Below are 106,781 nucleotides of genomic sequence, written 5' to 3' on the forward strand. Positions count from 1 at the left end.
ACTCAGGTTTGAAAAGCTGAGTACTAGAAGAAGTCAAAAAGTCATTAATCATTATAGTATCAGTCTTTGAGACAGACACACACACACACACAGAAAGATAGAGAAAGACAGAGATTGGAGAGAGAGAGAGAGAGAGAGAGAGAGAGAGAGAGATGTCTGGTTCCTGATGAATAATCTAATAAAGAATGCATAGCTGAATGGTGAGCACTGATGATGGCATTAACTGTAGCTCTGGCACGGCAGAATTGGTTTTGATCTCCTTTGATTCCTAAAGCCAAAAGAGAACAGAGAGCATGAAGAGTCGCTATAGACTGAGTATAAAAGGAACTGATTAGATTAAACTTGATTTAGCTATAAGAATATATCACTTGATTTAACAAAGAAAAGTTCTATCTGAAAGTCCCAGCTGAACGTGATGCAACTTTTAATAGATGTTTCAGCAAAAAACTGATACTCCAAAATACTCGTCCACCCCCAAAGAAGGGTTGTGATACAAACACTTATAACAATACAGCACTGAATATTATTTTACTCTTCAGATGGACAAAAATAGTTACTGTTTTTTTGGAAACGCTTAATCTGTTTTGCTTTGTGTGGAAAAACAGAAGGAAGGTGTTGTTATAGTAGTAATGCATGGTAATTCTACCAGTATATCATAACAAATTCTCCAGCTCTGTTCTAAATAGGTTTGGAGGTTTCGTTCTTACTCTTGCTAGCAGCTGCTGTCCTGAGCAATGGTGCTTCTCCTTAGAAGAGCACAAGCTTCAGCTTTATTCTTTCCTTTTTACCTTGACAGTATTTCTAGTCCAGCTCAGACAGCACCTCCCAGACTCAGCTGAAGACTTTACCTGCCTCTGTCGGAGACACACACACACACACACACACACACACACTCACGCGCACGCACGCACGCACACACGCACACACACAAGCACAAATGGATTTGATCCCTCCCGCTCCTCCTTCCCTTCTCCCCCATGACATGTTTTGCGTTTTCCAGATGCTGTTGCCCCTGATTGGATGTCATAAGACTCTGATTAGGATAGGAAAGAGAACTCCCATCTGACTGTCTCGCTGCACGAAGATGAGGGCAAAGGGAGCCCACGCATGACGTCTTTCTTCAGAAACACGGTGCGGACTGCAGTGAGAGTCATGTTGGGATTTGCCAACAAATGGAAGCTGCTGTACAAATGAAATTGAACATTTTATTATTAACGTAGCCCGTTCTGACCCATAAAGGTACGTTATGTAGGCAAACTCCATGTCAGGCAAAATTACAAGGACATATGGGGTAGCAAATGAGTCTTTAAATCCCGGTGCTCTGCCTAAAGCAGTTCAGAAGCCTTTATTTTAAGGGCATATCTAGAGAAGCCTGTCAAAACTAGCTGAATTCTTTATGAAGGCAATTTGAGCTGAAAACTGTAAGTCAATTTATCCTCAAACCCATAATGCACCTTGCAGATGTCATTTTGGATTCCACTTGAGCACACCAAATTTTTTATTTATTTTTTTGTTAAACTCAATTTGAAATACTCTGTGATCTGGAAATAATCCTTAAGACTTCGAAGACATGCTCAGTATTAGATATATTTGAAAGCTTTGTAGTTTATGAAAGTGAAAGTCTGTCAGTGTTGATTCAGCAGTGAAATAACACAGTAGTGGAGCCTTTGAACAGTATTATCAAAGCCCTGAATATGAACATTTTTATACAGACATCTGGGAGATACAATAATATTTAAAAGCACATGGATATCATGATATTTGCTCTTTCAGTTCTGTATATTTTCAGCAACATCTCTTTCCTCCCAACTTATCACACACAAATTTTCGCCTAAATAACCCATGACTTCTATATAAAGTTACAAAATGGCATGGTATGTTGAACCAATCCTTATTCAAAGATTTATTGTATGTTAGAAGAAAGTTATAGAAAGTTCAAATTGATTTTGTCATTGGTATGATCTCAAAGGGCCTGTCGTTTGAACTTGGTCAGGCAGCACTACAAAATTCCATACAGTGTGGTGTTTCTTTCTGTGTGTATGAAAGCTTTGGGCCAAGCGGCGTAGATAAGTGGACACTGGGTCGACAGGATTCCACTTATTCTTCGCAAAAAAGAAACAGGCCAAGGTGGCAGTGGTGAGGACTGCTTTTCATTTGAGCTCCACTTTGAAGTGCTATACGAGGGGGGGATCAAAGACCAGACCAGCGTGGATGTCCTGAGGCACAGATGCTGGGAGGAGTTCCAGAGACACATGCCTATCTAGGTCAATATCACAAAAAAAAAAAGACGAAATAAACTAATTATGAGTCCCACAAATGCAGTTATGATTGTCCTGTCCTCCAAGTCTAAGGTTCTTTCTATCTGCACAGCCTAATAGGGATATGTACGGGGGTGAAAGGATAGCCTTCACCACCAGAAATTTGAAATTTGCCATGGTAGATAAATTGTAGAGACATTACCTGAAAACATATATTTTGTTACATTACAAAAAGGCAAGCTAAAGTCTTTCTGTGCAGCCTAATGCCTGCACATTCTGTCCTTCGTTTATTTCTGAGAAAAAACAATTAGCTCCCAATTAATCTCAGACATTCTGGGAGGGGGGTTAGCATTATTTACAAGCCGCCTTCTTGAGTCAATGTAAATTTCAGCTCCTCGAATGTGAAAAACTCCTCTACAAAAGAACTGCACAAAACACCACGCTTTTGCATTGCCTGGAACTGTAATTGTCTGTTTGCAGAAGAAGCCCAGGTGCAGTGACATCCTGCTGCTTCCCTGCGAGATTCAGAATCGCCCAATCAAGCCAGGGCTCCAGCTGACGAGCCTGCTGAGGAAATTACTGACACTTGAGCAACAGATGGCTTTGGCCCCCACACAGGCCGGTGTGGCCGATCCATTTGGAGGGAGCTTGGAGGAGTCCCAGCGGTAGTTATGGTGCCTTCAGACTGCTCTCTTATGGAGATTTTACGCTACAGACTGTCACTCTGATACTCCGCCCATGGTTTAAGAACCAGCTCTGCAGTTCTTCTCATTATGTGGCAGGAAGTCGAGGAGGGCCGTCTGACCCTTCAAGGTAATTTCAGTTTCAAGGTAAAATTAACTGATTTTCAGACTTCCAGTCTTTTTCTAGGCAAATGTTGCTTTTTTCCCCTGTTTTTCAGGCAAAAGAAATTTCCATGAATTTGCTGAACGGAGGCCATAAATCACCCGCATGTGTTCTGGTGCAAGGAAGTCGTGTGACTTGCATATATGTGAGTGAAACAGCCTCTTTGGTTAGTCTGGCTGAAGTGGAGAATTGTCGTCACTGTCCCTGAGAGAGAGGCAGAGCGAGAGCAGGAAAAAAAGAGCTCGGAGGAGAGAGGCGCTGCGAGAAAATGCATCCCGTTATGGCCCTTCATGTCTTCATACCAGGATCAAAATTACATGCTCACTCTTTTATGGCAGTTTCACCAGAAGTAAGAACAGTGGCATTAGCTAATATTTTAGGACGCGGTCCCCAACATTGGCAAACCAAGTCCAATCTAAGCCCCCAAACACAAGAGCTTTGTTTTGGCTGTTATGAGTGTACGCAACACCATTTCAGTCCTCTAATGATGACTAACAGAGTTCAATAGTCAGTAAAAACTCCTGCGGTGTTGGAATTAAAGTCAACAGTAATAGGTTGTGAGGACCTTTGGGGAAGAACACTGTACATAAGGGACTATGGGAGCAGATAGATGCCTTTAAACTAAAAGATTAAATTATGTTACTGATTGCCAATAGGGAATCCATTATTAAAGAACATCAATATAAAATGAGAACCTTTGGGCTAACTGTTATGTTGCGAGAGCACATGAAAATGTAATGTAAAAAAGCCTGACAGATGGGGAAACGTGTGTTGTGGGATGGTCTGTGTGCTTTCTGTGGTAAATAAGTGCAGCTTTGTGATCATCAAGCAAACACTTCCACCCACTGAGAAAAGAGACGCAGCAGCAAAAGGCACATTTTCCTCCACACCAGTGTAATGAATCTCTCTCATTTCACCACAGTAAGCACTGCACACCATTATGGAAGCATCCCATGGAAGCACATAGCTTTGAGACCGAAGGCTTTGATATCACAGCCTCAGATCTTTATTTACCGTGTGGCATTGGAGGGGAGGGTGGAAGGTTGCAACCAACTGATGGATCTTGTGCGTTACGTTTTCTAGTAAAAGCGTGATACAATATGAAAAATTATACAAACAAATAATGCCATTTATTGTAAATATACTGATCAATAAATACATTTTAAAAATTTGTTTCATTTTGGAGTTTGAAATGCATAATAATTCTGCATTCCAGGTGACCAACAGTCCTTTGGCCAAATTCCAGCAGTTGTAAAAGACCCTTTGTGCAAATGTGGCTGGGTACCAGGGGACTCTCAGCAGTCCAGGAACTAGGGCATTGTTGCGCATGTAAATGCACTCATTGACGGAAAATCAAGCAAAGCTCTGATGACATCTTCATATGAGGGTAATTGGAATTGGGTTTTCCAATGCAAATTTCCAAGGACCTCAGACAAAAAGTTGTCTAATTTTTAAAGATTTGTCCTTCCATCAGTTCAGAGAGGATGACATGGCATTCACTGCTGCCTGACCAACAGACATCCTCCACAGATCAGTGCAAGGGCATGGCACAGAATTGTCAAACAAGCCGGCAAGAGCCCTCGTGTGACAGCTATGGATCTGCAGACAACCCTTGCACTTGATGCATTTGTGCTCATGAAGCTAGGGTAAGAAAAACCAGAGCGGTGGTCAAGGGAGGTTCTAGCGGAATGTCAAGGCATTTGTCTGTGACCTAAAACAGATGTTGGGTCATGAGATCAGCTCACATTTTACGAGCCACTCATGCAGAAATGCACATAATTCCAAAGGTGACCAAGGGTCTGTGCACAGCTATGTGAAGTGCACAAAACTCAGAAGCACACCCTCGAAGCAGGTGAAGTACTAGCTATAGAGGTTTAAGAGGTTGTGGCCACAAATTCTGCTGGAACATAACTGCAGAATCAGATCTGCAGACAATAGAAATAGAATGTTTTTGTTACAACTAGGGTCAATATGTGTCAAAACTTTGAGCTTTTTTAATGAAAACATACCCCCCCCCCCCCCCCAAAAAAAAAAAAAAAAAGTTTATAGTCTTTTAAATGTATAACAAGGGCATTTGACATTTAAAATATAGCTTCCATTGAATGTTTCATATCCTGAATTGCTATGTTAAACATAGTAAAGATGTGTTCCAAATAATTGTCAAAGAACTGACTGTCATGCACATTCTGTATGCACCGTGCACCTTCTGCTAACTGAACTGAATGTAAACAGCTCAGTGCTTTTGCTTAGAAAAAGTGTCAGTTTTGTCATTGTATGAAAAAAAAGAGAACTGTCCAGCTGGCAATGTGTTGTTCACTCTGCTGAGAAGGTCATTGGCTGCCAGCTCTCCTCTATCAGGGCCTTGTCCGCAACAAGGCAGCGATCTGGGAGACCGCAACAATCCACCCATCAAATCAAAGAGATGTTTCAAGGTCATCGCATCCACATTGCAATATATCTGTCCACAGTACATCCCCCTGAAGAACTGATGTACATTTCTGAGCTCATGCCCCAAATTCCCCATTTTCTGATTTTGCATCCCCCTATAGGGGTGCTTCCTAAGTTATAATGCACTTTGTTTTTTTCTCAACTGTTTGCCTTCCAACATTACATTATATTCCACCATTAAATCACAGGATTTATTGTAGGCTAAATTCTTGTGCCCAATTTTGTCAGTGTCACGTCAGTGATCCTGCTCCTGGGCACTGCATAGCATGGTCGCACCTGGACGCAAGTTATAGCTCAGCACAAATGACCAAGACAGGCCTTTCTGACAGAAGAAGAAGCGTTTCTGAGCTCTGGATGTCCGTGGCTACATTATTTTATCTGTCAACAGAAGAACATAGGTACAACAGAAAGGCTAAAATTACTGCTTACTGGTACGTAAGTAAATTTGCATAATGTTTTTGTCAAGGCCAAAGAATGTGCAGACAAAAAGAATAAAGCAGAATAAAGAATAAAGCAAGCGCATGTGTAACGGAAGTAACGAAAGCGAAACTGAACATAAAAGTGCATTAACTATAACAAAAGAAGCCAAAGTAACATTAATGACCGAAAACAACCATAGAAGCTGAACAGCCTTAAATAAGGCAAACATAATGACATAATAACCCCCTTGCTGGTGTAGCTACTGCTATACAATACACACCACCTGAAGGAGGCATGGAAAACCAGAATATTAACAAGTGACAATTAACATAAGATGGTAATAATGCTGGTAGCTGTCAGCAGGGGGATAGCGTGACAATTTTAGCCGTACACTTAAGCATTTTATGCAAATTCATTCTAAAATATATACACTGTACATTGTATATCTACTAAATATAACACACTATAGTCATATTATGCTAAATAAACTCAATATAATTTCATAGAAAAAAAGAAGTATACTTAATTGCCTGTGATTGTGCCTGCTGTATCTGCTGTGTCAGCCTGCCAGAGTGAGATTTCACCTGTTTCATTACTGTGTTCCTGCTTTGTGATGCCCTGATTCTCCCTCACTGACATTCTATAGATCCAAAGGATGTCAGAGCAACGTTATGGCCCATATGATGTTCCTTTCACTCCAATGTAATAGCCAATACTATGGTCCTTAAACTCAAAACTTGACCTTCACTAGATTGGTATTACTGGTGATTCTTTAGGTGCGGTGCACATACAAATGGTAATTAATGTGCACCACAATGTCCCATAGAATAGCTGACCTTCTCTTTTAACCTTTGGGCAGTCATTCTGAGTTTTAAACAGAACTTAGGGATAGAGAATTCCATTCAGCTTCCAGGCTTTGCAAAAGTTTGCCCTGTCTCATGGACAGGCATTGAACCCTGAAAGCTATTTGCTGGGAAGCACAGCCTTTGAAAGAAATTGACCATGACCATAACATTGCTCCTATTGAAGCTACGCCATTCATTGAGTTGATTCCTTTGATTCAAATATAATGACACTACCAAGGATGTTGTGGAATATAGGAAGATGGTCCATGTATTTGCTAATAGCCCTTCTCCAGCCCTTCTCTGCACAGAGGCGGAGCATTTCATGCAGGGAGATTTCTGCGCTGATGCCAGAGTCATGTCTTTGCTTTCTACCTAAAGGGAGTTTAAAAGAGGCTACATAGGCTTGGGACCTTAACATGTCAGAGTCACCAGCCCTTACACCAGCCCTTTCATGGTCCCTTGGAACTGTAGGGAGAACCATACTCTTACAGATGCCTCTGAAAAGCCACAATGAAGCCATCTTGGGTGAACCTGACATCAGATCAAGATGTAAAGGGTTATGGTGTGAAGAGACATTGGGTTGTAGTTACATCAGAAGCAGCAGGTTATGTGTGTATTAGCAACAGGGTTTAAAATGCCAGAAAGTTCTCTCACCCTAAATAGTGTTGTCCCCAGTCAGTCTAGCAGGTGTTGGTACCAGGCCACATGTCAGCTGATTTCATTGGAGCCACTCAGCTGACAGACCCCACCTTCTTGCCATTTCAAGAAAGAAAAAAAAACAAAAAAACACACATTTTCCTGATGAGATGGCTTGATATCATCAATGCGGATTCTGATACAGGGATGCAATCTAATGTCACTCATCTCACCCACCTTTCAAATGACCATCATGCTGGAATTAAGAGCCATGGCCAGGTCTTCATCAAGGGTGCTGTCAGCTGAGACATCATCTGAATAGCTGAAACAAGTGTGTTATATGCACCAAACTCCAAGCTGGTCGTCCCCCTGACTACCTGAGTACCCGCCCACTCATCAGAAACATTGGCTAACATATTTGGTCTATTGGTATGTTTATAATTGATTTATTGCACTTTTAGGGGAGTAAAATGTACTCTTTTACTGATCAGCTATCAGGAAAAGAATGCATTAAAGGAGGGGGGTGGGAAAACTTTTCACATGGCTAAGTGAGTCACCAGACACTTCCAGCCCTTTCGGTGCTCTGGGATTCGTTATTGCCCTCAATATACCTGAGAATCAGAACTATTCAGACTGCTGCACTAAAAATAGGGTCCACAGTGACCAGAGAAACTTGAATCAAAGGCACAAATAGGCCTAGTGGGTCAAGATATGTCAGCAAAGACTGATGGATTTTTTTTTTAAGTCACCTTTGTTCTAAGATGAGTGGAGTCTTGTAAAGTATTGGGGTCTCAGGGTGGGTCTCCGATCCCTTGCCACCACTAAGCTACCTCTCATTCTCACTCCTGAGATGGCGGAGTGTTACCACATCAGAGAAGTAACTGTGTTTATTAACTCTAAAAGGCTCTCATACCCATTTCTATTGATCTCGACTTCCCTCTTGACACCTGCAGTGATCGAGATGGAAAAATGTCAGTATGACAATACAGATTTTGTCAGCTGTGGAAGGGAGCTTTTGCCTGTACCTTCTGAGTATCTCCCGGCTCTCAGAGTTGCGGTAAATGGCAGAACAGTGAACCGACGTAAACCCAGCCTACGTGGAGCCGCTTAGGCACAGCCGAGTGAAAAGTCTTGTCACACAACATTTTTTTTTTTCGTTCGTTTGGGGGTTTTTGCGTAGTGATGGAAAGGACAGGAAGACTGAGTTGAAGGCTTCCAAATGTGTGTTTGTGCAAGCTTTCCTGAGACCAACTGGAAGAAGCAGTGCTGTCTAACTACCTTTAAAATGTCAGGAATAATCCAAATGACCCTTCAGGGATTCTGTAGAAATAAATTTTGACTTTATGATATGTTGTAATTGTGTATGCTTGTGTTGTAATTTGCACCTATATTATAATAACCTGCTTGTTGTCTAGCTGCATTATGCTACATGTACTATTCATTTTTTGTTTGATTTTATGTATACAGAGAAACAGCACTTTTTGGTTTACTTTAATTATACAAATGTGTTTTATTTGAACATGTTTATCTGATGACAATAGGAAGGAAACAGAAACAGTGGAAGAACATGTTCAAGATGTCCAAGTCAAGAGCCTTAAAGGTTCCTTCAGCATTGCTACCTTCATTCAAGCCTCATGAATTGCAGTGCTTGGCTATCTGTTGATTCATGCAGAGCCATACATTCAGGGGACAGAATAATGACAGTTGTATGAGCAAGGAATGAGATTCCATTGCAAATACAAGCAAGAAGTATGTATGTGTGTGTGTGTGTGTGTGTGTGTGTGTGTGTGTGTGTGTGTGTGTGTGTGTAAGTGTGTGTGGAAATGCTTATGCTAATCCCCAGCACTAGCTGTTTTGTGGCAAATTGCAGTGAAAATACCTGTAACTATAGCTGTAGAACTGCATCTGAGCTACACTCATCTACATGCAAATGAGTACGAGTGTGAGCTGTAATATCTGAGAAATCCTGTAGCTGATGTGTGTGTTTTAACATCTACCCTTCTTCGCTTTGAGCTTTCCAAAACAGGCATACAAATTGTTTTTCTTCCTTGCTCACCCCGATCAATTTCTTTTACGCTTGGACATTTCCAACATTTCAGCCAGCTAAACCACACACTGTCTTACCCCCTTTAAATGCCAGGACACTAAATAATTAAACAGTATGCCTTGGGCAGCATGGTCAGGATCATGCAGCCAGACCTGACTACAACTGATTATGTGTAATACTCACTCTTTTATGGTTTTCCCTTCGTGAGAGCGTCACTTAATACTAAGCAGTACTTTAGAAGCAGAACCTTTGTGAAATAAAAATGAATGTTTTTCAAAGGCCCTCTTGCAGTATGTGACATTTAATATGTTTCTAAATGATGGGTGCAGATTCAACTGAGTGGTACTAATGCACTTGTAGATCCAATGTAGCTGTGGTGACCATGATAACATAAAGCAACAGCTAGGATCAGACTGCTTGCAGCCTACCTGAAACCCTTTCACAGTACCTCTGTGTGACCCTTACATGTCCACCTCTAAACTCACTGCATATGTCATGAGAAAGAACCCCTCTTTTTGAAATGAGCTACCTGGAAAGATAATTAATTTTACTAATTGATGATTCATTTAGCATTTTCTTAAATTATTGAGTACTGCCCTCAGGTGGAAGAATCAATTATTACAAATGTAGTTTGGATTCCGTTACCACGAGGAGAAGTCCAAGGAGTGGGTGTTTGAGTCCTGTCCAGAGACAGGATTGTATGCCACATGTACTGTATGTGCTAATGGTTGAGACACAATCTTAGAAGTGCAGTTTAGTGTAGCTTTCGCTGCTTTCCACTGCTTGCTAAAAAGTCATTTGGGATGCATTTTCTTCCCATCATAGTTTCCTTGTTGCTGCATTTCCCCTCTGAGCGTGGACATAAGTGCGGACAATTTTTCTTCGTTGTTGTTTGTTTCAATCTAGCTGTGTTTTGGGAGCCAACTGAAGAGTGTAGCTTTATTTAGACTGATTGCACAGGCCAGTCTGCCCTTCATGCAACACACCACCACCAGCTGCTATTTCGAAGAGCTCCGCGGTGATTTTGTTTAAAAACAATGACCTGTTCAATCTGACTCTCAGACATTATCAGTCTGCAGATGTCACCAATCAGGCATCACAGAACACCCTGCATGTGCACTCATCCTCTCTCTCTCTATCTCTCTCTCACGTTCTCTCTGTCTGTCTCTCTCTCTCTTTCTCTGTTTCTCATACACACACACACACACAAGCTTCAGGCAATTTTCAGAAACCTCACTGGTGATGACGTCTGCTTTAAAGGTGTCATCCTGAGTGAGAATATTTCTGACAGGCATCGTCAGTGTAACACACTTAGTGCCACAGATGACATATGCTTCTCTTGATGTTTGTTTTGGTCTCCTGCAAAGTGTGTCAGACCCCAGTGAACAAGCAGTATATTTTCACTGCGGGTGTCTGACAATTCTGCAAGTATGTCGGTGTAATCTGTAATTTAATCATTAGTATTGAAAACTGAGATGTTCCAGGTGTGTGATGTATTTTTGTGCTGGAGCAATATGGCATGGTAATCTAAGGCAAGCTTTGAAGCCCAGTATGACAGCACACACCAATCTGTCAGGTGGAGGTATTTGACATATTTTGCGGGTTTTCCAATCAATGTTTCTTTGATAATTTTTCTGGTCTTTGAATTTTTGGCAAGCATGGTCAGTATGGTTTCATAGAAGTTTTCCTCTATAGTGATAAAGTTCTGTGGGATTACTTTTAGATAAGGCATAAAAGACCTATCTCCATACACTAATTGGATAAATGTAGCATTTAATAGTTATTGTATATACAGTTTTATGTACACCAATAAGTTGAGAGGATCTTGTACAATTATACAGACTAAACATAATACAATAATGTAGCAGTTCATATACCACATGAAGTAACACAGGAGCATCCTAATGTGACATCTACATCCTAGTGTGACATTTCTCTCTATACAGGACAATGCTTTGGCAAACAAAGAAGGGCACCTTCCAAATAAGAATTAGCACTGGTGTGAATCAGTACCATGGACAGCAGCCTGAACACAGTAGTCACAGTACTGGGTTTTAATATTTTGGGGCTTGATGTGGGAAGTCAGTGAGAACTTAGCACTGAACTACAACATATTAAAGCCCAATGTGTTATACTAATTGCGACTTCAAGAGATATAAGAAATGATAAACATGGTCATGAACAAATATTGCCTCGGTTTTATTTAAGACAGGATATACCATCCCACTCCTTCCGAATGTCTCTACTCAGAGTGACAACACTGTTCATGATAAGCAAGAAAAGTTCAAAAGTTCCCATAAGCACATAATACTGCCCCCCTGCGTTTTATTCACTGCTACTTTTCCAGAACATACTATAACTCACCTCACTGCAGCTGCTCAGAAGTGCTAATTGCCAGAAGAAGACCCCTTTAGAGGAGCATGAGTGATGGAAGCAGCATGCATAATTCAGATGGAGATGGAGACTGGGAAAAGAAAAGATATGAAGAACAACCGTGGTTAACCGAGGTGTGGTTGGTGTGTGTGTCTGTGTGTGTGTGTGTGTGTGTGTGTGTGTGTGTGTGTGTGTGTACACTGAAAGAAAGGCAGGAGCAGGGAGAAATGGCATAATGAGTTTGGTGAGAGTAGCACCTCTGGGGCAGGATTACTAGTGCAGCAGAGTGAACTGGCGGTGCTCTGTCAGATGAGGACAGCAGAAAGACACACGTGTGTCTCCTTTCACCACCGACGTTTGATTACCCATCTAAGACCTCGGGGGCTGTAAAATAAAACTCCTCAACAGGGAGGGGGGGCGGTCAGAGCAGACTCCTTGTTTTCAAACCTCACGTAGCTTACAGCAGCTATACAGGAACCGGCTGTGCACTGCAGAACTCCTTCTAATTGGGTCTGCAGTCACTTGTGCGAAGGATTCAGTAAAGGCTATGCTAAAACTTGCCCGCTGACACTGCTGTATTTATGAGATACATTTACTGATTTGACTAAGGATGATTTAAAAGCTGATATATTTGTAAGACTGCAAGGCATATAAAGGTATAGGCTGGAATGTTGCAGTCATTCCCAACTGGGTCCATACAGATTACAAAGTCACTTTGACAAATGACCTCTTTATAAATAACATGTGAGCTTAATATGTGTTAATATGTGTTTTATAGAAATAAAAAAATAAAATAAAAAACAATCAGCAAAGCGCCTGCTCCTTGCATTACGGATCCATTGAAAAAAAGCAATTAAGTCCAACATGTGGGTGAAAGGTGGTAAAGAGGACATTAATGCATGAAAGCTATTCAAAGCAGATTGCCCTCTTTACAGTCATTAAGTCGTTCTAGTACGATGTCTTCCAACGCCAACGAGCGTCATGTGACGGATTTGTGTGCTTGTGCAGTCCTCCAAATGTCTACTGGTATTTTATTCCTAGAGGTGGATGTCAGGGGGTTACTGTGGAGCAGAGCACCTGCATGAAACCCTACAGGCAGGCAGAAGATGTCTCATTACATGTGATATGTCCTCGGCTTGGTGTCCGGGCACTCCGAGGGTGCACATGTGGATGTGTGATGCAGGTAATTGACTAGGCTTGCATCTCCTGAGTTATTTGAGACACCAAAAAAGAAGGGAAAAGGTGCAATTGGGTGTAAACAAGTCAATGAGCTGTCAAAGGAGCTATGCTCGAGTAGTTAACGCGCGAGGTATAATTGGCTGTAGGTCCCAGAATGTTCGCTAATATTCAGACCAAGACTAGCCGCTAGCAGCACTCTTGACAACTTGTATCTTTCACCTGGAATCTAATCAATAGAAGAGGAATGATAGTGGGTGGGTTACAAGATCCAGTACATTTGATAGGGAAGTGTACATTCTTTATTGCTACATGTGCAGGTTAACTTTCGATGACTCAATCAGGTCAAAGAAGCTGTGTGGCATCTTCACTGTAGCCTTTATATGGAACAGTTGTGTCCTTTACCATCAACAATTCATAGTGAAACACAACTTGCTGGCAGTTACTAGTCTACCTGTGTAGTCTGTTTGGGACACTTGACTTCAGAATTATAAAGACATTTTGATCTAAAGGCTAAATTTGTCTCTGAGACAATGCAAACGTTGCTGCCTATGCATGTGCGTATTTCCAAACAACAACAATATTTTAAAATGTGTATGTTTCTTATTATGTCACTTCAACAGATGTTTAGTTCCTCAGCCAGCAAGGGTCAAGAACATGTGAGAACTTTAAGAGTGAGGTGTTGGAAACATCCAAAGAGGCATGAAACTTGTTGGGAGTGTGCAAAGTTGTTATCAAGGCAAAATGTGGCTACTTTTAATCTACAGTGCAAAATATCTTGAGTTATCCTACAATGTGGAAAATCATGACACCTGTAGGTGTGTCCAAACTCCTTTATTTTACAGTATCTGAATATAAACGAAGTTTATGCACCTATTCTCTTAAAATTCGCATGATTCGAGTTCCATCTTGTCCAATTTCATACCTGGGCTCTGTTGCTATGCTCTGTTTAGGTTTCCAAAATTGATCTGAAGGAAGCATGTTTTTCTTATAGCATACCAAGTCAGTCCATGAGGGAGAGCTGTCAATGCAACCAATGGCTCCTGTAACCTATCACTGCCCCTTTCTCTGGGTCTCTACTGCGGAATTAGGCCTGCTCTGCCATGCTTTGGGAAAGGTCTCTGTCAGGGCAGGCAGAACAAAGGGTCATGGTCATGGGTTTGATTTACAAGCACTCTGTATAACAGTACCTGCTGCATGAGGTAAATGGGAAATTCCTTTAATTTGCCTGTGCTATAATGACCATCACCTTCTGTGTGTTATTGTGTTATTGCCTATACAACTTGCTCTTATAGAATGCCTGTTAATCCCCATCTAATTAATGAATACTTTATTTATGACTGCACATTAACTCCTATTGAAACTCACAAATCTCACTGTACCATGTGGGTCTGAGCAGGAGTGCAAAGTCTACCTTATTATTTTTATCTGATAATTCTGGATTAAGAGAATGTAGCAGTGGCTGTGTGATTAGTTTCTAGGTTAAGGATGACTCTTTTATTTTAGTAGCTCCAATTTATATCTGTTTATACTGACATTAATACAAGGTGACTCCAAACACCATGTCGGATTATTTGTGTAATAGAAACTGTGAAATTGCATAGTGGAAACACACCATGTTCTCAATTATTGATTCCAGGTACTCTGGAAATAACTAGTAAGGTGCTTTTATTATTAGGAGCAAAGGTAACATACACACAACCTGCGTAAACACGATATTGAATGTCAGCCACAGGTGAACATGGGTTTAAAAGCTTTGATTAGTTATTAAAGGATTAAAAAGGGGTCATTAAAGCTTTAAACTGTTTGTTTCTTTCTATTAATGAAATGTGATTAGAAGGGGATCACTTTCTTTTTGCCACCTGTAGCTAAAACACTTTTTCCTTCAATTATCCTTCATAGGTTTGATCAAGACATCTCCCTGCCTTGAACTACAAACAATGCATGCTGTGCAAATCCCAATGACTGATTGAGCTCCAAATGTGTGTGTGTGTGTGTGTGTGTGTGTGTGTATATATATATATATATATATATATATATATATATATATATATATATATATAATATTAATATAAAAGACGTTAGATAGAGAGGCAGTAAAAATGTCAGTGTAGTACCCAAGAACAAACAAAGAGGACATTTTTGTCAGAGGTCTTTTATCAACTGTGCAAGAATTTTGTGTGTGTGTGTGTGTGTGTGTGTGTGTGTGTGTGTGTGTGTGTGTGTGTGTGTGTGCCTGTAAATATTACTTTAAAAGTCTGTCAAGGAGCATAGTCTTTCTCTAAAAACCAAATCCCACAATTAAATATATCCCGAAAGTAAATGGAGGGCCCTGTATATGAATATGAATGCACTAAGTATCCAGAAAGCTTTTGCTTGCTGCTCAGGAGAACCTAATCACACACTTACAGCACCAAGGTTACTAAGCAACCAATGTAAGAAAACAATTCACTGCCCATGGCATTTATACATGGCATTAATGCTGTCTTGGACATATACGTGTCTTGAATTTGAAGTTGGTTGAGCAGTTTTACAGAGGTTGTCTTTCCACATACTTAGAGTGACAGAAATACAATGTAAATAAGACCTTAGAGCTTTTAAGTCATTTTCAGTTACGAAAGTGTTTGAATTGATGAAATCGCTTCCTTAACACTCAATATTGCTTATTTTTTGCTGTCAGATAACTGCTATGCTTCTTACAAGCAGACTGATAGACACTGCTCAGAACCCAGACTCTATAAAGCATAATAGCCTATATGCATGCATTTTAAAAATAAAATCTTAATTTGGAGGAGGTCACAGCCTTTGACTCATTTACTTTTAATCCTGGCTGGCAAATTGTTCCTTCAGCATGATAGGAGACATGCAACTGAAATAAAACGATTCTCTTTAAATGACATGAAATCTTTGAAACTAGATCTACAAAAATAAAAGGTAGCCTCAGTTGTTATGTCACACATTTTTATGAAAAGTGTTTCTGTGAATGGTAACCTACAATTCAGCTACAGTGCAGGGTGGTTTTTTTTTTTTGACACTTTATTTTCACATTTTTTTAAAACCTTTTTTTCACTGCTCATTTTTCATAAATTCCTAAAAATGTTCAGGAGTCTCTTCAGAGCATATCCATATACTTATCATTTCAGACATGTGATTAGTATGTACATGTTGACCGATGGATAGACTTTTTAGCGGAGTTTGTCTTCAGCACATTAATGATGTGACTGCTAACACCGGACTCTGATTGGTGGATCTGGGTCTTGCTCCGGAAGACTGAGAACAGATGGGTCACCTTTGGCTCCACTGGCCTGAAAACAATGTAAGCGCTGTCAATCTCAATGAACATGGAACCAGTGGCCACAGCTGGTGGACAGGTTCTCATCTCCTTGTAGCAACTGAGCTTCGCAATTTTCACCTGACACACTCTGCCGACCATGATCGAATGATTGGAGTTATGGCTAGCTCCCTTTGACAAGCCTGTCAGATGCCAGTCCGGTGGGCGTCTCAAAAAACATGCCTTGTCAGGAGCAGATCAACTTTTACTGGGTTGATCCAAGACTGAAATACAGAGACCTTGGAACCGAAATGAGAACTTCTAATTTTTAATTGCTGTGCATTCTTTATTTATCTCCTGCCTACCGCTGGAAAAATCTCCATGGAAAATAATGTGTTTACTTGGCAGTCAGACGTTTCGGGGCGATATTACTAAACACCGGGTTTTATGGTAGGTGCTGCATACTCACTGCCACCGCATATGTAGAGGTGCAATTAAATTCAGGAGTTCACCTCAAGCTGGGCTCAACCTAGCCTTGGCATTGTAAAAAAATACTCTCGAAAGAGACCTAAAGGTGGTACTGGCCTTAGGCTAAAGCACTATTCTCATCACTGGGACTTAAACCACTCCTCCACCCTACAGAACCGTGCATGTCAGCTCTGCTCTGTTACACAATATTATCTATTCATGCATTAGAAGCTCCTTAATAGATCTTCTTTGAAGAAATGAAAAACCAAAAAAACAAGGGATTAGGGAATTTTAAAAAAAGACGTCATATTTGCGAGAGATGGCTGCAGGCGTGAGATGCTGCTGGCGAGGCACTTGTGCAGATCTTATTTTCCTGGAAGGCCTTCCTGCAGACAGCCCAGGAGTCGCGCGTCTTTGCACGCTGGAGCTGTCTGCTTCTGTTACCACCCCACCAACCATCATCAGAGTGCTACAGTGCAGCGGTCAGTGCTTACACCGACCAGCGCTCCAGCCCACCGGTGCTCGTTTAGAAGCATTCATCGGGCACTTCCACGACTATATCTTCCATCGATGCCTCGGCTGCTAGCTTAGCAAATGTATTCTCGTCATGCGGCGGCACCTCCAGCGACAAAAGTGACAGAATGCCTGCACGTTAGCTTGCATAAACAGCCAATGATCTGAGCGAAGGTCATCCTCCCAGGACATTTGTGATCAATAATGCAGCAGCCATAAGTCATAAACATCTGGCATCTGGCGTTGCAGAAATCCATCAAGGAAAGCAGTCCGAGACAGAGTTTATCAGACTAATAAAAATGGTCAGACTGTTTTAAAGTGATTTATTTGAGAATCCTGGGCCAGTCTAGAACCGATCAGTCATAAAACCTCAATAAAGTCTTCTTACAAAATGGTAGAAAATCTATTTTCTATCTTCTGCAATAACATTACAGACAGAGTGCTCGGAAGCCTGAACTCAACATCACCGCTTATTAACATATCGCATCTCCATGTCTAGCCTTCACCATCTTTCATAACGTCCTGCTGCACAGTCTCTGCAAATGGCCACTCGTATCCACAGGAATGAGCTTGACACAAATCCTCATGCTGGAGATCTTGGGATCCCTCCCAGCACCTCCCAGAATGGAGCTACCATGCCGCCCACCCGGACTGTGTGGGGGCCAGAGCCATCTGTTGCTAAAGTGTCTGTAATTTCCTCCGCAGGCTCGTCAGCTGGAGCCCTGGCTTGATTGGGCGATTCTGAATCTTGCAGGGAAGCAGCAGGATGTCACTGCACCTGGGCTCCTTCTGCAAACAGACAATTACAGTTCCAATCAATGAGGAGATGGGAGCCGGTTGGGCTCCTTTGTGGTGAGAGGTTTTGTCTCATGTTCTTGCACGTTTTACGATCGAGACATTTATGATGTTTTTGAGATGCCGTGCTTAAGCGTTGAACATCACGTAACCCCCTTCCCTTCAGGAGTAACTTCATGAATATCAAATGCATCACGTGCAACTCGTTTACGGAAAATTTGAATCCATCCATTTACATGAACTAGCAAACGTTTGGTGCAGATGAGGAACGCGCGAGCAAAGCGAAGCGAAGAATGCGGGTGAAATTTAAAATGCAAAAAAAAAGTCTGAGTTCTTGTTGGTTAAAATTATATCTGAATGTAACATGAAGCTTGCAGGATGCATTTCCATGGGGTGATAGCTGTCATGATTTCAATGCCTCCATCAACTCCCATGCAAACATGCAGCCTTGTAAATGACAGAGAAAAACAGTCAGTTAGGATCAGTACCGCTGAAAGATTGCTGATTCAGGGAAAGTACTTCTGTAGCTTGTGCACGTTCAAAAAGGGTATTGGTGTAAAATGACCCAATTTAGGAAACACTGCAAACTGCCATCTTCCACAGACCAAGTGCATGCCAGCTTTACGTGTGCCATCCAAGTGGTTTTCAGATCTCAAACTTACACTTGAAGAACTTGAATCCCTGAAGATTGCACTTCGGAAAATGCTGACAATGTCCCTGTTGTATCGCCGGCCACGCTGTGTCTCCATGTACAAAGCAGGCAATGGAGTGGCATCGCTGCCCAACCTGTCTCTGTTCGGATTCACATGGGGCTTTGCATGCCAAAGAGACATAGATCCCCCTCTAGCGCTGTGCTCAGCAAAGAAAGTAGCGCTCGCAGCAGGACTTGGGCTACATCAGCATGGCTAAAGGATCAAACCAACGTGCCCAGTCTCAAATGGCTCTGCTTACAGTAGTTGTGCAGAGGTGTGCCCTACAGCTCCCACTGGCGTTCGTGCCAGCTGTACCATTTGGCGGGACATCCCCTAGGACACGCCTGGCTGTGTTCCCATTGGCAATGTCCCCCCAGCATTGGCAGCGCCCTCGCCCCCGTCGATACGTGATATCCCGGCAAATCGGGAGTGTCCACCAAGACACGTGATGGGAATGATGACAGTGGAATGATGCGCTCTCCCCTGGATGGTTTTCGAGATGCACAGCGCGGCCGACTGGAAGTCCGGAGCGGTGCAACGGCAGACCTGGGCTTTCCACGGAGGAGACGCGTGTGTGCTGATGATTGTCTGCTCGGTGTTGGCGTAGGGTTGCACGACATAGATGAGACCTGCTGGGGAGGCCGGCTCGCCTAAACACGAAGTACAAGGAGAATAAATAAAAACATTGAGAAAATAGCTTTTAACTGCACATGGGAACTGTAGGAGGATCCATTCCGGGCCACACACCTTTCAGTTTGGTTTCACTGTATTTTCTCAACAGTTCATAACAGTTATTTAACAATAAGCATTAAGGACTAATGCCTGATTAAAAAACCTGCAGTTCAACAGGTTATGGTGGAAAGCGCTGCTAGATTGTTGGATCTTTGCACACAGTAACACAAAGTAATAGCTACTAGAACAATGGGGCATTGTTCTGAAATTATCATGTAATTTTTTTCCCCACATAACTGTGGCACGACTCTCCATAATGCCCCACACGCCTTTGGCTACCTAACCTCTGTCGACTGTCGCGTTCTGTCATTATTACGCCTGACGATGCCACTTTGATAAGTCTCAAGTGGCGGCCAGCCACGGCATTGGGAATTTGAATCCATTAACATTTCATTCAGCCTTCACCTGCTGCCGCAGCGTGGTGCCGCTTCCAGAACCCGACACTCCCATCAGTGGTGGAGCACGTTAAAGGACCCTTGGCGACAAACAGCACTGACACATCAGAGCGCCCTTGTTCAAACGTAGCACTGCAGGAGCAGGGTGTTGATTGTAACTTATAGGAGGTGAATACTAAATGGCCTGCAATTAGTGCACCGTACTTGTACTCGGTCTGTCTCTTCGAGACCGATTTTTGACAGGAAAAGGGAGAACGATCGTGAAATGTATTTATCCATTGCCATAGGATTCAAAGACAGTTTAGAACCTCTGACATGGAACCATAAACTGAACTTCATGCCAGACTCGATTAGCCTCAAGTGAGAAACTCGCCCAGCCATCGTTTGGCTCATTATTTATTTACTTGTTTATTCTTTGCATAATAGATTTGACTTATGTATGCAGGTCTCTGGAACTCCTCCCAGCATCTGTGCCTCAGGACATCCACGCTGGTCTGGTCTTTGATCCCCCCCTCGTATAGCACTTCAAAGTGGAGCTCAAATGAAAAGCAGTCCTCACCACTGCCACCTTGGCTCTTCCCAAAAAGGCGGCCTGAATCCTATTAGTCTCACTCCACTATGTTCTGCTCTGGCTTCCCCTCTTGGAAGCTTTGTACATTCTTTATGTAGCTTTACATACAGAAGGAGGTTTTTCCTGCGCGGGAAGCCGACTGCAGCTCGGTGAGAGGCAGAGCAAACATAAACCTCGCAGTGATTAATAAAGTTGACACAACAAATACTTAGACCGAAAGCTGGCTCCTAATCGAGAGTCAAGAGATGTTGCATCCAGTTACCATACAGCGCTGATCTCTCTGCTGTCCTGAGAAAGCTCAGCAGACACAGTGGAAAGTACCTCTCTGCGCACTTTACTGTCAAGGTCTTCATGGCGGGCCAGAGTTTGAGTGGTAGGTTGGAGCATGAACAGTCCTTGCTCAGAGTGACAGCCTTCACTCCCAGCACTCCCAGCAACGGGTACATTGACAGAGTTTTCCACAGCCAACGCAAGGAAAGTCAAATTAGGTATACATTTCTGTGGCACACTTCATCCCAAAGCTTGCAGCCGGACTAGACTTTCGATCCTTTGACCCTGCTGAGGTTTCAAGTCATTCCTGCGGATGAGAGAAGAATACCCACGGAACTGGGTTTAACTGGGATCTGGGCAGGAACAGCAAGCTCCTACATACATTTAAGCCTTCGCAGGGGTCTAATGCAACATGGCAGAAGTTGTATCAGGATTTTAGACTCTTTCTCTGACCGTGGTCCTTCAAATACATTCTTTCTTTCTTTCTTTCTTTCTTTCTTTCTTTCTTTCTTTCTTTCTTTCTTTCAAAACACAGCAAACGCCATGTTACCATAGATAGTAACACATATCTATTATATATTTTGATAAGGAAGAGAGATGACATCCTCCACTTCTCTGTCTTCAGAATTCCATCCATTTTGGCCATCTATTATTTACTGGTCCTTTATTCCAGGGCTTATATATACATACAAATCATTATTCCTGCTGCCTAAACCCACTGTCCTGGTTTCAATGCCTCAGTCGGCTGCCAACACTGGTCTCTTTTCCACATTCCTCCTCCCCGCCCTATCATAGCCTTATGAATGGCAACCAATCAGAAGCTGCCCCCCTCTGCAAACTGCATCCTTGTCTAGGCAAGAGCAAGAGAAAGGGGATCGAGTGAGGGAGTGTGAGAGAGAGAGAGATAGAGAGAGAGAGAGAGAGAGAGAGAGAGAGAGAGAGAGAGAGAGAGGGAGAGATAGAGAGAGAGAGAGAGAGAGAGAGAGAGAGAGGGAGAGGGAGAGATAGAGAGAAAGAGAGGGAGAGAAAGAGAGAGGCAGGCAGCTGGAGTCTCACACACAACTGTAGCTAGTCTTGGAATCTGAGCACTGCCAAGAGGCAAAGACAGGAGCCAGTGTCGCACTTCAATGAGAATGACATACACTCAAAAGAGCAAGGAAATCTTTTTCTAAGGTAAGAACCTTTCACTATGCACTACACTTCAGCTAAAAGCTCCACATTTTGAGCTGATAAAGCCAAACCTTTTCTCCTATTGTGATATTTCATATTGCATTGATTGCAAGTAATTCATTCTGGCAACTGGGTTCGAATAGACCCAACAACAGTCCAAGCCCTCCAACTGTGAATATATAACCTGTTTGAAACATGACTGATTAAGTATGTATTTTAATATGCAAATACCTGCAAATTTATTCATTTTCATACTAATGATGTCTGTTTCTGGAGGTTCGTATTCAGTGTCAATGTTGTTATGGTGATAGGACCCATAGAGCTAATCCTCTGCTACTACTTTTTTGTGCTCTGTATTTAATCATGAATGCAAAAAAAAGGAAACTTTCATGAACAGTTAATAGAAGTTAGGATTAATAAGATACATTATGAAACTGCTTAGAACACTCTGGCATGCATTTCACAGCTCACTTGTGAATACTGGTATCCTTAAACTACAGCAAAGAAATTGGTGAATCAAATGCACGCATTCTGCTAGACCCGTTTCATCTGAGCTTTACTCGTGAATTCAGTAGGAAGTGATGTTCCCTCAGAACCTCCTTATTCAACAGTCCAAAGAAGCTTCCTTCCTTCCATGTGTTGATTGTAAAAAAAAAAAAAGTGCGCGCAGTGGTCCAGGCAGACCTGCTCAGTGGTTTCCGTTGGGGATATTAGGCTCGGGGGGTGGGGGGGGGGGATTTGGGGGGAACAGCGAACTGCTTTGACGAGTCAGTCGCTGCTTCACGCTCCCTCCGTGAGCTGGAACCTGCCGTTTAATCTCACGGCACATGAATACCGAGATAAACTCTCAAAACCGTTAACGCAGAACGTGCGGTTGCCGGCCGCCTCTCTTCAAACGTTCTCCGGGAGGTCCTGGGCATTTTTCTCCACCAGGTTGAGCTTCTCGGGCTCTATACGGCCACATTCGAATGTGGAACTCAAAGGCTGCCAATAAATAAATGGCTGCTGTGTGCAATGCTGCCCAAAAAGGCTCCTTAGCGACTGGCGCGTATTCAGCCTGCTCCCCTTTGAAATCTACATTCTGTTAAAGTGGCCGCTCTCTGACACCCCATACGTAAATCCCCCCGGTTAGTTTGGGTGCTGTTTACTCTGATCTGATGTTTTATTCTGCTGTTAGACGTTCTGGCTGCACCTGAGCTGCCAAGCCTTGGAGCCTGCCTCCTGCCGCCGTGTGCTGACTGTGATTTATACATCTGAGCCGAACGCATAATGGCATGACTGTTCCGCACAAATTAAAGTGCACATTTCCTCCTAGCCGATGTCACATGTATAATTGCCTTTCAACGTGGAGATGAATCATGAGACAAAGTCACTTGCACTTTGATTCTGGATAGAACTCTCTCTCTCTCTCTCTCTCTCTCTCTCTCTCTCTCTCTCTCTCTCTCTCTCTCTCTCGCTTGCTTTCTTATGAAGAGAAGGATAGCAGTGAATGCAATTTGTCTCATAATGAGATAAAAGTCAGAGACAATCAATTTATTTCTTTGGAGATGATGTAATGATATTAATGTTCTCATTCCGAGCTACACTGCTGGGATACATTTCAGATGTTTTCCTGCCCACTAAGCTGGTAATTGAGAAAAGAAGACCGCATGTAGAAAATAACCATCAGCCTTACATAGCAGAAAGATTCATTATGTTCATTGACTCTACCCAATAGAAAAACCTGTTAAGTCCTAAGAGCCCATGAACATAATACAACAGAGTAATCATGGTGCACTTGAGAAAGGTCTTCTGAGTCCACAGTTGAATACTGAGCACCCCAAAAGAGGCTCTAATCCATGTTTGGACAAAACATGTGATTAATTTAATGAGACAAGACCTCCTTGGGGAAAAAAAAACTTCCCAAACTCACTGGTTTCATTAAAAGCCCTCAGCCCAACAAAAATCAGGGAATACGCTGTATCTAATAACCTTGATTATGCGAACCTGGACATATCAAAGCCTAGTCCTGAGGGCAGGCAATCAACATGCAGCAGATTTGATCTATATCAAAGTTTCAAAACAAAGAAGACAGGAGCATTAATATTACAGGGGAGGAAGCAGCTGGGAAAATGTCCGGCTAGAGACACGTGGTTGGGCTGAAGAACCGAGCAGACCGAGCAGAGAACATTGGAGAAGCTCTTGGGCTCCACCAAGTGGCCACTGCAGAATATGACATTTTCACTGCCACACAACCCGAAGACGTGAGTGAGTTTAGCTACGTAAAAGCAGTTAAGTCGCTGAAATACCAGCCAGAACTTTCCATGTGCAATATCGTATTCCCTTTTTGCTTTGTAGGGAAGATTCTGATAGAAATCCTATTATGCTTGCAGTCAGAGTAGCCCAGCAAATCGGCAGCTGATGGGTTAGTGTGGCTTATTCTCCATTACTTTATCACTGCTGAAGGTTTTTCTGAAGCAAATACATAGTCTGCGCTTACTATTCACCATACATTCAGAACTAATATCCACTATGCTAATGACGCTCATGGAAAATGGTTTAAATTATAGTCCTAATTAGAACATTCAATCATAATAATAATCAAAGAGGTTTAATTGTTACAAAAGGGACTTGGTTTCACACAAGCCTGAGGCCAAAAAGAGATTAACAGTGGAGTTAACGGTACTGAGCCGTATTTTGCATTTGAAGAACATTTATACAAGCAGCCGCTTAAAGCACTTTCACTCTGTAGAAAGTCATTAGATGACTGCTAGGCCTTTCAATTACAAAAGCAATTTAATTCTAATTTCTGGACCTTTATTATTTCATCCTTCAGTTTAACCCGAAAGAGTCACATTCTGATCTTCTGATCTTCCTAGTATTGGAAATCTTTGCAAATTGATACATTTGCTTTACAAGCGGCACGGTTTGTGTTCATTGTTGGGAAATGGGCAGCAGGATGCCACAAAGGTAGAGATGTGACAAGTGTTGAGAAATCAAACTGCCTGCATTCTCCACAGAAGGCACATTAGACGCTCCTGGCTTTGGTGGAAACTGACATTTCGTTCTTGACTGGCCGATTGTCTCACGTCTCTAAATATATTACTTTTGAAGTCAAGTCTGGGCAACGACACTTTCTTGCCTTTAAAACCCTTGTGCTGCAGTGCCTAAGGAAATGCAGCAAATAAATAAACAAACAAACAAACAAAAAGACCTGAAGGTAAAAGTGAGGAGAGCTGATCTCCGATAGTGGCAGGAGCAGTACGCAACCAGTCATGCTGAGATATTCCGCCTAAAAGCTGAGAAACAAATGCAGATGCCACGCTGCTCGGCTGAAGGTAATTATCGTATTAGAGAGGACGTCGTGCTGCTGGTCTTCACGGTGAAGGGGGATCTGAATCCCAGACATGTTGCTACACATAATCAAAGTCAACTGTATCGATTCAGTTAGCTATACGAGCGGCTTTGTACACACTCCGTTGCATTTATGCACCTGGGCTTCGCCTACGACAGCTTAATCCGCAGATGAAAAACTGGTGAGCGGAGACAGATCTGACATTGGGGAGGAGGAGGTGGCCTGTTGCTCTGTGAAGAAGATCTGTCTTGAGGCTTTCTGGAGCTGCACCCCTTGTTTTTGTGGATTACTCTTTGGCTCCGTAGAGGGTTTTGCATGAGGGCAACATGTAATCTTGATCAATACCTCTGACAGAGGATGAGGAGCAGCCCAGTAAATAAATAAATAAATAAATAAGTCGCTGTCACCATCTGTGGATGAAACCATAAGACAACTCACTCTTATAATCAGGGATCATTTTATGGATGCAGTCGCATACAAACGTATGCCTGTTGAGTGGGCACAGTAAAGGTATATTAATCCTGAATATAATGGCCATAATGCCACGTTACATTTTTATTTAATATCAAAGGTGTTGGATTGCAGTACATTTCACCATGTGATGGTTGAGTTGTGCAATCCTGTTTCCTGACTTAGGGCAAGCAGGGTTCAGCATGAATGCAGACAGCTGCATCCGAAATATGTCAGTGTGCTATTAAAATTGTATTGTTTACATGCACTTTTTCATGTAATAAAGTTTAGGTTATAATTAGTGACGCTCTGTGAATGAAGACCTCAAAGTTATCATGGCAATTTAGAACGGGTGGCTTGTAAACCTTGCTTTGATTTACTTTGGTATTGGAACAGTGGTTTATGGATGAGGGTTAAATGGTGATGCCATGTGATTTTGAGTTGCGATTAACTGAATGAGAACCTGCCAATAAAGGTGAAGTTTAATTCTTATACTATTGCCACTAAATTCCACAGTGAAGGGTGTACACAGTGGAATGATAAATCTCATAATGCATGCTTGTTATAGGACTATGGGCACATCAGAGACATCATCGTCGATGGAAGGCATAAAGATGAGATATTAATATTTTATTTTGTATCAAAGGGATGGCATCGCTCTAAATTGAATTTTTCTATTTGAGAGGAGTTGCTATGCTGTACCTCCAAAGAACTTTTTTAATTTTGCAGGGAATCAGAGGAAGATCAAAGTCTACGATGGCAGAGTTGCTGATCCAACCGTTTACATCATTTCCCATTCAGCGCCTTCCTTATTAGATTATTTATCCGGAGTTGTGCCTGTCTTGGGGATCAGTCGGAAACAGCCAAGTGATGATTCACTTTGCCTGGCTCTTCCTGCTGTTCTGCCTCCTCCCCCTGAGCTCACCCGTCATGGTGGTTAGGGGCCGGACCGGCCCGCCCCGCCCGTTCGGTCACTCGCTGCAGATGGACGGGAGGGTGCTGCACCGATCCAAACGTGACTGGATGTGGAGGCAGTTCTTTCTGTCGGAGGAGTACACAGGAAGCAGCTATCAGTATGTGGGGAAGGTAAGAGGCCTCGCTGGGCCCGGGAATCAACTCGTCGTGTCTTGCAAACAAGCCCTCCCCTGGCCGAGGGGGTTGGGGGGTCGGGTGGATGTGAAGAAATGAAAAGTTCTCTTTGGTTCTCTTTGAGGTTTATGTGGCATGACATATTATTTGAATATGAATGCATGGCAGGCATTTTGAAAATACCTGATGCCATTATCAAAGGGAAAAAAATATATAAAGCAGACGAAAATGTGAATTACACACTCACTGATGCATGAATATTCAGAAATGAGAGAGAGAGAGAGGAGAGGGGGCAAATAGCAGGGAGCAGAGTGAGGGGGGTAGTGTTTTTTGTACCCAGTTTGTGCCTGGTTTTACTGTTCTCATTTCTAGGACAAAGTGGCTCACTAGGGACATGACAGGAATTGACAATTACAGGCTATTTCATTTTCTCTCTCCCCCTCTTTTTTTTCACCCATTGACTTCCTACCCAACTGCAGCGGCTATGTGAAGGTGGGGGCGGTTGGTGCGATTCATCAAGCTACAATTCAGACACTTGCCAAATTTATGCCACGCTGATCGCGAAAAGAAAAACCCACTCCACTAGGCCCTTCTCTGCTCCTACCGTGCACTGATCAGGAGGTGTAACTCGGTATTCCAATAAAACTGCTGTCTTGCCATTGCAGACAGAAAGGCAACAGTTTGGTTGTTACAGATTGGCTCTGTTTAATGAACACTTAGATGGGTTCTGGCTTCAGATGCAGGTGTTCGATTATCCTGAAGTCCTAATGGAGTGGTTTGAATCCTACCTTAACAGAGTTCAGCTGGAGAGTTCGGTAGGCATTCTAAACACCAATCAAGTCTTGTTTAAACAGTCAGTCTTCCATCTAATAACTCCTTTGAAAGGGTCTTTGAGATTTCTGCACGGCCAATGTCACACTACATATCAAAGGAGTAATTTAGAACCAAAACACTTGTTTGACCTTAGCCTCAGCTATGCCGCTATATAATATGAGACAGGCACTCCATTTTTCTGGGAAGTTGCAAGGCCCAGTTAGTCACCCGCTAATGACTGCTGGTGTAGTTTGGCATGTGATTCATGGTGAGCAAGTCTGATGAGCGAGTAGATGGATCATACTGGATCACACCAGCTGGCTAGTAATTAGGCCAAGCTGGGCTAGCCACTAGCTCTTTCTAAGAATAGCCAGACGAAGCCAACGTCGCCTCAGTCGCTCACTGTGCAACGCAGTAAGCAATCGGTGCAACTATATGATCACATTTGCATCTGCAGTTGCATATAACGCAAGAAGGGGTAAGCAAATAAACCAGTCCAATCCATAAAAAGTATTTTCAGATCTGTATGTGATAGGGTCCATCCCCCATCCCACTCTGCCCAATTCAAATACCATTTCTCACATATCCGGGCGCTGCTTCATTAACGGGCCTGACCCAATTCCTATAGATCTTGTTTAAAACCTAATAGAACATAAAGGTATTTTTGAACTGGGAATGGGAGGTTGTCTCTGGGGGAAAGCCCAGCTCCCTGTACCTCTTCATTATGTGGAACCCGGAAATGTCATTTCCAATGTCCTGCCCATCCGAGTCCAGCTTCGGCTCTCTGGGATTGGCAGGCAGACATTTTGAAGAGAAGTTAATAGCTACCATTTTTCAGAATGGCCATCAGAAGATAAGTACTACCCGCGATAACATCTTCAAATGCTTGGTTGCGTGTACCCTAGCCCTACATGAAAACTGGCATTTCAGACAGATGCTTTGAGCTCCCCTCCTCAGGAACTAGGCCAGGCATCTGTGTCTTCAGGGTGACTTCAGTCCTTCTTAGTTATTCATAGGAAAATGGATCATTTATCAGGAAGGGGGAGACCAATTATTATTTTGAACAGCTAGGAGTAGAGACCTAACTGTTTTTAATTTTGTTTGTTTTATTGCATGCAATAACTTATAAATAAACAGCTGCACTGCCATGTTTTGTTTTTTTTTCCATCTTATTTAACTGGGTCAAGGAGCTGTAAAGTGAGTTCCTTCTTGGGTTAGTCGTCCTATGCCTGGAATTTTCCATCATGATTTTGACCTTGAAACATAATTTTATGCTCTTTGTGCCTGGCACACCTCTAATATAAGTCCCAACTACTCAAGGTCTTTCTCGGTTCGTTAGCTGTATTATGGTGCATATTACATTTTGTCAAAAGCGTATTGGTATTCAGTGGTGAAATGAATGAACTTGAATTTTTTGGTTTTTCATTTAGAAACATAATGCCATCAAATTAAATTTTTTATTTTTTTTTGCCTGTTATAGCTTCCATATTTCATTGCTTTTGCAAGAATCCTTTTCTAGAGGGGAGAAAAAATATCTGCGCTTTCTACTTTTTTGTCTCAATATCACAAAATGTGTAAAAAGATGTATGCTCCTTTAATTAACTCATTCATCTGCTTATTGATTCGTTCATTAGGGCACAGCTCTCTTTATAAATACCCAGAAAACTATCAAAAATAGAGAGGTGGTTTGGGCAACAAGTGCATCCCATGACCTGGCCACAAGTCTTGAACAGCACACATGAATGAAAACTTAACAAGGTATCAGCAGACAGAGCACAGAAGTGTCAGAGCTGGAGGGCAGTCTGTTTCTTCCAGGTGTTGCAAACACACAGTACTCTTGGCAAGCATGCCACAATGTTACATGTACAGTCCCTCCTGGTGCAAGACATTTACTGGTGGTCTTAGCTGATTCTATAAACATGGATTTTAAGGTCTAGATAAAATGTGAGGGTGTAGAATATGTGGATGGATGGTTGGATAGATAAAAATAGCTTTTTAAATGAAAGCAACATGTATAATAGAATACTGAGAAAAATATATGCAGTAGATGAAATTCACATTAAAGTGCAGAAAGCACTTATTCATTTTTTAAAATAAATTTTCAGTAGAATTACCTACATCATTGTAGCTGAAAAACAGAGAGAAAAATCCAAGTGGGCTAAAAGCTTAATTAGTATTTCATTAAATAATTTTTAAAAACATGTCTTCTGAAAACTCAGAGCTGCTTATAATCTGCTATGGAGAGCTTTCTTTCTAAAAGCTTTTTCTCATAAACCATAATCCACCAGCTATGGTTGAGCATCCATCAGACTATAAGAAACAGCAGGACATCGGTTTAGCATTCATTTATCCTTTCTCTCTGTTCAGCTTCGGTCAGATAAGGACCGAGGAGACGGCACCGCGAGGTACGTCCTCTCTGGGGAAGGAGCTGGTACCATCTTCCGCATCGATGAAAAGTCGGGCGACCTCCACGCCACGCAGAGGCTGGACCGTGAGGAAAAGGCGTCCTACACGCTGCAAGCGCAGGCCTTCAACAAGTACACCGGCCTCCCCCTGGAGCCTGCCACGGAGTTCATCGTCAAGATCCATGACATCAACGACAATGAGCCCAAATTTACCAAGGATGTCTACTCGGCTAGCGTGCCCGAAATGTCTGACGTCGGTGAGGGAATTCATGTCGCCGTTCTGCTTGTTTGTCGTTGGGTTGCTTTCTTCCTCTTCTTCCTCTTGTTTTTTTTTCCTTCAATGTCACAATCGATTACTCTTGGGAGCAGTGTCTGCGATTCTGTCATCCCAGCTTTTAAGGTCAAGGATGGCTCAGCGCCTCTGGTTTCCGAGACTTTTATCTTTTTTGACAAGCCTGTGGAGCATGAAGAATGTCAGTGAGTGCAGCTTTGGAACTAAAGTGTAATGCTTGGGTTTCATGACCAATTTTTTCCCCTTTACATTCCAGTCTCCCGTTGTCTATGAGCATGTGGTGCCACTCAGTATACCCGGGTTGGCAATATAGTCGTAATCGGAAGCAAAGGTAGCATTGACCATAGTGTCTGTTATGCAGTCTTTCCAGCCAGTTTCCTAGAAACCTATGCATTAGGTACACCTTTCAGATGTCTAATTAGAGTCTGCAGCCCACAGACTGTGTTAGATGTTCTCTAGCCCTTCTTTAATGATCATCTGCTTATCACGGGATCACCGTTAAATGGATAATTTATCACTCCACACCCAGTTTTAGCAGAAGGGTTGTTCCTGATACACTTGTGCCAGCTCTGCTCCGGAAGTAGCATCCACGTTGTTGAAAACTCAAAACATTGGCATGGCAGTGGAAAGTTTAACTCTTCTTGGATCCAGTCAGTTGGTTAACTAATGTATTTTCTTGGATAGAATTTCATGCTGGTTGTTTTGTGCCTTTAATCTGCTAACAGCACGACAAGGCTCCCCAAGCAACATGGGGCCAAGGAAGTCGAGAACACAGTGGTAGGAGCTGTCAGCTGAGACTGAACCCGTGAACCTTTGAACCGCCACAATACGAAAGTTAAAAGAAAAGAAAGAACAAAGCAAAAGCACATTGCATTGGCGAGCGGATCATGGAGAAGATCAGAATGCATGGGACTTAAAACATATAGTAGTTCACCAACCGGTTGTAGACCCAGATGAATAGCTTTCATGGATTAGGAAATCCAAAGGTGTGGCTATGTTTAAGGCTGTAATACCAAGCTTTACTTGGCCACTGGATTTTTTGGGGGGTTGGATAATTGCTGTCTTTCTGAATCTTAGCAGGTGAAAGCCTTTGTCAGAAACTACAAGAAAGGGATGACCAATTAAAGTCAAAATGCGACAGCAGCAGAGAGATTCAACTTGAATAAAATTCTGAAATATGAGTGAAAAGGTACAGGCAATTTGACTGTTGTGATGCATTTAAAGATGAATAGGAATGGTTGTAGTTTCTTCTTACTTACTGAATGATAAGTAGCATTGGAGGCATGGAGCATAGTGTGCAAAGTCATGAAGACTACATGGTGCCACATGGGTGTCATGATATACGTTATTAGGTTGTCGTGGTTTTGGGATGCATGAATTGCATTCTAGGTGGACTATGACATGTAAGCAGATCCTGGAGACACCAAAAATGTAAATAGCAGTGAAATAAAAATGTTTCTCACAATTAAATTCTATGGTGATGGGCTGTAATGTGAAAGTCCCACCAGTAGGAAATGCAGGAAAGCAGGAAAGATGCACTGTAGAGTATTCTAGTACTTTCTACTAACGGTATATTGAAGTTGCTAAAAAAAAATTGCCCCACATAATTTTATTTATGCATGCAAATTTATGTGTGAATGAAACCCCTTTAAGTGCTTTGGCCTCTTTTGGGCCCTTGTGAACTGTATAAGACTAAGATGATTCCATTTGCATGTCCTATCACATTTTCTACTTTACATCTAATTTTAATTCCTTCTTTATCACCCCAGTGTCACACAATCAGAAGCATGGCTTGGTGGTGACATTCTGACATATGACTCAAGCACTTTCAAATTCCTCCAAGAAATGCAGTAGAGCATGCATATTTAAGCGTTTCGCTGCTGTGTGTAATATGACAGCAACCCCTGGGCATCCTAGTCCACAAACACAGGAGCAGTCTGCTTGGTGTCTTTATCCGTAGATTAATCATCTGACAAGCCTCTCTAACACCAATCTAGCTCTTCATGTTCAAAGGGAGGACCTTTGCCCGAAGAGCACAGCATTACCATAATATGACTTGTCCACGACTGGGCCACAGTCCACTGGTGAATTTCAACGCGTGCATCTGTTATTGACCTAGGGTAGCGGGCATTCAAAGCAGAAAGATTAAATGTGCCAGCAGCCATGTCCTATGATAGATGTTAATGCTTTTGTCTCAACCAACAGCAACCACAGCAATGATAACAGTAACAATACTTTCAATTTTTATTTTGCATTAGTTTTAAATTGCAAGAAATACCTGCAAAATTATTATCATTATTATTATTATTATTATTATTGTTGTTGTTATTGTTGTTGTAGTAGTAGTAGTAGTTGTTGTTGTTGTTGAATTTTTCCCCCAATGTTAATAGAAATTTCCCTTCCTTTGAAGGTTATATACTTTAGAATAAAACCACATTTGTTAACATTTGATCTTTGACCTGGGCATTTTTGCTAATTCATAAGTAAAGGCTTGGCCGAGTGATTGACCCCACTGCTGGTGCAATGTCTCCTCTGCTCCTAGGTACCTTTGTGATAGAAGTCAATGCTACCGATGCAGATGACGCCTCATATGGTAATAGTGCTAAGCTTGTGTACAGCATCCTGCAAGGTCAGCCATACTTCTCAGTGGAGCCTGAGACAGGTGGGTCCTCCAAACATATGGAGAACAGCATATGCTATGGTGCCTTCCCAAGGCTCATTTTTCAAGAAGATCTATGCAGCCCACGCCAAACTGGTGATGGATCGCAGTATGTGATGGATTCATGTGCACATCATATTGCAAGGCATCGAAAACGGAAGCCTCTAAGAGAATAATAATAATAATATTATTATTATTATTATTATTATTATTATTATTAATAATGTTGAAGCATTTACTTATACTACAGTAAAAGCATCAGTTTTTCCTAGACCATTTCCTCCCACAGGGTGTTCCTGTTATGTCACTGTGGGAACGTATGCTGCTGCAGTAACATCACACCAATCCTCCTTGCTCTTCCTCCCCTTTCCTCAATCTGGCCTCAGCTTTGCTAAAAGTATTGCCATGCACCAGTTGTTCTTATACTGCAGCCTATATATTCCAGAGTATACAGTTTGACACCCTTTGAGCTACCAAGGGCTGCAGCAGCAGTTGACTAAGACCTCAAAAACTGTCTATTGCCCTGACTGTTCTTGGGGGAGTCATGTTGGGGAAATGTGAACGTACGGATCTATGATTTTGCGCCATGCTCCTTATACATGCGTTCTTGTGCAGGGATTGTGAGAATAGCCCTTTCCAACATGGACCGGGAGGTCCGCAAAGACTACCAGGTGGTTATCCAGGCCAAGGACATGGCAGGACAGATGGGAGGTCTCTCTGGAACCACCATGGTCAATGTGACCCTTACAGACATTAACGACAGCCCCCCACGCTTTGCCTTCAGTATGTTATGGACACATCATATTTTGTACACCAACATTAATTTAATAGCAGTACACAGACACTTACAAGAAATAAACTGACAATGAAAATATATTTTGAATGATAGGTTGGACTTCAACATGTTGAAGATCCAGGTCTTATAATAATAACGTCCTCTAGCTGTTTGTCCAGTGAAATGAGGTAACACTATTATGCAGTGAACCAATTAAAAACTTACCGTCTTAAAGGTTCGTACCAAATGAGTGCTTCCGAGTCAGCAGAAATTGGCAAACCGGTGGGTGAGCTCAAAGCCAACGATGGAGACGAAGGAAAGAACGCTGAGATGAAGTACAGGATTGTTGACGGGGATGTGAAAGACTCGTTCGACATCATCACAGATGAGCGACAAGCAGGCATCATTCTCATCAGGAAGGTGAAAGTGACAAAACAACTTCTGACAAACATTTCTGTGTGCTTTGACTCCACCGTAGTGTGGGGAGCACGGTGTTGTCCTACAACATCAAGACAGATGTGCTGTAGGGAACAGTCCGTGAACCAACAGAGTGCCTTTAAATGTTGCGATGTCTAAATAGAACAAGGATGTATAGCTATTTACAGCATCCAGTTAATTAAAAGTTATGAGACAAAGTAATACGACTTGCAACATTTCTCCCCTGTGCTCTGAATGGAAGACTTTAGAGCTGTGTTAATTAGTCCAAATGAAATTTGTTTTTGAAGACTTTTGAAGAGTTTTGTTTTTTTTTCTGGAGGGCTTCACCTCACACATCCCTGGTTTAGAGCACCATCTATTACAGCATTTGCTAAATAGCCTTATCTAGGGAGACTTTCATACTGATCTGAAGGAAAATGTGCTGGCCTCCTGGGATTCAAACCCATGACGTTAGTGATGCAAGCAGCTTGCTCTATCTACAGTACTCTATTAGGGGAGCTGCAGGAATGCTGTTTATGATGGTAACTTGTTGACGATGTTCTCTGTCATTTTTAAGAAACTGGATTATGAGAGCCGGCGGGTTTACACCATCAAAGTGGAAGCGACCAACACGCACATGGATGCCGACTTTGCGCACCTGGGCCCGTTCTCAGACACAGCTATCGTGAAGATCACCGTTAAGGATGAGGATGAGCCACCGGTCTTCAGCAGGCCGCTGTTCGTCATCGAGGTGAACGAAGACACGCCAAAGGGAAGCATTATTGGCACAGTTACAGCCTGGGACCCTGATGTAACCGATCACCCCGTGCTGTAAGGAACTTGTTCAATGATATTTTTTGAAAAAAAGTCAGTTGTTCAAAGGTATCTGAGGTTGGATTGTTATGTATAAAATGCATTTATCTGGCATAACCCTCTTAACTAAACTGAAGGACACCGCACTTGCAGGACTAACTATAGAAATCCATAAACTCACTCATAGTGCTGTATGAACTCTAGATATATACGAATATTCTGACAGATATCAAAGTAACTTTAGCCTAACGACCCCTGGTAGGTTCGCAATAGACCAGCACACGGATCCCGACAGACTCTTCCACATCGACCCCAGAAATGGATCCATCACGACCTTGAAACCTCTCGATAGAGAAGTGTCAAACTGGCATAACATCTCTGTGCTCGCCAGCGAAATGAGTGAGTTCCCATTCACAAGCCGAACACATGGTCACGTACAGTAATATACCACGTGGCACGCCCAAACCTTTACCGCTACAGTTTCGATTTCCTATTTTTCATCAGATAACCCTCACCAGCGGAGCCGAGTTCCTGTCTTGATAAAAGTCCTGGACGTGAACGACAACGCACCCGAGTTTGCCATGCTTTACGAGACGTTTGTTTGTGAGAATGTGAAACCTGGACAGGTATTTGCCATCGCGCTTTTTGAAAGTTCATAGCACAGTTCTGATGGGAGGGGTTCTACTATTATAAAGTAACAAAGAGGCACTAATTACAGAACACCTGAATATGGTTGTGCAAATATGTAAAAATACTGGGCGTACCATTTGATGAATTGTGTTAAATTTTGCCCTGTTGATTTCATTATAACAGAAGGTATTAAATAATAGGCTGTTAGATGACAGAATTAGATTGTGAATGCATGTGGAACAAGATTTGTGAGGCAAAGACAGAGCGGACGACAATAAAATAGAGTCTAAGACAGTAGAGGACAACACCTTCCCTATCGTGAAATAAATGATTGAAAATGAAGTTGCTGAAAATACTACAGCTTGTTTCTGGCTTGCATTGGGAGGGCAAGATAACAAGTATCGTGAAGGGTATGGCTAGAAGACCTCAGTGAACAAAAACAGACAGAACCGTGAACTTTGTGTGAGTGTTAGTGTTTGGCCTATACAGTTGTTTGGGTGTATTTGTGCATTCTATTCGAGGTCAAGTCTGAGAAAACAAATTTGTTCGTATTTCCAGTACATGTAATTGACAATTTTTATAAACAAATTTACTTCAGATTCAGTTTTTCAGATTTTAAATGCATTTTAGATCCCATATCTATAAGCAATATTTCTACAAGTGAACAAAATCATATGTTTTGCACTTTTTTGTTTTATATTTAATGTTTTTTCTGTATTACTGCTCTGTTTCCAGCTAATTCAAACAATCAGTGCCATAGACACAGACGAGCCACTCATTGGCCACAAATTTGTATTCAGTCTCAGCAGCAGCAATCCAAACTTCACCATATTTGACAACGAAGGTGAATCACTTTCTTTGGCTCTTTAGAGCGCGGCTCTCTCGAATTTCCCCCGCTCTCTGCTCAGTGCACAGCCACAGGCGAAAACTCAAACGCAACCCATTACACCCCCCCCCCAGATAACACCGCTAGGATTCTCACCCGAAGGGGTGGGTTCAGCAGACAGGAAGTGAGTGTCTACTTCCTGCCCGTGGTCATCTCGGACAATGACTACCCCATCCAGAGCAGCACCAGCACGCTGACCGTCCGCGTGTGCGGCTGCGACGGTACTGGCAACATGCGCTCATGCAGCGTGGACGCCCTCCTGCTGTCAGCGGGGCTGAGCACCGGCGCCCTGGTGGCCATCCTCCTCTGCATCATCATCCTCCTCAGTACGTGGTCATTTACCGCACACATCCACACGATGGATGGGCAATATAATAATATGCTAATGTATACGTTGTAGCCAATGAAAATCTGAGAATGAAAGCCCTTTTAACTAATATCTGTGAATATAATGGTTCTTTTCACATTACATCTGCTTTGGCTGATAGAAGCTTAAAAATCAAGAAATTAGGTTTTTTTTCCCCCCCCATCTCATCATGTTCGTAGCAAGCGGGTGACTAGTTACTGTTGATAATCGATTTTTTGAATTGTCAATAACCAGCAAAGCAATGTGTGTCTTTGTTTATTAGGGCATCTTTATGCCGTGCTTGGATCTATTGCAACAGTCCTTCAACTAAAAAGTGTGTGGTGTGTGTGTGATTACTGCCGCAGTGATCGTGGTGCTGTTCTCGGCCCTGCGACGGCAGCGGCGGAAGGAGACCCTGATCATGTCCAAGGAGGATGTGCGGGACAACGTGGTCAGCTACAACGACGAGGGCGGCGGCGAGGAGGACACGCAGGCCTTCGACATCGGCGCTCTGCGCAACCCGGAGGCGGTCGAGGGCAGCAAGACGCGACGGGACATCATCCCCGAGATGCTGTTCCCATACCGGCGGGCGTCGCCGGCCAGTGAGTGCGCCGACGTGCGGGACTTCATCGGCGGGCGGCTGCGTGACAGCGACGCCGACCCCACCGCTCCACCCTACGACTCGCTTGCCACCTACGCCTACGAGGGCAGCGGCTCCATCGCCGACTCCCTCAGCTCGCTGGAGTCGTCGCTCGCCGAGGGCGACCACGAGTACGATTACCTCAGCACCTGGGGGCCGCAGTTCAAAAAGCTGGCCGACATGTACATTGGCAAGGAGGGCGGCGCGGCCACCTAGCTGCACGGCATGAAGCGAATGCCCCACCCCGGCCGCTAACGCCCGTGAGACGCCCCTGATCCAGAGGGATTAACCCGCCCTACCACTCACCCGCTTGATTGTTTTTCTACTGACTCTCGCTGACTTTCACTTTTGCTATCTGGTGGATTCTTCGTCGACTATGTTGTGGCCATTGTGTGCTGATGAGAGGAGTGTTAGTGATCTTGTTGGTTCCATTTGTTCTCAAACAGAAAAAAAAAACTCTAAACAAAACAAACTCAGCACGTAATGGATGGCTGTTCTGGGCTAAACAGGAAGCACAGAACTACTGCAGCAAGGACAATTTGGCTTCGTTCGCTCGTGTCAAAGGTTTCGTTCACTTCATTTGCCAAGCTGTGGATAACACTGAAATCAAACACAGAAGTGTCAGAAATGCTGCAAAACACTGGCTTGTTTCCGAACGCTGTTGAAGTGTTTTATATCCATATTTTTTATGAATATATTTTAATAAAAAATACAAATGCACTATTGTCTTCAGTGTGTCCTCGCAGCAGTGTGGAATGGAGGCAGTCTAAGCTTAGCTGAAGTCATGTGAAAACGGAACGGAAGGGGAGGTTGTCGAAGCTATCATGGCAGCATCTGTTGACAGAACCCCTGGTCACCTACAAGGCGGCTGTGTAGATCGCCAGGGTCAGCCACAGTGCAGGCCTACAGCAGGATACCTGTTTTAGGGGATGTCATCTGTGTACAGTAGGTCACCTGTTTACGCACAGGGGAAAATGGCACAAAGAACATAGATGTTTTCTAATTGAAACTTAAAAGGTGCAAATTATCGCTAACATGTCTCCAGACTTGCGTCTTCAAGGGTAACGTGACAGTGACGTTAGCCGGGAATGTGAAGATCTCTGCTGAACGCGCATTAGGTGTTTTGGTCCCTTTGCTCATTTCCCTTCTTTTGCTCAGGATGAAGTGGGGTGCCAAACGTAACGAACCTGTAAGGTCTGTTGGGCTTTTGCTCCGTTAGGGGTCACGTGGGTCACACACAGGCCTGAAATCATTATCGTGGATGTGTGGGAGGGATGGAAGTTATTCTCTCCAAATAAAATGCCTTTGTAACATATATATAATATGAATTAGCTGATATAGGCAAGACCCTTTTGAAGGGAGTGTAATCAAAAGAGCTTGTTGTTCTTATGTTTGCTAATGGTTTAAGCTTCTGAAGAGCGCCACTGCGAACGTCAGTGTGAGCGCGAACATTTGCAGTGGTTGTAGAAGGAAGGAATATAACAGGAAGTGCTCTTGACTGGCAAACGACCCCTTGAGTCCATCAAAAGCAGAATGGAAACACTGAAGTAACATTTACTATGCAGCAGTGATAACAGTCAAGAGCGTAGAACCACTGCGACAGCTGAGCAAAACATAAGTCTGTATATTACATGAATCTTTATTTAAACACTCTATAATGTTAAAGGGCACTGCAATTACGCTTTGTAAGATGACTGTTCTCCCAGTTGTTTCAGACATTATTAGACAACAGTGAACTGTCTGCAGGTCCTGCAGGAGCACCAAAAAGAAAGCCCACAGTTCACCTAATAATAAAATAATAATAAAATTGGACCTGCAATTGTTTACACATCCAAAAGTGTTACATGTTCAGGGCCATTAACAAATTGCTGAAGGAACTTATTGCTGAAATTTCATCCCAAAAGATCCACAACATCAGAACACACCAGTTTATTTATTTATTTGTTTGTTTGTTTTTGCCCAGTTAAAGCAGTGTTATTATGTTATAGAAGAGTCTCATACTTTAGATAAGGCATGTAAGCAGTCATCTTATATTGTCACGCACTGCTTAATGTGCATGAATTGGCCACTCACCAGTGTTCTTTGATTACCAGAACAATGGCAAATTTTCATTCTCATTTGCTCTAGTCAGATTACTGTAATTTAGATTACTTAACATTAACTGCAACAGTTAGAAATGCTTTCATGAATGCTTACCTTTTTACCTGAAGGAGCAGTGCTGATTCGGAGCTGATGTTTGACTTTTGGGGTCATTTTCATCTTACCATATTTAAATGACTCCAAACCCAAATCTACAAGTTTTGTAAAATGATTGCCATACATGATATGCAAAACATATCATACATTTTCATACAAGTGTTTTCGGGTTTACGATTTATTTATTTATTTATTTGTGTATTTAAGTATTTATTCATTTTTAGTTATTTCCAGTCCTTACCACAAGGTGGCGGGATTGAGCTGTCACAGCATCTGAGACATTAAGAGGCACTATGACTAACTGTAACAAATAACTGTAGGGAGTAACTGTGATTGCAGCACTTTATAACTCACTGCCTGAAATCATTCTTTGGCTTTATGTTTTACCATTCACTGATGATGTAATCCAAATAGATAACATAATAATCTATCTACTATAAGCATGAATACATACACGTCTTACTATAGTGTACTTGCATATTAGGTAATGTAAATGAGATTCATTGTCACATAGTGGACTATACGTTATCCTAAAAGGGCATATAAAGCAATGTATACATATAAACATAGTTTTGCTTTGTTTTCCCATTTTCAAAGACAGACTCTTGGTGGCAGACTGACTTCAGAAGAATTTGTACATAAACAGTGCTGACATGCAAATACGTCTCAGTAACTCATTATCACTGAGCATAATCTCTCGCATCATGTTATTGTCACCACACAAAATGTTGCCACCGAGGGCAATTAATTCATTTGTTACTTTTGAGCTGAAGTACTTTCTTTAGCTGGCACAGGATCGCCGTGTCCTGATTTCAACTCTGCTGCTAACTAAGAAAAAACAATCAATAATTTGCGAGAATAAAATATGAGGTCAAGCTCTTTTAAGACAGGGAAGCATGCCCACAATCAGAAAAAACCTGGCAACATCCATTCAATATTCCAGCACTAAGTAATTAATTAGTTGTTTCGCCTTTGTTTGCCTCTTGTGTTTGCTTCTGTTTGTTCATTTTAAACAGCCCACTGCACGCACTGAACCCAACAGCCCTGTAAGCAGAAGGCCTGACATATAGACAGAAGAGAGGCTTTTGATATCTCGTTCTCTCCCGAGGAGGTCGGCTCAGTTCAAGCGTTCTTGCTTATACACACGCCCCGGGCTTTGGAGTAAAGATGATCCCGGGGAGGGATGTGGAAATCTCTGCGGCAGAAGTTCTCAGCGAGACGCATGAAGGCAGCCTTGCGCGCTCTTCTAAACTCACCACTCGCCTTGACCGACGCGCGTGCCTCGCACCTGCGTTTACACCTGACTCACACCTGGGTGCATTTTACAGGCACGAGATTATGCACGGTTGCATCTCATACCGCACGGTCTGATCACGTGGAGCGCTGCCGATCGGATCGTTTTTCGCGCTGGAGCGAAACACGAGTCTGTATATTACACAAATCTCAAGGATCGTTTCCATCACAGCAGTGCCATTTCGCAGGGAGGGGTGTAAATACAGACATAGCAGCGTCGTTCAAGATCTTTGAGAGTGGGATCTGCTATCGAAAAAAAAAAAATCCAACAGTCCTACAGCAGGAAGGCAAACACTGAAACTGCATGCAAACAGAATGGCCACAATTTTTGAAAATTATAAATCTATGGTGTTTGCAGTTAATAAACATTTCTATAAAGTCTCAACTAGGTCACCGAATAAGCAACGTGGGCTCAATTCTACCTTAGAGATTCGGAAGCAGGAAACGGAATATTCACCGCACCCCTTCTTTTGTTTCACACTGGGTTTGAAATGAATTACTTAGAAACGAAGGCAGCTGGTAAGACCAGAGTATTCTAATGACCTTCTTTATCAAAACAGTTAGCTTGGGAAGCAACATCTTAGTTTCTGGGATTTGTGCTGAAAAATCAATTTTATGTCTGGATGTGGCTATGCTTCTTCCCCCTTCGTCTGCATATACATTTAAAATGTGCGAGGAACACGTAAAAGCATTTTTTTTATGGAACAGATAGTCCTTTAACCATTCGAAGACGAATCATTTATCAGATATGCACATTTGCCTCATAATTCATATTGATATTTCAAATTCTCATCTGAGTCACCAGATTTCATCCAGTTGGTGTAAATGTCAGCGTCATTTTCCTCCTGCGGAAGGAGCGAACCTCGCAGCGTGGTGTCCTCGGGAATGCAAATCGTCCATGATGGTAAAAGCTAGGACAGGACTTCTCCTCCTAAATGTCTCCCTTGCCAGGAATGACCTAATCTAACTGGGCGGGCCGACGAGACACATGTCATACGCTTGAGCTCTGGCGTTCGCGTCTAGTGGGATCTGTTACTCCACTGCTCCTGACTGGCGATCGGGAGGTTTTCATATTGCACTGCAGGCCCATGTTTTCAACAGGGAATTAACAGTGGAAACATGCCGAACCAATTTGATATAAATTGCTATAGAGGATTATAGTTAGTGTTTTATGGGATTTTCGCAAGGAGTCTGCATGCATGTCAGTGCATTTATTTCAGGATAAGACTTAAAGAGAAGTGCTCTTCAATGTAAGGCTTTCTTGCTAAGCATCATTATTACACAATACACTGCCTGGCCAAAAAATAGGTCAGCACCTGGATTTAACTAAGCAAATAGGTAAGAGCCTCCCATTGCATAAGTACTGCATGAGTGATTATGGTTCAGCTGGCAACAAGTTATTTAAGCCTAACTGATGCAGTGAGTAGCTTCTCATGTTGAAAGACACATCCTATGGTTGTGGAAAAGATGTTAATCTGTTTCAGAAGGGTTCAATTATTGGCATGCATCAAGACGAAAAAACGTCTAAGGAGATTGCTGAAACTACTAAAATCGGGTTAAGAACTGCCCAACGCATTATTAAAAAGTGGAAGGACAGTGGGGAAACATCATCTTAGAGGAAAAACTTGGAAAAACTTTTTTTGAATGATCATGATCGGCGATCACTTAAACGTGTGGTGAAATCAAATCGTAGAAAAACAACAGTAGAACTCAGGGATATGTTTAATAGTGAAAGTAAGAGCATTTCCACACACAATGCGAAGGGAACTCAAGGGATTGGGATTAACAGCTGTTTAGCTTTAAGAAAACCACTTGTCAGTGAAGCTAATCGGGCAAAAACGGATTTACAGCTGTTCCAGAGTGATGGGCGCATCAGGTTAAGAAGAGAGGCGGCTGAAATGATGCACCCATCATGCCTAGTACCTACCATACAAGCCTGTGGGGGCAGTGCTATGATCTGGGGTTGATGCAGTTGGTCAGGTCTAGGTTCAGCAATGTTATGTGCCCAAAGAATGAGGTCAGCTGACTACCTGAATATACCGAATGACCAGTTTATTCCATCAATGGATTTTTTTCTTCCCTGATGGCACGGGCATATTCCAAGATGACAATGCCAGGATTCATCGGGCTCAAATTGTGAAAGAGTGGTTCAGGGAGCATGAGATTTTCACACATGGATTGGCCACCACAGAGTCCAGACCTGAACCCCATTGAGAATCTTTGGGATGTGCTGGAGAATACTTTGTGCAGTGGTCCAAATCTCCCATCATCAATACAAGATTTTGGGGAAAAATGAATGCAACTCTGGACAGAAATAAATGTTGTGACATTGTATAAGCTTGTGGAAACGATGCCACAGCGAATGTATGCCGTAATCAAAGCTAAAGGCGGTCCGACGAAATATTACACGGTGCGACCTTTTTTTTGGGCAGGCAGTGTATTTTTACACTGCGTAATATGTCATTGCAGAACTGCATGGTACTTGGATCTGAATTCAGGTAAATCCCATAATCAAAGCATGCTACTCGAGCAGAGATTTGCAAGGACATCTTTCAATTCATTCATCCAACACAATGACGCAGAATGAAGGTAACTGACCCAAAGCTGCTTGTTTAAGGGAGGATTTAAGTATGCCAATCATATCAAAGAATGCACATCTTAAATCCTTGATCCTTTGGGAATGTTGACTTCTTTTTTTCATGGTAAATACACAAAGAAACGCTTCTGCACTGATTTTGGTGGAATGCTTGTGCTGGTTAGCAATGTGCACCGTATTTGATTGGATTTTGCGTCATGTTCCTCCACTGAAAATTCTCAACGCATCGCTTCCTATTTATTTGCCAGAAGATTTAGCAGGACTATTTATAGGATTACAGTCTTTTTCATATTGTGCATGTTAGTGTGCTTCTTGTAGTCATATCTGTATGATATACATGTATAAATAGTTGCTATGTTGCCCTCTTATAAGGCTTTGGTGAAACTAGCATTAACATTTTCTAATGCAACATGTGTTGCTAAAATCAGTAAAAAGATTACTAATCTGCATCAAAAGGTACTATTTACAATCCAAATCAATGGGCAGATATTAAATTACAAGCACCGTCAGTCGACACGAAGGGAGTGTGACACCTGTTTTCCAGTAGCTTTACTCTAACATCTGCTGGTGACAGAAGGTTCTCACTCAGTTAATACCAGCTGAAGGGGAACTGGAACACCAGGGCCAGATCTTCCAAGCAGCACCCATGTCTTTTGTTTAAAGAACATTTTTTTTTGCCCCCCCCCCCCCCCCACTAAGCCGCTGTCATCAGTGACACAACAGAAGGTACAACAGCCTGTTAGCGCTTTTTTATTACTGAAATAGTCCCTTAATGTTCCCTGCATAACGAAGCTGCGCAAAATGAGAGGGGCGTAAACTTGAGGGTATGCCCGACTCAAAGTTGATTATGCAGTATTAAGGGATTAAGGCAGTGGTATTAGAATGATGACACAAGAAACTGATTGATTTATTTACTGGGACTTACAGTGTATTCAGACAAGGTCTACTGGCACTTCCTACCGCTTAGATAACACTATATACAAATTGCTACGATTTTTAACATGTCAAATCTTAGGAGCGTTTTAGAAGTATAAATGCATGCCACAGCAGACCTGCTCTGGGCCTAGCCCTCGGAATTAACCTGTTAAGTTGCACATTGTCCCTGTGCACACTCTGGGCATAATAGACAGATAGCAGTAGCACGGCAAACTCGAGAACCTATTCACCATCTACTTGAAGTGCAAAGCTTGCCGGCAGGGAAGCTGAAATTACCAACATGAAATATGCATATGAAACCTCAATATTTCCTTGGCTTGTTTTCAAAGATCTGGGAGAAAAAAAATTACTGCTGAAGTCAGGTGGGAGCTTAATGTTTTATGAGAGTAGCCCTGGGACCTGGGATCCCAGTTGTGTACAAGACACCTGGTGGGCTGAATTCAAAAGAATAATGCAAATCTTTGTGCAACACAATATGGTGCCGAGACCAAATTTGCCATAGACTTTTTCTCTTCGACCCCGGGGAAAATGTGTTCACAGGAATTTTTACACCTATCTCTTAATAAAATTCATCTTGACAAGTTAAAAAGTTAGATTCGGTATTTAGTTGCAATGCATGCTCTAAAACGTTCCAGTAATGTTTATCGGAGGGTGGGGGGGCGGGGCTGGGGTATGGGGTGTGGCTGGGCTGGGAGGCGGGGCTGGGGGCAAGGCTGTGGTGGGAGAGGGGGTGTGGAGAGTTGCATTCATAGCTTTTGTTACAACGCAAACCATATGAAAACCAACAAAACTGCTGTTTTTTGCGATTGAAATTATGACCTGCCTACATGGATCTCATGGTTGCCTATGTGAAAGGTTGTAGAGGTCATGTATAAACCCTTACTTTCATGCAAACAATTGAGAATGAACCCTACCATGGCTGATTAGGCATGCTCCATCCTGTGGAAAGTTGCCATGGGAACGCAGAGATTCATCAAAGTGACAACTCTTGTCGGATCTATTTGTCATCATGAAGACGACTAATGGCAAAGAATATTAGTGAAAAATAAGGGTCAAGATAGCAGAGTATTCCTGCTATAGAATAATCAGCAAAATCCGCAGCCTTTCAGCCGGCTCAATCGATTGTGATCGTAGCGGAATTTTGACAGAGGCCTCGCCATGGCCCGTTTCACGTCTGCAGTGTTAATCTGTGCTACCTCATCACATGCCCTACATGTAGCGCATCTTCTTACAGCCATGCTGCTGTCCGCATGGCATGCTTCCACGGGAGTGTGTTTATGGGATTTATGACAAGCATCGCAGAGATACGCTGCAGAGCACGAGGTTCGGGTCTTAGACCAGAGGCTTCAGCCGATGTCAAATTTGACATTCCACGGAGCCTGCTTAAGTATGAAATGGAGAATTAGGAAAACGTTCTGTCAGAGTACACGCAGTTTCTGGAGAAAATGGGTTTCTTGAGAGATGTTTCCGATGAAAGACCTTCACCAACCGTGCAAGTGAATTTACTGATTACAAACGTCTTCTGGGATTGCAGTTAAAATCTAAAGGCTGCGTCCTGTTTGGAGGGGCCCCTTCTCTCAATCGGATCACGGGACTGCTGTTAGCTGGATATCTTTGGGTGGCTCTTAACCCAGCAGTGGCACTGACACATGTAAAAAAAATCCAGCGACACCACTGTGCCTGATACACTCACACTCAGAGCAACACCCACTAGCATGCCACTACCCTGTCAGTGCCAATGCTGTTCTGAGAAAAACCCACTGACCAAATAATATCTGATCAGCAGTGGCCCTGTGGTCAGAAACTGCTCAAGGATCAGCGGTGCGGTGTTTCACGTATTGCATGTGGTAACTAGGGTGTACCTCTCTGGTTTATTACCTTTAATAGTAAAAAAGATTACTCAAGTATTCAAAATATGTATGAGATAAAGAATTGAAGTATTTGCACTAAAATGGACTTCATTTCAGATAATTCCAAAGGATATATATATATATCTTACTGGAGGTCAGAAGAGGGTTCAGATGCCAGCAGAGTCTGGTGAGACAGGGCAGGAGAGGCTGCCGTAATCAAAACATTTTACTCCTAAAATCTGCTTTTGGCCTGACACTTGGCAGCCGCCTTGGAGACGGGGCTAAAATATTTCCAGCATTATTGCACAAGTTGCATGGTAATTGCCATCTAGCAGCTGCTGGGCATCCAAGAGGGATGAGAACTGGATCCCATGGCAAAATGATGCGATGTCACATCTGACCAGTCACATTTATGCCTGGCGTCATGGGTAAGCAGGAAAATATTGTGGTACTTAAAATTAGAAGATGTTGCACAATTTAGCAACATATTTATGCCTCGGCCATATATCTAATTCAAGACATTTCACAAGCCATTAGAAGGGGTTTAAGTGGTTGGATGTCGATGTCACAGCCACCCTGGCAGTCAGGCACAGAACTGGGAGTGTTCTCAAAGATAATGGCTTGCTTAAACTCTGCAGGTATGCCTGAGCATTCCCTGATCTCAGTAAAGAGCAAAATTGAGGAGAGCAACTTGAAATCTGGAAAGTGGATTTATTTTTCTTCTATTTAATGGTGACAATTTCAAGAGGGAGTGCACATTATGTGAAGGTTTTTCTTCTTAATCTGTATAATACCCACATGTATAGTCTAAGTAAATGTTGGTATATGTATGTATTAACCTACTAGTAGATAGCATGGAGACATTACTACTAGGAGGGCTTTAAAATGTAAAAAAAAAAAAAAAAGATTACCCTGTGCTTGCTCTGTAAGTGACCCATTACTTCCTTTCTGTTGGCTGTTAGTCATGAGCCTTCACTTTCGTTCCTGGCATCTCATTCCTTTTGCTGTGACAGCATTCATAGTTGTTTAATATTTTGCGGAGTGTTGCTGAAGAATCAGGTCGCTATTTCCCTGTGGACTTCGCCCTGGTCTCACACATTAATCGGAAACTTGTGAAGGGCTGCTTAATTGGCTGATGAGTGGAGTCAGGAGTATTGGAACAGTGGTGGGAAAATCAGAAAACAAGCGTGTGCAGTGGAGTGGCACACCAGAACCCGGACTGGGGAAAACCGGCTTAGGGAAAGCTGCAGCACCAGAGCCCTGGAAGGACACTTCTCACTGGCAAAGGGACACAAAGGATCCCTGGGTTTGTCCTTGACTGAGTTAACAGCGCCTAACAATGGAAGCATCACTCTGGCCTCACACTGTCACAGCAGGCGACCTAATAGTTAGGATGCAGAGCTGTTCCATCCCCCAACACACTGCTGTTCTTATATAATATTTATGTTAGTCTGCTGTCTGATATTCACACATCTTGTGCTTTCTGCAAGCACTGCTACTGCAAAAAGCAGGTTGGTTTTAAGGTAAAAAGACACCATTTATTGTATTTATTTATTTTATATTTATTTTAGAGCAATACAATCTCCATAAAGCCTACTTTAAGAGAGTGAAAGCATTGTGTTAAAGATCTAAAGCTTACTATTCTGTCTCATTCTTCGCAAGCCATGTTGCAAACCTGTAACTAACTTTAGCGATTCTTGGTTTGATCCTACAATAAACTCATCTAGAATTTTTTGACTTCTTTCCCCTCAGCATGCTTGTTGATTGCTTTGCGGTGTGTGGTTTGGGTCATTATTTTCTGTCATGAGGAAGCAGGAGCAAATGAGTCCGGAGGATTTTTCCAGCACATAAGCTTTGAACATGGTGACGTATAATATCTGAAGCCAATCAGTTGACAAAGTCATTATTTCCATCATCAAGGAAGATGAATGGGACGGTGCTTGACGCAGTCATGCGCATCCTAGCCATGATGTCATCTCAGCTGCGTGTCACAGCTGAAAGAATGTGATCCTCTTTGTTCTCCACGCATTCGCATCACCGTCACGTCGATGGCGGCTCGCGCTGTTCTTGTCTAGCTTTTGCGCTCCGCTCCTGAACTCTGCGCGTTCTATTTCAGCCCTGATCTGGCCATTCTGTCCTTGGTGATGCAGGCTTGGCATTTCGCAGTGTGCTCAGAGCCACGTGTGTGTCTTTTGCAAGCAGTAGATAGTGATACAGACAAGCTGAAATGTGCCAGTGTAGGAGATGATAGGAAGCCTGAAATATACATGGTGCGCACCAGAGGAATTCTCAGCATCTTGGACCATGCAAGGACAGTAATGAGCAGTAGCTACATTCAGCAGGTGTCAGACAAATGCAGCCAGGCATTCCTAGGCTACGTAGAAAAATAGCCTACATTAAAAAATGGCCACGAGGAAGAAAGCCCACTTTATTTATGTTTTTCATTTAACAGGTGCACAATTAAAGCAAATTTCTAAAGAATGTCAACAGGATTAACGTTTCACATAGATCACATCGAAAACCGTTTGATATGACAGGCCTTAATCAGTCTTCTCACTTCAATATTCCATAAGAACTCCTAAATATTATGGCCTTAATACAGAGTATTGGATTCTGTTTCGGAGCACCAGCTCTTTATGCGACTAGATACTCCGGGAGGAGTCTCTGACCTTGGCATGCTGTGTCTATCGGTATTCTGTTACATTGGGTGTTCCAGTTTCCACGCTGGTGGCAGTACGTCCGCTGTATTTAACATTCCACCACCCTTACACTATAGCTGCAAATGAAATGTTCACGAAATCACTGTGATCTTCTTCGGATCACCAAGGCCAGCAGATGGAAGGTTTTTTTTTTTCTATCTGTGTATACATCTAATCCTGTAATGATAGAGGGTATTCAACCCTTTGCCTGTGGAATATAAATGTGGTCAGAGATGAATGTCATGCTGTTTACGTTTGTTCTGTTTGTTCTGTTACGTAGTGCAGAATAGATTTTAGAAGATGAAAAAGCAAATCATATCAGACCCTCTGAATAGGCCTGAGTGTATGTAGACTATTAATCAAATACAGAAGCATTGGATCAATGAACTTGTTTGATGGCCTTTTTAAAATAAAAAGATGGGGGGAGAAAAGCCATTGATGGATGATCCGACCCCCAAAGGATGGAACATTTCACATTCTTTATGCCAGCAGTGATTTGATGGGAGGCCTTGTTTGGGTCCGACCCAGCATGAAGGATTGCTCGGGTCACCTTGCGATCGCTCGTGGATGGGCATCACTTTTAGATGCACGCGGCGCAATCACACCCCAAAGTCCAGCGGCCACTCCCGAAGCGTGCGCTGGTGGCGCCATGATTGTCCCGGGCCCTCGTCCCGCGTCGTCACGATTTAACCTTCTCACCTTTTAACATGCAAAAAGACCCGCTCCTGGGCCAACACAGAACACGTTCACCTCTGGGAGAATTTCACTGTCTCATTATTTCTATCTCTGCAAATATATATAGATATATATATGTAGTTTTTTCTCCTTCCTGAGACAGAGCAGTGATGGTTGCCTATAGGTAGATTTGCAGTCGTACCAGATCTCAGGTGACAGGCGAAAGACAAGTGGAGGTGGCATAAAGGGATGGGCTGAGACTCATACATGACAGGTGAACTCATGCTTAACAGACAACATCGGCCATCACTGCACGGCTGAGGGAATCGCTTTAGGCTGCTCAAAATACAAATGATGCATGCCTGTCCTCTTCCTCCTCCATATTTACCAGGTGTGGCGTCCACATTATCTCGATACATGCAGGAGCAAAACATTGCATGAAACAAAGAGATTAAAAGAAAGCCGTTATTTTTGAGAAGTGAAGATGAAGGTCATTACAAGGGATATTGGCTCTTTGCTTCCGCAGAGAGGGTCTGGAGTTGTGTTGGTTTGTTTGTTTTTAATGTTTCGTTTTTAAATACTGAGCTGCACTTGCTGCGACTGGGCTCTTCCGTCTCCGTGCTGAACCCAGGACAGCCAGGCCGACGCTGGGTTTGATGTCGCTGCCCTCCCCATGTCCCCTGCGGCTGAGCCCTTGTGCAGATCTCTCAGCATTAAACCATCCCAGGGGTGCTGCATCACCTTTTATTCCACCTCAGAGCACTGCAGCCTTGAAACCACGCGACTTCGCTCAGCCACCCTACTGCGCTTTAATAAATGTTTAATGAACAAATAATAAAAGAAGGAACCATCACTCTGGGCTTTAACTGCACTTTCCTGGCAAAGCTATATCCTTCAAACTCCTTTTTTTTTAATCACGCAAACTTTTAGGAATGATGAATGCCAATATTTAGCCCATATTTTCAACCATTTTTTTAAAGGCAACAGAGGGAGCTTATAAGCTCATGTTCTGAAAGGGCCAGCTAGAAACACCAAGGATGGTAAAGGCCACACCAATGGGGGTGTGCTAAACTGTAGACTCATTAACCTTACACCTACATACACGGGCCTTAACGCACATGTTGTAGTCCTGATCCCGATTAAGGCATGAACGTCACTTTTTCACCCAGCACTTGTATCGACCACACGAGTGGCTAATTTGGTATCAAAGGTAAAGTTATCTACAGGCAATGGTAGCTCAGTGGTGAAGGTAATTGGTAGGTTGCTGGTTTAAGCCCCACTACTGCCAAGTTGCCAGTGTTGGGCCCCTAAGCAAGGCCCTTAATCCTTAATTGCTCAACTTGTACTCAGTCATAATTGTAAATTGCTTTGGATGGAAGCATCAGGTAAATCTATATATCAACAGATATTGTCTTCCACCGTAGTGCTTTCAAATGACTAACTGATGTGGTCAGATTTATCACATTTAATTAATTTTTTTTTTGCAATCTTGGAGTGTTTCTTTAAACACGCCCTGATTGTTATCATTTCACTCTGATTCACAGGCTGACCATTTTTAACCATTTGACACTGTCAAAGCTTCTACAGTGCCACCTCGGTGGACTGCTGAAATCACACCACACTACAGCAAAGCTTAATGATCTTTAAGCATACTTTTATATGCCGAGACACATGCTTTGATCACGCTGATCAAAACACACAGGACACGTGGATCGCGGCATTGTTTCTATGGAAATAAGGCCTCATTCATGGCAAAAGCAACCTCGTCAGATCAAGGTTCATCTGACGGTGGCCTTTGTGACCAAACCGTTTCTCCGGTTTTCAGACTTTGCCTGACATGGAAGCTGCCTCTCTCCTTTTATGTCATTTAGGTGGTTTGTAGCTCTCAGACTAGGGGGGGGGAAAAACCAAGCCCGAAGATATGTAAGGTCCTAAGCAAAAACAACAGAAAGCCCAAAAGCTTGTTTTGGAGATGTGTGGTTTCCCTGTGACAGAACTGATTCATTCCTACACAAGCCTTCCATCTCAGTTGTTAATCCGAGCTCCTTTTGATAAAAGGAGAGAGCAATTCCAGCAGGAAATGCACTGCAATTTAACGTTTGAGGGACAGGAGTAAATAGAACTCAGGATGAGTAGATGGGTGATTTAATTGCGTAGCTGCTGCAGTGTTCCCTGCGGTCACTGACATGCTCTTTTTTTGTGACTAGCCTGGGGCAATTAACTCTGCTTAGCTGCTACAGCTCCGCTGTCCCGTCGCGCAAGATTGACCAGTTTCCCTCATCTGCCAAGTCCTGGCCAGCTCAAATACGTTTTGCACGACTTTTGGAAATGGAGTGTACTTTATTTCATTTAGTGAGCAGCTGGAAAGCCATTCCAAAGTCAGTCAGCTACAGATATAGCTTTTTTTTCATTATTGTGGGATTTTACATTCTCCAACAGTACAAATGCAACGGCAATATTCACATAAAACCCCTTGTCAGCAAATCAAACGCTGCATTCCCCACTGAGTCATGGAGCGATCGGTGCTGTGCTGAATCTTAACTGAGCTGATGAAGGGTATATCCCTTCAGTTACTTCCACCATAATGTCCGTTTCCTTCCAAATATGCACACTCTACTGGCACATGTGCGTCTTGATAGAAACAAGGAAATTACGTGCGAAAAGTACATCTCAGCCTCTCGGGACAGCAGATTTTATTTCCGGCCACGGGGACTTGTCTCCACGTCGGCTTTCACAGACGCAAACACATTTAAGCACATTTAATTGGTGTTCGACTAAAATAAACACATCTCGTCTCAGGTAGGCGTTTGTGTGGGCCATGCATGAATGCTACCCAGGGGTGGTATCAGCTTTGACTAACACAGTAAACCGGGTATTTGGGAAGTTCTCTTCACGACTGAGAAATGTGAGAAGTGGGCCCTGATAGCAGGCGTGTGCAAAGAGAGATGTGCAACTTACACCCCTCACCACACCTGCCAGTCATGCTCTCAGCAGGGTTTCGGGACACTCCTGGACAAATATGGCGCGTGCTTAATGAGACAACACAGGTACCGATTGATCACGTGTATGCGTGGGGGGAAAGTGGAGAAGAGACTAATGAAAGGGCTTTGGAAGTGAAGACAGACAGCAGAGGGGAGAAAAGGAGAGTGTAAGAAGGAGAGTGAAGGAGAGAACCATGTTGTCCTACATGTCCTGACACGTCCTGAGTGGCAGCGGTGCAGCAATCGTGACAGGGAGGCGGGACGCACATTGCTGGCAGGATGAGCAGGGCAGGAGACGAAGTCCTCTATCTCTCTCTCTCTCTCTCTCTCTCTCTCTCTCTCTCTCTCTCTCTCTCTCTCTCTCTCTCCTGAGTCTCCCTGAGTCAGAGCACTACAGGAGTCCAGTCACATCCAGCGCCATATGTGGCCTCAGTGTAGAAAAACAATTAACCCTGGCCATCAACGGTGGACCCTGAAGAAAAATGACCCTCTGTGATGTGTTTTTGTCTGTCTGTTGATCATGCGACCATGTGTCTTACCCACCCCCCACCTTTACATAAAATGTTGAAGATTGTCTTGCTAATGACCTTATTCTTATGACAGGCCTTCCTATCTGTTGCACCTCAAGTAATCCTCCACTGCCAACAGCTCAAGTTTTTGTATTTGTTTTGTTTTTACAGTAAAAGCAGTTCTCATTGCATATACATAGCGAGCGCATTGGAACTTGTGTCAAATGTGTGATCATTGCACTGTGACACTGATACTTGTGCACATGCTGTTTGCTGTTTGCAGGCAACAAAACAAACATGCAGTAATCCAGATGTCACCGCAATTTACACATAAAAATATGCCTTTAGATTAAAGTTTAGGTGTAATAATACTTACACGACTGCACGCACTGCACTCGTTGTATGTGGTGTGCTCCATCTCCACAGCCAATCAGTTAAGGGAATTTTTTTTCTGAATTTTGTATGTGTGTGTGTGTATTTGTGTCTGTGTTTGCTGGAGTAGGGAGATCAAAGACTGTGACTTTTCTCCACCTGGGGCCTTGTGCAAAATCTACTGTTTATGCCTGTGAGCTCAGCATTTACTCTAATGAAGCTCAGTGAACCTGTGGCATAACTTCAACCCCACCACCGATCCCTATGCCCTCCACCACCACCAACACCACTCAGCCCCTATGCCCTCCACCACCACCAACACCACCAACACCACTCAGCCCCTATGCCCTCCACCACCACCAACACCACCAACACCACTCAGCCCCTATGCCCTCCACCACCACCAACACCACCCAGCCCCTATGCCCTCCACCAACACCACCACCACCACCACCACCCAGTCCCTATGCCCTCCACCACCACCAACACCACCCAGCCCCTATGCCCTCCACCACCACCAACAACACCACCGAGCCCTATGCCCTCCACCACCACCACCACCACCCAGCCCCTATGCCCTCCACCACCACCACCCCCAGCCCTCCACTCTGACACAAAGAGGGTTTTTTGCTTTTTTTCTATTCCATCCCACCTGTGCTGGGAGGATTCTCTCTCTCTCTCTCTCTCACACACACACACACACACACACACACAAAAGTTGATCTCAATCAGGGATTGAGCGGTGTGTGGTCGCTGCTGAGTGCAGGTAAGAGTGCACTTTATTTGAGAAAGCTGTCAGCCCACACACAAACAGGAGCACAACTGCAGGCCCTGCCAACACACTGCCTTAGCCTGCAATAGCTGCATCATTAGCCAGTCTTGTGGCTCCGATCAACATGGACTACCTGGAAAAACACACACGCAAAGGTTTATGGACTTGCACATGTAAGCCACTCTGTAATTTTCCACTTAAGAGACATAAACATAGGTCTGTTCATTTAAGCTAGCAGAAAAGTCAGTGACAGTGAAATGCTAATGGAGGGCTCAGGTACTGTGCATAACGAAATACCAAATATGACTAACGAAATGTTTGAAAGTTTCATATAATTAAATGTTTTTATTAAGTCATGTTGTGGCCTAAGACTACTGCACAGTTGTTTATATATGAAGAAGATTCCAGGCAAGTAACTTCAGTGTACTGCAGTAAGTTGTGTAGTACCCAAAGTTTTCAGAGAAACAGGACCTTTCAGACAGAGGTCCTTCTTCAGATGTGGAAGCAAAGTGCATCTGAATTTGTAGAAGGAGGAACCAGTTCATATTTGAAAGAGTAGGTGTTTAAATTATATCCTTCATTCCATGGGATTCTAAGGTTCTTTTTCTTTGAATCTACTAATTTCATTGCAGCCATAGCAACAACTGGCAATTCAAACATATACCATGCATCCGGAAAGTATTTAGAGCGCTTCACTTTTTCCATATTTTGTTATGTTACAGCCTTATTCCAAAATGGATTAAATTCATTTTTCCCCCTCAAAATTCTACACACAATACTCCATAATGTGAAAGTGGAAAAAGTTTGTTTGGAATTGTTGCAAATGTATTAAAAATTAAAAAAACAAAAAAATTACATGTACATAAGTATTCACAGCCTTTGCGCAATACTTTGTTGAAGCAATTATAGTCTCAAGTCTTTTTGAGTATGATGCTACAAGCTTGGCACACCTATTTTTGGACAGTTTCTCCCATTCTTCTTTGCAGAACCTCTCAAGCTCCATCAGTTTGGATGGGGAGCGTCGGGGCACAGCCATTTTCAGAGCTCTCCAGAGATGTTCAACCAGGTTTAAGTCTGGGCTCTGGCTGGGCCACTCAAGAACATTCACAGAGTTGTCCCCAAGCCACTCCTTTGTTATCTTAGCTGTGTGCTTAGGGTCATTGTTCTGTTGGAAGATGGACCTTCGCCCCAGTCTGAAGTCCAAGGTGCTCTGGAGAAGGTTTTTCAAGGTTGTCGCTGTACATTGCTTCATTCATCTTTCCCTCCTCCCTGACTAGTCTCCTAGTTCTTGCTGCTGAAAAATAACCCCACAGCATGATGCTGCCATCACCATGTTTCACTGTAGGGATGGTATTGGCCAGGTGATGAGTTCAATCTTTGTTTCATCAGACCAGAGAATTTTTTTTCTCATGGTCTGAGAGTCCTTCAGGTGCCTTTTGGCAAACTCCAAGTGGGCTGTCTTGTGCCTTTTACTGAGGAGTGGCTTTCATCTGGCCACTATACCATACAGGCCTTATTAGTGGAGTGCTGCAGAAATGGTTGTGCTTCTGGAACATTCTCCTCTCTGCACAGAGCAACACTGAAGCTTTGTCAGAGTGACCCTTGGGTTCTTGGTCACTTCCCTGACTAAGGCCCTTCTACCCCGAACACTCAGATTGGCCAGGTGGCCAGCTCTAGGAAGAGTCCTGGTAGTTCCAACTTCTTCCATTTACAGATGATGGTAGCCACTGTGCTCATTGGGACTTTCAATGCTGCAGAAGTTTTTCTGTACCCTTTCCCCGATCTGTGCCTCGATACAATCTTGTCTCGGAGGTTTACAAACAATTCCTTGGACTTCATGGCTTGGTTTGTGCTCTGAAATGTACTGTCAACTATGGGACCTTATATAGACAGGTGTGTGCCTTTCCAAATCATGTCCAATCAACTGCATTTACCACAGGTGGACTCCAATCAAGTTGTCGAAACAACTGAAGGATGATCAGTGGAAACAGGATGCATCTGAGCTCAATTTTGAGTGTCATGGCAAAGGCTGTGAATACTTATGTACATGCGTTTTTTTTTCTTTTTTCTTTTTAATAAAAAACAATTACAATTACAAACAATTTTTTCACTGTCATTATGGGGTATTGTGTGTAGAATTTCGAGGGAAAAAAATAATTTAATCCATTTTGGAATAAGGCTGTAAAATAAGAAAATGTGGAAAAAGTGAAGCACTGTGAATACTTTCCGGAAGCACTCTATATTCCTGAGCTGGGTGGAACGTGGAGAAAGAAGAAACAAACAGTCTGAGCTCTTCAAATGTGCATGTAGCAATACCAAACATGTAATCAATGTATCTCAGAAATACTAAAGGTACAGATCCAGTATATTGTTCAAAAAATGTTTCTCACCAAATTGAACAGGCTTGCATATGATGGCCCCAATTTACTACCCATGCCATCTTGTCTTATTTGTGAGTAGTACATGGAGGTGAAGTAGTTTAGTGTTAACACAAGAGTTAACACAGGAATATCTGTAGGAGGGTTCTTCTCAGGTCTTGCATCAAGGAAATGTTTTAAAGCTCTCAAGCCATCTTCATTAGAGATGACTTTGAATATGCACTGCAAAAAGTAGGGAGTTGCCAGGTAGTGTTTGTTCTTTCAGGTGTTTGAAGAAAGTGTGAGAGTCTTCAACAAATGTAGGTAAAGACTGAACAGCTGGCTGAACAATGTCATCCAGAAAGTGGGATGTAATTTCTGTCAGACAGGAACTAGGGCATACACTACAATAAGATTGTTTTCCTTATGAATTTTAGGAAAAAGACAGAAACAGCTACAGCGAGGATTATCTACAGTAAGGCTCACTATAGAATCGGGCAGGTGTCCTGCTGAAATGCATGATTAATAGTGGATTGACTGGAAGACTGTAACTGTGGAGTGATGTCAGAGCTATTCTGCCTAGTATCAGAAACCTGCATGATTGCTTCTTTCTTGTAAAGGACTTTTCTCCAAATGACAACCCCAACCTCAGCGAGTTTATATAACTCTTTTTGTTTATTTTTTTTCCTACTGCATTTAAAGAGAGTAGACTGCACTGACTTATAGCAGTGGTTCTTATTTTTGCTGGGATTAAAGTTTAGTTGGAACCATTTTGGAACGATGAGGTCTCTCAAACATCTTTGAGTAAAGTTGGGTTAGTCCAAGTATATATGTAAGTGTATGCAACTCAGAGAGCCTTAAATGAAGCCTTAAGCTACTCAGGTTCAAACAAACAAGAAACTAAGCTTTAAGCTAACTCAGCCTCTTCTGCATACTAATATCAATCCAACAGTCCCATAAAGAAATTTGGTACACAGCTGTATGCAACATTTTCCTGTGATCAGATCAACAGCTTGTTACATGTAGAATGCTCAACTACAAAAAATGATATCTAATATGCAAATGTGTCACTAATCTAAATTCCACTTCCAGAAGGGACTTCACAGTCTTACTAAATAAAAGAGAATAGAGGGTATTTGGCTCTGGGAATACATTTTACTCTCACTGAATACAAAGTGTATTTTGAATATTTTTAGGACCACTTTAATTGATAAACCAGCATTGCAAGTTCCCCACAAAAAGGCTCAAAGTACTTTATATATGAAGAAATTTAGAGGTCCGTGCCTCATTTAAGTCTTATGCAATTGGAATTTGGCATTTTATTCTCAAATCTTTCTGTGTAGACTGGATCTGCCATGCTCAACAAGCAACAGACTACAACTCAAATTAAGACCAAGTCAAATTGTTTGCCTTTAAGTCACTGAATTCAAGAAATAGCTTGTATTTTTACATTGAAATTTTCAATTAGTCATTGCCGGTGCCAAATTAGAAATTATAATTAGTCATTGTTGATGCCAAACTACTGAACTTCATCACCTTGTAAAGCCTCTGTGCCATTGTAACCAAGCTGCCCACGTTAGAATGGAGCTTTGTGCAAGCTTGCATCTTATGTCTCATTCATAATGAACTTACAGCACATAACAACACATAATAACTTATAGCATATTAGTGCTACAGATTTTCTCCCATTGGTCACTAACAGACTTATACTGGATGCCTTTTAAAACATGAAATTGTTAGCTAGGCAAATGTCTGGGGTGGCTGATGTGTGAATGAACACTAACTGAGACTATTTTGGCTACCTAACAGACAGTAATTCTAAATGTTAATAACCTTGTCCAACAACTTCGAAAATACAGCCCATAAAACACAATGGCACAGTTAACCCAGTTAAGTCATTTTCTAGAAAATGCTTTAAGTTCACAACCATGTTAGCTGGCATTAAACACAAAAAAAGATCAAATGATGCTAAATGAGGCTAACGCATACTAAATGATTCTCTAAGTTAATTGTTTCACAAGGCTACCCTACTGCTTGGTTCTGTGAGATATCATAATCGTGGATTCCCGTATAATAAAATGTTGGGGGGGGAGACCCATCACAATCCGAAGCTGATCTCCATAATTCAAATACACAGCCATAATCCTTGTGTGTGAACGTGTGTGGCTATGTTTGTGAGTGCTCATGTAACAGTGCATTAGCATAATCCCCTGGCCACGAAATGATGGATTCTGCATTTGTATATCAAAACCAGCAAAAAGCTGGGGATGTTCCTGTTATCTTTCAACAAACAATACCCACCTTAATGGGCAAACACTGCGATGTTTCATATGCTGATTAAGTTACCTTTCAAATCACGCCACACGACATACGCCCCCAAACACACATGCACACATCCCAAGAGTCTTTGACACTGTGTATCTGTTTGCATATGAGCACCATGCCAAATACACTAGGCATGAACAATCACTTCAGAAGAAAGTATCTTTAAATAGGTCAGTCGATAATGAGAGATTCATACATCAAAGGCAATTAATTTTTTTTAAACAGCAGTAATGGTTAAGTTAAAATGAGACTTGTGTGTTTGGAGGGGTCAGTTATTACAACTCAGGGGTGTTTCTCAGAACAGAATAGTAGTAAGTACATTTTAAACAAACAGAGAACTATAAAACATGCCTGCCTGATAGATAGATATCCATATCTACACAGACCCCTCTCACCGAGAAGCGCTAGGACACCAACACACACACGCACACACACCAACACACACACACATACACACCAACACGCACACACACACACACGCACGCACGCACACACACACGCACACACGCACGCACACACACGCGCACATACACACACGCACACAGGCACGCACGCACGCACACACACACTTCACAAACACACACACACGCACACACACACACACACTGCTGAAAATCTGGATGTGTATGTGACAAAAATCGTAATAGTGAGTTTCTCGTGGCAAGGTGCTATTTCTCTTGGGGTTAACACGCGCATATCAACACTCCCAACACACACACACGCACGCACACACACATACACACACACACAAGCAAAAAAAAAAAAAATAACATGCCTGGCTGAGTGTGAGGCTTCAAGCTCCCGAATTAATCCATAGATTGTGGGGTGGAGAGTAGGCTCCCCGCAGGGACGTGCCACCCCCCCCGCACCCCAAACTTCGCGCGGCTGCTAGCGTCGGACCTGCGAGCGGAGCGAGCATTATAGCAGACGGTACCGCACATTCTCGCGCTCTACTCGCGCCCCCATCTCACCCATACCCCCCGCACCCCCACCCCCCCGCCCGCCTGATACCGCAGCGCTCAGTACTGGATTCAGCGCACGCTCTCTCTCGCTTTCCCTGCACAAAGCAGCGCACACTTCTCAGATGAGAGAGAGAGAGAGAAAGAGAGAGAGAGCATTAAAAGAGCGAGTCACAACAGCAGAGGGGATCTGGTGTGTGCGTGAGACTCTCGCAACGTGTTTTTGGGCGCACGGAGAGTTTATTTGCTATAGCCATCCTACATTTGGACTCCTGCGATTTAAATCTGATGAGACTTTGAACGATAGATGAAAGGTATGTGAATTTATGTTTTGTGTTGCAGTTTTTATCAGCTTTTCTCCTTTTCCCACTGTAATGATACGAAAAAATAATATTTTTGCCTATATAAGGTTAGAAACGTCACAAATTAACGCAAATGTGTATGTCTTTTGATGAAAACACATAAAGGGTTTAAAGTCATTTAACAGTAATGAACATATCGTGCTATTGATTGTGAATCTCTTCTGCTGCACTTAACAGCTTCCGAAACAGTTATCTTGTGTAATATCTGCTTACCTCACTGATGTGGAAATGACAAAGGTACATTTTGATATGTATAAGTCATTCCTAAATGTGCAAGAAGCCCCTGAGGTCGATCTGTATAGGTAGCTTACTGTCCTTGAGTTCATTTCGAACGCTAAGGGTCAGGCTTCCAATGCGCCTAAGCTGAGAGCTGAAATATTTATCCTGTAAATTCAATGAGGAATAAGTAATAATTATAGAACGATAGGAGCAAAATGAATAAGGTCATATTTCACTTTGTGCAAAGTGAAGTTTCAGAAAGTTTAACCGCTAAGTGCCTGAGCGTTATGTCCACAGAAGGCGTATCGCTCTTATATATCATATTCCATTTTTAAAATAGCACCGCGTTCACAGCAAACCTGTAGTGACTTTGTGTGACATTCGAGAAGCTTAATCGCATTCCAATTTAAACCTGCGCTAAGCAGTTTTCTCCCTTTGAACCCGGAAAGGGTGTTGAAGTGTTGAACGCTAGGTGCAGAACGGTTTGTGAAGAGGAGAGGTGAAGGCTATTGGCATTACTTCAGCAGGAAAGATAACTCTGAACAGTAGGAGCCAGGGGATAGTATGCACTTGTCTTCTGGGGTCAAGTCATTTGGCAAACCATGGTACCAGCACAGGAAAAACCTGGAAAAAGAGGATAACTTGCATCACTGCTTCCTTATGGGTGAAATTAAAACACATCAGAGTAAAGAATTGTGTCTGCAAATTCCCCTAACATATCTCCTGCAATGTCTAATTGAAAGCTGGAATCAGCTATAAGAGGGTCACTGTATGATTGTGTGCGCGTGTGTGGTGAGCAGGCTATTGTACCGATGTGTTTTTTGTTTGCTTGCCTGCTTGCTTTCTATCAAACACCATCCGCACTTGTATTTACAATGGAATTAATTCCCTGGTTCTGCACCTCTCTGTATTACCACACAAAAAGCTTTGTTCCTCATTCCCCCACGGTGCTCTCTGGTGCTGATGACAGCCCCAACAGAAAGCCTCCGTGGCCCCGTCTGCTCCTGGGAGCTGCAGCGGTTTGGTACATCAATACCTAGGTTACTCCTTTGAGCCTTATTGAGAAGGTCCACCAATCCTGTGAATGTGAGATTAGACATGGCATTCCGTCTGAGCACAAGCTCAGGGGAGCACACGCACAATGGGATATTCCAGCTCTTCATTTGCACAGGCCTTTGTGGAGGTTAAATACTGAAAAGACTGAAGAGCGTGAAAGAGTGAAATAAAAAAAGTGAAATGGAGAGAGAGGTAGATAGAGAGAACAGAGGGCATTTATGTATAACAAGTGATTAAAAAAACAACATTAGGGACCCTGCAGCAATGAAAACTAATGCTAGTCCTTTATAGTAGTGGATTATTGGTTAAGGAAGAAATGATATAATCATTGATCACATACACTTACACTTTATTAGAAACATCTGTCTTGTACCTAGATTCACCTTGTACCTATACTTATTACATTCACAATACAGTACAATATATACAGTACAAACTGGAGCCCTGAATGTGTATTTTTACACATACCAACAGTATGTGCATCTTTTTCCACATACAGATTGTCAGCCACAGTCTTCCTGGTTCATCACTGTCAGTCAGCAGTAAACATCCAGTCAGCAGTTCTCCCGTTGTCAAAAACTAGAGGATGTCTATCACAAAGTGTATGCAAAAAAACAGATGGAAATTGCATTCTAACTGTATACCTATGACATGGTTGTAAAGTGCGTGGTGAATGTATATGTGAATATAATGTAGACTCAATATATTTTTTACACATAAAACATTTAAAATCAAATTTTAACCACAGATTTCAAAACCGTATATCATATACATAAATATTCCTTCCTTTCGTCATCTAGTAACAAGCCAGCTTGCTAAAAAAAAAGCGTAGCACGAGTTCGAAACTCCATAAAAGCAACAGCATTTAATACTGGGCATGGGTAGATCTTTCCTCACTGTCTGCATCTGGATTCTGAAAGCATGCATTAAAAGTTGCTCAGCTCTTCTAGTGGTGAAAGTCCCGCTGAGGTCTTGACTGGATTTCTCTTTGTAGTTACGGTTGGCCCGGGCCATCTTGCCACTGGCACAGTGACTCAGAGCCCCCACACAGGGATTCTAGTTTGTCCTCCTCGTCCTTCTTAGCCGGGGTGATAGCTCTTTAAATGTCACACCAGGATTTCTGACTAGCTGCTTGTCACTTGAGTTGAAATGCAAGGATCTGCGCTTAAAGTTTCAGCAGTACTAGAACTCGCTGCATTGTGGTTAAGGATCTGACATCGACTTTTGGTACCAATAGGCCTATTGCATCCAGCACTCCACACATGACAAAATGAGTTTTAATGTTTTTTTTCTGAATTTAGAAGCTGCTAACGGTGTGAATTTTAACACTGCATCAATGTTCTACACACACTTACACACACGTATTTGTATGTATATATGTGTGTGTGTGTGTGTGTGTGTGTGTGTGTGTGTGTGTGTGTGTGTGTGTGTATTGAATTCCTCACTTTTTCCTGGAAGCTCAGGTTTTGGGTTGTTCCTGGGATCTACTGGAGCCATTCTCCCAGTTTGGGGGTCACAGCCTCCAGTGCTCTGGTTACCACGGGAACCACTGTTGGCTTCACCTTCCACATTTCCAGCTCTTCAGGTATTTTTCGAGCTTTTCATGTTCCTTGTTTCTGATGTTGCTATCACTTGGGATTCTTTATATATGTATGGATATTTATATAAGCTCTGCGTACGGCTTGTAAATTCCCTCATAATCTAATGTAATAATGATTAAAGTAGTACAACATCAAGGGATTAAAATTCATCCAGCAATTTCAGCTGTTTGCAAAAACAGGGAGTGTAAGCATGACTGTGGATGAATCACATGGCATTCTAAGCTTGCCAGGATTTTTCCCAAGAAGGATAAAGAAAGAAAGAAAGAAAGAAAGAAAGAAAGAAAGAAAGAAAGAAATATAAAGATCAGAGAGATTCAGACTTTATTCAATCATGTACTTCTATCTCATTCCATGTGTTATTGCAGTACAGCCTTGAATTTGTCAAAATGACACAAAGATTAGAAGTACAATGGAATTAGCCATGGTGGAGTTTAGGCGTTGTACTGATATTAACCTTGATAATGGCACAAGGAACAGATGTTTGAACAAGGCTGAGCTTGGGTAAAAGTTTCAGGTATGACTCTTTATATTTGTAAGGGTAATTGTGTTGAACTTGAAAGAAAGGTCTGTCAAGGATATGACATAAATCTTAAAAACAACACAAACCACTGTAACTGTTTCCACTCCCTTTTCAGTCAGGCGGCAACACGTGTAAATGATGCAACAGTGCAGTGGTAATTTAGTGGTGTACCAATGAATCTTCTGAAAAATGTTGACAGTGGTAGTTCTCCAAACCTACGCAACATCTCAACTCTTCAGGGTGCCTTTCTGTATACAGGGATGTTATAAACTTTAATATTCTTACTGAAAAAAACAGCACACTTAGAGGTTATTATGCCCTACATCAGACAAAGAACCAGAGGACCTGGCAATCACTAAAGAAACCTGTGGGATGGAGTGTGAGTTGTTCCAAGTGATAGGCCTTGCTGTGATAGGCCTCCTGGGAGAATTAAGGAATCAGGAGTTAGGATCATCAGAGATTGTTTTAAGGAAAAAAAAGTGAAAATGATATCTAGACATTTACAAAAATACAGCATATTTTATATATGTTCTAATGACAATTAAAACAGATTAAATTAATATGGAAATTATTTATATTTTATAATAATAACTATTAGAATACTTGTAGTCTGAAGCTATATCTAGCATATCCTATACAAGCAAGCTATAAATTATTCTACTGGACTGAAAAACTAAACTGAGAAACAAATAAGACGGTGCTGACTCCATTACTCTTGGATCCTCCAATACTCCTGGATCCTGTATTCAGAGAAAGCAATGGAGCATGAGAGGTGGATGTTCAGTGTGGACTATGCCTTAGGGAGGGTGCAGTTAAAAGCCACTCCAAGTTGAACTTGATGAACTTCGTCAAGTTTATTTTTGTAGTAACTGGGATCCACTTTAACCACAGCTGTGGCACTGGAAGGTTCATACTGTTGAATGAAGTTTTAAGATTTAATTATGCATTTCCCTTACTTTTGCTATCTTCCTTACTCTAAAATAGCTCCTCTGAGGAGTGTCAGCATAGTATCTTTATTCCCAAATCCCACAGGATACTGTAGCGCAGACTTTTATTCTGAAAGATGCTGTGTTTATTTCTCATCTCAAAAACAGAGGCTATATATATAAATCAAATTATTATTATTATTAACCTGCGTGTGTGTGGGTGGGTGTCGGTGTGGATGGGTGCCCTCCTTCTGAGATTCCTTTTGCTTACCCTTCAAGTTTTGCCTAGCCTCTAGCCTGCACATACTCGTAACAGTCTCTCTCACACTGAACATGACAGTGCTGGTTCAGTACTTCTGCTGGCTGCAGGCTTGCTGAAGAGTCTAATGTATATTCAGCAATAAACATGTTCATCCAGTAACTGGGACAGACTGTAAATTCATGAAGTCCCAAAGCATTTCACACGCCAGACTTTGTATACCTACAAATAAGCTGTGGAAACTTAGAAAGGTTATCGTAGAATCAGGCATTTTAAATACAGAGAAATATTTTGCCCTTTTCCGTATTTCCTATGTCTACTTGAGCCTAATACCTTGTTTACTAACATGCAATGTCGAGGATGTAATAAAGGAAGTTTAGTTTTTGCCATGCAAGGGTCTTTATGCAATCATCTGTCAAGATGTAAGAGTGCTCTCCTGGGATGTCTTGAAAGGCTTTGAGTGCGTTGCTGCATCTAGAGAAAAGTCGGGGTGTTCCTGTGGAGAATACAGCTGTAGATGTGCAACGTCCTGCCAAGATGAGCTTTGTCACTGCTTTTGAATGGCTCATGTTAACTCCCCCAGGACACTGTCATCACTCGCTATGTGAAGCTTTCTGGTGATTAGCATAACACTTTTCCTAAGAGCTAAGAGCTTTCCACTTTTCCCGGGTCGATCTTTCCACAAAGGACAGGAGATTGCTTACAGACGCGGCACACTCTTAAAGGACTACTTCACCCAAAAAACTAACACTGGTAAATTCCGACAGGTGGCCGTTGCCTGTTCAGATGGTGCAGTGGCATTTGGGATTGGAGTATTGCTTTAAGTCAGTGCTGCAACATCAAAGCCCTTCCAGTGGAGATATGTGTTGGACTGGCAGGTTGTGATATACATTAGGAAGGCTTCAACAGGACTATATTTATTACCATAACCCTTCTCCATAAACAGGGGAGCTCGGTTTTGGCATTTTTTAAATTCTGCATTGCCTTTCTCCAAACACAGGTCTGTTCCTTTGTTATCGTCTATTTTGCTTATAAAACTTCAGAGGCCAAAGAGATGAGCTGTCCTCTTGCATCAAATTATGCAGATATTTTCCATGCAGTTATCAAACTCCCGACCTTCATCTGGAGCAGCTTTTGCTGCCCATGAAAGGCCATCTGCATAGTCAAGCCATAAACAACCTTGCTGCACACGTGGGATCACCTCATTTTAAGGAATGATGCAGCATAAACAGCCACAGAGCTGTACCTCTAGCACACTCTTGGAGCCTTGCCAGAAGCCTTATGTCTGCGGACTGGTTCAATTGCTCCTCCATTCGGCATTTTTAGATGCCCATTCCTCAACCCTCCCAATGCTGAAGTGTGCTAACTGCACTCAAGAGGGCCAATTTGGTCAGCTTCCCTTTTCTTTGCACCGTGAGCCATGAAATCATTCAAGTACGATTACATCGTTGGCAGAAACGACAAAGGATTTAAATTACAACTTCAAAGACAAAAGGTATATTGGAAGTTACAGACAGTCTGGCTCTCTCATATTGGCCTCCCCTGCACATACAAAAAACAGGTGGTAAATCGATTAGATCATCTGCGCCATACCATGAATTTTCTTTCCCCTTTTTTTCTCCAGGCAGAGGGCTGGAAATTCAAACCGCCCTGGATGTTAGTTTATCAATGTCATCGAGACATCGTGGGGCACTTCGTCTTGGTTTTGGTCTTTGCCCACGGCCGGCACTCCAGCTCGCTTAGTATTCCAAGACGGATTCTCCAGTCGAAGTCCTGCACCTGATATTTTCCAATGCTGATGGGGAACTGCCTGCTTCTGTTGCTCTGGTGCCTCCTGGACAAGAGCTTTATTTCACCCACGCACTCCTCCTCATTTCAAAGCAGGCTGGGAAAAGAGCACCACAGGGGATTGTGGGACCACAGGAGACATGGCGTGGCTGGGCTTCAGAGAGTCAAGCGAGGCTGGGTGTGGAACCAGTTCTTTGTTCTGGAAGAATATATGGGATCTGAGCCACAGTATGTTGGAAAGGTAAACCTCTTAACTTTCATTCTGCTATACAGTTTGCTCCAGTATTTTCTAACCTCATTTTGTTTACTGCTTGAACTAAGTTACAGTTTTCTAAAGGGATCAACCGAGCAGTTTATTTGGTGATAAAAGTGTCAGTGAAGTCTAAATCCTTCAAGCGGTTCAAAAGCACTGCAGAGATGCAGTAAAGGTGTCTGCTCTAAAAGGTTTGGTTTTATTTTTATTCATGATTTTATTTTCTGGTTACTCAACATGACATGTTTTGAATAGGCAGTTTTAGTGTTCATGACTCTCAGTCAGGTGTTGTGTATAGCTGCAAGCAATATTACAGACAAATATCTTTACTGCCTTATTCATCATGAGGTACCATACTTTTTAGTAGTTTCAGCAGGTTTTCTGAGATTTTTATTTTTCCTGTATTAAAAAACTCACATAGTAGAGCATTTTTGCATTATCCTAAAAGATTATAACGTGTCTAGACAATAGAAACACAGATTCTGGATGCAAACGAAGGGTTAACGGAATTTTATACACCTTTATTTGTCCTAAATTAAATGTCAAGGCATACTGCAGAATAGGCTTGATCCTAGCACCTTTAGCTTAAGTGGGATCATGGCTAAATTGAATCGTCTATGGGCAACGTGACCACAGTGGTGGCGGGGGGGAGACTGGTGCAAGCCCTTGGTCACGCACGCCTACGCCACTTCAGAGGCATCTTACCGTCGGGTCCCTCGGCCACCGCCAGTTTAAGAGTTCCTCCAGATGACGCGCAGCAGTGGCTGATTAATCTGATCCGGGAAGAGCCAGCAGAGAGAGGGGATCAAGCTTTAATTGCAGAGATTTCGCCTTGATGGACTAAAGTAAGCTTTAGATTAAAAAAAACAAAACATTTAGGTGTTGATATGAAAGCACCGTTCAGAGATGCAAAGAAGATTGTGGGCCCTTGTGGCTTCATTTCATAAGCTGGCTGCATCACAGAGCAAAAAGGTGTTATGTACAGTTATTGTTTCCTCGTACTGTAGCATGAAGCGAGACTGGGAAAGCACTCTCAAAGTGCATGCTCTCTAATAGATAAGATGGAGATACTGCAAATTTTTGGCAAGCAGGACCTAGAGTTCATGCTTTAACAAAGGTGAAGACCATTTTTGGTACGGAAATGTTTAATTGATTTGTAGGTTTAGGATTATAGATAATAATGACATTGTATATGTCTAAAACCTAGGTTATATTTTCTATAATTATGGTCCCTTCATATACTGTCACATAGTTATCATATATGTCCACCAGTAACTTATACAGATCTATAAGTACCTTGCTTATTAAGGAGCTTTTAAAATTTTAGGAGTTTAATGAAAGGAATGAAAATAAAAGCGACGATAAACGTACACTAACTGGAACAAAAACTAACGTAGCATACAATGACCAGTAAACTGTCGCAGAACCACAAATGGCTTATACAGGATAAACATAACAGCGTAGCAACCCTTAGGTGGTGTGGTGAATGAGGCGCAACACGCACATCCCGAAGAAGGTGTGCTGAGTAACCATAACAAAGGCAAGTGTAACAAAAGATGACAACATAAACGAAGGCACACGCACCCTCACCGTTGTATGGAGGAGGCTACCGGCAGTGTCGGGGGGGGGGGGGGGGGGGCACTGTCACATAATGGTTACATCTGTGTTCTGACTTAAAGCAAGTAAAGGTGACCACAGAACTTCATGCAATTTCTACTGGAAATAAATGCATGTTTTAAAATTTTATTTTTATGTGAGCTGCTTTGAAGCAGATTGGTCTGCAGCAGTTCTTCTTATGATGTACCGGATATTTGAAACATTAAGAAAAGGAGTACAGAAGTAAACTGAGAGAAGCCATGAACTGTGATCAAAGGAGGCACCTCATATGAAGGCTGTAGGAAGCATCTGTCCTCACGCTCCAGAGTTTCTGGCACAAATTTAGTGGTGGTGTGGAAGAAATGGCTTTACCTCCAAAGGAATGCTATTGTGCAGAGATCTTACAAAAATCACTCAAAGAAATTAATTTGACAGTGGCAGTTTGACTAAATGAGAGAAGTGGAATCTTTAAAACATCTCACCACTCAGCTTTAAACACTACGTACCTTGGGTCTGCTTTGACAACAAAAAACATTTGTTTATGTGTTGCTCAACCCATTTGTAACGCGTGGTGGCCTGAGTGACGCAGGGCGAGGGGCAGGACGCACAGACTCCGGCGACCGGGACATACATTTATTTACATTTCACACATATAACGATAACGGCACTCACAAACACTACAAACATTAACACGGACATTAAACGGTTAACATTTAAACACGGACGATAAACGCAAATACTTCTAACAACAAGAAAGGGAACATTGCATCAAGACATTTACGATGTTACATCCACAATGACCAACACTCTGCACACTTCCACACGGGTTTAAATACATACAAACAAACACGGTGCAGGTGTGTGCAGGTGTGGCCACAAACAGATCCTCCCACTACACGTGGCTGGCCAAAGCATGTGACTCGCGGGATGCGAGCGTTCCGTGACATCATTCATATTCCCAACTTGTCATATGTTGAATCTTGGGCAGAACCCTTTGGTATCAGTATCAGAGACAATCAAAGCATCATGTGAAAATATTGTATTGTCTTCGGTAACTAATAAACCAAAATATATGTATAAGTTCCACAGCACAAATATAAGAAGAATAAGCAAATAAAGAATTATATAATAAAGTCTTCAGGCAGGAATGCCACAAATAAACAAAATCGCAGCTAACTAAAAAGATCTCCAAATAATTAACCTGACAAAATGGATACACAAAAAGTGCGGATCATCACTCCTTGGCCTTTTTCTGACCTTCAACATTTCGTGTTCTCTAACCAAATGGCCACTCTGGTAATATTAATCCTTAACATTTAAAAAAACAAAGAGTTAAATCGCATAACTGACCAATCAGACTTGTGCTTCAGGGTCCTCAGATCTACACTGTTTGCACCTACAACTTTGCCTTGGTAATATTGGACACTTTGGTAATAGAAATATCTAACTCTTTGGAATATTGATTAAAACACAAAGCTGACCACATGTATTGCCATGACCTTATCCAGCAGGCTCCTGGAATATTAATTTGATGTGTCCAATGAAAATTAACTTGGCCTATTTTTGGCAAATGGCCAACTGTAGCAAAAGGCCAACCATGTAACCTAGGATCTCCAAACCTTGCAACTTTATCAATAGCTTGTGGATTGTGCATTGTTCCCATGGGTATACAGGACTGTGCTATCAGCAAACATTTGACTCTCCATACCAATGCATACTGATGGATGATTATTAATGTAACAAATAGCAGAGGTCCTAATATAGAACCCTGTGGAACAGAATTAATTTGCACTCATTGAGATCAACCAGACAAATATGGTTTTATCCAGTCTTGTGCTTCCATTTATACAGAGCTAACTATGAAAAAAGTATTTGATGATTTATAGTGTCAAAGGTCTTATGCAGATCAAGACTGCCAATCCCCTGCCCATCCAATTTAGCTTTGATAATTTCAAGGAAATGACAGCATGCTGTTTCAGTCAAATGTTTTTTTTTTCCAAATACATAGTTCATGGGATGTAGTAATCATTTAGAATCAAGATGCGCTATCAGCTGCTCAGCAACTACTTTCTGTAAAGCCTCTGAAACAGCAGGAAGAAAATTAATTGGTCTATAATTACTTACTTCCTGTTTATCAACTGATTTATAAACAGGTGTTACTACTGCAACCTTCAGTGTGCTAGGGAATATGTTTTCCTGAATGGACTTATTTATAATGTAAGTTACTGTAGGTGTTACATTATTTCTATACTTTTTGAGAAAAGGTGTGTCGATTCCAATGTCCTTTGCTTTAGGGTTTGATAATGAGAAAATTTTGTTCCCATTTACTTTACACACATGTTTCAATCTCAGTACTGTTTTGGCACTGTTCAAAATCTGGGGAAAATGCATCTGTGATGAATTCTGACACATCTTTATAACAGAATCAATAAAATAATCATAAAACCATGGACCACCCTAAACTGTTACACTGAAGTGTATAATTAAATTCAAGCTGTATATCACCACTCCTTCAACAATACAAGTTTGTCAATAATTTTCCATAAAATGTTACTGTTAACTTCTGCATCTTTAATAATTCCAAGAAATTTGCCTTAGCCTTCCTGCTTCAGTCTTGTAACCGCATTTTAAGACTCAGTGTCCAGTCCCATCTTTCAGAATTGTTTTAAAGCCACATCTTTTCTTCATTTTTTTCCATTGATTTTTATTCTCATTGTTTGTGTTTATTCATGAGACTGAGATAATAAAAAGAGGGAAAAGAGGCCTTAACATTGCATTAGACATATTAATAACATAAAACAAAAGGGTGTATAGAAATTTTGTGTCCTTTCAGAATGATTTGCCTAGAGGCCTCTGCAGGCTTCTGCAAAGGATGCTGGGTAGGCTTTGGTGGACCTGAAAGTAAGATATATGACCTCTCCACAAGGTTGAGGACCATACAGAAAAACAATCTTCTTTAAGATAAGGTCAAGAGAAGTCTTCACTTGGAATGTGGTGGTAAAGGGGTCCAACTGGTGTGTGTGAATATCAGTTTGCATAAATTGACTAATGTATGGTTTGGATGTAATAGTGGCGAATGCAAAAACTAATATGTAAAAGAAGGTGGGGTGAATACATAAATCACGTCTGACAAATGTATAAAAATTTGGGTTCTTTGTGTGATTGTTAGACAGTCTCTGGAGTGTGCCTCAATAATGCTTGTTATCCTGCAATAAAGGACAGGACCAGCTATTCTCTTCTACTAATTCTCAAGTCTGCATCTTTATTTTCTATTTGAATGTTTAACTTTAAAACTAGCTGACTGTGAATTTAGGAACGACAAGACATTCATAGATGTCGTCGGAAAGTCAGCCGATATGGAGAAAGTTTGTATTTCCACTTTAATTACAAAAGTTCACCAGGGCATTATTTTGTGTTGGTGCAGCTTCAATTTCTAATTCTGAAGCATAAAGACGATCAAAGCAGTATTGAGATACTACCATTGATCTGCAAGTAGTAAATCCAATATAAGAGTCATCACATGAAACTTTTTGGAAATCTTCAGGCTCAGGACTAAGTTGCAAAACACCACACAAGAATAGAACAGTGCAGAGAAAAGAGGAATACCTCCATTTTTTAAAGCAGTCATTTGTCTCCTGTTTTGATGTTCATGCTGCCAGCACATTGCAAGCGCTCGCCCCTCGCACCGAAAAGTGGAGTAGATGGTATATCGACTCCACAATTCAAGCGGCACAGCAAGTTCACTTTGCAACTTGATGGATCACGCCCAGCTGCACGGCAATGGAAGGACAGTCACAAGCCATGACCGCAATCGAAATCACAGCTCTGTACTTTCCATTCTCCTCATGTACGATGGCCATGTCTTCCCTCTGTTCAGGCTTTCAATTAAAAGACAGGCGGCTTCCCAGTTTGTTTAAGGAAAGGTGAGACGGCGGCACCTGTCTCAACTGTGACAATCATTTCTGACCCCGCAAATGACCCATGGCAGTATTTTAAGGATCTGTCCATGCGTGCAGTGAAAAAAACATTATAGGGATATTTTCTGACACAATTTTACAAAAATAGTAGCATGATGATATAGGGAAAGTGCCAAAAGGGGCTTAGACCCCAGAGGGTTTTTGGGCACTGTCGCATAAAATTAGGAAAGATTTTTGCAACGCTCACATAACATAGAAAAAGACATGATAGGATTTACAAAATGTAGGTTCCCATTCCAATGCAAAAGAGATATTTTATTACATCCGCTAAGCAATTCCCATTATAGGTGTCCTACTTTAGCTAACTAACAAGAAAAATTTGTTTTCCTGACACCAGCATTCCATTCACAGGATGTTCATTCCCAGGAAGATAGCATTACACAGAAAGGACATTACACTAGCTTTTACATATTTTACTTTTGTTCGTTTAGTAAATAAATAAAAAAAATAGTTCAATGATCTTAATTTTACAGAAAACATGTAAGTAGACATAAAATGAGGAAATATTTTCATGTTACTGCCGTATTACACGGGGAAAGCACTGATACAGGGATTTGTATGTTAATTTCCCATAAGCGAAAATCATAATATTGTCTCATAATCTAATAAAACGTGTCACTGCGTCACAAAATATTTATGTGACTGTATGACAAACAGGAATGAGACTAGTTTGATATGTAGGCAGTGTAAAAGCCTGTATATTTCTAATTAGTTGTGTGAACAGAGTGATGTTTCTTGCTGGGCAGAATAAAACCTGAGTTTTATTTTGAAAACGTGATATTTTTGGTCAACACTCTTAACAAACCAGTACCAGATAGGCAACGGAACAGAGCAGAATCTAGATTGAAGTCTATGGGATTGCTATGCGTACCAGAATCTGACGAAAAAAGGCCACCTTTGGCATGCACACACTGGTGGGTTCTCCCCAGGCTTCAGAGAATGACGGGTTGGGAATGAAAATTAGTTGGTTTTGCTAGAAGTTTGCTTTTTTTAAAGGACCATTTGAGGTCCCCCTGTTTCCTTGAAGGAGAATTTAGTTAGTGTAGTGTTCATGGACTCCAGAGCCTTTTGGAATTTGATTAAACTGCATAGAATGCAAATAAGTAATCTGTGAATGTACCTCATGCTGAGAAGGACAAACAAACATGCTGTGTTCTTTTTCAGCTCAAATGTAGAGGCAATGCACATAAACTGATTATAAATTATAACAAATAATTTATTGTCATATGGCAAAACATACTGGATGATTCCATTTTTACAGGAAGGGATTCATCTATCCAAAATTATAATTTAAAATGTATGAGAAATTAAAGGAAACAGCATGTAGATAAACAGAGCTTTATAAGATATTATGCAGATACATAATGCAGTCTGTATTATTTATGCATTTCTCTATATTTATTTCTATAATAACAGAGAGTATGAAAATTAGAACCCAAAATCTGTTTATTTCTGAGGCTGTTGGGCCCCCATCAATCATTACCTGCTGTCTGACACCTTTGTGCATTTCACACGTGTTTTGACTGTATTCATTCATAGAATAAGCACTTTGGTTCTTCTAAAGCAGTTTAATTGCATTTTTGAACAAGAAACAGGACAGTTTACCAGTACTTCCTCTCATGTGAGCAACATGCTCCCTGCCCTTTACGATAGGGATAGATTATCTCAATGTCACAATTTGTTCTATGTGCGTGTGACCTTTAAAATGACATTTTATCTCCAGAGTGAATTCTTCTTCTTTTTTCTTACTACCATAAGAGCCTTCACCCCTGCAGTCTGACGTGAGGCCTTGTCTGGCTTTATTGACAGTTAACATCCATAACAGTGTGTCTGCGGATTGAAAGACATCCACCCTTAATTTATAGTGCTCATTGACATTCTCTATAAAAGATGAAACATATGAATCAAGCTGGACGCAAAACCTCCTTTGATACCTTTATTAGGGATCATGGATTATCTGGTACCTTATTGCCAGTTCCGCGACCCGAGCTAAGTAATGAATTCTTTCATTCAACGACTCGTTGTACCTCATCTAATGGGATTTTTTTAATTAGCTTGACATGGCTTACGTGCTGATAGAGAGAATGCAGTTTCTAAGGATGGCCTTAGCTGCATTGCTACAAAGACATGACTCAACATGGGAAATGGAGACTACACTGCTGGGATTAAGTACATTACTTGAGGTGGCTGAACTCTATCCATTTGACAAACTGTGGAAATAATATCTTTTTTCCTTACATGGGAAGGCCTTTGAAACTCATGGATTGTATACCAGCTGCCTATTCATTCAGGAATGAGGCTTTACTTGTGACTGTTTGAATCTTTATTCCAAATACTTGGCCTAATCATTCACATAACCTCATGTAGTGTTGTATGACTTGGGATATAGCTTTCACAAGTTTTTTTAGTGTGGTTAGATAACAAAAGAATACGTTATTAAAAGAGAGTCCATGTACCTGCTTACTCAAATATTAAAATTAACAGTTTTACAGTTTATTATTTTTGTGCTTCTAATCATCTGTGGAGATGAGGCCCGGCTAGTTCTATTACCCCCATTGGCTGTTAGCATCATGATAACTGGGTTAACCTTCATTCACTTTTAGAAAATGCGATGATGCCTAAGTGTGATAAAACACTGTCCTGCCAGTTAGACATGTTGAATGCTAACGTTATATTACTAATGTTGAAAATGTTGTATTCTTAAAACTCTTGAATGCACTCTCACCAGTTGCACTGTCGTGAATGTTGCAGCTACACAGTGACCTGGATAAAGGGGATAACTTGGTAAAGTACACACTGTCTGGAGAGGGAGTCGGCGCCATTTTCACTGTAGAGCCTACCACGGGGGACATTCATGCCGTGCAGAGCCTGGACCGCGAAGTGAAACCTTATTACACGCTACGGGCCCAGGCTGTGGACGTGCTAACTGGCAGACCCCTGGAGCCAGAGTCCCAGTTTATTATCAAAGTCCAGGACATCAACGACAATGAGCCCAGATTTCTGGAGGGTCCTTACTCAGCCAGTGTTCCAGAGATGTCTCCTATAGGTAAGCTGTGGCTTCTTCACAGCCCTGTGTGGCTGGGGAGGTGATGAAGTGAGAGAGCCGTCACCTTAAAATACATCTCATGAATGCGAGACGAGGACTTAACCTTGCCTTTGGGCAACGTGGCAAAATTCATCCTTTGAATGACTCATCTTGGTTACATCAAATACGGCACCATTTTTTATTGCATGGAAAATAGATGAACGTAATTACACAGTGATGTACCTGGGGAATTGCTTTTCAGGAATAAGAGGGGAAAATAACATATTGTTGCTAAATCCAAGTTGAGTTCATGAATACCTCTGTTGTAATCCTAGGAAAAATTGCAATATTGAAATTGGGTTGTTTTTGTAATTTAATTCTATTTCATTCTTTTTTCCCAACTATTAGTCCCAACTATTTCACAAATTCTATAGTCTTATTTTGGATTCCTCATTGCCTGCATGTACAATCCAGTATTATAATAAGGGAATGCATTGTTCATTGCCAGTACTGGTCCTCCTGCACATATTTGTAGGTTTCTAATAGATGTTACATTAAGCCTCAATAAGTTCTCAATACAGAATATTCTTGCAATAAAGTTATACTAGAGTTATTCTATTACTACAGTTACTCTCTTATTAGAATACATTAGAGCAAGTTCCAAATGACTAGAATTTACTCTGTTCTGGCAAATTAGAATTTGTTTGTTAGAATCTAAACTTCAGTTTATTCTAGAATGGAAGATATGTTATTCTAATTTACTATAGCATATCAGGCCACTTCTGTGTTAATTGGAAAACAGAATTGGAAAAGTACACTGTTTATTCAAGCTTTGTCAGTCCATTACCTCATATATCTACTACTTTACAAGGAAAGTTACTTCTAGGGACAGGTTCCACGTCTAATCTTTTAAGTTTTCTTTCTCAAAAGCAGATACTGCCCACATGCAGTTTCATTTAATTGCCTATCCTGCATGCTCAGTGACCAGCTCCCAACTAAACAGCATTACTCTAGTGTGACATCCTGGCCTTTTTCAAGCCTGCAAACTTCTTCTTTTTTTTTAACAATGATAAAGGGACGGTTGAAATGGCCGATGCCTTTCCAGACATTCCCATTGACCGCTCTGCAGTGTTTGGTTCCGCAGTTTGGCTCCCGTTAGGGTGAGGTTGGAGAGGTGCGGTCACGATGTTGCACCACCCTGCCGCATACGCACGGTGCTGTGTGTCGCCAGAGAGCCTCCCTGCAGATTTGAGCCCTTGTCTCCATGACAGCAGAGGCTCTGATGGCCCATGTGTGTACCTTATTGATCGCATGCAGAGCTCTGCTTATTGTAATTAATTTGATTAGCTTTAAAAAGCCCTTTAATTTTAAACAAGTATGCATGTATATTGTACTGTTTGGACATATTTTTATATTTAATATGTTATTAAACATCCTTTTTCTTGTATTTTTCTGGTACTTTTTGGAGAACTTACTTTTCAGCGCATCTATTTCAAAACATTGCCACTTAATTGCTTTGAGATGGCCTAGTTATGTTGATTACGCTGATGGGTTCTAATTAAGCTCTTGTAAGTGCGTCACGTGCACGCGCTGTAGCCGGCACCGCTGCAGCTCCTGTAGTCAACGATCCAATCTGCCCTTGTGTCTGTGTTGCACAGGCACATACGTGATGCAGGTCACAGCCACGGATGCAGACGATCCAACTTATGGCAACAGCGCTCGGGTAGTGTACAGCATCCTCCATGGCCAGCCCTACTTTTCAGTGGACCCCAAGACTGGTAGGAGACTCCGGTGGTAATTCCTGGTACCACACAGCTGACTTCCTGAGCCCAGATGGTCTCTGGCTTTCTAATTATAAAACCGGGGCAATTATAATGTTTGGCTATGCGCTCCGCATATTAATCAGTGTCTGTGAGACCAAGAGTTTGCATGAGAGCGACGCTGTTCTGATAAGCGGCCAAGTTTCAAGTGTGTGTGTTTATATACAAAAGCTTGTCATTTTGTTGCGCATTGGCCTGGCATTTCCATGACCCAGTGTCATGCCAGCGTTGCCTGATCAAAAGGTATTCCCACTGAGAGGGAAGCTATTAAGGCCGATTAGCCTTTAGTGGAATGTCAGACGTTCACCCTTTATGGCGCTGCCCTAAGGAACGTGGATTAATGAAGCGCTATTAGAAGCCTTATCTCTCTTTCTCCGCCGCATCCATCAAAAGAGCGCCGAGCGCCCTGGAAACTGTAGCTTCACCACCTACTGTATGCATCTCTATTTACAACCCCTGTCTGCTTCTCTCCATGTTCTGGTTCCATCCAAGGGGTGATAAGGATCGCCCTACCCAACATGGACCGGGAGGTTAAAGAGTCGTACCAGGTTTTGATCCAGGCCAAGGATATGGGGGGTCAGCTGGGGGGCTTGGCCGGGACCACCACCATCAACATCACCCTGACTGACGTCAATGACAACCCGCCAAGATTTGCTAAAAGTAGGCTTTTGCAATGTCTGTCTCTAAGAAGGACTCTGAGTCATGAGTCACTGACTAGTGCTTGCTACTGATATTTCCTCAAGCGACTTATGAAATAAAATAGCTTCGCGACATTACAGAAAATGTGCCGGCAAATTGTGTCTGCAAATGTTCCCCCATCCCAAATTCCCCAACTCTGTCATCGTTTGCCATTGGGAGGGGGCTTCTATCCGCTTGTACCCTGTTTAACAATGCATTGGACTAAATCTTTCAACAGTTGTACATTTGCCGTTTGTTTAGCAAAGGGAGTTGGAAATGAATCTGAAAAGGAGTTTTTGCACGGATGGGTTCGCATCAGGATTAAAAGTCGAATGAACATGCGCAGCTGCCAAGGGCTAATATTTGGATTGTTAAATGCTGCAATTTAGAGCGCAGTAGCGTCACGCGCACCAAGGATCAGTTCTACGCACTGACCTGGCATTTCTCCGAGTCGTATATCTACAGCGGAGTGTGGTTATGACAGCCGGCACGGTCGCTGTACACAAACACAGACAGCTTGGCGGATTTGCAGACGTGATTGCCATGCTCCCGTGCTGTTGCTGGAGCCGTTAAAGTGATTAGCAGATAATTAGCCGTAACCACCTCTACAAGCATACGCTCGTTTGCAAGGGTCTTTAGGTCTCTTGTGCTGATTTGTTGATGATCGGTTCCTCTCTCTAAAGCATGCTTTGCTGTGAGTCCCGCTCCAGGCATCTTTCACCTGCAAGTTCCGGAGTCGGCGCACGTCGCTTCCTCGATAGGGAGGGTTAAGGCTCACGATCTGGACTTGGGGAAAAACGCAGAGGTGGAGTACAGCATCATCCCGGGCGACGGCAGCTCCACTTTTGACATCTACACTGACGAGCACACACAGGAGGGCGTAGTGCTGCTGAAGAAGGTAAAAAAAATCCCCCATTTAAAACTGGTTATTTTTGTAGGATTGTGACGTCCAGTGTTTTGTACTTGTGGAACAATTTAATGCCTCTGTTCAGTTAATAAAAGCTAATTTGTGACAGTTGACATTAAACAGACTAACAGAGTAAAAGTTTAAAAAACTGCTCCTGTCCATGTATGACTGTCTCCATTAAAATGAGAGTGGTCCGAACGGATCCTGGGTCAGGGTTTATACTTGACAATAAATGCATGATCAGGCCACATACAGACTAAGAGAAAACTTCCAACAAAAAGCGAACCGACTAGTGTTTTCTTTCCCCACATGTGTGCACATAGTACTGATGACATTAGGCCACCATGCACCACGTGACCTTCATATACGTGTGTGTGTGTGTGCGTGCACCCCCAAGGGGAGGACCTCTTATTACAACACACCAGCCTCACTATTCTCTGGGAATAATGCATTACCCGTCATAAAACTGATAACGCGCGACCCACTCTGTGCCACTGCTCCCTCCAATCAAAACCCGGATCCATCACCTCGTATACGTGGGCTGCGAGTACTCTCAGGATATCCCTGCCCATGCTTAGCGCATGGGACCAGCCGCAGTCGGTGCGTGGAAGAAATCCGTTATTCGAGGTCTGGCAGAGGAACGACTGAACAATTGATCCAAGAATGGATCGGCTTGTGTCTGCCTCTCCTGCCTCTCAACGAGATGTGACAGGAAGACGGGTATGCATGCCCGCTCACGTCCACGGCTGTGCACGCGGCTCGGCGATTAGCGTGGGGGGAGCGTTCTCCAGTGGGTAGAGGGGTTGCTGTGTTATTGCCAGGAGCTGCAGAGGTCCCTCTCGACAGGAGTCTTCCACATGGCAATCATCAGTTCTCTGACACGCTGGCCATGGTCTCCTGCACGTCTTACTGCAGATTTCACTCCTTTCCGTTTGTACTGAGGATCGTGGTGTAGTCGTGAAATATACAACTGCGCTGTGTGTATTGGTGTAGCAGTGCTTGATTACGTTAAGAGAAGGTTTAGGTTTGATCAACAAACAATGGTGATGGCGCTTCTGTCGTCCCCGTGTCACAGGAGGGTGCTGTACCCTGCATTCGGCGCAGTGTCTCCTTTTGTCTACGTTTTTTTTTTTAAACCTCTTTTCCCTTATTCCCTGAGCTGCACTCAAGCGCAGGAGCAGCTGTGGCATAGGACAAAGTCACACAGTCCTTACGCGGCAGAATGGCTCTGCCATATCCACTGACCCAAAAAGCAGCTGCAAATGGATATGCGGAATCCTCGGCATGGCGCTCGGGAGAGGTTCAATGATGGAGCCCCTCTCCCGCCTCCGTTCTCCAGTCCTGGACACCTTTCTCTCCCGTTTGGTTGTTATTTCAACCACCTGACCCCTACTCCCTCCCCATCCCCCAACACCCTCCCCTGCCCCCAGCCCGGTATTCAGGGACCTCGTCGAAATGTCGAAGAGGTGCATTATGGGATCTCTCCTGGCTTTAGGGACTCTGAAACGGGACAGAGCTGTAAGAGGATGCTGGAGAGTAAATGGGTTCAAAGGGATAATCGGCTGTTCGAGGCCGGGCTTGTGGCATCAGCCCACCTCGCCGAGTGATTGTGTGAAATGAAATGAGAGCTCTAAGAGGCTCTCTCGGGCTGATTTAGTGAATAACATGTTATTGTAATGCCTTGGCGTGAGGGCCGTCCGCCGTGGGGAGCACTCGCTGTCGAGATGATGAGAAAACGGGGAGACAGAGAGGCATATCAGCGTGCCAAGCCCATGTGCCCCCGTCTCTATCTGCCTTTATTAGTTTGATTTACACGTTTCTTTTGCCTTCATTAGGGCTGCTTTGTTTGCAACCGAAGCACTCAAGTTTTGTGTCAAGGAACACCATCCCCAGAAACCTCCCGAGCAAAATGAGCTTTTTCGCGCAGCGTAGCAGAAGTAGGAATTCATTAATGATTGGCAATTAGTGTGGAAATTAAGGGTTTTGTGAAGGCGCTGTATTGAATAACAAATCAATGAGTCACCTTCCTTGACATGCGTCTGATTGCGGATTCTCTAATGTGAGGTGGAGTGAAAACGGAAAGATGAACTTTGCTGCTCCGGGTCTCCACAGAAGTTTCCAAGGGAGCAGCAGAGTAGAAGGAAAGAGCGCCACCTAAAGGCCCAATTTCCCCTTTCACGGATTTAGCCATGACTAAAAACATTCTAGAATCTTTGTTTTGTGGCGGATATCACCAGCGCTCCCAGGGGCATTGGAGCAGCAGTGTTATGTCTGGAATGCCACATGCATTGCAGATTTCTGTACTTTGATGTGTGGCAGTACATTTATGTGCATTTTGATCATTCTCAGAGCTCAGGTGCTTGGTAGGAAATTTGATCCAACTCAGAGGAGAGGACACATAGTGACGTACGTGTGTGTGTGATGTCACAGTACACACTGATCTCTTGTTCTCATCCCTCGTGTTCTGATGGCAGATTATAATAATCTGTTGGGGTTTATTCAGATGCTTTCACGTGGGTGATTTTTAGATGAGCATGTACATATTTTCAGCCTCAAATTTAAAACAAGCAAACAAAAATAAAAACGAGCTTTTCTAAGATACATGCTGAATTTTATTTCACATACTGTGGTAAGGTATAATAATTATGATACAAAAATGAATTTGAAAATGAATGTTATGCTTTGTCCTCTGCGATGTCAAAAGGGAATAATTCTACCAACGAAGCATGTTCGCAGTCAGGCTTTATTTAAGATAGTGATTCACATCGCTATTTTTGGTGCAAATCAGGCATGCGGAGTTGCCGTGCGACCGGTCCACCGCGCTCTTTGGCAGGGTTTCGGAGAGGCTGTATCAGTGTGAATCAGGGGACAACCTGGTCCGCAGTTGTGACTCACGTCTGCACCCGGCAGGGAGCTGGGCTGCCAGACGGCTGTCCGTGTGCATGCGCTGGTTGAGACATGGGCGGGCCGCACAGTTCCGGTGAACAGACAAGTGGATGGTGGCACTCCAGACACGGCCCTGATAATCCCTCCCCTGGCTAGAACACCTCCGGCTGGCTGTCTAAACCAATCAACCCCTCAAAACCCCCCACCCCCACACACAAATTACGATTGATAGGTTTACTGCAAGACATTGTGCTGCATCACTGAGCTGTAAGAAGACCAAGATGATAGTGCCGTGTTTATCAGACCAGTTGCTTAGTAGTCTCCCTCCGACCCATCAATCCCAACAAGAATTTTCCTTTTCCTCAGCTAATAGAAAGTGTGAATTTTCTTCATGGTGATTGATGGCCATGGTTTTGCTTTCATTTAGTGCTACCGTTCTCGTTCCGTTGCTCCTTACAATGATTGGCTCCTGAGGTGAGAGTAACCGTGTGACACCCACACGGCGCAATCGGTGATCTTGATGGAGTGGAACTTGTAACGAATCATCCCCCTGTGATTCACTAAGAGCACAACTCCTGCAACTAAGGAGTGGTGAGATTTCCTCAACTGCAGGCCTTCTGCCTAAAATTCAGTTTTTTCGACTGATTATGCAGTTTAAGCGGATTAAGTAGTGTTATATTCATGGTTCGACTGACTGAGAGCAGAAGGCTTCATTAGAGAACAAACATTGACTATTCTTATGTTTTATCGTGAAGGAGGTAAAAATAGGCATCTTTAATGATAGATTTCAGAAAGTCAATATGCCTTCGTGATATGCAATATTTGTAAACCCGCTCTTAGACGCTGGAGTGTGAGCTCTAATCAAAGGGGCGTAATCATGCAACATCTCACCTGAAGCTGTTAAAGCAAGCTGGTCTCGTAAACCCACCCTGCTGCATGCCGGCAACCATTTCCATATCAAAGCGGACTCTCCTTGTGCTCGACACATCCCTCTACTTTATATTTAAAAAAAAAAAAAAAAAAAAAAAAAAGGTGTAAGGCCTGTGGTGGCAGTCCGGAGCGCCCTCACATGGCTTCCGAGGTGTCCCTGGCTGGAGGTAGCTCGGTGGAAGGTGGTTTTTGGGACTTGCGCTAGGAGGTGTGTACACTCTCGTCCCTCGGGGCGACCCCTTTGTCTCACCTCTCTGTCTTTGGCCGTACCGAAAAATTTTGTCGGGGGGGTGGAGGGCAGAACAGTAGTCAGCAACGTCAACAGTAGCGTTCTCCAAACATATGGCCTCTCAGGAGAGTGACTCACTCACTTTCTGACAGCCGCGCTGCGACTGACTATCTGACTGCGGGTGACCCCATGGAAAATATGCGCGAGGTTTTAACTCACGGTGTTTAGACAACAAGTCTCTTGTAAAGGGCATAGTCCCAGTGCCAGCCTCTTTTGCAGCTCTTTGCGAATAAACAATCAACTCGGCATGATTTTTGCTGATATGATTTGCTGCAAGCATTTGTTGCACCGTTCTGCAGGGCCTTCTGTTAGCTGAGTCAGCCCAACGGCTGTGTGAAGCAAGTACATCACAGGGCTCCGGTTATACAGTGCTCTTGAATTGTTTTGTCTTTCCTGCCCGAAGACTTTAACGTTAATCATTTGTAGCGTACTTTATCATTTATTTTGTAACAAAGCATGAAACAGTAAATTATTTATGGTTAAAACTCCCATATGAAGTTCAGATAGAGGCTCCTCATCATATTGCATTCCATGCAAGTCCTGAAACAGTTTATCCGAGGGCTCTGGCAGAGACCGCCACAAGCTCAGTGCGCCATGCCCGGCTAGTCTTTTACATTTCTCTCTCACACTTTTTCGCCCCTACCTCCCTCTCTCCTTCTCCTCCTCCCTCTCCCTCATTCTCTCTCCCATTTTGTAAGTGTGACTGTGCCAGATCCTGCCTTTTTCCACGCATGAAAGAGCTGGGTTTTTTTTCCCTCTTCCCCTCACTTTCCCGCCATGTGGCATTACACCCTCCCCCCACCTCCACTTCCCTCTCATCTTGGTGGGAGACCTCTGTTACCGAAAGCTTTTGCCGTTGCATCATGGCTCAAATGAGGCATGGTCGATTTCAAATTGCAGGAAGGTCAGTCAAATAAGGCCATCTGAATCGGAGAGTTCACAGGCGAGATTTTCGCAGTTCAATTACGAGTTGCTTATTGGTCACACGCTGGCCCCTCAGAAACGCTTGTCTTATTTCACACTTGCAAAGTCACAGTTGTAAGCATGCAATTACTGTTATGTTCCAAACCTTTTGCCTTCATCTTCTACCCACTGCCCTTTCCTAGTCTATCATCAAAAGGGAGAATAATGCATATTTTAAAAAATGCTACAACAAAATTCCTGAAAAAATGAAGGAAATATGCGACAGATAAACAATAATGGTTAGTCCATGATATAGGCTGTACCTCTTTCTGCCCTGATCCCATCCCTGTAGCATAAACTCTGCTCTTCCCCCCCTCACGGGTCCTAGCCGCTGGACTATGAGAGCAGGAAAGTGTACAGCTTCAAGGTGGAGGCGTCCAACGCTCAGCCGAATGCAGCCTTCCTGCACCCGGGTGCGTTCAAGGACTCGGCCACGTTGAGGGTCAGCGTGCTGGACGTGGAGGAACCGCCGGCCTTCAGCCAGGGCTCCTACGGCATGGAAGCGTATGAGGACTCGCCGGTGGGCAGCATCATTGGGGCGGTCACCGCAGAGGACCTGGATGCAGGAGACAGTCCCATCAGGTAGGCGGGTATGAAACGGGCATACACACACACACACACACACACACACACACACACACACACACACACACACACACACACACACACACACACACACACACACACCTGGACAGGCATATGTAGATTTTAACTCCTTACATTCTGAGTGACTCTGTCCTGATAAACGTTGTGTGTGGTTTGGGGTTTAGGGCGGATGCAGTGTAACATTAAGGGATTGCCCCACTTTTTACCTCCAGGTGTGTGTGTGTGTGGTGTGTGTGAGTGAGGGTAGTCTGTGACGTGCTGGAATGTGTGATGTGGTACAGAACAAAAACTTGCCTTTTTTTTTTTTTTTTTTTTTTGCTTTAAGATGAATATTTCATAGCAGGGCACAAATGGAGTTGCGAGTTATTGATTGGGAGTTATTGATGATGACTTGGTAGCCCGTGGTCCGTGTTTAATATTTCACTATGGCACATTAGCTCTTATTCTGCTAGGAGGCTGGATTACAATAAAACACCGGCTGACAGCGTGCAACACACTGACCTAACAGGATTCCATAAATATGGAATGATGCTTTTGCCTACGCTTATCCACTGTGGATCTGCTCTGCTTCGGATTCCGTTTCCCCCATCAGATCTCTTGTGGAAAAGCTTAATCTGTTGCATTAAGACGTTGAACCAGAATGGTTTCGTATGCTGATGGTGACAGTGGGGAGGTTTTTGATGGGCACTGTAATGTTTGTTGTGCCCGTGTCCCTGTGTCTGCTTTGAAGATATTCCATTGAGTGGAGGAACAGCTCGGAAAATTACTTTGACGTTGACCCCACCGAGGGCACCATATCCACCCGTGAGGCCCTGGACAGAGAAAAGACAGCAAGACATAACGTTACTGTGGTCGCGACTAAAGTTAGTAAGTATGAGAGCGACACTGAGAGAAAAGTGACGGCATAGGAGGTGTAATATGATCTGAGGTCCATTAAACAATGAATTTGCTGCTAGACTAAATTGCTTTAACGGCATTCACATTCATTACAGTTCACTCAAGCAAATGTTTAAGCGATCATGATATTGCCACCTTGTGGACGATAATGGGAACTGCAATACGAGGTTCTCACTGCCACCACAAACCTGATTCCTAAGTTTTGGCGTGGCTAGAATTTCACTCTATCTGACAAATCTCCCCAGTTATGTCTGCAGTTCAGTGTGAAACTTAGTGGTGTATAATTGTAGGGATTTGAGTTGTGGTGCTTAATTACCCAACCCTTTGACGTGCGAGAAGCATATTTGTCTCACTCCAAAATATGCCAATATTTGGAAGAAGATAGGGGAATTAACATCACTAGAGACAGGTCAGTGTAGGTTATGAAAAAAAAAAAGTAAATATAAAAGTATATGCCCCTTACTGCTAAAGCATAGCCTGCTTTGTCAGAGGTTTACTTTACGGCTATTCATACTTTGGCGTTCGGCCTAACAAGCCTGCCCACCAGAAGTTGGATTCTTTTTATATATATATAGCATATATAAACCTATGACCTATATCTGACAATTAATGCTAGTTTATCGTAGCATACCCACAAGTTAAGCAACAAAAAAATTAAAGGCCCTGTGGATCAGACCTATACCCAACAGGATGGGTATAGGTTTATGATAGACTACTACATACAGGACATTGCAACTTTTCCACTAAATGGTTTGCTGCAAAATGAAATCAAACATGCCAGGAAAGGGTACTGATGCAACCAAAATACAAATGGTCAGTTTTATTCCAGTTCTGTGGGAATTCCTTAAGGTACACATTCCCAGCTGTGCCTACCTGTTTCCTCAATGGGTTTTCGGCAGGAATGTCACATCCTGCTTCCTCTACATAATTGATGGTGAATTCTGTAGGAGGGTTTTCACAGGGCTAAACCCCAGGGCTCATTGGGGTAAACCCCAGCCTATAGCCTCCTTCCTCCTCACTGTCTTTGGGTGCTGATTACAGTTAGGCAGTGTAGTCCAGACTGTACTGTTCATGAGTTCATACAGACTCATCATGAGTTCAGATCGACAAGACTGATTAATCATGTTTTAAGATGAGTGATGTGATATTTTTTAAACTATATTTAAATTTAAACTAAGCAAACTTTACATATTCAATGCAGCAAAAAAAGTCATTGAAGCTTGCAATACCAAAACAAATCAGGTGGTGTCAGTATTTTATGCTCCGGTTTTCCTTTTACTAAGTGCAAGTATGAATTCCATCTGCCATTTTGTGTAATTCTCAGTACATCTCGCATCTTGGCACATGGACACTGTCTGCTTTGATCTTTCAGACAACCCTCTCCTGTTCAGTCGTGTTAGCGTCGCAGTCGACGTGCTGGATGTCAATGAGTTCCCTCCGGAACTTTCCTTTCCTTATGAGATGTTTGTTTGTGAAGATGCAAAAGTAGGCCAGGTAAGTGTGTGTGGGTGTGTCGGGAAAGCAGCATCGTCAGGGAGAAAGACTGTCTGTGTCTCTGTGTGTGTGTGTGTGTATGTATGTGTCTCGCCTATGCTCTCCTTTGAAGCTGTGCTGCTCTTGTTCAAGGCTGTTGTGGGTAAATGTGCAGGAAACGCACCTTGATCTCCTCTTTTTTCATGAACGAGTGCCACTCTCTCCGAACTCTCGGTGGCGAGCCTCTGGAGTGTGCACGTCAGAGAGCCGGGAAGCACGCCTTTAAGGAGCTGTTAGAAACGAATCATTCTGACACACGGAAAAGGAAAACACTTTTCCTCAGGAGCCGGATATAGAAAATGCTGTCACCCACCCTTCTGAATTCCAGACTGTTTTCCAAACCGAACTAAATTACTGACATTTGGTTACCTTTGGTCTCCACTCCTCCTAAAGACAAATTTACACCTACTCCACTCTCCACCTGCTTCCCGGCGCCGAACGTTATGAAAAGTAGCAGACTCTCCCGCACTACAGACTTACCGTATGATGACGCTGACGCGTGAAACTCTCCGCTGAGAAAATCACTGCTGTGCTTGATAAAATCACATAAGGCCAATATTCGCAACCATGCCTCTAGCATGCCGGTGTTAACGCAGTCTCGCGAAGTGTCCATCACCCAAAGAATATACCTATACAGTGTTGGTCTCGTGGTAAGAAGCTGATGGCAGATAACTGTGTTCTAACAGATGGGCTACAGTTTATAATTCCCGTAATTATGAACCGTGAGATAGATGTACCCGGTGAGTGAAGATGTAGGTGTTTCTAATTAAATGGATGGAAAGTGTATATCCAGGTGTTGTCATGAAGCCGTTCCTCATGGCAGGTGTCGGTCTCCTGTGTCCCGCCCACATCCCGGTGTACACGGCCTTTAAGCCGATGTTGCATGTCTTGGCACAATAGTGTTTGTGGGAAACCCAGAGGATGTGGATGGAACTGGTGAATTGGAATTGGACCAAAAATAGGATGGGGGTGCGGCCTCCCTCTGGGAGCAGGCGTATCGTCGCAAGGTTAACGGTGATCAACATTCCGACAGTTTAGCAGCTTTGGCCAGTTCGTTGCAGCCTATTGCCATTCAACTTCGATATGAGATTTGTGGGGTGAGTGAACTAGGGTGGGGTTGTGGAGAGAGAACAGCGACATATAGACCGTCTCCTCAAAGTCGTAGTCAGACGCCGGTGAAGTTTCAGCGCAGGAAGTCTGTTTTCCGTTCTCACCACAAGCCATTTTATCAGTACAAGAGTTGTCCTGTACCTGAGAAATTGCTTTTCCTCGAGAATTCATTATAGAACCACATATACCGATACACAGATGAGGATTTGTTTACCTGGAGTTAACAGTTTCAAATGGCATTTTGTACAGAAGTGTAATTCAAATGCATAAATGAGGCTCTAGACTCAAGGTGACGAAATCTGGTTTTAAGCTCCAGTTTCTTTGCTTATACTGATATTTCCTGTGAAAAACTCAAATAGGAAATGAACCTTATACTCTATTGATTTGGGAATACAGTTACTTTAAATAGCAATAAAACAAATCCATCTGGAATGACCTATATGTTTCCAATGCATTCAGAATAAATGTCCATTGCTCAAATGCACCTGGAATAAATGCATATTAATGAAATACGTACACACTAAGTTTTAAGAAACAAACCTTAAAATGTGGCTTTAACCCTTACATGTGTAAACGGTCCCACCGTTTGTCTTATAAAGCTGCCTTAACTCGTATGTAGGTGATCCGGGTGCTTGGTGCTACGGACCGAGACATGCCTCACACGGGGCACCGATTCTTCTTCAAATCTCCCAAAGACATCAGGAACAGGAACTTCACCATCAGAGACTACGGAAGTAAGGAGGCCCTATATTAGCAAACCCTATCCATCATTGACATTAAACTCCACATGTTTCTTGTTTTCTCTTGTTTTCTCTTTTCTGACATGCAGGGTCACATAAAAGGTTACAAAAGTAAGAAGCGTCTTCAGAGAAGAAGAATCGATCAGTAAATCAATCAGCTAATAAAAGAAAAATACATGCTTTTAGTTTTTCACACAGCTGTGTTAGGTTTAAGCCATGTTATTACTAAGTCTACAACTAATTAACCCCATCCGCTTAGTTAGAATACTTTGTGTGTATGTATGCTTATGTGTATATATATAATATAAATATAAATAATGTGTGTGTATATGTCATTTTTATTTGTAGATAATAGCTAAATCCCCTACTCGTTATGCGAACAAGCTCTTGCGCACGGTTTTTGTTTAATCTAAAATAACCTTGTGTAACGGCTGCGTGGGCTTCATGGATGCTCACGGCGTGAGCCGGTGCGGCCGCGAACTAGGTCCTGCAGTTCCTTGCACGCCTGTGTAAACACCGCCTGGTTTGATTTCCAGCCCCTGTCGAGAGCAGCCAGCATGCTCGCCCAGGTGGGGGTGGCTGGGGGAGGGGCCGACCTCCCACACCAAGGTGGCCTCATCTCTAAATGTTAAGCATGGTAGCTTCAAACAGCCCTCCTGCCGTCAGGCCTCCCCTCCGTCCAGGCACAGCGCGGCCGTGAAATGCTTTCTGTTCAAGGGCACTCCAGGCGAGGATTGGGCTGTAATGGGATCTGAGCCAGTCCGTCCGCCGTTGAAAAACCGGAGAAACGGTGCCTTCTCCAGCGGTTGACACTTGCGTATATTGGAAGACATCTTTTTAAAAAAAGGCCCACTCCTGCCAGAGCTAGCGACTCCCGACTGCAGATGCAGATCTGATTCACGGAGGCGTAGCTCCCAGAGGCAGTTGCTCGAGCAAATTCCTTCACACGGAGCTGCAGGAAGGAAAATTTGACTCTTCCTGCCTGCCAAAACAAGCTCTTCTCTGAACTGCGGTCCTCTAAGCAGATTCAATGTGAACAGCCTGTAACAGATTTAGCTTTCTGTCATATTTGGAACCTGTGCCACTTTGAGTCGAATAAGAGGCCCGTAAATCCTTAATTCTTAGACATTAAAGCAAAGCTGATCACAGATATTGGACTCACGATGAAGGTTTTACTGGTAACCCTGTTTGATGTACTGTGACCCTCAAACAGGTGCGTGTGTGTGTGTGTGTGTGTGACTGCAGACAACACAGCAGGGGTTGTGACCCGGCGGGCAGGCCTCCAGCGAAGCGAAACAAGCGTGCACCTGATCCCCGTGGTGGTAGAGGACAGCGGCTACCCGGTCCTGAGCAGCACGGCAACGCTGAGCGTGCAAGTGTGCCCATGCACCCGTGACAGTAGCAGCACTGCGGCCTGCGGAACCAGGGCTGCCTTCCTGCCAGCAGGGCTCAGCACCGGGGCGCTTGTGGCCGTACCGCTCTGCCTGCTTGTCCTGCTGGGTGAGCTGCTATGCTGCGCTAATGCATTAGCGTGGGACAGCGTGAGGGGGTTCACCATGATATGCTGTCAGCTGTCAGACAGGGAGAGGGAGGGAGGGAGTGAGCGAGAGAGAGGGAGTGAGCGAGAGAGGGTGTGAGTGAACGAGCGAGAGAGAGAGAGAGAGGGGGAGCAAGCAAGAGAGGGTGTGAGTGAACGAGCAAGAGAGAGGGAGAGGGAGAGAGAGGAAAAAAGAGAAAGATTCTATTCTTTATTTCTTTCTCAACTTTTGCCAGAGAGAGCATTTATGATGTGTTTCAAAATATATTGTGTTGATGTTATTGTTAGTGAAATTCACACAAGGTAGTAGTGATATTCTGGTTTTGTCACTAGGGGGCACTGCAGTAAAAATAATAGCTGTATGTGACAATGACCACACAACTGGAACAGGACAAGTAATGTGCAAAAATCTGTCTGCTTAATTGTAGTCATGGGATTATCTTTGCTGCATTTCTTTATTTTTAAAATAATTATAATTAGGTCTAATTTGTTGGGCTTCTTAGAGACATCTCTCTGTCTGTTTCGCTCTCTCTATCGCTCTCATTCTCTCCCTCTCATCTCAAGTGTCTCTAAGGGGGGTAGATAAAAAGTCAGATTGACTGCCTCTTCCGCCCACCACAGAAGTGCAGCTCTGCGACAGTAATAAGCTGCTCATCAAACCAGTAGGCCTGCCACATATGGGCTGCCATGGTGATCGGGGTGCCATGGTGATCAGGAGGAAAAACAACTATTGGCCTCTCTGGAAATGACCACCAGGGTCTCTGCCAGCTTCGTCTGGATCTGTCTGGGGAGGAGGTGGGGTGGGGGAGGGTTCTCTGTCTGTTTCAGCAGCAGTATAAGCTACCGTATGCCAGTGGAGCTCACATGTGCCGTCTGCTCTGTTGCAGCGACTGCTGCGCTCCACGTGGCCCTAAAGTGCCACAAGAAAACGGGCACGCTGATGTCATCCGAAGAGGACGTGCGGGACAACGTGATCCACTACGACGATGAGGGCGGCGGCGAGGAGGACACCCGGGCCTTTGACATCGGCACGCTGCGTCACACCAAGGCCGCCACAGACACGCCTCCGCGGGGGGAGACGGGGTCCAGGCCCCGCCCCCCGTCCCTGGCCGGCCCGCCACCCGCTGACAGCGCTGACCTCCAGGCGTACATCCAGCAGCGGCTACAAGAGAGCCACAGCGCCACCGCGGCGCCGCCTTACGACTCCCTGGCTACATACGCCTACGAGGGCGAAGGCTCGGCAGCGGGTTCCCTGAGCTCCATTGAGTCTCACATGCAGGAGCCCGAACAGGACTACAGCCGCATGGCACTCTGGGGGCCACACTTTAAGACCCTGGCCAGGATCTTTAGCGGGCCTGAGCCTCAGGCCACAGATCCACACACGGGAAATAAACCCGTTCGCCCACAGACCGAGGGTTCAGAGGAGGGACACGCCTGATGTGATTAGATATTTGGCGAATCTCTGCGAAATGCCAGGACGTTATTGATTTCAGGCATAACATTCAAACTGAGACTTTTATGGCAGAGGAAAGGCATGTCCCCCCCACCCCCCCGGCCACATGCCCCCATTTTCTGTTTTGAGCGAATTCCAGTACTTTTTTTTTTTTTTTGACAAATCCAATTGCATCTTAAGTTCAGCTTTATATCTGTACTTGTCAAAATCAGAGTATCAATAAATCCCTTTTTTGGGGGGATTCTAATACACCCCTTTGATATTAAAAAGTGCCTCAAAAACTTGTTCTTGTTTCTTTTCTCTTAATTATAAACATACACACTCCTAGAAGCCAGGAAAGGCTACTTATAGCATGGCTCAAATGTCAGACTCTACTGAAAAACACCTGACCAATTGGACCTATAATCAATGAAAATTTAAAACCCTCTAGCCATCTCTGGGTAGGATGTCTTGTTATGAAGGTGACCAAAGGGAATGTGTGACTCTTGTCTGCTGTTCTACCACACGGGCTGTTTCTAGAAAATTGTGTCTGTAATGAACTGAAGCTGGGCATTTCGGGTAATAAAGCTGACATAAGACCTGCTTGCATTTGCAGTTTGTGTCGGGCTGAGCAGCACACACAAACACGCCTCTTATCCTTCCTCCAACACTCCCACCTTAACGAGCCCAGGCCGTTACTGTGCCGCAGCGCTGGGCCCTGAAGCGAGGAACCGGCTGACCACATCTCTCGCTGGCTTCGTTGGGTAGGACAGATGGGCTCCCCATCCTCCTCCAGCAAACCAGTCAAAGGCAGCGTGGGCGCTGCAGGCAGAGCAGCGTCCTCCGAGTGTGCGGAGTCGCGCGGACGGTAGTTTTATGAGCTGCGCAGCAGCCCGCCGGCATGCAACGTGATGGAGCTGTTCCCTTTCAGACTGGTGAAGCATGCGACGAACTCGGTCTCCAAAAATGGGATGTGGACACCAAGGAGAGGAAACGAAAGGCCAAATCTAAATGGCTCGGTAAAGCCCCTCTCTAACCCCCAGCCCCTAGACTTGGTATTTTCAGTATTATGTTTGCCAAGGTGTTTCAGGTAGCTCTGCGGGCTATGTTTTGTAAACAAAAATGGATGAGATGTAGCCCGGGAAACCGTACAACTTGTGCCATTCTGATTGGGTATTGCCACTCGTCTCCCCTTGAAGAACTTTACTGAACATGTCACATTGGCCTCCTCTTATTTCCAGGTACGGTTTCTCCAATTCCAGGAGGGATCCTCTTATTCCTGTTTTATTTTAAGGGTGATGTCATGCCTCTCACTTTATAGATCCCCCTCCCCCACTCTCCTTTAATGCACTACCTCCAAATTTAAACGGAAATGTCAAGTGGATTCCAAATGTCAGATAGTACATCAGGTTCTTTTGTGGTGAGCCAGGTAACTCTCATTTCAATGGAAGCAGGATAATTACAAGCTTTTGAAAGATTTCACCTCAAGGCAAAGGACAATAATGGGATAATGTTCGTATCTTTCCAAATTCGATCTGCCCCCTACAGGAAAAGCATCCATCCTTGCTGTACCTGAGAATAAAGATATCAACTCCAGATTGTAAAGAGCATGTGTACACACTTTGCATTTGCATTCATTTAGACCTGACTGAGAGACACAAGACTACTCCCTCGTTTATGTGCCGTGCAGCTCTGCGTGTCTGCCACAACCTTTCGCTTGTTCACTTTGTACAAACTGGCATCACGGTGAGCTTGAATGGAGCACTTAGTATGGATCAGTTGGTGCACAGCTAACAGCAGGAAAGGCAGCCTCTCCGAGTGTGACACCTGACAAGCAGTAACATCCTCGATATAAATCATCTCCGTGGAAACCCGGGGCTGAGTTCACCTTACAGTTCACAGGCGTTCTGCCCTTGTGCCACAGCGCGTGTCCTGTGAAGGTCGGGCAGTCAGTCGCCCCGGAGACAGTGAGAGTGAAACATCATCCTGTTGGGCTGGTTCAACACCCAGCTCACGTCATCCTTTTGGGCTGGTTCAACACCCAGCTCAGGTCATCCTGTTGGGCTGGTTCAACACCCAGCTCACATCATCCTGTTGGGCTGGTTCAACACCCAGCTCACATCATCCTTTTGGGCTGGTTCAACACACAGCTCAGGTCATCCTGTTGGGCTGGTTCAACACCCAGCTCACATCATCCTGTTGGGCTGGTTCAACACCCAGCTCACATCATCCTTTTGGGCTGGTTCAACACCCAGCTCACATCATCCTTTTGGGCTGGTTCAACACCCAGCTCAGGTCAATCATGCAACCGATGGCTAAGACAAATGGTGCCATGACGGACATCCAACATGGGATGAGCCGAATTGACATTAGAAGGGGGATGGCCATCATTCATGAACAGTTTGCCGTTCGGGTCACACCACAGGACAGTCGCATGCTTGTTTTTGTTTTTGCTGTTGTTGTTTCTTATTATCTTTGCCTTGGAAAATTAGATCATTTTATAAATAAAGACATCAAATAATGTCCAACTGATGAAATAATGTGAAAAACGTTTTAATCTATTTTTAGTCTATGATGCGACAGACTATGGTACAAAATTTCATGAAAGACTTTCAGAACCATTATGTCTTGATGCAAATGTTTTTCCAATGTTAGCCCCAGTGCCTCCATGAACGTGAGAACTATGTAATTAATATGTGATATTAATGCAAAAATATTGAAACTGGGCTACAGAGGTGTTTCTCAAGAAATCCTCTCTTCCTTCATCACAACAGTATTCCAGTTCCCAGCTCAACAGTACAAATGCATTGAGTCTGGAAATCTCGTGAGTTCTACTGCAGCAACACTCTCTGCTGAAGTACCCTCACATTCACTGCTCCAAATATGTCACCGAAAAGTTCTCTTGTGAATCACTGGAGATTCAGATGTGTGCTTTAAGCTCAATTTCTCTCTCTGTCTTTGTCTAGCTCTCTCTCTCTCAGACGCACTCTCTCTTTTTTCTTACACACACAATAACAAAGGCAGGGGTAACAGTGTTAATGTAGCCCAGAAACATCTTCCATTCCAGTTTTCTGGCTATAATATATTGTGTACCTTTCTAAATCATGACCTGAAAGCTATTCCACTTCATTTTTTCACTTTTTAATTAATTGGCTCTTTGTTTGCACCTTTTTTCAAGAGATACACACACACACATTACACTGAAATTCTCCTCTTTTCACTATGCAGGAGAACACTGTCTTTTCATCACTTTCCATTAGTCTGCAGCAGTTACCAGGATATGGTGTTGAAAGACACTCAGAGGTGCCCTTCTGCCTGTGTTAAAATGTTGGAACATGCAGAAGCTGCACTCTAACAAGCCTCAAAAGACAGCCAGCAGTTTTCCCCTCACGCTTCATCAGACAGCGGTGTGGTAGCTCAGATGCTGATGCCCGTGTAGCCACTAACTCGGGGTCGCACCCTAATCCCCCCCCCCCCCCACCTAAATCACTGCAAACTTTCACCCTGGTGATTCGTCCAGGGGTATTTATTACCCATTTACCGGACTTATCTCTCTGCTCCTTCAGCCATCAGCCGGGGGAGAACAGTAAAAAGCCGTGAGCTACAGCGGTAAGGCAGCTGAAAGGAAGGCGTCTCGTCCCTACCGACATCACATTGCCAGCTCCTCTGGCTGAGATGACGTCTGGCACTATAAAGGTGAAACATGCGCGAAGAGGAATTCGGATGCAAGGACGCGTACAGAGTTTATCACCAAGCAGAACAGTAAAGCGTCTGGGAAGACGGCACAAAACACAGTGTTTTGTGAAATATGAATGTTAGTTTTATGATGATGTGTGCGTGTTTCATGTCAAATATAGGGTAAAACTATGCTTGGAATGGTGGATTCCAGAACGGCATAAATCCGAGCTACTAAGGCACTTCTATATTTTACCTCTGTCGTTCCATGAGCCCTGGCTTTGCGTTTCATCGTCTCCGGACTCTGGATTGTCCCGTGTCAATTGTAAGCAGCCTCTGTAGATTTTGGGTGTTCTGCCCAATCTCTACTGGAACCGGATTAACATTACAATTCCTACTATTAATAATAGTAGTTTCTAATATACTGTATATTTCTGATATTTAACCATTTACCAATACAATAAAGGATACATAAAATTAAATATAGCTGTGATAATACAGGGGCAATAACTGTAATCTTAACAGCTGTTTTCTTTTGGAATGGATTCACTTTTTTGTCTCGTTCAACTCACCAGTATGTATCATTTCACCAGTCAGCCAGAGCAGCCGGCTTTATTTCGAAGGCTCTGCTGGGTTTTACGGAAATTAATATTGATCCTTGTATCAAAGTGCAGGGTTCGGTCTGGGTCAGTACTCCATTTCCAGCTAACTGCTGCAAAGCTACACAGTCCATGCTCCCTGATTTAGTACCTGGACAGTGGTAGTTCATTCAGGTCTTTACAGAATAGAGCCCCGTATCAGTGCAGGTATTATTTTTATAATACCAGAAAACTCTGAATATACTTTAAATGTGGAATAATTTCAATGTGACTATATGTCACTATTATAAAAAAAGTAATATGCTGTGTCCTTTTACTGATTTCAAGTGGTACTCTGTATACCCACACCACCTGTCTCTTTCTTTCTCTATCACACACACACACACACACACACACACACACACACACACACACACACACACATTCCCTCTCTCTTACTGTTGATTGCTTCAGCTCCAAAGCATATTAGTTTTCCTTCCAGTTGCTGACCATATTCCAGCCATCACAAAATATGGGTTAGTGCCAAGCAGGACAATCGGTATTCTCGAGAATATGTTTCGTGTGCGGCTCCTCCTAAAGGCATCAGCCAATCCAACAGAAGTACAATCATGCAATCGACATGCACCCACGTGCAGCATCTGCCAGCTTCTTTTTATCCATCTGCTTTATTTATTTACTAAATCAGAGGAGTTGGGAGGATAAAATAGCTCACTAGATTCACTGCCTTATCAAAATTAGGCTACTCCACTTTAATGAGGTAAATGTGATTTCAGAGCTGGTGATATCACAAAACTGGTGCATGAACCCTGCTCTTTCTCCATAGAGGAGGCTATTTGGAGTTAAGCCAGATCACTCTTTTGCAATACAGTGTAATAAAGTGAAATACTGAGAGAAAATCTCAGGTCATAAACATAAATAGCACTTTAACGCTCAAAAATGTTCCCATTTAACCTGTCGGCTAGTCAGTTTAGCAGGATCAGCAGCTCAGTGTGTCACATGGCTTCAAAGTGTCTGAACGTTTAACACAATCTTCACACAGCACATGGTCTACTGTCAGAGTGAAGGGTGTCTTCATCTGGTGCCCGGCTCTCGCTGGCGAGAGTGCCCACCCTGATTAGCTGGGGTCGTGTGAAAGCAGCCACAAAGCAGAACTCTCGAAGGCCTGGCTCCTCCTCGCCGCTGGCACACTCCGCTTTTTAACATGCGCAACATGTTCGATGCTTCCACCTGCTGTGTGTGAGCACTCAGAATAACGAACGCCTCAATGTCTGCCCAAGTACTGAAGAAAACACGAGCACCATGCTTTTCTGTGCTGTTATAAGGTGGCATTAGCATATTTCCGATGCTGGCAGCTTCCTCGCGAGCGAGGGAGAAGTTGAACATGTCTCCTAATGAGTCTCTGCCCGTGTCCGCTGTCCCTCGGCCTTTAATTCCCTGTGTAAGTGTTTTAATAATCTCGTCTCGTTATTGGCACCTGTTCCCTCAGCCTCGGAGGTGCCATTCCAGTCGCCCCTGTGAATGCCCAGAGAGTGGGCTGCCCACTCGATTTGCGAATTTATGGACCATACAGGGAAGTCACCTCCCACCATCTCTACACCCCTGTACACTCCATACCCCCAAAGGGACGCTCATGCCGACAGTAACAGGAGCTGACAGTGTGTTCTTTTTCGGAAAGGTTGTGGCCAAGGTTCTCATTCCGCTCCACTGGAAGAAAGTGTGTTATTGTCATGCCCAATTCTGGCCCGATCTAAGGCAGAGGGATAATGGCAGCTATAAATGGAGATGTCATCATACATCCACCAGCGTGTCTTAAGGTCCAAGTGCCAATCAAATAGTCTCAGATAGACCTATCCAGACCATGTTATCTCACAAAGACAACTATTTTGTTTTTTCCCTCCTATCTCTCCAGTTCATCCTTTATCTACTCTTTTTATTTGCTGCAGCAGTTGAAGTGCCCTTACTTCTAAAAACCCTAGCCTGTTCCAGCTGTTATAATGAGACACTCTGTCACTGCCGAAGGCTTGATATAACTTTGAGGAAGAGTCAGTTCAAGCAACAATCCAATTAAAATCTGTTAGGTGGAGCACTGAGACAGATCTCTTCGCACTGCTCTGACATCTCATGCTACACTGACCTTGGAGAGAGATAACATGGATTTCGAGTTATGTTTGTCACTCTGTCCTATCTCAGGCCTTGTGTGTGACACGCACGTGAGATACCTCCTCTCCGCCAGCCATGCTGTCTCACCTGGGCCTTAACCGGCAGCCTCTCCATCTCATAAGCAGTCTATAGCCGACAAAGGATCATTCATCATCATTTACGTGAATATGAATCGCTGCTTTAATCACCTTGGGGTGATTTTGCCTGCTTAATTCATCAAGGATCCATGCTGTCATTCAGGTTGGTGGGACATGAAAGCACTCCGCACCATTCAGACCGAGAGCTGCAGAGCACCCGCGCGATTACACAGCCGAATTCAGAATCTTTTTTTGGAGCACTCTCTGTGTAATCACCATCACATGAAAATGAAGGAAACATTGTGAGTTGACAGTGTCGTGCATTGCAAAAGCCCAGCGTTGAATTGCCATCTACAGTGTTGAATAGACTCCTGCAGCGCTCATTTGTGCACAGTTGGACACTGCTCTCTTTACTGGCTATATGCAGGCTTTGGTTTTCACTTAGTAGAGCTTCAGAATCATGTTGATTGCACAGCTGATGAAGGACCTCTGCATGAAACATCCTGTATCTTTGGAGACCTTGTGTACTGACATCATTACTACCCCCCATTTTTTTAGATATTTAAGTCTGAAAAGTATGGTTTAAATACCACCATCTTTTATAAACCTACAGACTCTCATTCTTATTTTCAATACTGCTCTTCACATTCCAAGGACCGCAAAAACTCCAGCCCTTACAGCTATTAATCATTAATCAAATTTAATTCTATAGGGCTTTTTACAACAGATGTTGTCACAAAGCAGCTTTACAAATGTCCAAGTCCAAGCCTCCAGTGAGAAAGCCAAGGGTGACAGAGGAAAGGATAAACTCCCTAGAACATGATGACACCTTGAGAGGAACCAAGATTCAGAGGGGGGGTAGGGCATAGTAACAATTTTAAGAGAAAAATTAATAAGAACATGAAAAAATAAGACTTAAAGACTAAGCACCAGCTAATATGAAACTGTCAAACACATAAATATAGCGAAAGCTGAGTTTCTAATTTGTAGTTATTGATAGTTAGAAAACATTTATTTATAAACTCAAAAAAATGTTGTTTTTCCTCGCCCGCTGTCTTTGGAAGTTGTCATAAATGTCATCCGTGTGATGGAGATGGTGGACAACATCTCAAGAGGAAAGAGTTGAATTGTAGGTGAGGCAAAGGTGTTCAAGACCCTCTGTGTGCATAGAAGTGAACAGCATGAGTGCAATTACTTCACCCATTTTAGATGACGTTAGCTAACATTATCTAGCTTTGTAAGCGGTAAGATAGCTAATTGACTGACTTGCAAAGCTTGGTGCCATACTGGGCTAACTACTCCGCGGCGATCTTATGAATGCGAATTAGACGTAGACATTTTTACAACAATAACGATAACTGAACATTTGCGTTTAGCTAACTAGCCATTGTTATTAAAAGTTCAGTGTAAAGTTTATAAAGTTTGTTATTTAACTAGCTAGCCAGCTAGCCCTGATCCAGCATCTTTCCAAACATGATTGGTTAAAACTGTCAAATTATTTCTTTCTCTTTTTTTTCTCAACGTACCATGTTAGCACTAGAAATTCATTGAAGGCAGCAATGATAATGCATACCTTTTAAGGCCAGACCCATTTAACCTAGACACATATGGTTAACCTACCAAAAACACACATTGGTCCACTAAAGCAAATGCATTAGCTAGCTTAGCTAAGACGTTGATTATTAGCAAAAGAGCACTGCTAAGTCTAGGTAGATAGTAAAATGAGAAATATAACCAGTAGCTAGTTGGCTAATAAACACACCTGCTACAAATGATTGTTAATAGACAAGATTACCTTTAGTAATACCTTTTTAGGATCGGTTTTCAGTATAATGGCTAACAAAACGATTTTAGCTGCCAGTTGGAATTCCCAGTTCTGACCACTGGGTCAGGTTGTTCGTGGCTCACTGGTGCAGCTGCTTCTATCGCAAATCTAAATGGTTGAATTTCACTGTTATGATATACAGTCACACCCACTGGCACTGCAGATTCATAATCTTCAGCAAATTCGAAAATATCCCAGCACTAGAAAATGAGTAGTCCACATCAATCATACCGGTGTTCAGTGTTGTCCGCCAGTGACGTCACTCAGTAACATTCTGGAATTTCCAGAGCGACATCGGATTTTTCCGTCAATTTACTTGAATTCGTCATTTTGAAAGAAATGAACATTCTCTTCCTTTTAATTCATATATACAGTTTTGCAGTAGCTAAGATCATGTGGAATCTTCAGGGAGGTCTATTAGGTGCTGCCCTTAAGCACATTTGCAGCAAGGATGAAAACAATTATAATGTGTGAATATTTTCAGGACTGGATTTCCTGAGGAAGTCGCAGGTTACACCTTTGCTCATGTTTTACCTTTTCAGAGAGTAGACACACTGGCTTATAAACAATCTGCTGGTAAAACAAGAATTCCTTTTATGCTAACTTATCAGCCTAGAATATTACACGTAAACACTTCACAATCCTCCAGGACAATGCAGAGACCACGTCCCATTTTAAGAGTTCCCCATTAATCTCCAACAGATGAGACAAAAACATTAAAGGTGTGCATGTCAAGAGTGAGGTATGACCACTCATATAATAACTGTGGTGCTGTAGCCTGCAACCGCTCTAGATATACTGTATGTGAATTTATTAACACAGCCACTGAAATAACTAGCATGAAAAATCAGCTATTATCACTCATTCCTCCTCATGCATCACTGCAGGAGTTGTCTCCTATATTACTTGCAAAAGGTGTAATCAGCTTTACATTGAAGAAACCAAGAGAAGGCTCGCTGATTGTTTTGTTGAATACCTTTTGGACCATCAGAATTAAGGATTTGGTTTCCACTGGAAAGGCATTTTAATACTAATGGACACTGCATGACATTGCTAGTTGTTGCTATGGCAGCAATGAGGTTAAGAAGCTCAAAGAAAAACCAGATTTACACTCTCTGAACTTTAGAACCCCATGGAATGAATGTCATGATTTAAATGTCTGCTTTTTCTAATATAAATTGGTTTCACCTCCTAGAATTTCAGAAGCACTTTACTTGACACTGCTGATGAAGGCCCTATGTCTGAAATATCCTGTTTCTCTGGAAACCTTGTGTGCACTTCACTGCAATTTTGACTACTTATATATATATATATATATATAAATAAACCTTAGTCCAAGTATATTTAGCCAGTTTCATTACTAAACTCATGATACAACTGACTGGAAAACTGTTCACCCCTCCATAAGCACTGACATGTTTATTGCTTGATAGTAATTAAGGCAGAAATTTTGGAATGAAAAATAATCTAAAAGAAAAATCTGAGGAAGATTTCATGTAGAGGTGGGTTTCTCTGAAAATTATGTGTACCACACTGCAATCTTTGCAACCTTTACATTGTAAATAAACGCAGCCTCCCAGGGAATATCCCCCATGCAAGCCTCTTATTACGGTTTTGTTCATGATATATACAGAGGTTGTAAAAATTGGAATATATATTGGAATATATATATATATATATATATATATATATATATATATATATATATATATATATATATATATATATATATACACGTACACACACACACACACACACACATACATATACTTCCACACTTGTAATGTACTCCAGTTTCTACCACCTCTGTATATACCATGAACACAATCATATAAGAGGATTGCATTGGGGATATACCCTGGCATGCTGCGTTTACTTACAACAGGCAGGTTAATTAGTAGGGTAGCATTCTTAAGGAACAGTGCGTGAGTTGAGCATTCCTCTACTCAGTGTGAGACTGCATGGTGAGGTTCCTCAGGCAAGTCCGAGGGGAATAAAAAGGTGTGAGAGGTTGGCGTGTTTAAATCTGACATGCGCAAGGCTCCCTCCATCAGTGTTGGTCGCGTGCTGATTTTAATCCCCCTATCACACATCACCAGTGACTGGTGCTTGATATAATCATCGCCCTACAGCTGGATACGATTGGAGCTGGTTCCAGCTCAAGTACACGGTTTTGTTTTGTGTGTTAGTGGCGCTAAAGAGGCAGCAGTCAGTCTTCACTTGGCTTTGTGCTTTATTTCACTGTGTGTGTGTGTTGTACAGTACCAGTCAAAAGTTTGGACACCTAATGTATGTTTTTAATAGTAATAATGTCATTTTAATCTAATCGATTATTCTTAAGATGTTTCTGATACAAATATAAATTGGGAAAGGTGTTGGACTACAAATATGAATTCATTTTCAAAATTCAAGCACACATGGATGTGCACACACACCTGCACAATTTTAGATGCACCCTCAGCAAATAGTTTTCTTTGAGAACTTTAGTTCTGAAGAAGTGCTCTGCATTTGAGAATGTCTTCAACACTGATGTAAAAGCATCATAGGTGGTGCCTCATGAAGCTAGTTAAGAGAACAGCAAGAGCGTGCAAAGCTGTCATCAAAATATAGGACAGTTACTTTCAAGAATCTAAAATAGATATTTGTCAATATTTGTTTATCACAGCATAATCACATAGGTAACATTGAATTGGGTTGATACCTTCTCTGTTTTAAAAATGTGGAAAATAGTAAAATAAATGTAGGTGTGTCCAAGCTTTTTACTGGTAATGTGTATATATAACATTACCTGTCTCACCCTTACATTGGGTGGTCATATCTTTTTCCTCACACCTTCAAACCGAGGCCTGGAAGTTTGAGGGTGCTGTGAAGTATTTTCACTGTTCCTAGGATCTCGTTTCTCTAGACTTAGCTTGATGTTTTCATTCCTGGGATCTGTTGGCTACTCAACTCCAGCTTAGGTGCCACAGTCCCAAGGTTAACACAACATTCCACAACTTTTTCATATTCATACATATGTTCTTGCAAAGTTGCCCCGGGAGTAACTTAGGCTTGCTTTCACCTGTTAGCCCTGTAACTTTGCCTGTACTGCCTGTAGAAGTTGATCTACATTTGGGTCATTCGAATTGTATCTACAGTTGATATATTCGCATAGACTGTTAGGCCACTTTCCTTTTTGCAGACAGCAATATAGTTAACCCCGTTGTTAGCTCCGTTGTCTAGTAGTTAAGTTACCTCAATTTATTTATATTGGCACTTTAATATCCTAAAATTAGTAGTGCAATAAAACAAAAGCAGGACTGTTACAATGCCCATAATCACCGAGGTCTGGACCTTATTATATTTTATTTATTTATTTTGAGTTATAACAACATCTTAAGCTAATAGGACTGGATAAAAATATCAGCAGCTGACAGTGAATGCAAACAGTTTGGACTTGTTATTTAGTGTCCGCTGTGTGTGAGAGGGCGCGAGCACAGCTGTTTTGTCCTCAGCACTTCCACTGACAGCAACTGTAATTAACACATTTTGGCAGCAGCACAGCAACCGGTCGCGTGCATGCGAACAAGCAGACAGCATACCATACGATAAAGCAGTGGTCATTATGCCATTATTTCTACGAAACGTTCAAAAGAATAATCTTGTACAGTGTCTGGAGTAAGGCTGCACGAAACATGTTAAATATGTGTACTTGACCACAATGACTAGGCTATTTCTTTCATATGTTAGCTAGTTTCACACAACGCCGCTGAAAAACACACTGAAAAACATTTGTCACAATAAATGGATTCACATCATAACTTTTGGAATGTCAACTATAGTGTCCCATGAGTCAATAACAAAAATTAAAATTGAGAACACTGCAACCAATTCAAATAACAGCCAATGTCACTAAATGCCTTGCTGTTATTTGTCGTTTGATTAGCATCATAACTAATGGCAGGTTTCTGAAAAAAAAAAATTGAAAGAAAAAGATTTTTTTAAATAAAATTGCCTTCTTGGTTTCCTTATGAGTGCACCACTATTCCTATGTTTATGATCCACTGTAAATCTGAACGTCAACAGAAAATCAATGCTGGCCTAAACGCCCATGAAAGACGTAGTTAACCTTAGCTTAATTATCATATTTCATACCGTAGACCGAGGCTGTGTGTTTTGATGCTACATACCCTGAAATTCCATTCATTTATTTATTTTCGTACTTAGTTACACTGCGGAGACCACGCCGAGGCTAAGAGCGAGGCCTCATTAACTTTTTCTTTTTCTAAACGTCAGCAAGAAACAAGGCAAAAAAGGCAAGCACTAATAAAACATCAACAGTCAGCTTCTTGAAATCCTCTTTTTTAACAGCTACTGCATACATTAGGCCACCTCACCATTACCAGATGTGGCTGACCCAGTGTGCCCCACAACGACATGCTGGTTTTAAAATACTCTCTGGTGAAAACCTAGAATGAGAGACCACATTGTAGATCAGTACTAGACTTCTCTGAGACACTTATTATGGGCCATAACTTTTACATGGGGTTATTTTCAAAGTCAAAAGTGTAGTAATGTTGGCTTTATATTACCATTGTGGCAGTTTGCTCAATGCAACAGGATGCAATGGAATTTCTAGACCGACAGGGCCTGTTTGCTCACGTTGTTTTCTCTGAGCCGCCAGAAATGTCTTTCATTGCTCAGAATGTTGCTCATAAGTCTCAAGCCTCTGCCATCTGCATAGCTTTTTGCTGAAAATGCCATCTGGACATTCTGTCAGTCCTGTCAAACCACTCCGACTAGACAACACCATCAAAACCTATTAATTTACTTTGACCCCAGAGCACAGGTCCACATGTGCGCACACACTTGCACATGCACAGACACACACCCAGGTCGCCGGTAAAGAAACGGGTGTGCAAATGATGAGGGTCGTCCAGCTTTGATGCTCAGAGGAGCATCCCAACCGCTTTATATATGGGTCATGTGACTCGTACAATCCCAGTGCTTGACCAAATACATCTATAATTTAATTCAGCATGCTGAGATTTATACAAACAAACAAACAGATAACTGGCCATTAATCGAATAATTGCAAGCAATTTACAGATTCATATTATTTTTTACACTAAATCAAAGCCTGGTTGCTGGGGCATAATTTAATTTTAATGCAACAGCAAGTGGCTACTTACAGTGTATACAGCGCTCTTTTTCAGTATACTGCTGGAGAATTTTAATACCAATTACAACCTCAATAGAAGGATCAGGCATTAGCAACTATCCTTGCCCCAAACAACCAGCGTGATTAATCAATAAATGCTTTGTTTAGTTTCGTCCATCTTATCAACACAGTAGAACCCCCCTCCATAGTCCGTTTTGCATCCTAAACATCGATTGTATGATTTATGGCTGATCTTGGATCATTAGCTAATGTATATGAACATTAGTTCTTTTGACTTTATGTTGCGTTAGCACTCGCCATTAAGATAGAGGGGGCGTGCATAAATGTGGCCAGGGTTCGTGTGAAGATGCTGTCCTGATTACAGTCTCTACAGCGCAGACGCAGCTCCCATGCTTGCTATCTTCAAAAATTTACACTGGAAGTCAATGGTAACATAGTGCCCACTCTATATACAGTCTATAATCCAAACACACTGCTGTTAAAACTCAATCTTGTGCTACAGGCAGAGGCAGAAGAAGATGGAGTAGAACAAAAATAATTGGCTAATGGTCTGCGGGTGGGGATTAAGGTGATTGGCTAACAAGTAATGGGTGGAGATTTTCAAACACCGCAGTCACCCCACGCTGCGACTGCCAGAGAACATCTGTAAGAACATGCTGTGGCAGTCAGCGGAACCGAAGCAGTCTTGCGCGTAATAGTTTAAATCTACCTACCATGTACAACAAAAAGCAAGCCTTTAAAGTTATTAGGACACCTAGTTAGAAACATTAGTATCTTCAAAACACCTTTTGGAATAAAATGATGGCTACATAATTGTCCCATACACGAGCAGAAATAGCCACCACTCTTATGCTGGAAACATTTATTCCACCTTAATACCTGCCTCAGAGGGATCAGTCAAATACTATTCAACTTTAATATCTTCCTCATAGGCAAGCAGATCATGTATCATTCTGCAGCTTCCTTAGAGGGAACGTTATCACCATGACAACATTTACATGGCTGCACGCGCCGGTCGCAGTTCTGCAACGAGGCAAGGAATGACTTTTTCATCCAACGTCAACAAGTGAAAACGGAGCCAACTCTGATGCTCTGGGTTTAATAAACAAAAAAACAAACAAAAATGCTCTCTAAGTCAGTGCACAACATTACGAGTGCCAGGCAGTTACCACACTGCCATCATTTTACTAGCATTCTTAGCAGTTAGCTAACATTAATTTGCCTGTACAGCATCTTGCTAACATCAAACAAGCGAATAAGGGAGATACAGGAGATGCTAGCTCGCCATTCAGTTCTCCAAGAAAATCTACAAAAGGCCCAACCACAAATTGTATGCACACAAATTGTACTGAGGACGTGCGGTGTTCTAAACATAAGCT

The 106,781-nt window shown here is 42.8% G+C and overlaps 2 protein-coding genes across 7 annotated transcripts; both read left to right on the forward strand.

Annotated features, from left to right (window-relative positions):
• Positions 1-21,776: 21,776 nt before the first annotated feature.
• Positions 21,777-38,187, forward strand: cdh10a (cadherin 10, type 2a (T2-cadherin)). The gene is made up of 12 exons (XM_027001282.3): positions 21,777-21,929; positions 26,440-26,796; positions 29,980-30,274; positions 32,852-32,971; positions 33,584-33,751; positions 33,979-34,163; positions 34,738-34,991; positions 35,236-35,372; positions 35,478-35,599; positions 36,339-36,447; positions 36,564-36,815; positions 37,201-38,187. Exons 2-12 carry the CDS (start codon positions 26,581-26,583, stop codon positions 37,689-37,691), a joined length of 2,349 nt encoding a protein of 782 aa, XP_026857083.1. The 5' UTR covers positions 21,777-21,929; positions 26,440-26,580; the 3' UTR covers positions 37,692-38,187.
• A 21,943-nt stretch (positions 38,188-60,130) lies between these two features.
• On the forward strand, positions 60,131-92,478 carry cdh12a (cadherin 12a). Of its 6 annotated transcripts, none has more exons than XM_081723319.1 (13): positions 60,131-60,309; positions 63,091-63,217; positions 66,563-66,967; positions 75,304-75,598; positions 77,236-77,355; positions 77,890-78,057; positions 78,786-78,973; positions 84,379-84,632; positions 85,387-85,523; positions 86,926-87,047; positions 88,816-88,930; positions 90,182-90,436; positions 91,361-92,478. In XM_081723319.1, the coding sequence occupies exons 3-13, from the start codon at positions 66,731-66,733 to the stop codon at positions 91,909-91,911; spliced, it is 2,442 nt and encodes an 813-aa protein (XP_081579445.1). In that variant the 5' UTR covers positions 60,131-60,309; positions 63,091-63,217; positions 66,563-66,730; the 3' UTR covers positions 91,912-92,478. The 6 variants fall into 6 exon arrangements, with proteins under 6 accessions (XP_081579445.1, XP_026857029.3, XP_081579446.1 ...); XM_027001228.3 differs by having other exon boundaries at positions 63,096-63,217; XM_081723320.1 differs by lacking the exon at positions 63,091-63,217.
• The last annotated feature ends 14,303 nt before the right edge of the window (positions 92,479-106,781 follow it).

The sequence above is a fragment of the Electrophorus electricus genome, chromosome 11 (assembly GCF_041902795.1).
Source record: "Electrophorus electricus isolate QZ-2024a chromosome 11, ASM4190279v1, whole genome shotgun sequence".
NCBI classification, from domain to species: Eukaryota; Metazoa; Chordata; class Actinopteri; order Gymnotiformes; family Gymnotidae; genus Electrophorus; species Electrophorus electricus.

Coding starts and splice junctions, on each gene's coding strand:
- cdh10a (XM_027001282.3), top strand. CDS start 26,581: ATGATTCACTTTGCCTGGCTCTTCCTGCTGTTCTGCCTCCTCCCCCTG. Junction 36,448..36,563: donor CACCATATTTGACAACGAAG/GTGAATCACTTT, acceptor CCCCCCCCCCAG/ATAACACCGCTAGGATTCTC. Junction 36,816..37,200: donor CTGCATCATCATCCTCCTCA/GTACGTGGTCAT, acceptor TTACTGCCGCAG/TGATCGTGGTGCTGTTCTCG.
- cdh12a (XM_081723319.1), top strand. CDS start 66,731: ATGCTGATGGGGAACTGCCTGCTTCTGTTGCTCTGGTGCCTCCTGGAC. Junction 78,058..78,785: donor CCCGCCAAGATTTGCTAAAA/GTAGGCTTTTGC, acceptor GTCCCGCTCCAG/GCATCTTTCACCTGCAAGTT. Junction 84,633..85,386: donor GCAGGAGACAGTCCCATCAG/GTAGGCGGGTAT, acceptor TCTGCTTTGAAG/ATATTCCATTGAGTGGAGGA.